The sequence below is a fragment of the Pelophylax lessonae genome (assembly GCF_965119305.1).
Source record: "Pelophylax lessonae genome assembly, chromosome: 4".
In the NCBI taxonomy this organism is placed as follows: domain Eukaryota; kingdom Metazoa; phylum Chordata; class Amphibia; order Anura; family Ranidae; genus Pelophylax; species Pelophylax lessonae.
In genome coordinates this window covers 143,885,032-144,029,210 of record NC_138771.1, presented here as the reverse complement: position 1 = coordinate 144,029,210, position 144,179 = coordinate 143,885,032, and the positions used below count along the sequence as shown (strand labels likewise).

The 144,179-nt window shown below is 43.6% G+C and overlaps 2 protein-coding genes across 2 annotated transcripts in view; both read left to right on the top strand.

Annotated features, from left to right (window-relative positions):
• GOLGB1 (golgin B1) overlaps positions 1-26,633 on the top strand; it is an 88,679-nt gene extending 62,046 nt beyond the window's left edge. The window contains exons 14-16 of the mRNA XM_082255274.1: positions 11,513-11,638; positions 20,257-20,350; positions 26,245-26,633. Of these exons, the coding sequence (XP_082111400.1) occupies positions 11,513-11,638; positions 20,257-20,350; positions 26,245-26,376 (352 nt within the window). The 3' untranslated portion in view covers positions 26,377-26,633. The remainder of the gene's footprint in view (positions 1-11,512; positions 11,639-20,256; positions 20,351-26,244) is intronic.
• Positions 26,634-58,502: 31,869 nt separating this feature from the next.
• Positions 58,503-143,563, top strand: LOC309553833 (src substrate cortactin-like). The gene is made up of 18 exons (XM_082255288.1): positions 58,503-58,787; positions 77,530-77,613; positions 80,584-80,657; positions 84,038-84,167; positions 86,790-86,900; positions 87,323-87,377; positions 90,450-90,505; positions 93,218-93,272; positions 96,395-96,505; positions 105,567-105,677; positions 105,880-105,990; positions 108,506-108,561; positions 109,628-109,697; positions 119,477-119,622; positions 123,365-123,475; positions 123,568-123,832; positions 132,306-132,350; positions 143,189-143,563. The coding sequence occupies exons 2-18, from the start codon at positions 77,530-77,532 to the stop codon at positions 143,323-143,325; spliced, it is 1,728 nt and encodes a 575-aa protein (XP_082111414.1). The 5' UTR covers positions 58,503-58,787; the 3' UTR covers positions 143,326-143,563.
• Positions 143,564-144,179: the final 616 nt, after the last annotated feature.

Here is a 144,179-nt window from a genome sequence, read left to right as displayed (position 1 = left end):
TTGTTTAGTTTTAAGCCGTACCTAGCCCTCTTGCTGGGAATATACTGCTTAAATGCCAGCTGGCCTGTGAAGTGGACCAGTGATTCGTCCACGGCGATCTTTTGGTCAGGGACATAGACTTCGGGGAACCGTCCAGAAAAGTAATCAATTAGGGGGCGAATTTTGTAGAGTTTATCGTAATTGGGATCATCTCGGGGAGAGCACTGGGAATTATCGTTGAAATGCAGGAAGCGCATTATAGCATCATAGCGGGACCTGGGCATGACTGATGAATAAATTGGCATGTGGTGGATGGGTTTGGTGGACCAATAAGAATGCAGCTCATTTTTTTTGTAACCCCCATATTGATTGTAAGGCCCAAAAACACTTTGAACTCTTCTACTGTTAGGGTTCTCCATTCAAAAGGACGGGAATGATATGAGGTGGGTTTGTTCTCGATAAACTGTTGGGCAAAAAGATTTGTTTGGTCCACAATGTTTTGAAGGAACTCCAAAGGGAAAAATAAATTTAAAAAATCAATCAGAATAACATTTTCGGTGTTGACCTGCAAACCTGGCTGTGCTGTGAAGGGGGGGATTGTAGCTGACCCAGAGCTAGAAGGCAGCCACAATGGGTTTGCCAAGGCATCCGGAAGCTGCATTTGGGCTCTTCTTCTTTGGGGCTGTTGTGAAATCCCAGTGCTTGTACTGGGCATTTCCTCCTGGGGTCCAGCGCCGTTGGCGTTTGCCGATTGGCCATTGGCGCTGCTGGTGTCTGCCTGATTTTCAGTGCGGCGTCTTTTAGGCCGAACTTCTTCCTCCTCCGATTCAGTGCCGGATGTAAAACCTTCAAAGGGCTCAAATTCTGAACCGGATTCAGAAATTGTTTCAGCGTTGGAAGGTGAGAGCTCCCCGCTGCTCTCACTCATCATGGATATTATTTGACAGGCCTCTTCGGCAGTGAAAACCCTTTTGGACTTTGACATGGTGGCTGTATGAAGGGTGACAGGTAATCGGGTACTTTGCTGGGCAGGTGACAGGTACTGATGAGCAGGTGGCAGGTACTCGGGTACTCCAATAGGCAGGTGACAGGTACTCGGGTACTCTGATGGGCAGGTGACAAGCAGGTGATAGGTACTGATGAGTAGTACTGATTCTGATAGGTGTTACTGATGGGTACTGATGATCAGTACTGATACTGATAGGTACTGATGAGTACTGATGGGTACTGATGAGCAGGCGGCAAGTACTCGGGTACTTCAGGCGTCAGGTACTCTGATGAGCAGTTGGAAGGTACTCGGGTACTCTGATGGGTAGGTGGAAGGTACTCGGGTACCCTGATGGGTAGGTGACAGGTACTCGGGTACCCTGATGGGTAGGTGACAGGTACTCGGGTACCCTGATGGGCAGGGAAAAGGTACTCGGGTACGCTGATGGGCAGGTGACAGGTACTCAGATGGACAGGTGACAGGTACTTAGATGGGCAGGTGACAGTACTCTGGTGACAGGTCCTCTTTATTTGATGGGGGCAATCAGGGCACAGTAATAGTGACAATACTCTCACTGGTAACTCACTGTTTGCTGATCTCCTCACACTGGATCGGTGTGTGAGGAGAAGAGCCTGGTAACAGTGAGTTACCCTCATGTTTGTTGACATTTGTGACCGGCTGTGATTGGACACAGCCGGTCACGTGGTAAAGAGCCAATTTCATTGGCTCTTTACCAAGATCGGGGATTGGCTCTGTCCAAGGGACGAGCCTCGTCCCCGATCGCTGCTCTGCGCGCCCCCGGGGGCGCGCATTGCAGAGAGAACGAGCGGCTCGTGCTTGAGCCGCTCATGTGATCGGCTGTGATTGACACAGCCGATCACGTGGTAAACAGCCAATTTCTATTGGCTGTTTACCTTGATCAGGGATGGGCTATGTCCGAGGGACGAGCCTCATCCCTGATCGTGCCGCTGCGCGCCGCAGGGGGCGCGCACTGGCAGCTAGAACGGGCCGACGTCATATGACGGCGGCCCGGATCGCTAAAGCCATGATGCCGACGTCATATTACTATGACTCGGTATTGAAGTGGTTAAAGTAACCACTGGTTCCTGCACATATGTTTTAAATAGCAGCTCAAGCGCTACCTGTTTGTCTTTTTTTAAATCTTTACTCGAGTTTAGTAAATCTATACTGATCTGCATTCTGCCATACCTTCTTGTGACTAGACCTGTACATCACTGTGAAGGGTGTGGCTGCAGGGGATAAGAGATGAAGCTTATGATTGTAAACATTTGTTTTTTTAAATAAAAAACACGCCTATACTTAACCTGCTCTGTGCAATGGTTTTGCACAGAGCAGCCCCGATCCTCCTCTTTTGGAGACCCCCGCTAGTGCTCCAGGCCCTTCCTCTTCATTGGGTGTCCCCACGGAAAGCCGCTTTCCATGGGGGAAACCATGCGGGCTTGCCCCCAGAGTCCGACTGCTCCGTCCATTGGCACAGGAACAAGTATAAAGACCAAGAGCTCTGACTTCTCTGGATTTTGAATCTGTATTCTTGCTCTAAACGGTGACTCAGAAAGTATTGAATTCAGAGATATCCAATTAGCCAGTATTTTTAGAAGGGCAGACCTCTGAATCCCACTGCAGGTTTTCTTTATATATTAGAAATACATATGTGATTCCTTTCACTTGCCAAATGATTTATATTTCTGTTCAGCCAACCTTGTGACTCTGAACTTTGTCGGATAGCACAGCCTTACCTGGGGACTTTTCTGTGGTAGACACTGTAGTAAAAGTGTACGTGTCACTGAAAAAAACACAAAAGTTTGTGCAAAATAAGAGAGGTTATACTTACCTGGTCTGGTACTTGTTATAGAATGTTAGTTGTACTGTATTACAAAGCTACCTGAAGAATCCTTATCTCTAACATACTTCTGGGTGATATAAAGATAAACCACCGCACTCCTAAATGAGTCGGAGTATCAAGCTAGTAAAATCGGCTTCAGCCCAGCTCTGTCCAGGCCACATACTCGATGGGTTTCACCCTGTGGGTGGGGCAAAACATGTCAGGGCATGGCCTGGATGTTTCTGGACTAAAGCTGCTTTTTCTAACTTGATACTCAGGCTCATTTAGGAGTGCTGGGGTTTATCCTTCTATCCCCCCTACTTGTGTATTCTGAGCCAGGACGGGCTCTTACACACCAGCACCCTTTCAGTATGAATCACTAGAGCTTTTTGTATGGGAACTCGGAGCACGCCCTGCACTTTCTCGATACTCCAGAGTGTGTCAGATGCCTGCGTCCCCTCATCACATTCTGTGATCCCTCTTACTGTTACCTACATAATTCCAGGACTCAAATTGATGCAAGTCTTTCATGCTAAATGTTAAGTTCTAAAAGAGATTATAGTGGGATGATATAAAGGAAATAAGTACAGATACGTTTACCAGTTTTATGTAAAAATAACATGTAATACATTTTTGTAAATTCATACTGTTAGTTGAAATGTTATTAGGGAAAGTGTGTTTATTTTTATATTTGAGTTTAGCTTTACTTTTTAGTACTCGGTTAGGATTTATGGATAGGGTTACTTGACCGATACATACTTGCACACGGATAATGCGCTCTGCGCGGGGGCGCACAGAGCGGCGATCGGTGATGCAGCGTGTCAGTCTGACTCACCGCATCTCCGATCTCGGTAAAGAGCCTACTGACGTAGGCTCTTTACCATGTGACCAGCCGTGTCCAATCACGGCTGGTCACATAGTAAACAGGAAGAGCCGTTGATCGGGTTTCCTCAGTACGTGCCTGGCAGGCACGAGTAAAGGAGCGCCGATCTGCGGCTCTCCTGACAGGGGGGGTCTGCACTGGTAATCGGATCATTGATTACCAGTGCAGACCCTGGGGGGGGGGGTGTCACTAGAACCACCAGGGATGCCCACTATGGCCACCAGGGATGGCAATCAGGGCTCAGGGAGCCCCCCAGTGCCCTCCCCATCAGTGCTGCCTATCATTGCCATCTATCAGTGCCGCCCACCAGTGCCCATTACTGCCCACCAGTGCTGCCTATCAGTGCCCATCAGTGCCACCTGTCAGTGCCTACCAGTGCCGCCTATCAGTGCCTACCAGTGCCGCCTATCAGTGCCCATCAGTGCCGCCTATCAGTGCCCATCAATGCCGCCTATCAGTGCCCAGCAGTGCTGCCTATCAGTGCCCACCGATGCTGCATATCAGTAGTGCCCATCAGTGCCACCCCATCAGTGCCTCCTCATCAGTGCAGTCTCATCAGTGCTCATCAGTGCAGGAAAAAACATATTTTTCTCTTAAGTCCTCTGACAGTCGCCGCCCACTCATTCAGTCTTCACCAATGGGTATTGACCTCTTATCCATAGGAGCAAGCTAGGCATAAGACTTGTTAAAAACAAAGTAATTTACATAGACACACCTATGGGGGCTGTCCCACTGGTCCAATACCCCCCTGCTATCAGCCATCCCAACTCAGTTTGTCTTCTGCCTAGTTAGGAGTAAGATGGGCTTCCCTGTGCTGGGGCTACATGTCTCAGCCTTTCTTCTGTTTTATGATTTTATTTTCTGCAAATGTGTTTTCTTTGCACTACTAGCTGTTTATTTGTCAGCATTTAGTTAGTCGGATCTTCGGATGACGACGGAGTTGCGGAGCTGGGAGTCGCACTGGTCGTCCTGGTCCTCCAGGACAGAGGGTCTTATGGAATCCCAGCTTGCCATCGAGCGCTTAGCAGGCTATGCTTACGCCCTGGCCTCGCAAACAACCTGTCCCTGTCCTCCAGGGATGAAAGCCGCGAGGTGGCCACCTTGCTTGGACGTCTCAACCGCGGTTCCGTGCGTTGCTAGAGTCCTGAGTTTTTGGCTGACGGCACCCCCACCACCTGGGGTGGGAGGCTTCCCTTCGATGAGAGGCGCCCACGCCATCGGGTACGGTAAGTACATTCTGTGTGGGGCCTCTGTCTGGGGATGGCAGTCTGATGTGTCTGTGGTATCCCCTGATGTCTGTGCTTTTGGGGGTCCCTTACTCCCGGTCCCTGCGGGGGCTCTACCGCGTTGGGACGCTATGTGGGGGGTTGTGGGGGTCCCTCCCCTGAGTGCCACTATTTTGTGTGTGCTGGGGTGCAGACATGTGCGGCGGCCGCTGCGGGGGTAAAAACCGCGGATCCGCCATTTTAGGTGTGGGCAGCTGCTTGGCTTCACTGTAGGCACTTCTGCAGCAATGTATGTAGTGTATTTTGGCTCCTTCCGGCGCCATCTTGTGTGTGGCACTGTGTTTCTTCTGTGCACATGTCGGCGGCCATTTTCCCGGAGCCTCCCATTGCTTTCTATAGGCAACCATTTTCCCTTAGCCAAAAATCCTAGTTCAGCCTCATGCGGTGACATCACTTCCTTTCTCATGCAGAGGAGATCGTGAGGAGCGTGGTAACACTTGTGGGGTCTGTCTTTGCTGTTTTTTGTGGGGAATACCTCTGGCTGTCAGCTTTATTCCTGCTTGCGGGGTCTATTAGCATAATCCTTCATAGCGGTGAACTGCGGTGGGCCAGTACCTTGAAAAAAAAAAAAAAGTTTTTTTCTTATGGAGTCCCAGGACAGCAAATTCCCCCAGCTTTGGTGGATGATTCAGGTTCCTCTGGATCTTCTGCTCTAACTGCTGCACTTGCGACTTTAGCGTCCAAAGTGGATCTCTTGATGGCTGAACGGGATACTAGAAAAAGGCCTAGGCTTTCTCATTCTTCTGATTCCGATTCTGACATGGTTGCCGTAGATAGTGTGCCCCTTGAAGGGTCTCGTTCTTCCCAATCTGAAGGGGAGGCGGAGGATGAGGAGGGGAATGATTTCCCCCCATGGGACAGCCGAAGAACGCGCAGCTATGGCCGCACTGATTACTGCTGTAAAAGATACACTACATTTAGAGGATGAGCCCAATCCTCCGGGCAAGCGGTCCTCTTTTGGTACCCGCAGATCCGAAAGGCGGCGCAAGTATTTCCTTGCCCCGCTGAATTTCACGAAACTGTGAATGAACAATGGCGCAATTTGAAGCGCAATTTTGTGGTGCCAAAACGGTTTCAATTCCGTTACCCCTTTGCGTCTCCTACTATTTTCGCTGGTCTGTGGCCCCTAAAGTGGATCATACTGTGTCCAGATTGAACAGAGCCACTCTGGTACCCACCGAGGATTCTCCGGTGTTTAGGGACCCTACGGATAGGAGGCTGAAATCCCTTGCCCGCCATGCCTATATGGTGGCGGGTTCCATGCTGAAACCTATTTTTGCCTCCGTCATGGTGTCTCAATCGGTGGCAGATTGGACCAGGGTGCTTAAGCGCACCCTCGTGGCTGATTCTGCCCCCCCTACTACCTTGGAGATGGGGGACCAGATTCATCAAGCGGTTATGTATCTGTGTGACGTGGCCTGGGATGAGGCCCCATTAGCAGCACGCCTGTCTGGTGTCGCAGTACTTAACCGTCGCTTGATTTGGTTAAAGAGCTGGTCGGCTGACCAGACTTCCAGGAAGACGGTGTCTGACATCCCTTATGCGGGATTCATCTTTTTGGGGAATCCCTGGACAAATTGGTTAAAGGAGTCACTGGGGGCAAGAGCACTCTGCTGCCCCAGAATACTAGGGGTAAGTTCTTCCGCAGTAAGCGGGACCCTTCCTTTAAACCAAATCAGGGGTCCTTTTGTGCCTTCAAGGCACAGGACAAGGGGAAACCCTTCAAGGGCCAGGGTGGCCAGAGAAAGCCCTGGGCGGGCAAGCCAAGAGCCGTCCAGGCTGGTGCGGCGGCCCAGTCCGTCACTGCCTGAAGGGGCGCCCTCACCCGTTCCAGGGGTGGGGGGACGTCTGCGTTTCTCATTCGTCTCATTTGATCAGGTTACAAGATCGAATTCCTTTCGCGACCGGCGGACAGATTCTTTCCCTCAAATCTTCATTTGACCCCAGATTGGTTGCAAGATCTTCATCGGCAGTGCAGGATCTCCTCGCCCAGGGGGGTTATCGTCCCGGTGTCACATCGGGACAGATTTCGGGGGTTTTACTCGAATCTGTTCACTGTGCCCAGAAAGGAGGGCAAGGTGTGTCCGATTCTGGACTTGAAAGCTCTCAACCGCTTCGTGCGTGTTCAGAAGTTCCGCATGGAATCACTCCGCTCGGTGGTGGCCTCCTTGTGTCCGGGAGATTTTCTGGCTTCTTTCGACCTAAAGGATGGGTATTTACACATGCCCATATTCGAGGGTCATCAGAGGTACCTCAGCTTCGCTATCGCGGAGGAACACTATCAGTTTGTGGCGTTACCTATCGGTCTCGCTTCAGCTCCAAGGGTGTTTACCAAAGTGCTGGCTCCTGTTCTGGGCCTGTTACGGGCACAGGGCATTGCGATTTTGGGATATCTGGACGATCTCCTGTTAAGGTCGAGTGCCAGTCAGAGCCTGCTGCGCGATCTGTCCACTACGGTTCAGACGCTCCAGGAGTTCGGATGGGCCATCAACGTTTGGAAGTCGACTTTGTCTCCTTCGGTTTGTCTCCCATATTTGGGGATGGTCCTGGACTCCGCCCAAGCGAAGGTGTTTCTGCCGGAGGACAAGCTCCGGACCCTGCAGGACGAGGTCAGGTCCCTCAGGGACAACGAGTCCTCGTCGCTCAGGACCTGTATGCAGTCCCTGGGGTTGATGGTGTCGGCCTTAGAGGCGATACCGTTTGCACCATTTGCACAGTTTCACACGCGGTCTCTCCAGACGGAGATACTGGCCAGGTGGGTCAGGCTCCCTCAGTCCTTGGACCTGAGGGTGTCTCTGAGTCGCCAAACCAGAGTGGATCTTCTGTGGTGGCTCCAGTCCCCGGCCGTGGTGGAGGGGAAATCCTTCCGGCCGTTGCTGTGGATGGTGATTACCACGGATGCCAGCCTGTCGGGCTGGGGTGGCGTTCTGGGCAACCTGTCTGCCCAGGGCACTTGGTCGGTGGAGGAATCCTCCCTACCGATAAACATCTTGGAATTGAGAGCGATTAGGCTGTGCCTGCTCTTTTGGTCGGATCGTCTTCAGAGCCACCCTGTACGGGTGCAGACGGACAATGCCACTGCGGTGGCTTACATCAATCACCAAGGGGGCACCAGGAGTGCCCGGATGGCCCAGGAGGTGACAAGTATTTTGTCTTGGGCCGAGACTCACGTCCCGGCGATTTCTGACAGGCCGATTATCTGAGCCGCCAGACCCTGGACCAGGGGGAATGGTCCCTGCACCCGGAGGTGTTTCAAATGCTGTGTGCGAAATGGGGATCCCCGGATGTGGATCTGTTCGCGTCCCGGCTAAACAACATGGCGGGAAGGTTCGTGGCAAGAACGCACGATCCTCTGGCAGACGCCTCAGATGCACTGGTGGTGCCTTGGCACCAGTATCGTCTGATATATGCCTTCCCCCCGATTCAGTTATTGTCCAGGTTCCTTACAGGTTGGTCTCGGAAACGAAGTTGGTGATTCTGGTGGCCCCGGACTGGCCGCGCCGGTCCTGGTACGTGGACATTTATTCAACTGGCCGTCGTGCCTCCATGGCGGCTACCGTTACGGGACGATCTACTGTCTCAGGGACCGATCTTCCATCCTGCTTTACAGTCGCTGGCTTTAACGGAATGGCTGTTGAAAGCCAGGTCCTGAGAGACAGGGGTCTCTCATCTGAGGTCATTCCAACTTTGCTCAAGGCTAGGAAAGCCTCGTCCGGTAAGATCTATTACCGTACTTGGAAGGCTTATTTTGCCTGGTGTGAATCCAGAGGCTTCCCTCCTCGCTCCTACTCAGTGGCGAGGGTGTTGGCCTTCCTACAAACTGGTGTGGATCAGCGCCTGGCGTTGACCATGATTAAGGGCCAGCTGTCTGCACTGGCAGTCCTTTTTCAGCGCCCCTTGGCGTCTCACTCTTTGATTCGCACCTTTTATTCAAGTTGTGCGTCACTTGGCCCCTCCTCGGAGGGCGCCTCTACCTCCTTGGGGCTTGAACTTGGTTCTGTCCATTTTGAAACGTCCTCTCTTTGAAAACATCAGGGAAATTTCTTTGCCTCTGCTGTCAAAAAAGGTTGCTTTTCTAGTGGCGATCACTTCTGCACGCAGAGTGTCGGAATTGCAACCAGTCCTTCCTTCCAAAGGTGGTTTTCTGATTTTCACCTTAATGAGGACGTTGTTTTGCCTTCGCTTTGTGTGAATCCTAAACATCCTAAGGAGTTTGCCTTACATTCCTTGGATGTTGTCAGGACGATTAGGGTTTACCTGTCGTCCACTGAATCCTTTTGGAAGGGTATGGCTGCGTCTGCGGCGACCATTTCAAAATGGATCAGACAGACGATTGTACAGGCCTATTCTATTAAGGAAAGGGTACCACCCTTCCCTGTCAAGGTGCACTCTACCAGAGCGGTGAGTGCCTCCTGGGCCTTCCGGCATCAGGCTTCGGCGGTGGTCCAGGTGTGCAAGGCTGCAACTTGGTCGTCAGTGCACACCTTTTCAAAGTTCTACAAACTTGATGTTCTGGCATCGGCAGATGCCTCCTTTGGCAGCAAAGTTCTGTGTGCGGCAGTGCCTTAAGGGGGCCCTGGTTTTGGCAGGTCCCTGGCTGTTGGGGTTGTTTTCCCCCTTGTTTATTTGCTTTCCTGGGTTGTTGCTCCAGTTGAGCTTTTCTGTTGCCCAGAGGATACCTTTCTGTTCACGTAAGGTTCCTTTCTCTGACGATGGTGCTGCGTTGCCTTTTGTGATGCTTACGTTTCCCACCCCTCATGTCTACACTGCTTTGGGACATCTCATTGGTGAAGACTGAATGAGTGGGCGGCGACTGTCAGAGGACGTAAGAGAAAACTGAATTTTTGTAAAATCTTACTGTAAAATTCCTTTCTCGGAGTCCTCTGACAGTCGCCGCCCCTGCCCCTCTATTTGGGTTCTTTGGACTTTAACTGCTTGCTACCAAACTGAGTTGGGATGGCTGATAGCAGGGGGGTATTGGACCAGTGGGACAGCCCCCATAGGTGTGTCTATGTAAATTACTTTGTTTTTAACAAGTCTTATGCCTAGCTTGCTCCTATGGATAAGAGGTCAATACCCATTGGTGAAGACTGAATGAGTGGGCGGAGACTGTCCAAGGACTCAGAGAAAGGAATTTTACGGTAAGATTTTACAAAAATTTCCGTTATTTCCAAAACTGTATAACATAAACAAAAAAACGTTTTTTTTTTTGTTTTTTTTCAAACTTTTCGATCTTTTTTTTATTTGTTTAGCAAAAAAGAAAAAAACTTGCGGTGATCAAATACCACCAAAAGAAAGCTCTATTTGTGGGGGGAAAATTACATAAATTTGGTGTAGGTAGTGTTGCATGACCGCACAATTGTCATTCAAAATTCAACAGCACTAAAAGCTGAAAATTGGCCTGGGCAGGAAGGGGGTGAAATTGCCCTGTATTGAAGTGGTTAATTAATGTTTGGCATGAAAATCCCACTCAAGAACAGCTCCCAGTGCCAATAAACAATACACCGTATTTAGGTGGTTGGGAAATCAAATGTTAAAGGCGAAGTATAGCCAAAGATTTTTTGAATATACTGCTCACATGGATCACAGGAGTGCAGTTTATGTTGCACTTCTGCGACCCATTTTCAGCTGACAGCGGGCTGATGCACACTGTTGGCTGACGTCATTCAGCCGGTCTAGGCTTGGGAAAGATCCAGATTTTACAGTGGGATCCACCCAGATGCCTAGACCAGCAGCTGACTCAGCCTCTCAGCATGCTGCTGATAGCTTGAGCCAGCTTCTCCCACCCCCTCCATAGCCCAGAGCTCCAGTGAGTGCTGGAAGGGGGCAGAGCAGAGAGCCGGTGACTAACAGTCACCGCACTCTGCTCAGACCGGAGGGGGAGATTTGAGCGATCAGTAGTGTTTGATCACTTCGTTCTTGGGGTAGAGCTAGCGGGGGACAGCTGCAGCTGGGATCAGTGCTGCAGCCAGCTAGGTGAGTATGTTTTTTTTATTTTTCTGCATTCCCGAACTTCTCTTTTAAAATTTGTTACCCTTTTCTATTTCGCTTATTTTGAGCATTTAATGCACCATCAGTTTCTGTAATGATTAATAAATGGAGAATTTTCTTTATACCCGCTATTACAGGTAACAAAAAAAAAATATGCTAACGTTTTTTCATTTTTTTTTTTTTTCTATTTAGTTTAGGTAGTGATATGGGTTTTTACAAGCAGCCACACAATGAAAAATTACCTATTTGTGTTTTTGTTTTTTCCACATCCCTGAATACAGTCTGCTGGTTTCAGATTGGCTCCAAAACCATCAGTTTTCAGCATCAGCGCTGCTAGTTTTTGGCCTGAGTCACCCAATTCAAAAAACAAATGTAAAACTGTGTCTCAAAATAACTGTGACCTCTAGACTAACTTGTAAAATGATTACAGTCTGAACCCTAAAACTGGCATTACTTAGAGGTGTTTCTCCCAGTGCTATAACAGTAATCCCTGAAATGCCACTCCTTTTTTTTGTTTAAAAAATTCCTTTCTTTCTGCCTAGATATCAGGAACTTAAGCAACAGAGTACTGAGCATGAACATGTCAGGTCAGTCCTGGAGCAACAGCTGAGGGAAGAACGCCAAAGAGCAGAGGACAGGATACAGGAATTGGAAGAAAATATAAACAGGTGAGTAAGACAGCTGGCCTAGACCATCTAAGGGGAATGGTGCTCAGAACAAGTAAGATCGTGGTGGTCTAAAGTAGTCTTGATTAAGGGGTGTTAAGTACAAAGTGTACCCTGCTTTATTAATCTAAATCTCTCAATTGGTTTTAGGTACTGTGCTATGTAGCTTTATGATGATTGTTTGATGGCTTTTATTATATATATTTATTTACCAGACACTTTATTAGGTACACCTTGCTAGTACCAGGTTGGACCCCCTTTTGCCTTCAGAACTGCCCTAATTCTTAGTGGCAAAAAAATTGGAAACATTTCTCAGAGATTTTGGTCCAAATTGACATGAAAGCATCATGCTGTTGCTGCAGATTTGTCGGCTGCACATCCATGATGTGAATGTCCTGTCCACCACATCCCAAAGGTGCTCTATTGGATTGAGATCTAATGACTTTGGAGGCCATTGGAGTACAGTGACCTCATTGTCATGTTCAAGAAACCAGTTTGAGATGATTTGAACTATGTGAAATGCTGCAATATCTTGCTGGAAGGAGCCATCAGAAGATGGGTACACTGTAGTCATGAAGCGATGAAGATGGTCAGTAACAATGCTCAGGTAGGTCGTGGCATTTAAACAATGCTCAATTGGTACTAAGGGGCCCAAAGTGTGGCAAGTAAAAATATCCCCCATACCATTTCACCACCACCAGCCTCAACAGTTGATACAAGGCAGGATGGATCCATGTTCTCATGTTGTTTACGCCAAATTCTTACCCTACCATCTGAATGTCGCAGCTGAAATCGTGACGCATCAGACCAGGCAGTTTTTCCAATCTTCCACAGTCCGATTTTGGTGAGCCTGTGCGAATTGTTGCCTCAGTTTCCTGTTCTTAGGCTACAGCAGCAGAAGACCACACTGGTTGCCACTTTTGTAAGCGATCTGCTTCAAGGTTCGATGTGTTGTGTGTTCAGAGATGGTATTCTGCATATTTGGTTGTAATGAGTGGTTATTTGAATTACTATTGCCTTTCTATCATCTCCAACCAGTCTGCCCATTCTCCTCTGACATTAACAAGGCATTTTCCTCCACACAACTGTTGCTCGCTGGATATTTTCTCTTTTTTGGACCATTCTCTGTAAACCCTAGAGATGGTTGTATGTGAAAATCCCAGTAGATCAGCAGTTTTTGAAATACTTAGACCAGCCCATCTGGCACCAACAACCATGCCACGTTCAAAGCCACTTAAAACCCTTTTTCTCTTACGTCCTCCGACAGTCGCCGCCTCTCCATATTCGTCACTATGGGGTTATTGACCTTTGCTCCGTAGGAGTAGCTAGGCAACAGAATATTTCAATATTAAAGCTTTTAGCATATCCCACCCCCAGGGGGTGGTCCCCTCAGTCAATACCCTCCTGCTTCCTGTATCCATACCTCAGTTTCATTGTCTAGCTTTCAGGAGTTAGCTGGCTGTTTCTGTGCTGGGGCATTTTGTCTCAGCCTTTATCTTCTTTTTGATTTTATTTGAGTTTTTTTCTCTCTCTTTACTTAGCTGTTACTTTTGTCAGCATTAGTTAGTTCTTCTGATGAAGAGGATCGTGCGGGCTGGGTCTCGGGCTGGCCCGCCTGGTCGCAGGTTGTGGGCCAGTGGCTTCCCAGCCTGCCATCGAGCGTTCAGTCAGGTATTTTTCCAGGCATATGTGAATGACCCATCCCTGTTCGCTGCAGGGATGCTGTGGTGAGGTGGCTACCTCACTGGACGCCATGCGGTTTCGCACCGCAGTTCTACTGCGTCCTGGCTGCGACTCTCCCTGTCCCATGTGCAGTGGCTTGATCGCTTGTGCGGGTTCCCCACGCCATTCAGAAGGTAAGTGTACTCTGTGTGGGGACCTGTCTGTTTAGTGGGTGTCAGTCTGGGACTGTGTAACCCTGCATGTCTGTTCACACTATTGGGCTCCCTGTCTGGATGCTGCTGTGGGCTGCAAGGAGGGGGGCTGTTATACACTGTTCTGTGTTACAAACTGTGTGATTCTCTGTGTGACATGCTGTATGTTGTAGGGCATGATGTGGTACATGTTTTGTGCAACATGTGGCGGCCGCTGCTGCGGTCCGCCATTTTATTAATAGCTGCAGGCATATGAGGGTTTTTTCTGTATGCTGGGAGCGGCGTTTTTTGGCGCCAAGCGCCGCCATTTTGTAGGGGCGGCTTCTATTGCATCACTTCCTTTTCCCTGGGCACACCGATCGATACAGCAGCAGCAGTGATCTCTCCAGGTTTTTACTCTCTTTATTCCTGTATTCCTTGCCTGAGTTTGTAATTTTCCCTGTGGGGGTCGGCTTGTGCTGGTGTGTGTGAGCGGTGGGCTGCGCTCGCCGCGCTTTTAAAGGGGCAGTTACCCTTTTTTTCTCCTGCACACTTCTGGGGGCATGGATTCTCAGGAAAGCAAATTTCCTCCCACTTTGCTGGGAGGCCAAGGGGCTGCTGCTGTTCCCCCTGAGGGGGGCGATTTGGCCACCATTGTGGCTAACCTGGCTGCTCAGGTACAGATGCTTGTGGCTGCTCAATCCACTAAACGGCCCAGAGTTTCAATCTCCTCTGATTCAGAGGGCGATGGTGATGGGGCTGCTATGGCTGGGGTCCCCTTATCGGGGTCCCGTTCGTCCCTGGACTTTGCAGGGTCGGAAGGGGAGGCAGAGGTTGAAGGGGTTGATGATTCTCCCCCTGGCTCATCTGAAGAGCTTGCAATCATGGATGAATTGGTTGCTTCTATCAAACAAACGCTGCATTTGCAGGATGAACCATGTCCTCCTGCCGTCCTGGCCTGTTATGGGACGCAGCGGAGACGCAAAACGTCGCAGGTTTTCCCTTGCACTGAGGATTTTCAGCGCGCAGTTAGTGAACAATGGCGCAATCTAAAAAAGCCTTTTGCTGTGCCCAGTAGGTTTAAGCTGCGTTATCCTTTCACGCCTGCCACTGACGAACGCTGGTGTGTACCACCTCCGGTGGATCACACGGTGGCGGTTTTGAATAAATCCACTGCGATTCCAGCAGAGGATACCCCGGTGTTCCGGGACCCTACGGACAGGAGGCTGGAATCTCTTGCCCGCCATACTTACTCGGTTACCGGTTCCATGCTAAAAGTTATTTTTGCTTCCCTTATGGCAGCTCAGGCTGTCGCGAATTGGACGCAGGTGCTCAGGCGCGTCCTGGTGACTGATTCTGCCCCGCCGACGACGTTGGCTATGGTGGATCAGATTCATCAGGATGTCATGTATTTGTGTGATGCGGAATTAGATGTAATTCCTTTGGCTGCACGTGTGCACAGCGTGGCGGTGTTGACACGCCGTTTGATTTGGCTGAAATGTTGGTCTGTGGACCAATCTTCTCGCAAAACTTTATCCAATTTGCCATATACGGGATCTCGCCTTTTTGGCGTCTCCCTGGATTCACTAATAAAGGGTGTTTCTGGGGGTAAGAGCACTCTTTTGCCCCAGACTCACAAGTCTAAGTTTGTTCGCGGTAAGAAGCATACCTCGTTTAGACCCTCTCAGGGGTCCTTTCGTGCCTTTCGGTCGCACTATAAGGGCAAGCCCTTCAAAGGACAAGGCTCCCAGAAAAAGCCGTGGGCAGGTAAGCAGAAGTCCGGCCAGTCCGGGTCCGCTGCCCATAACAATGCGGTCTGAAGGGACGCCCTCACCCGGTTCTGGGGTGGGGGGACGTTTGCTCGGTTTTCTTCAACCCTGGCTGGCCCGCGTTCGGGACAGGTGGGTTCAGGAGATCGTTCGGTCCGGGTACAAGATCGAGTTCCTATCTCGGCCGGCGAACAGGTTTTTTCCCTCAAACCTTCAGCTGTCTCCGGAGCGTTTGCGGGATCTGCACCTGGCGGTGCAGGACCTGCGGGCTCAGGGAGTGGTGGTTCCGGTGCCTCATCGGGACAGATTTCGGGGGTTTTATTCAAATCTGTTCACTGTGCCCAGAAAGGAGGGCAAGGTACGTCCAATTCTGGACTTAAAAGCTCTGAACCGCTTTGTGCGGGTTCGCAAGTTCCGCATGGAATCCCTGCGCTCGGTGGTGGCTGCTCTAGTTCCGGGAGAATTCATGGCCTCCATCGACTTGAAGGATGCGTACCTACACATCCCCATTTTCGAGGGTCACCAGAGGTACCTTCGATTCGCCATTGCGGAGGATCATTACCAATTCGTGGCGTTACCCTTCGGTCTCGCTTCGGCTCCGCGGGTTTTCACCAAGGTGCTTGCACCGGTTCTGGCCTTACTGAGAGCCCAGGGTATCTCAATCCTGGGGTATCTGGACGACATTCTGGTTCGGTCTGCAACCAGTCAGGGTCTGGCGAAGGACCTGTCCGTCACGATGCAGACTCTGCAGGAGTTTGGTTGGACGATAAACTTCCCAAAATCGACGCTGTGCCCGTCGGTTCGTCTTCCCTATCTGGGAATGATCCTGGACTCTGTTCAGGCGAATGTTTTCCTACCGGAAGACAAGCTCAAGACACTTCAGGATGAAGTCAGGTCCCTTCGGGACGCTCCGTGCTCATCCCTCCGGACGGGCATGAGGTGTTTAGATTTGATGGTCTTGGCCTTCGAGGCGATTCCCTTTGCCCAGTTTCACACGAGGGGTCTCCAGGCGAAGATCCTGTCCAGGTGGGACAGGCGACCACAATCTCTGGATCTTCGGATCTCGTTGAGGCCTCGCACCAGAAGGGATCTTCTGTGGTGGCTACAGTCCCCGGGGGTGTCGGGGGGCAATTCTTTTCGTCCGTTTTCATGGACGGTGATCACCACGGATGCCAGCCTGTCGGGCTGGGGTGGTGTTCTGGGCGTTCTGTCCTCCCAGGGTACTTGGTCGGAGGGGGAGTCCTCCCTTCCGATCAACATTCTGGAATTGCGGGCGATAAATCTCTGCCTTCGACGTTGGATGGACAAGCTTCAGGGCCGTCCGGTTCGGGTGCAGACGGACAATGCCACAGCGGTGGCCTACATCAACCACCAAGGGGGCACCAGGAGTGCCCGAGCGGCTCGGGAAGTAGCCGACTTTCTGTCTTGGGCCGAGACGCACGTCCCGGCGATAACGGCAGTTCACATTCCGGGGGTGGAGAACTGGCAGGCGGATTATCTGAGCCGCCAGACTCTGGACCAGGGGGAATGGTCGCTCCACCCGGATGTCTTCCAGATGTTGTGCGCGAAGTGGGATCTTCCGGATGTGGACCTGTTCGCGTCTCGTCTGAACAACAAGGTGGGAAGGTTCGTGGCAAGGACGCGCGATCCTCGGGCAGACGCGTCAGACGCGTTAGTGGCTCCGTGGCATCAGTATCGACTGATGTATGCATTCCCACCAATTCAGTTGCTATCCCGGTTCCTTCGCAGGCTGTCCTCGGAACCAAAAACGGTGATTCTGGTGGCGCCGGACTGGCCCCTCCGGTCTTGGTACGCAGACCTCGTGAATCTGGCAGGCGACGCTCCGTGGCGTCTGCCTCTTCGAGAAGACCTTCTGTCTCAAGGACCGATATTCCATCCTGCTTTACAGTCGCTGGCTTTGACGGCCTGGCTGTTGAAACCGAGGTCCTGAAGAATAGTGGTCTCTCCCCGGAGGTCATTCATACTTTGATCAATGCTAGAAAGGCCTCTTCGGGGGAAGATATACTACCGTACTTGGAAGGCCTATTTTGCCTGGTGTGAGTCCAGGGGGTTTTCCCCTCACTCATACTCGGTGTCTAGGGTGTTGTCTTTCCTTCAAGCGGGTGTGGACCAGCGTTTGGCGTTGGCCACGATTAAGGGTCAGATTTCTGCGATGGCCGTTCTTTTTCAAGCCCTGTGGCGTCTAATTCTCTGGTTGGCACTTTTGTTCAAGGGGTGCGACACCTGGTCCCTCCTCGGAGGGGACCTTTGCCTCCGTGGGACTTGAACCTCGTTCTGTCCGTGTTACAACATGCTCCTTTTGAAAAGATCAGGGAGATCTCGTTGCCTCTGTTGTCCAAGAAGGTCGCCTTTTTGGTGGCGATCACTTCGGCTCGCAGAGTATCGGAGCTGGCAGCTTTGTCCTGCAGGTCTCCATATCTGGTGCTCCACTTGGTTAAGGTGGTCTTGGGACCTAATCCTTCTTTTCTTCCGAAAAGGATCTCGGAGTTTCACCTCAATGAGGACATTGTCTTGCCTTCACTTTGCGCAAAGCCTAAGCATCCGAAGGAGGTGGCCTTACATTCCTTGGATGTTGTTCGGGCGATCAGGGTTTACCTATCGGCGACTAAGTCTTTTCGCAAGACGGATTCCCTCTTTGTCCTTCCTGAGGGGCCTCGGAAGGGCTTGGCGGCGTCGGCTTCTACCGTCGCCAAATGGATCAGACAGACCATTGAACAGGCGTATGCTTTGAAGGGAAAAGTTCCCCCTATGCCTGTGAAGGCGCACTCTACGAGATCTCTGAGTACGTCTTGGGCCTGTCATCATCGGGCTTCTGTGGCCCAGGTGTGTAAGGCGGCGACTTGGTCGTCCGTTCACACCTTCTCAAAGTTCTACAAAGTGGATGTTCAGGCATCGGCAGATGCTTCCTTTGGCCGCAAGGTTCTTAGTGCGGCAGTACCTTAGGGTCCCTTGTTTTTTTGGGCCCTTGGCTGTTTGGGATGTTTTTTATCCCTAGGTTATTTGTTCTTCCTGGGTTGTTGCTCCTGTTGAGCAAAACTTTATTTTCATGTTGCCCAGTTGGTTTCCTTCCTTTGGTAAGGTTCCTTTCTCTGATGTGGGTCCTGCGTTGCCTTGGGCGCGGCTGCGTTTCCCACCCCTCATGTTTTTGCACTGCTTTGGGACGTCCCCATAGTGACGAATATGGAGAGGCGGCGACTGTCGGAGGACGTAAGAGAAAACTGAATTTTTGTAAAATCTTACCTGTAAAATTCCTTTCTCTGAGTCCTCCGACAGTCGCCGCCCCCGCCCCTCTTTTGGGGTTTGTTTATGTACTCTACTGCTATTCTACTGAAACTGAGGTATAGATACAGGAAGCAGGAGGGTATTGACTGAGGGGACCACCCCCTGGGGGTGGGATATGCTAAAAGCTTTAATATTGACATATTCTGTTGCCTAGCTACTCCTACCGAGCAAAGGTCAATAACCCCATAGTGACGAATATGGAGAGGCGGCGACTGTCGGAGGACTCAGAGAAAGGAATTTTACAGGTAAGATTTTACAAAAATTCAGTTTTTTCCCCATTCTGATGCTCGGTTTGAACTTCGGCAAGTCCTCTTCACCACGTCTAGATGCCTAAATGCATTGAGTTGCTGCCATGTGATTGGCTAATTAGCAATTTGTGTTAACAAGCAATTGAACAGGTGTACCTAAAAAAGTGGCCATTGAGTGTACAATATCTCACAAAAGTGAGTACACCCCTCACAGCCATTAATGTGTACACCGCTAGCAACAAAAGGGAGTACACCCCTAAGTGAAAATGTCCAAATTGGGTCCAAAGTGTCAATATTTTGTGTGACCAACATTATTTTCCAACACTGCCTTAACCCTCTTGGGCATGGAGTTCACCAGAGCTTCACAGGTTGCCACTGGAGTCCTCTTCCACTCCTCCATGACGACAGCACAGAGCTGGTGGATGTTGGAGCCTTTATCATGTTGGAATATTGCCCTGCGGACCAGTCTCCAAAGGGAGGGGGATCATGCTCTGCTTCAGTATGTCACAGTACATGTTGACATTTATGGTTCCCTCAATGAACTGTAGCTCCCCAGTGCCGGCAGCACTCATGCAGCACCAGATCAAGACACTCCCACCACCATGCTTGACTGTAGGCAAGACACACACTTGTCTTTGTACTCCACACCTGGTTGCCGCCACACACGCTTGACACCATCTGGACCAAATAAGTTTATCTCGGTCTCATCAGACTATAGGACATGGTTCCAGTTATCCGTGTCCTTAGTCTGGATGTCTTCAAAATACTGTTTGAGGGGCTTTATTGTGTATCATCTTTAGAAGATGCTTCTTTCTGGGACAACAGCCATGCATAACCATTTGATGCAGTATTCGGCGTATGGTCTGAGCACTGACAGGCTGACTCCCCACCCCTTCAATCTCTGCAGCAATGCTGGCAGCACTCATACATCTATTTCCCAATTACAACCTCTGGATATGACGCTGAGCACGTGCACTCAACTTCTTTGGTCGACCATGGTGAGGCCTGTTCTGAGTGGAACTTGTCCTGTCAAACCGCTGTATGGTCTTGGCCACCGTGCTGCAGCTTAGTTTAAGGGTCTTGCCAATCTTCTTATAGCCTAGGCCATCTTTATGTAGAGCAACATTTTTTTTTTTTTTCAGATCCTCAGAGTTCTTTGCCATGAGGTGCTATGTTGAACCTCCAGTGACCAGTATGGGAGAGTGAGAGCGATAACATCAAATTCAACACACCTGTTCCCCATTCACACACTGGGGAGGGAAAATTGGGCCCAATTTGGACATGTTCACTTAGAGGTGTACTCACTTTTGTGAGCTACTGTACATATATAATTTTTGTGTGTGTATATATCAATGTTTGTGTGTGTGTTTTTTTTTGCTGTCGTGGTTTGCAATGAGCTAAATGTAGTTAATTTAGGGGAATAACATGTTTTTGTTTTTCCTATGTAGATTGGGTTCTCAGGATTGGTCAGTCAATGAGGAACCTGCTGCACCACATGAGTTGTCATTGCTAGTGGAGCCACATGATGTACCAAATGTTAAGGTGAACAAGCCAAATTTACTTTTAAACAGCTTGCCCAGATAAGTTTTTTTTCTCCATCTGAAAATATTCCATTTGGCTGGCTGAATGGTTTAATTACTTTGTTGTTGACCTAGAACAGATATGTCAAACAATATAGCATTGTTAAAGGGAACCTGTGAGGATAGATACATGAGAAATGCCACATTTGCTTTTTTTCCCATAATTTTGCGTTCTCTGGGGCTTCATGCTAATCCAGACTTCCCTAACAAGTGAATCACTGACCTGAGCAATGTAGCCAGTCAAGACCAATTTCCAGTCCCTTATACTAGTTCAGGGGTTATTGACTTACTTGGTAGCAAAGCAAGAAACTAAGTAAGCAAAAATGGACATATTTTATACCTGCACAGATTTTCTTTAACCAGCTAAGGACCGGAAGGTTTTGCCCCCTTAATGACCAGGCCATTTTTTTTGCGATACGGCACTGCGTTCTTTCAACTAACAATTGCACGGACGTGCGATGCTGTACCCAAATAAAATTGATGCCCTTTTTTTCCCACAAATAGAGCTTTCTTTTTGTGGTATTTGATCACCTCTACAATTTTTTTTTTTTTTTGCGCTATAAACAAAGAGCGACAATTCTGAAAAAAAATACCTATATTTTTTACTTTCTGCTATAAAAAATACCTAATAAAAAAAAAAAAAATTTAAAAATGAAAACTATTTATCATTTTAGGCCAATATGTATTCTGTTACATATTTTTGTTAAAAAAATTCCAATAAATGTATATTGATTGGTTTGTGCAAAGGTTATCGCGTCTGCAAACTAGGGAAAGATTTGTCTTTTTTTTTTTTACTAGTAATGGCATCGATCAGCGATTTTTAGCGGGACTGCGACATTGTGGTGGACAGATCGGACACCTAACTGACACTTTTGGGGGGGGGACCAGTGACATTACTATAGTAATCAGTGCTACAAATATGCACTGTTACTGTACTAATGACACTGGCAAGGAAGGGGATAACACCAGGGTGCGATCAAAGGGTTAAATGTGTGCCTATGAGATGCTTTTTAACTGTGTGGGTGATGGGCTCACTGGATGAACACAGAGACCGGTGTTCCTAAATAGGAGGAACACAGGATCCCTGTGTTCATCAGACCACCATTCTCTCTCCATGGGGAGCGATCGCGGGTGCCTGGCGGACATCGTGGCCACTGGACCCTCTGATTGTCTCCCTCTCTAGGCAATCGGCGCGTGCGCACGCATACACTAACTGCTACATGAAGCGACGTACATATACGTCTTTTCGCATAACAGAGCCGACCTGCCGCAGTATAACTACAGCGGCTGTTCGGCAAGTGGTTAACCACTTAAGCCCTGGAGGATTTGGCTGCTCAAAGACCAGGCCCTATTTTGCGATTCAGCACTGCGCGACTTTTTTCCCACAAACAGAGCTTTCTTTTGGTGGTATTTGATCACCTGTGCGATTTTTTTTATTTTTTGCGCTATAAACAAAAAAAGAGCGACAATTTTGAAAAAATAACAATATTTTTCACATTTTTTATATGAAATTCCCCAAAAAAATTTAAAAATCTAAATTTCTCTGTCGCTCATTGACAGACGTAGTCCTCTTGATTAATATCAAATTGGGTTATACTGCCCTCTACAGGAGTAGGACTAGGCAGAAGGAAAACGTTCTGGCTCCACCTTAGGGGCAGTCCCAGAGGGTATATCCTCTTCCTGTCTGCTACAGGAAATCAGTTTTTTTCTGTCTAGTCATTTCGTAAGACGGATTCTCTAGATGGATCAGACAGACGGTGGTATAGGCTTATTCTATTTAAGGGTCGGGATCCCCCGTTCCCTGTTAAGGCGCACTCTACTCGGGTGCTTAGTGCTTTCTGGGCCTTCCGCCATCGGGCGTCAGTGGTTCAGGTTTTTAAGGCGACTACTTGGTCGTCGGTTCATACCTTTACAAAATTGTATAAGGTTGATGTGCTGGCATCGTTGGATGCCTCTTTTGGCCGCAAGGTTCCTGCAGGCCGCTGTTTGAGGAGACTGTTGGTCTACCTCAAGGGTTTGTTGGGTAGGTCTCATCTGTTTGCTCGATGAGTCCCTTGATACTTCTGGTTGGCTCCGGTTGGGCCTTCTGGATTTTGATTCTGTTCCCACCCCTCATTTGTGGCACTGCTTTGGGACTTCCCAATTTGATATTAATCAAGAGGACTATGTCTGTCAATGAGCGACAGAGAAAAATGGATTTTTGTAAGATCTTACCGTAAAATCCTTTTCTCTTAGCTCATTGCCAGACGTAGTACCCGCCCCTCTATCATTGAGTTGGGTTGGGTTAAATTCTCTGACACTTTGTGACAGAACTGATTTCCTGTAGCAGACAGGAAGAGGATATACCCTCTGGGACTGCCCCTAAGGTGGAGCCAGAACGTTTTCCTTCTGCCTAGTCCTACTCCTGTAGAGGGCAGTATAACCCAATTTGATATTAATCAAGAGGACTACGTCTGTCAATGAGCGACAGAGAAAAGGATTTTACAGTAAGATCTTACAAAAATCCATTTTTTTAACATTTTAGGCCAATTTGTTTTCTGCTACATACTTTTGGTAACAAAAAAAATAGCAATAAGCGTATTTTGATTGGTTTGCGCAAAAGTTATTGCGTTTTACTAACCAGGGGAAAGATTTATGTCATTTTTATTGTTTTTTTTTTTTTTAACTTGTAATGGCGGTGGTTTTTTTTTTTTTTTGCGGGACTGCGACATTGCGGCGGACAGATCGGACCCTTGACTGACATTTTTGACACTTTTGGGGGTACCAGTGACATTACTACAGTAATCGGTGCTATAAATATGCACTGTTACTGTAAAAATGACACTGGCAGGGAAGGGGTTAACTTTATTGGTGATCAACGGGTTAAATGTATCCCTAGGGGCGTGATTCTAACTGTCAAGGGGCGTGGCTTGTTAGATCATAACAGAGACATACGATCCTACAGAGCTCCTAGGATCGCATAGCCTCTGTCATGATCTAAGGGAGAATGACAGACGGCTGTGTTTACATCAGCCGTCTGCTTTTCTCCCTCTCCTGAGCGAGATCGCGAGTGGCCGGCAGACATCGGAGCCGCCGGTCACACGCGCGTTGATGCCCGTGAACGAGCGGGGGCGGGAGCACGCGCTTGCCCCATACAGGCTCCTGGGCGAGCGACGTAGTACTACATCGGTTTGCCCAGGAGCGGCTGACTGCCGCAGCAAATATACTGCAGGCGGTCGGCAAGTGGTTAAAGAAAAATTCCAGGTATGGACATTTTGACATGGTGACATTGACCCATATTGGACCAATGTAGCTTTACAATATACTAGGGGTCTGCAATCTTTTGAAACAAAGGGCCAGTTTACTGCCCTTCAAACTGCCCTGGCTTCAGTGGGAGTAAACAATATCCTAGGCTTGGTGGTAAGTGAGAGTAAAAAAATTACATCATTGGTGTCAGTGGAGGAATAGTGTCCCATCATTGGTGCCAGTGGGAGGAATAGTGTCCCATCATTGGTGTCAGTGGAAGGAATAGTGTCCCATCATTGGTGTCAGTGGAAGGAATAGTGTCCCATCATTGGTGTCAGTGGGAGGAATAGTGCCCCATCATTGGTGTCAGTGGGAGGAATAGTGCCCCATTATTGGTGTCAGTGGGAGGAATAGTGCCCCATCATTGGTGTCAGTGGGAGAATTAGTTCCCCATTTCTGGAGTCGGTGGGACAAATATTACCTTATTGTTGATGTCAGTAGCAGGACTAGTGCTCCATCTTTGTTGGAATAGTGCCTCATATCACTAAAAAAAAAAGACAAATTCCCCTATTGGTGGGACTTTGTAGGCACTCGATTATTGCATATACACAAATTAAGTTTTACAAATAATATTTATTGAAAAAATTGTTACAAAAGTTAAAAAATGGCAAGCTTTGTATAATACATCACATTAACAGACGGATAGTGACCACATGGCCCCAGGGTGTCAGTGATTACTCCTTCCTCAGGGGTGACCTTGGAAAGTGGTATATTCCACTGTAGTGATTTCAAACAATTAGCCTGCCCGCAAATGTTAAAAACAAGTAATCAGCGTGCTTCAACCGAACTCATCCCTGTGCTCATTTGCCGGGAACACAGGGAGCTGACGGTTCCATGTCTTTGTGGAGGCTGGACACATAGAAGGATTGCCATCTTTTTGGGTTTCAGCTGTCCCTACCCAGCCCATATAGAGGCTGGTCAGCACACAATACTGAAATTTTGCATCTGAGACTGTGTCTAAACTTCAGAACCCTCTCTACTATTTCCAAACGGCATTCCTGATGTTCGGTTGAAGCACGCTGATTACTTGTTTTTAACATTTGCAGGCAGGCTAATTGTTTGAAATCACTACAGTGGAATATACCACTTTCCAAGGGCACCCCTGAGGAAGGAGTAATCACTGACACTCCGAAACGCGTCGGATCATTACCCTGGGGCCATGTGGTCACTATCCGTCTGTTAATGTGATGTATTATACAAAGCTTGCCATTTTTTAACTTTTGTAACAATTTTTTCAATAAATATTATTTGTAAAACTTAATTTGTGTATATGCAATAATCGAGTGCCTACAAAGTCCCACCGATAGGGGAATTTGTCTTTTTGCTAATCATTTGGGATGTGGCACCTTTGGGAGCATTCAACATGAGCACACTTTGCTCATATCACTAAAAGAAATAGTCCCCCAAGGGCTGGATAAAGGCAAGCAAAGAGACACATCTGACCTGTAGGTTCCCCCTGGAAACTGAAAATAACTGTGTCTGTGGGTGGCAGCTGCAGGGGAGAGGAGTGAGTCCTGACAACGGTTTTGATATGGGAGCCTATGAGTGCTGTCACAGCTCATGGAATTCCCAGCTGTTGAGTGCTCCCTCCTCTCCCCTGCAGCAACTGCTTACTGACACAGAGGATCCCCTGACCAGACCAGAGATGACTAAAAAAAAAAGTAAAGGATGCTCCTCTTTTTTACACAGGTTAGGTAACTAGAGAGGGGAGAGGACATTTTAAGTATACTCAGTGTTAGGCTGGAATTCTATTTTAAAAACAAAGTAGACAACTAAGAGGTTATGTTAAATAAGATAAGTTCACCATTTCGTTGCAGGTGAAAAAATGTGCATTTACGTTACTTTTGTTGTAGGAGCCTGGAAAGCATTTCACCAGCGATCAGCAGATCACTGATGCCATGCAGGACTCCTGCAGACTGTGACAGTGTTAGTTGTCTGCCTGTAAATCGTACGGGCAGGCAGTTTTACACTGACAGGAATAATCAATGAACTACCACAGCACTCAACAGCGCCATAGTATTTCATTGAGAACTACAAGCAGATAGCTGCCAAGGCTGTTGGTACTTGTAGCTCATTGATTCACAGAGATCTGTAAATCAATGATGCAGCCATGTGGGTTGAGCCCTTCACAGCCACGCTTTCTTTGAATTGTGACAAGGAGTTCAGGAAGAAGATCCCCGGCTCACAGCCACAAGGAGGGGGGAGAGGGGTCTGATGCTGAACATGTTACATGTTACACCCTAAATATAGGTGTAACATGTTCAGAAAGGTGAATTTATCCTTTAAGACACTTATGCACTATGATGAGTTGGGAGATAGTGTCAGGCAGATGCAACTACAGATCACTGACATTTCTGTCTCAAATAAAAAAAAGGAAGCAAATGTGAATCTTTCATAAATATATAGAATTATATTATATTGCATAAGGCCAATCCTGATTCTTGGTGTAAATTCCTTTGTCTCAAATGATCCTAAAACCTTTCATTGTCTCACTATAAAAATTGTCTTTAGCTCCCGAACATACAGGTGCCCAGGAATCTTGTAATCATTGTGTGGCATTTTTCGTTTCAGGCAAGAAGCTCATCGCTGAAAAGACTACTGCGACTTGTGTTCTGCTCTCGCACCAAAACCCCTCTGCTGGCTTCATTGTATCTATTACTTATTCATGCACTACTATTCTTGTGCTTAACTGGGCATCTGTAAGAACATATGCTTTTGGATGACATTGGAGTTAAAGAGCACCATTCCTCTCTTCATGCTGAATATAGTTGGGAAATAGAGTTGACTGGCACCAAGAGATTACTATTCTTATCTTAGTTGTGTCTTCACAGAAAGTGTGGTACAGCATCATATCTTGTACTCAGGGCTACAGCACTATATATTCTGAAGAATGATGTCGGCAGCATCACTGGATGCAACACACAGCTTTCTATGACACCGCTTTCTAAAAATTCAGCATGCCTTGAAAAGATTTTCAACTCCTTTGACTGCTGGCAAGCATAGACATCTGGCCCAGTTCACCTTTGTTGCCTTTTCCACAACTCTTAAGGCCCGTACACACGATAAGAAAATCTGTAGGGAAATTTCGTCCGACGACCGATCTGCCGATTTTCGGATTGTTAGTATGGTGCTTTCAACAGCCGACTCCGACTTTTCGGCTGACAAAATCCTGATGTGCAGGCTATAAAATTTTTGTTGTCTGTAATACAACGTCCGATTTTCGTCTCATTAGTACAGATTTCGACGGAAAAAAATCTTAAGAGCAAGACTAGGCAAGCTCAGAGACGAAAGAACACATACAAAGCAATCCAACACATGACATCACTTCTGAAGTAGAATTCTGTCGTACGGGAAAATTCGTATGAAAAAAACCTCTTCACTTTCCACATCAGACTAGCATGCCACAAAAAACTGACGACAGATCTTTCGATAATCTGATCGTGTGTACGGGGCTTTAGGCTGGTTTAGTTCTCTCTATGATCTCGGAAATAATGTTTATTCTATAGAAATGTTATATCATCACTTTGATTGTGCTAATCTGGGAGGGAGAGGTTGTGTAAACCTGTAAATAATCTGTTCAATAAGAATGTTGCATATTTATATATTACCAGTTACTGTTTTCTCTTTCTAAAAGAGCCTATTGACTAAGAGGTTGTATTTATTATTGCTAATGCACGGTATTGTTTGTGTGCATTTGTAATATTTCATTCCTGTATGTTTTCCTATAAATGCTGTTGGGTTTTTTTTCTTGTTTTTTTGCATTTGTGTAATTTGCACAGAATGTTCTCATATCATCATGACTTTCTGCATCAGGAATCTACAGAAGCATATGGATGACAAAGCCCAGTAAATGTGTGATTGGCTATTATTACCTTTTAGGGAGCCTAAAACTGGCTCTGCCCTATACAATTGGATTGTAAAATCTCTGTATAAAAACATACTTTGTAATATGAGGACAAACCTAAGAAATGTCAATATGTATGAAATCAGGTAGGGCCTAGCACTGCATAGTTGTAGTGCAATTAGATTTGTATACTGTATATAGTCAGCTTTAGATCTATAGACGACAGGCCTAATTTTCAAATGGGGGGAACTAAAGAAATACTGTATGGGACAAAGCTCCAGATTTCTGTACCTAATGACTCTAGGAAATTATCCAAATAAAAACTCATAACAACTAAGACCTTCACTGACGAGAGTAAAGTGTCTCAAGCCTAACTCCATGTTTTATTGAACTTTAAATTGTTTGTTAGGACCAGCTTGTTTGGGAAAAAAACAATTTCCTTCACTAACAAACGCAGCAGCTGTCAGTGCTGTATGAACTTTATGTAGCCTCAGCATACAGCAATGTGTTTTGGCAGTAAGACGGGGAAATAGACAAAATCGAATGGGGCTGAGTGCTGCTCAGCCATTAATAGGAAGCTTTGTATTTTCTGAATGAATATAAGGCTTCCTCTCATTGACTGCGGACGGGTAAATGATGTCCACGTCAGGCAATCAGAGGAAGCTTTGTATTCAGTCATACTGTTCCACTGCCGGAACACAGTGCTGTATGCTAAAGGCTGCATACAGCACTGACACCCACTGCACGCATTCGCGAAAAAAAATTGTTTGTCTGAACCAGCTTGGTCCAAAAAATCTTTTTAAAGCGGAGTTCCACTGGACTTTTAATAGACACACACTCATCTGTCCCACGGTCCAGCGATGCGGCCGGCGGGAGCCTCAGTTCTCTCCCGCTTCTCCCCGCGACGCCGGCATCACTAATGTGGGCACCCGGCGGTGACCGCTTGCATCTTCACAGCTGGGTGCGCACTGTGCATGCGCGAGTTGCGCTGCACGTCTTGAGTGGACGGGAAATCTTCTGGGACCTGTGACGTGTCCCAGAAGAGTTTAGGGAGGGAGGGGGAGAGGAGAACTTCTGCTTGAGCGGCCTAGGCAGCCCGAGCGGAAGTGGGAGCAGGTATCTTTCAATAGTAGGTACCCACTACCCCCTCTCCCCAAAAAATGACATGCCAAATGTGGCATGTCAGGGGGTCAGGAGGCCTTTAAACGGAATTCCACTTTTGAGTGGAACTCCGCTTTAAAGTTCACTAAAATTTAGAGTTCGAATTTAAAGAGAACCTGTTGGAGAAGAGATTTGAGCGCACCCCCTTAGCCAACTTATTTTTTAAAGTTACATTCTCTTTGCATCCCTGCCTGATGAGTCAGCCAGAACCAGTATCCAGGATGAAAGTCTAGACTTCATTGCATGCATACAAGTTCTGTGTCACAGGGTAGGGGTGATAAAAGCAGGACTGGATAACTGCCCTGGAGCTTGTATCTTGTAAAAACCAGCTAGCAATGGCATTTCCCATATTTCTCTCCTAATAGGTTCCGTGTAAATACTTAATGTCTGTTGATGTGAGTTTTTGTTTTGGTTCCTTTTAAGTGATTCAGTAGCTTTTATTATAAAGTAATTTTATTTATGCTGTAAAAATCCGAAAACTATCAGGTAGGACTGACCCACAAGAGAAGGGATATTGCACAGATAGTGAAGTGAAGGTGTTAGAGATTGTTTACTGTGCACCATGCTTTGCACACCACGATCTCCTCCAACGTGTGAGATTATGTAGTGTGTGTATATATATGTATATAATATATATACAGTAAATATTGTGCCTGGTCTTGTTTCCTGATGTACTGAGAGAAATTGTCTCATTGTTAATTATTCTATTAATTCTACATCTTGTTTAAGTGATTATTTCTGTTTGCCAAGTAATCAGTGTTATCATCTGAGTGTTTGTGAATGATTACCTTTTTTAAACCACTTCAGTATGATTCCCCAGTTTATCTATGTGATGAAAGCACATTCCATGGTGAACATTCTTTGAAAGCTGTCACACATTTTCCCCCCAGTCTTGTTAGAAAAGATTTAAATTAAACCAACAAAATGATGGGAGGATATAGTAAAAAGGCAACAGCATTGCAAAATTACACTGACATCTATAACACGGATTTGAATACCAGGTCTGACACATTGAAATAAGCAGTTAAGTTAACAGAGGGGATTTTAGGTAATGTCTGCCATTACCTCTTTTGATGAATCTGCATCCTAAAATTCTAGGTTTTGCACTATTTTGCTGAACTAGACTCCTTATTACCCTGATTCCAAAAGGTAATTACAGTGAAACCTTGGTTTGCGAGTAACTTTGTTTACGAGCGTTTTGAAAGACGAGCAACATTTTTTTTAAAAATCTGTCTTGATATACGAGCACCGTCTTGATATACGAGCAGTTTAGTACAGTATAAGCATGCCATTTCCTCTGTTAATGCCCTCTGTTACATACCATTATGTGTCCCAGTGCTTGTACTGTATTATAAAGATGCCGATTTATACTGTTTCAGTGTGTCTCCCTGCACTTACTGTATATGACTCCTTGTCCCTCTGTCTTTCTCTCGCCTCGTCTCTCTGCTCTCCCCGGCGGGAGGGGCCGATCACTCCTGCTGACGTCATCTGAGGAGGAGGGGAGGAGAGAAGCAGAGGGTTGAGGAGTCACACAGTGCCAGACACGCTCTAATACAGTATAAATCGGCATCTGTTATATACATTACGGACACAGGGACACATAATGTTATTTAACAGAGGAGATGGCATACTTATACTGTACAGTAATGTACTTTATATATAATAACAGCATATCTTTATTTATACCATTAAATGCTTGTGGAATGAATCATCTGAGTTTCAATGCTTTCTTATGGGAAAACTTGCTTTAATATACAAGTGTTTTGGATTACAAGCAAGCTGCTGGAACTAATTATACTCTCAAACCAAGGTATCACTGTACTAGCTTTCGAATGAGAGCCTTCTTGAAGAAAAAAACTTTTTTAGCACTCTTTCACTAGATGTTGTTATGACTGTAATTCATAATATCTATAAAATAGTATATTTTAGGCATTAGGCTACATTCGCAAAGACGGCACACCAGGATAAGGATCTTTGAAAAAAAATAAAATTGACAGTTCTTTTCAGCTGAGTCCAGTTAGATGTAAAATTTAGACACATGGCTCAAATAAAGCTTCTTATCCTTGGGGTAAAGCTTTGTGGGTTGAGCCTTTTTTGCCTCAGTCTATATTCACAAAGGATAAGGCATACCAGGATATCCTGAAAACCCATTTGCCTTGTAAGCACTACATTGTCTATAGCTATAGGACTGACAGCCATCATAACCCACAGAGATGTACAGATGTAGTTGGCAGGGGGGGTGGGGGGGGGCGCAAAATGGACCCATGGTGTTGTATTTGGGCAGATATCCTGTCTGTCTCAGCTCAGGCATTATTGAAGGGCCAAGGCAGCACCAGATAGATGCAGTCTAGTGGGAATGTATGTCAAGAAAGCATGGTGTAGCAGCTTTTACACCATGCCAGGAAGAGGTTGTTCACCTATAATTCAAATAAATAAATATATATATATATATATATACACTCGCATATCAAACGTATGTATCTGTGGAGTTGATTTATAAACAAAAACACAAGCAGTTGGTAATTTTTCCTTATAAGAACCAATCATTTGGGTTTAATTGGGCTCATTTTTAATTCTGCATTATAAAACGATCAACCTGACTCTTGTAGGAAATCACTCTCCTCTTTTTCTCCATTTTTTTTTTTTTATAAATAAGCCAAAGTGTATGCATTTGTATTTTCATTCCATTATCTAAGGGACACTTGTCTTCTGTCTCATGATTAGAAACTGTAACACACCAGGCTTCTGATTACCTCTGTGATGACAGGGCAATGTTGATATACATTTTAATTACAAATAAAAGTATTTTTTTTAATAAACTAGATTGTTTGTCAAACTTTTTTTAGTTCCAACTAATGCTGTACATTTTCATGAATATAAAGAATTTTGGGCCTTGCTTACTATACACTGCCTTTGGACGCATAGGGGTTGATTTACTAAAGGCAAATACACTGTGCACTTGGCAAAGTGCAATTCTACTCTGCAAGAGCAGTTGCTCCAGAGCTTAGTAAATGAGCAAAAGCTCTGCTAATTTCCAGCTGTCAAACCCAGGAGCAGGGATTGTTAGATTCCTGCCACTGAAATTCACACAGTGGCAAAATGCCTGTGCGAATGTACCCTATTACATTTATTTTCTAGGATCGCCTGCATCAGCCAGTGGCCATAATGCAGCATTTTCATGATTGAGATAATGTATTTCATGAAATACTGCAATTTGGCCACTAGATGGAGTTGATGATCGTAGGAAATAAACCTAAAAGGCAAATTACGGAAATTATTTGAGATTGCTATGTAAATGCTTAAAACATCAACCCAGAGATTTTTTTATTAATAGATCCGTAAGGATGGAGCTTGCTCGAAACAGGATTATCTTTCAGGTATACCTAGCACAGTGCCTTCTATAACCTTTACCACCCTGCTCTTTGTGCCCCTCCTAAAAAGTGTTGAAATCTGGATCTGGAGAATATCACTATTAAAGTTTCTGGAGACTTTTGGTGTAATTCAGGAAACCAGCTACAGGTGTTGCAATATACAAGCATAACATAATGAACTCACTTTCCTGAAATAAACATGTACTTCAAGGAACCTTGCCCACTTTTACATGATCTGCATGTGTAAGAAACTAGCATTGCTGGTAAATGACTAAAAATGGTTTACACAAAGGAAGATCTTTAAAGTTAAAATTAACTGTAGTTTATCACAAATGTTATAACTTGAAAAACATTACTCGCCCTTGTCAACAAATACATGTTTATAAAAAAAATAAAAAATCCCTAAAATGCCATATAAGAAAAAATATGTGCATGTGAACTATACGCTAACTTTATTGCAGATTCTTAGATGCTTCTCATCTGGACATAGTGATGTATTCTCTGAGTAGTGATTATAAGAAACTGACCACTAAGTTGCTGGATGTGCCTTTATTATAACTATCTGGTCAGTCTATAAGCTAGTGTATACTGGCTTTGAATTGCATTTGTCAAGGTGCTTTACCTTGCATTTACAAATGTCTACTATGGGACATATTTATAAAACGGTGAAAACAAAAATTGTATCAAACACTTATCGTAATTTTCCTTTCCTGGCGCCAATCCATAGCAGCATACATGTGGTTGTATGCTGCCATGTTGGCGCCACGAAAACGAAAAATTGTATCCAATCCATAGCAGCCTTCCACCACATGTATGCAGCCATGTTGGCACAAGGAAAGTGACTTTCACTAAACATTCACTAGTGGTGAATCAATCACTGTCATTTTATAAACACATCTTTTCTTAGTGCATCTTCATGGCAACATACGGTGGGTTGTGTAGTCCCATAGGACTTAAAAACAAATCTCAAAAACAGTTGTGCTGTGTTAGTATTGCATAGAAACAAATGATTGATAAATGTCATAAATAAACACGGTGAATTAATAACTGCAAATTGAAGTAAATTGCAAGTGTTATGGAAACACGTAAATAAACACGTAAATAAGTCCACAAAATCATATGAAGTGAGAAAGTGAATAAAATTAATCCTCTGCGTCTGCAAGAAGTGTCCATCAATTCTTTGACAAGACCCAGCGAAATGTGATACGTGATCACACCACCTCAACCCATACAGCCTCTTACCAAATCGCTAGACCCCAAATTATAGGAGGTTTAGTATAGCGTGAAACTGCATAGATCTTGAGCACCTATCATTTCACTAAGATATCCTTCTGGTGCTCCATGAGATAGCTCGGCAAGGAAAAGTTAAGGCTCCAATGGTGTAGTACCGTAAATGTTTAATAACTAGCTCACAGGACTAGTTTTTTACATTATGGCTCATTTCTTCCTTCTGCCATTTGTAAATATCACCATAGAGGTGGGAACTGTGTATGCTATCAGAAAGATGCAGAAAGAAAGGAAACTTTTACATTTTCCTGTAACCTCATGACCAAATACGATGGGAATTAACTCGCATCACCAGGAAGAGTTGCTTATAACAAGACCATATTTATTGAAACAAACCATAAAACGACAGTTAAGTTAGAAGCTGGTTCTGATCAACTTGCCATATTCAACAGTTGCAAAACAGGCTAGATCAATTCTGTAGTGCAAAATAACAGAAAATTGTTATCCATACTCACCAAAATTCCTTTCCTAGTCAGTCCTCCCGTCAGCACACTATGTGATATACTCTCCTGTTCTTTGTGTAGCGGCAACAGACCACTTAGGGAGGACAGACCAAGAAAGGAAAATTACAGTGAGTATTGATCACAATTTTCTGTTTTCCTGGTCGTCCTCCCGTCGGCACACTATGGGATATACCCTAACCAATATAGGGAGGGGAAGAAAGACAAATTAGCCAGATTCCATGCTTCCCCACACTTTAACTTTCCTAACAAAAAAGCTGACACCCCTGTCATCCCAAACAAAGAAGAACTAGTGGAGAGTACGTCTAATTTATAGTGACAAGCAAAAGTTTTGCAAGAACTCCTGCTAGCGGTCTTGCATATGTCTTCAACCAGTACTTTTACCATTGATGCCCATAAGGCCACCATCCCTCTAGTCGAGTGAGCTCTTATACATTGCTAAAGAGCAAGGCCCTGTTGTTTGTAAGCTAAAGAAATAACCTTTGTGATCCAGGTAGCCAGGATTCTTGATGACGCTGCTTCCCCTTTCTTAGGCCCGCCAGGGAAGATAAAAAGGTTCTCGGACTCAGGTATCTGCTGACCCTACTGTAGATATGTTGACATTAGGCTGACTATGTCAAATGGTCTAAGATCTAGATGGTTAAAGGAAGACAGAGCTGACACTTAAACTTTAATTGAATTAAATACCAAGCCCGCACTCAGTGCTGTTCACAGGAAATCAGAGATATTTGCAATACTCAGAGTTAGCAGGGAGAAATTATGTTGTGAGGCAAAGTCTATAAATCTCAAAATTCTCGAGTATGTAACATTTGTTGTAGCCTTCCTTGCGCTTTGTAATGTAGAAAACAGAAAATTGAATATCAAATATTTATCGCAAATTTCCTTTCCTGATGACCTCCATGTCAGCCTACCACTGGGTATGCTCTGCCCATACCCCCACCTGCAGGACCTAAATCATAAATTTTACTCCCTCAGGCCCCCCCGTTCCATAACTCGATTTCCGCACCTGGGTGGGAGGCTGTGCTGACACGGAGCTCGTTAGGAAAGGAAAATTGCAGTAAGTATTTGATATTCAATTTTCCATTTTCCTGACCGCTCCATGTCCGCCTACCACTGTGAACTAAATAGCTAATAAGGGTGGGATAATGGGGGAACAAAATACGGTTAATTATGGCCTCTGGCTAACAAGATAACCCTTTTGCCAAAATTCACAGTTGTCAAAAATGATGGATCTATGCGATAATGAGAAAAAAAGGTGTGTTTGGATGACCACATTGCCGCCTTGCATATTGACTTCATTAAGTCTACAGGTAGCTGCCTAGGAGGTTGAGACACTCTTTGTGGAGTGCGCCATTATTCCTCCCGAAAGAGCCAGCCCCCTATCCTTATATGAGAGGAATATAACTTTCACAATCCAAGAAGCAATCGCTATGCTCGAAGCTCAGGCCGCCTTGCATAAACCTCTGGGAACCACAAACAGGCAAACTGATGACCTGAAAGTCGGGGTAGCATGGATATATGTCTTCAGTGTCTCCCCGACATCCAAAGGACTAACTTTTTGTCCATCTTCCGAATGAAAAGTAGGCAACATGATTTCTTGACTTAAATGGAATCTTGAGGCCACTTTTGGAATAGAATCCAGCATCGGGAGCAAAAAACCTCTGTCCACCAGGAAGAACTTATAGGGTTCATTATACCCTAGAGCTGCCAATTCAGAAACCCTCCTAGCTTAGTCTACTGCCATTAGGAAAGCAGGTAATTCTCATAGCGACAATTCCATCATGGATTTTGGAGCAGACAGGTATTTAGGTACTATTGTGAGGTCCCATCTAGAAAGGTGAGAGGCCGTAGATGTGCTACGGCCTTAAGAATTGAAGATTCGGAGATCCACTGAGTCCCACTAAGGGCAGACGAGGAAGAGATGTGTCCTTTGAGTGTGCTTGCACTCAGGCTCATGTTGAGACCTCTTTGAAGAAAACAGAGGACGTGACAAATTCTTGCTTCCCTGGAGAAAACTTCTGCCGTAGCATATTCTTTGAATTTTTGCCAGACTTTGTTGTAGACTTTGTTCAGGCTGCTCTTCCGTGCCCTCATGAGGGCATCTACCATTCTCGAAAAGCAACCTAAATCCACAAACCTTCACCTCTCAAAATCCAGACCGCCTTCTTCGCCTCTCAAGTAGACTTGAGCTTCTCCAGAGCTGGATGGAGTACTTGACCTTGGGCCACTGTCTGGCAACTGAGAAGATTTGTACCGTGTTTCTGAAAGATATACAGCAAATAGTTTGGTGCATATCCACTGTTGAAGAAAAACCCCTGGAAAAGGTATCTTCTCCACTGGGCCACTCAACACAAAGACAGGAGAGACCATGGTCCCGATAGTCACCAAGCAAGAAGACGCTGACAGATGAAGCGAGGAACACCAGGACAATTCAGTACCCTTCCACATGTATGTTCTTTAGCAGCAGAGAAAGGCATACTTTAAACCATGTTTTGTTGGGCTTCCCATTACAGAAGGATTGTGTAGGGGTCAGATTTAGGGATGGGACGAAACCCCCCTGTTCGGTTTGCACCAGAACATCTCAAACAGGGAAAAAGTTCTAGCAAACATGTGTACTCTATTAAAGTCTATGGGACACAAACATGAAAAATCAAAAGTCCTCATTTTAAAGGCTTAAATGCAAGTTGTTGCCATAAAAAGTATATGGGGACCTGAGTACTGCCCTGGGGACATGTATCAAGTAAAATATATATATATTTTTTTTTAAACTATCGTTTTTAAAGGAGCAGTGATTTTATTGATGCTTAACCACTTAACGACCGGCGCACGACGATCTACGTCGGCGCTCAGCCCCGGCCAGGCAAACTGACGTAGGCCTACGTCAGCACTTTTTGCCGGCCCTGTGCGCGCTCCCGCGCCCCGCCGCCGCCGCCGATGACTCGATTGGGTTCAGAACCGATCAGTCATCAGGTCCAGGCCAATCATTTTTGGTCTGGACCTGTTGATCGGTCCTGCCCAATCAGATCTCCCTCTAAGCCTGTGAAATGTAAACACAGGCTTAGAGGAGATGTGCCCTCCCCTCCCAACGGTCTTTTCGGATCCAGCGTGAGAGGAGAGCACATCTTACTGTGAGTAATTGCACCAAGCACATCACACACAGCTAGATAGGCACATTTCACCCCCGATCGCCCCCCCAATTAACCCCTACAGCACCTGACACAACACACACTATATACAGCATATAGCATATACCTATATACCTGTATAAGTGTGATTTGTGAACAGGTGTAGCCCTTGCGACCCCCCCTTTTCCACTCAAATTACCCCCCACCCCCCCCTAATAAAGATTTAACCCACTGATCCCCCCTGAACCCCCCCTGATCACCGCCGTTAACCCCTACACCCTCTGTCACATCAGCACTAATACAAACGCAATATACGGTGTTATTGTAATTTTGTATTAGTGTCATTGTGATCAGAATTAGCGCAGGCGACTAAGTTTCTGTCCCAAGAAGGTTTAGGGTCCCCGCCACCCGCCCAATAAAGATTTAAGCCCCTGACCCCCCCCTGATCACCCCTACACCCCCTGCCATAACACACACCGTATACAGTATATAGCATTTTGCTATATACCCGTATAAGTGTGATTTGTGGTCAGGTCTAGCGCTTGCGACCCCCCTTTTTCCACTTGAATTACCCGCCACCCCCCCCTAATAAAGATTTGAGCCCCTGATCCCCCCTGATCCCCTCCTGATCACCGCTAGTTAACCCCTACACCCTCTGTCACATCAGCACTAATACAAACGTAATATACTGTGTTTTTGTATTTTTGTATTAGTGTGATTGTGATCAGAATTAGCGCAGGCGACTAAGTTTGTGTCCCAAGCAGGTTTAGGGTCCCCGCCACCCGCCCAATAAAGATTTAATCCCCTGATCCCCTCCTGATCACCCCTACACCCCCTGCCACAACGCACACTGTATACAGTATATAGCATTTTCTATATACCTGTATAAGTGTGACTTGTGACCAGGTTTAGCGCTTGCCACCGTTCCTTTTATCCTTAGGATACCCGCCAGCCCCTTCCAATAAAGATTTAAACCCCTGATCCCCCCCTGATCACATCCCGTTAACCCCTACACCCTCTGTCACATTAGCACTAATACACACATAATATACTGTTTTTACTGTATTTTGTATTGGTGTCATTGTGACTTGAGGTTGTGCTAGCTAGCTAGTTTCTTTCCCAAAGGAGGTTTAGGATCCCCGCCACCCCCCCCAGATCCCCAGCGCATAGTTTAGAAATAACCCCTTGATTGCCACACACACACGCACGCACCTACACTTCCATTTCTAGTATAGTGTTTGAACAGATCAATATCTGATCTGATCAGAGCTATACTAGCGCCCCCATAGTTTAGGGTTCCCAAAACGCAGTGTTTGCACGATCAGCACTGATTCCTGCCAGCACCTGCGTTTAACCCTTTCACCCAGGTAAGTGTAGTAATCAACAGATTACTGTCACTTACAAAAAAACACAAGACACAAAACCGCTGTGTTAGCAGAGTCAGGCCTGATCCCTGCTAGCATTCGCAGTTTTTTTGGTAGCGCTTGAAATAGTCTTCGACAACCAGGTGCTTTTATTACCTGTGAGTCGCATCACTGTACGGGTAAATTTAGTTACCAAAATGTCTAAACGTTCGTACAGTGATGAAGCTATTTACAGTATAATGACCATGCCAGGTGAGAGCGATGGGGAAGCCTCACCGGCAGAATCAGGGTCAGTATACGAACCAAATGACAGCAGCGGCTCCCTGACAGATAGCTCCGACGACAGATGGGTCCCTGTTAGACCCAGGCGTACCCGACCCCATTCTGGTGTTGTTGAGATGCAGGAATCGCAGGGTGCTCGTATGGAGCAGAGTGTGGGTACTAGTGCCGCTCATCCTTCTGGCGACCTGGCAAGCGCCAGCGGCCTAGTACACCCTGGACCTAGTACAACCAGCACTGCAGTAAGACCTGGTGACGTGGCGAGTCCCCTAAGTGCAGTTGAAGCTGGTGCGGTGGCTAGCACAAGTAGTGGCCCGCAGCCACCGCGTATTCGAAGACAGGCCCGTAGAGCCCATAGTGCCCTCCCTGATGCGCTGGCATTTCCTAATTGGCAACCCACTGATACTACAGCGCCAGTACTTCCCCCATTCACCGCCCAACCTGGAATCCACGTGGAGACAGCTGGTTTTACGCCCCTGAACTTTTATGAGCTGTTCTTCACGGAAGATCTTTTCAGATCTATTGTGGATCAATCAAATTTATATGCTCAACAATTTATCGCCGCCAACCCAAATTCGCCCCTTGCCAGACAATTCGGCTGGAAACCTTTAACGGTTTCCGAATTTAAGATCTTTCTGGGCCTTTCCCTCCACATGGGCATAACTAAACAGAGTGAATTGCGGCTATATTGGTCCACTAGCCCACTTCACCATATGCGCATGTACTCTGCCTCCATGTCCAGGGCGAGATATGAGCAAATTCTGCGATTTATGCATTTCAGCGACAATGAAATCTGTCGTCCTCGGGGAGACCCTGCATACGATCGGCTCCACAAAATTCGGCCCCTCATAGACCACTTCAATCAGCGGTTTGCAGCCTTGTTTACCCCCGAACAAGTTGTCTGCGTTGACGAGTCCCTGATTAAATTTACTGGCCGCCTTGCTATGAAACAGTACCTCCCCAGCAAGCGTGCCAGATACGGGGTCAAACTGTATAAATTGTGTGACAGGGCCACAGGCTATACAGTTTGTTTCCGGGTCTATGAGGGAAAAGATAGCTGTGTGGAGCCCCCCAACTGCCCAGACTACATAGGGAGCAGCGGTAAGATCGTTTGGGACTTGGTGTCACCCTTATCCGGAAAGGGGTACCATTTGTACGTGGACAACTTTTATACAAGCGTGCCACTATTTAGTCACCTGCTCGAATTACAAATTGGCGCATGTGGCACCGTGCGACCTAATCGCCGGGGCTTCCCCCAACGGCTTGTAGATTCCCGTCTTAGTCGGGGGGCGAGAGCCTGCTTGAAAATGGACAAATTGCTTGCGGTGAAGTGGAAGGATACACGGGATGTTTATGTTCTGTCCTCCCTTCACGCAGACACGACAATCCAAATCACTACGGCAACTGGCGTTGTGGAGAAACCCCTCTGTGTCCACGAATATAACCTTAACATGGGAGGGGTGGACCTTAACGACCAGATTTTGGCGCCGTATTTAGTTGCCCGTAAAGCCAGACGCTGGTACAAAAAAGTGTCTGTTTATTTATTCCAATTGGCGATGCTGAACGCCTTTGTCCTATACAAGGCGTCAGGACGAACTGGATCTTTCCGGGAATTCCAGGAAGAGATCATCCTTGCCTACCTGTACCCAGGAGGCATGCCTGCCCAACTTCCCCTTCCAGATGCAGTGAGCCGGCTGCATGAGAGGCATTTTCCTTATGCCCTCCCGAGTACCCCTACCCAAAGATGGCCCCAAAGAAGATGTCGTGTCTGTAGCAGGCGCGGATTTAGGCGTGACACCCGTTATTATTGTCCCAAATGTCCTGACCAACCTGGTCTCTGCATCGGGGAATGTTTTGAGCGCTACCATACACTAGTGGAGTTTTAGTGTAGGGTACAGCACGACACAGTGTAGGGCACACAAACACAGGGTCTCGAAGGATGTTGGATGTCCATCGACATTTTGAGAGACCCAAGCTGGAAGAGAAGATCGCAGAAGATCGCAGTCCCTCCCAAATCAAGACATGAAGAAACAGTTAGAAAGAAAAATAAAAGGATCCAAAAACTGTTGTTGTGTCAGTCATTTTATATGTCCTTCTACTCTTCTTACTGTACATTTAAATGTCCTTTGTTTGTTTTTTCATTCTTTTGTGACCTGTTTCTCCTGCAGGTACTCGTCGGCTACCACGCATTGATTTTATATATTCTGACACAAACAGTGTTTGCGCTCAGCATATATGGATACCTTTGCTGATAGCAGCTGTGGTGATTTTCTGATTTCAGCACTGCAGTTAAAATCCTATTTTGGTATACGTGGATAGCGCCGTGTATACCCATCATTAAATTCAGTGGGTGGCTGTTTGGGCGGTTAATGATGAGAATCCAAAAACTTTTGTTGTTGTCAGTCATTTTATATGTCCTACTCTTCCTAATGTACTTTTTTTTAATGTACTTTGTTTTTTCATTCTTTTGTGACCTGTTTCTCTTGCAGGTACTTGTCGGCTACCACGCATTGATTTTATATATTCTGACACAAACAGTGTTTGCGCTCAGCATATATGGATACCTTTGCTGATAGCAGCTGTGGTGATTTTCTGATTTCAGCACTGCAGTTAAAATCCTATTTTGGTATACGTGGATAGCGCCGTGTATACCCATCATTAAATTCAGTGGGTGGTTGTTTGGGCGGTTAATGATGAGAATCCAAAAACTTTTGTTGTTGTCAGTCATTTTATATGTCCTACTCTTCCTAATGTACTTTTTTTAATGTACTTTGTTTTTTCATTCTTTTGTGACCTGTTTCTCTTGCAGGTCCCTCGTCGGCTACCACGCATTGATTTTATATATTCTGACACAAACAGCGTTTGCGCTCAGCATATATGGATACCTTTGCTGATAGCAGCTGTGGTGATTTTCTGATTTCAGCACTGCAGTTAAAATCCTATTTTGGTATACGTGGATAGTGCCGTGTATACCCATCATTAAATTCAGTGGGTGGTTGTTTGGGCGGTTAATGATGAGTAATACTACGCATTATTCTTGTGCTGATTTCTGATAGGTTCTCTTTTTTTCCGTTCAGCCCACAGGCTGCATGAAAAAAAAAAAAACCTATATGCCAAACAAGGACTAGCAATGTACTGGTACGTTGCTGGACTTTGAGTGGTTATACCAGGATGATGCCTGCAGATTTAGGCATCATCTTGGTATCGTTTTTTACAGCCAGCGGTCGGCTTACATGTAAAAGCAATCCTAGCAGGTAATTGGCCGCTAGACTGCTTTTACATGCAGTGGGAGGGGCCTCCCCCCCCCCACCGCCGCCTTCCGCAGCCTTCCGTGGTTTTTCTCGGGCTCTCCTGTCCCACCGGTTAACCCGAGAGTGCAGCCGGTGGTTCAGTTATCTAACCATAGAGCTAATTGAAGATTAGAATGGCTCCAATCATCTCTATGGCCTAAGATGCCGGAGGCTACGAGCATTTCATGACTTCTTTTTCGCCAGAAATAAACAGGGCCATTGGGAAATTGGGAAAGTATTTTATCACACCAATTTTGGCGTGGTCAGAAGCATTAAGGTCAGAGGAGAGATCTAGAGTATAAAAGACCCCAATTTTTAAAAAAAAGAGTACCTGTCACTACCGATTGCTATCATAGGGGATATCTAAATTCACTGTGATAGCAATAAAAATGATTTAAAAAAAAAAAAAATTAAAGGAAAGGTGTCAAAATAACATAAAAGAGCAAAAAAAAAAAAAAAATCGAGCTCCGCCCCCTTTCCCCCGTGCTTGCGCGCAATGGCACACGCACGCGTTGGTCTAGTGTCATATGTAAACCGCAATTTCAGCATGCATGTGAGGTATCGCCGCGATCGCCAGATCGAGTGCAGTAATTCTTGCAGTAGACCTCCTCTGTAAGTCTAAAGTGGTAACCTGTAGAGACTTTTAAAGGTTTTTAAAAATGTACGTACGTTTTTGCCGCTGCGCAGGTGTGCGCAATTTTTAAAGCATGTCATGTCAGGTGTCTATGAACTCGGCATAAGATCATCTTTTAAATTTTACCAAACAAATTGGAATTATATAGTGTATTTGTGCAATAAATTTAAAAAAAATGTATTTTTTTCGCAAAAATTGCGTTTGGAAAATCTGTGCGCAAATACCGTGTGACAAAAAAAATTGCAACATCCACCATTTTATTCTATAGGGCCTCTGCTTTAAAGAAATATATAATGTTTGGGGGTTCAAAGTAATTTTCTAGTAAAAAAAAAATATTTTTTCATGTAAACAAAAAGGCACAGAAAAGGCTTGGTTTTCAAGTGGTTAGAAGAGTGGGTGATGTGTGGCTAAGATTGAGCGTAAAATGCCGGGACTGTTCAAACACCCCCCAAATGACCCCTTTTTGAAAAGTAGACACCCAAAGCTATTTGCTGAGAGGCATGGTGAGTCCATGGAATATTTTATATTTTGCTACAAGTGTCGGGAAAATTATTATTTCTTTTTTTTTTGTTGTTTTTTTACAGAAAGTTGTCACTAAATGATATATTGCTCACACATGCCATGTGTATATGTGAAATGACACCCCAAAATACATTCTGCTGCTTATCCTGAGTACAGGGGTACCCCATGTGTGAAACTTTTTTGCAGTCTAGCCGAGTACAGGTCCCCGAAAACCAGTCCCCACTTTCAGGCTTTCCAAAGGCGTAAATTGTTGATTTCACTCCTGACTACCTATCACAGTTTCGGAGGCCCTAAAATTCCAAGATAGCACAAAACCCCCCCAAATGACCCCATTTTGGAAAGTAGACACCCCAAGCTGTTTGCTGAGAGGCATGGTGAGTCCATGGAATATTTTATATTTTGCCACAAGTTCCGGGAAATATATATATATATATATATTTTTTTTTTTTTACAAAAAGCTGTCAGTAAATGATATATTGCTCACACATGCCATGGGTATATGTGAAATGACACCCCAATATACATTCTGCTGCTTCTCCTGAGTACAGGGATACCCCATGTGTGAGACTTTTTTGCAGTCTAGCCGAGTACAGGACCCCGAAATCCAACCTCCACTTTCAGGCTTTCCAAGGGCGTAAATTGTTGATTTCACTCCTGACTACCTATCACAGTTTCGGAGGCCCTAAAATTCTAAGATAGCACAAAACCCCCCCAAATGACCCCATTTTGGAAAGTAGACACCCCAAGCTGTTTGCTGAGAGGCATGGTGAGTCCATGGAATATTTTATATTTTACCACAAGTTCCGGGAAATATATATATATATATATATTTTTTTTTTTTTTACACAAAGCTGTCAGTAAATGATATATTGCTCACACATGCCACGGGTATATGTGAAATGACACCCCAAAATACATTCTGCTGCTTCTCCTGAGTACAGGGATACCCCATGTGTGAGACTTTTTTGCAGTCTAGCCGAGTACAGGACCCCGAAATCCAACCTCCACTTTCAGGCTTTCCAAGGGCGTAAATTGTTGATTTCACTCCTGACTACCTATCACAGTTTCGGAGGCCCTAAAATTCTAAGATAGCACAAAACCCCCCCAAATGACCCCATTTTGGAAAGTAGACACCCCAAGCTGTTTGCTGAGAGGCATGGTGAGTCCATGGAATATTTTATATTTTACCACAAGTTCCGGGAAATATATATATATATATATATTTTTTTTTTTTTTACACAAAGCTGTCAGTAAATGATATATTGCTCACACATGCCACGGGTATATGTGAAATGACACCCCAATATACATTCTGCTGCTTCTCCTGAGTACAGGGATACCCCATGTGTGAGACTTTTTTGCAGTCTAGCCGAGTACAGGACCCCGAAAACCAACCTCCACTTTCAGGCTTTCCAAGGGCGTAAATTGTTGATTTCACTCCTGACTACCTATCACAGTTTCGGAGGCCCTAAAATTCCAAGATAGCACAAAACCCCCCCAAATGACCCCATTTTGGAAAGTAGACACCCTGAGCTATTTGCAGAGAGGCATGTTGAGTGTTTTGCAGATCTCACTTTTTGTCACAAAGTTTTGGAAATTGAAAAAAGAGGAAAAAAAATGCATTTTCCTGTTTTTTCTTCATTTTCCAAAAAAAATGAGAGCTGCAAAATACTCACAATGCCTCTCAGCAAATAGATTGGAGTGTCTACTTTGCAAAATGGGGTCATTTGGGGGGGTTTTGTGCCATCTTGGCCTTTTATGGACTTCAAAAGTGTGATAGGTAGTAAGGAGTGAGATCAACAATTTACGCCCTTAGAAAGCCAGAAGGTGCAGATTGGTTTTCCGGGTCCTGTACGCGGCTAGACTGCAAAAAAGTCTTACACATGAGGTATCCTTGTACTCAGGAGAAGCAGCAGAATGTATTTTGGGGTGTCATTTCACATATACCCATGGCATGTGTGAGCAATATATCATTTACTGACAACTTTGTGTAAAAAAAAAAAAAATATATATATATATATATATTTCCCGGAACTTGTGGCAAAATATAAAATATTCCATGGACTCACCATGCCTCTCAGCAAATAGCTTGGGGTGTCTACTTTGCAAAATGGGGTCATTTGGGGGGGTTTTGTGCTATTTTGGAATTTTAGGGCCTCCGAAACTGCGACAGGTAGTGCAGAGGTGACATGAACAATTTACGCCATTAGAAAACCTGAGAGTGTTGATTGGTTTTCGCGGTCCTGTACACAGCTAGGCTCCCAAAAAGTCTCACACATGGGGCATCCCCATACTCAGGAGAAGTGGCAGAATGTATTTTGGGGTGTCATTCCACATATACCCATGGCATGTGTGAGAAATTTATCTTTTAGTGACAACGTTGTGTAAAAAAAAAAAATTAAAAAAAAAAATTGTAATTTTCCCGAAACTTGTGGCAAAATATAAAATATTCCATGGACTCACCATGCCTCTCAGCAAACAGCTTGGGGTGTCTACTTTCCAAAATGGGGTCATTTGGGGGGGTTTTGTGGTATCTTGACATTTCAGGGCCTCCAAAACCGTTATAGGTAGTGAGAAAATGCAATGAAAAATGTACGCCCTTTGAAATTCTGATGGTGGTGATTTGTTTTCCGGCTCCCGTACACAGCTACGCTCCCAAAAAGTCTCACATATGTGGTATCCCTGTACTCAGGAGAAGCAGCAGAATATATTTTGGGGTGTAATTACACATATACCCATGGCATGTGTGAGCAATATATCATTTCAATGACAACTTTGTGTAAAAAAAAAAAAAAAAATTATTTTTGTCATTTTTCAAACACCTGTGACAAAAAAATAAAATATTCAATGAGCTCAACATGCCCCTCAGAACATTCCTTAGGATGTCTACTTTCCAAAAAGTGGTAGTTTGGGGGGGTTTTGTACTGCCCCGCCATTTTAGCACTTCATGAAATGAGATAGGCAGTCAGAAATTAAAGCTTCGTAAATTTCAGTATTTACACCATAGTTTGTAGACGCTATAACTTTTGCGCAAACCAATAAAAATACGCTCATTGATTTTTTTTTTGTCAAAGACATGTAGCTAAATATATTTTGGCCAAAAAAAATGACATAAATTGAGTATATTGGATATTTTTTAAAAGACAAAGTTGAAAATGTCATTTTTTTGCAAAATTTTCGCTCTTTTTTTATTAATATCGCAAAAAATAAAAAGCGCAGAGGTGATCAAATACCACCAAAAGAAAGCTCTGTTTGTGGGAAAAAAAGGACGTAAATTTCGTTTAGGTACTGCATTGCATGACCGCGCAATTATCAGTTAAAGTCACGAAGTGCCAAGTTGAAAAAAGGGGTCTGGACCTTTAGCAGCCAAATCCTCCGGGGCTTAAGTGGTTAAAGTGAAACAATAAAAATGAAAAGTTTCTTTAAATATCGTGCCTGGGGGGTCCCCTTGATGTGCCTGTTAAGTGGCACATATAAATGATGCATGGAGCCTGCTGCAGCAAAACTGACATTTCTAAAGGGAAAAAATGTAATTTAAACTTGCTCGCGACTGTAATGTATTGTCGGCTCCCGGCAATACAGATATAAAAGAATGAAAAAAATAAACGGCATAGGGTTCCCCCCCTCCCCCAGTCCGAAGGATCTGGTATGGTTTTTAATGGGAAGCCCATGCCAAAAGTTAAAAAAAAACAGCATGGGTCCCCCCAAAATCCATACCAGACCCTTATCTGAGCATGCAGCCTGACAGGTCAGGAAAGGGGGGACAAGCGAGAGCCCCCCCCCTTCCTGAACAATACCATGCCACATGCCCTCAACATTGGGGGGTGGGTGCTTTGGGGCAGGGGGGGGGTCTGCCCCTCACCCCAAAGCACCTTGTCCCCATGTTGAGGGGACAAGGGCGTCTTCCCGACAACCCTGGGCTGTGGGTGTTAAGGGGTGCAGCTGGGGGCCCCCCAGATCCCGCCCCCCACCCCTATGTGAATGGGTATCGGGTACATCCTTTATCCAAGTCCTTTATTAAAAAGAAAAAAATAGTGTCCCTCGATGTAAATCCATCGTCAATCACAACGCCCGCCGGAGCCGAAAAATAGAAAAAAATGAAAAAAAGGGGGCCCTCTTGTTAAATCCGTCACAAAACCTCCAGCAGCACCGCATGTCCGTTCGGAGGTTTTTGAGAAGACTTGAGGTATAGTAGGGGTAGAGATCCCAGATGAGTAGCAAGGAGAAGTCGGCATTTTTTTATGATGTGGGTTTTTCAGGTGCTGTCGCCAATGAACTGCATGGCAGGTTGTCATATGTCTTGTCAAGCATGTGATGCCCAAGCGGCTGGTGTTCTTGATCCACTTCAGACAGAGATTGCAAACAGCAACGCTGCAGTCTGCTGCACATGTGTTTAAAAAAGCCCACACCAATGAACTTTTGAAAGTCCGCAGGGAGTTAGCAGCTCCCTGCACCTGTGGAGCTCTGTGGTGTGATGCAATAGGGTGGCTGCACTTAGGCTGGCCCCTGAAGGACATCCTTCCTCGTTGGAGTTGTGCCTCCTCCTCCTCACTTTCCTCCTCTATTCTCAAGCACCCAAGTACAGTCAGTGACCTCGTCATCCCCTCCCTCCTCGTCACTGAAGCAAACTTGGCAGTATGCTGCAGCTGGGGGGACATGACTACTAGTTTCTTGTCTGTCATTGGCACCCCCTCTCTCTAGGCTCACATTAATCCCTTCCTCAACCTGGGAACCAACATCGGAGCATTCAAATTACTGCACATTCTCCAGCAGCATATAACTAACACTATGATCAAATAAATCAGGTGACTCCTCCATGCATGATAGTGGGGCTACTGAAGGAGTAGCTGTGGACAAGGAGCCTGTGGAATAGGCCACTTTGGCAACTGCTGTGGAAGACAAACTAGTATGAGCCTGGGTGACAGAGAATGAGGAGGATGAGGACGGCTTAGTTATCCACTCCACCAACTCTTCTGTATGTTGTGGCTCGATAACACGGCCACACCGACGGTCCGTTCCCATCCGATTCCCCCATAGAGATGCATGGGGACCTGACAGCTGTGTCTCCGCACACAGCGTGGGACACAGCTCTCATCGGCAGATCGATCCCCCGCTGAGAAAAACGGAGTCCGCCAACGGACTCCCTAGTGTGAAAGAGCCCCAATACTGCAGCTTCCCAGACAAGCTCAGGCAATCTCCAGGTGAATACCAGGTGAATAATTAATCAAAACCCAGTCATGCTAGAAGCAGGACAATGAAAATGTTTTGTTCAGGACAGAAACAAAAATGTAGGGCTCTGTAACAGATTATAATAATATTGTGCAATGTGCACAGATTACCCAAGGGAATTGCAAATATCATCATTGCACGTTTTAACAAAAGTGAAGTACACTTCAATAGCCTACAAGCAGGTGCCTTTATTTAATACCAAACTGCTGTGGGGCTCAAAAAGCATCTCAGCCGCCATATGGGGATCCATTGAACCATCACTGAATGAAATAAGATGCAGCATGCATCACAGAGATAAATAAAAAGGCAATAAAACCAGGCAGAATTACATACCAGATAGCTGCACAGCCATGGTGTCACCCTTGGGAACAGCAGTGCATTTAGTAGGGTATCAATCCCAATGCCAGCCATAACACCCATGCAAGAAGCCTATTTAAGAGTCCATACAGTTGGATCTGCACCTGGGGAGCAACAGGTGGATGGCCACAAATTTATTGCAGCCAGGTAAGGGGTGCTGCTTGGTCCTACGAGGTGAGATGGAAAAGAAAGAAAGACTGGCCTGAGGGAGTGAGTCAAATTTATGAGTTAGGTCCTGCAGGTTGGGGTATGGCTGGAGCATACCCAGTGGTAGGCTGACATGGAACTGTCAGGAAATTACCTCATCTGAGAGGCCTTGATTGCAATCTGGCTGATTCAACAGCCAAGCCGACAGCTGTAATATCCCTGGATTGGGGTGAATCCACTGCCCCTGCTATAGTAAATCCCTCTTAAAAGGCAAGTGCACTGGCGGGGCTGAAGCCATTCGCAGGAGTAGAGGAAACCACAGCCTTTGGGGCCAGAATGGTAGAATTAGGATGGCTATCTTCAGCAAGGTCCTCCTGATTAGTGGGATTGGAGGAAACAGATACACCACGGGAAGCCACCATGGGATTGTGAAGGCATCCTGGGCTATCACCTGGTTGCATCTGAAACTTGTCACTAATTTTGGTACTAGCGCTGCGCATTCTCTGGTGTTGCCATCAGGTCTACACTGAGTGTCCCCCATCTGGCAAAGACTGGTTCCACTTAACACCTGTTGATTGACCATTCTCCATTGCTGAGAAACTTACGCCTTAGTTGGTCTGCCATTTGGTTCTGTAAACAAATATTGCAGCGCTGAAAATCTAAAATAATACCAGTGAGTGTTCAAATGAGTGCTGTAACAAAATATGAATATAATGAAAACAAAAGCCACATATCAAACTAAAATGAGGCTAGTCCATCTACTAAAAATTCAGTCATGAAACTAAAGTTCCTTGGAGAAGCGTGTTATTCAAACACAATTGTGAAAAGAAGGAGAAGCTCTTCTAACTCTGTAGGTTAAATGAAAAGCCACCAGTGCACTTCTTATGTATGCAATCAACTCAATTAGTGCTCCCCTCCACTGTGCCTATGCACTCACCAAATGTCTGGTGTATATACACCTTAAGTCCTATTCGGCAGGTAATGTTGTCATCGCACCCAGAATCGTTCCCACAGTCAGAACCTAGTGTTCTTATCCCTTTCGCATCCACTGCTATTCAAGATGAACAGGATAGCTGGCGGGTCCAATCAAATCATGCCCAGAGTTCAAAAAAGACTGCATGAAAAGCTCACAAAAACTGAGCCAACATACTAATATAGTGTAATATGTAATATAAAATTTTAAATTACATGTAAATAATTACAAAAACCCACATATGAAGACCGCCATTCCTACAGCATATGGATACGGCAGCCAAGACGCCAATGTGTAGGTCCCTGACACATTTCGTGTACACACACGTGTTCACAGGGGAATGCATTCTTCAAAAGCTAGGAGGGCCATGAGTGCCGCCTTTAGTTCCAGGAGGTTGGAGTGTCTGGTTTCTGATATCTGCCATCTGCCTTGGGCCTGTGTCACGAGGCAGTGAGTCTGCCAGCCCCGGAGACTTGCGTCCCTCATTATCAAGACAGTCTCCCGGGCCGAGAGGCATACCTCGCGACAGGGTCTCAGACAATGTCCACCAAACTAGATCCAGTTAAATCCCTCTTGGAAAGAGAATCTTCTAGTCCAATGACCGCCCATCCCATTGACCCTGGAAGGACATTTGCAACACTCCCATATGAAATTTCACCCCTGGGACTGCTTGTATAGCAACATTGTCAGTTCCTCGCCAATAGTGTTGGGGACCCCATCGCACTGTGGATGCAGGCCTTCAGTTCAGAAATATTGCGACCCAACAGGAAAGCTTGTCCTGATTGTGTATTGAATGTCATTCCCAGGTATTCCATCTTTTGGGAGGGAATAAAGTTGCTCTTCCAGCTGTTTATCAGCCATCCAAAATCAGACAAGATTCTCATTACTTTGTCGCGTTGCCGTGCAAGGTCCTCGCTTGAGTGAGCAACGACCAGGATATCGTCTAGGTAATGAAAGATCTTTACCCAATGCATACGTATAAATGCTATGGTGGCTAGTAGGATCTTGGTGAAAACTCTGGGTGCTGTATTGATCCCGAAGGGCAGACACCTGAATTGATAGTGGCACTCTCCCACAATTAATCTGAAATATCTCTGATGACGTCTGTGGATCGAAACATGCAAATATGCATCTGCTAAATTGATTGAGGTTAGCCAGTCTCCTGGTTGAACCACTGATATACTGTAATTGTATGCACTGATTCCATCTTTAACCCTCTGGGATCCATAAACTGATTCAAGGACATCAGGTTCAACACTGGTCTGAGCTCTCCGGAGGCTTTGGGTACTGTGAAGATTGGTGAATATACTCTTTTCCCCTGCTGACTCAAAGGAATTGGCATAATTGTCTGTTTCTGACATAATTCGGTCATGTATTCTTGTAAGAATTTGTGTCTCTACTGATCTTGTGGCCAATGCGTCGGGCAGTTTCTCGTGGAACTCTGTACCTGTTTTACTGTTTGCGGGACCCAGTGGTCCCTGATCTTCCCTGTCCATGCCCACCAGAAAATTGTCAGCCTGGCTTTCACGTGAAGGGGCTAGAAGGACTGACCCTGTACTGCTTGTCCTGCCCCGGACTTTACACCCAGCAAAAAATAACCTTGTGTACCTTTTCCTTGAGGCTTAGTATATTCCGGTCCTGGTCTGTATGATTTGGCTTCCTGGGCCCTTCTAAAATCAGATTGCCCTGAGTAAAAGGGTTGCTGTCTTTTGCTGTTGCTGAGGTAGCAGACCCAATTTTTTACCTGGGACTTAATTCCTTTATTTAGGGTTTTTCCAAACAGCATCTTGCCGTTGTATGGGATGTTGCATAATGCTTGTTTTGATACCCCATCTGTGGTCTAATGACGCAACCACAGCGCTCATTTTGCAGTTACGGAGTGTGCCATCAATCTTGCTAGTCCTTTTACTAGATCTATTAAGGCTTCCACTAAGAAGGCCGCGGTCAGGTTCAGCTCCTCTAGAGTCGCAATAATCTTTGCCGCCCCCAAGCTCCTGAGACAGATGTTAGGGCTATAGATGGCCGACAGGCTGCCTCAGCAACTGCAGAAATCTTCTTAAGATTGGCGTCTGCTTTCCTATCCATTGGATCTCAGAAAATAGTGGAGTCTTGCAGGGGGAGAGACACATGTCTTGCCAGGCACTTTTGGGCTGCATCTACCCCTGGATGTGATTCCAAAAAGGTGGCATCTGAGGGGTTAAACAGATATAATTTTGCAAACTGATTCTGGGTTTTTGCTTTCTTCTCCGGTTTTCCCCATTCGTCATCCATTAGTTCACAGATCTCCTCCATGAATGGAAAAGAGGCTCCTTGCTTTCATAGATTTGGAAAAAAACCCGCTTCGCCTTCTCTGGAGGATGAGTGTCCTGATCCCAATCTTTGGCCTCTTTTATGGCTGTCACATATGGGTCAATCAGATGAAAATCAAACAAATGTTTGGGCATATCTTCCTATTCAGAAGATGAGCATGACGAAATCTCCAAGACCCTAGGAGATCTCCAGCCTTGATCTGTGGAAGTACTCGCTTTCGGTTCTAACCTTCAATCACTAGCGCTGGAAACCAAATAAATTCTTTCGACCACCGCCTCATGAATATATTCGTTGACTCTCCGTGCTTCTGTTTCTTTATCCATGGGCACATCACTTGTGTATTCGGCACAAAAAAGGTTCCGGGGAACAGCTGACGCAGCTCAGGCCCAACATAGGCCGGCAGCCGGTCGCTCTGTCTGTCTTGGCTGCACTGCTGGAGATTTACTGCAGCTTGGAATAGTGGGTGAATGAATTCTGTGTTTAGAATGAGACCCTGATTGGGGGGATTTAGAGCAGTGACGGGACTTCTCTTTCCATGATAGCCCTTTTTTTAGGGCTCCTGCTCCAAAAAAGATTAAGCATCACATCAGTCTCGTGTGCTGCACTCTTTTACTCAATAGTCCTCCATCACTCCTTCTACCTTTCTGCAGATCCTTGTGCCTGTTGTGGCTGTGACGAGCTCAAGGCTGCACAAACAGAAAGAAAAGAGATCCTTTACAAAAAGAAAATGCCTCCCGCAGCTTGCTCTCGCTCTCCCCTACTATTTTTAATACAATTATTACTATTTTTGTTGTTATTCTAAACTCTGCTCCCTTCTACTTGTCTTTTTTTTTTGTAAATATGCCTACTGGATGATATCTGGTAAGCCTACCTGGAAGCACAAAACAGGATATGAAAGAAGAGAGTATGAGTGAAGGTGAGGCAGGGTGGCCGGGGGTACAATGGCCGCCTGGCAAGACATCTTACCGGCAGTGTCACAGATATTAGCCGTGGCATTCAGCGCTGCCGCAGCTTCTGTTTTTTTAGCTTGCCAGTTGCCTGGCAATAGGCAGCCGTCCTTGCTGAGGCTCTCCCCCACTGTGACATCATCTGGTGGTGCCAGAAAGCCAGGAAGGGCGTCTGGCGTAAACCCTAATGCCTGGAATAATATTCATGGAATGAGCGTCTTCAGCCCGGCACAACCAGGATTAGTGGTATTTAACCACACAGTGCCCGCAGCCCCAGGACTCAGGGTGTCCAGTGTGCTAAGAGGATTTACCCCTATCTTTTCTGGGCCTTCCAACCCCAGGACAGGCTAAACCTGGGGGGTAGGGGGGGGCAAGCTTCGGTAGGGGGGTGAAGCTGGAGTACCTTATCTGTTGGCCTGGCGACCAGAGAAAAAAGAACAGGAGGGGGAGGGGAGGACCTAACTTTATTAAGCTGGAAGAAAGTGGTCCTGGGAGTTAAAAGGAGTTAACCCAAAGTGTGCTGATGGGAGGACAAAGATATTTGTTGATTACTACGTTGCTGCCTTACATATTATTTGTATTGGGATGTAACACGAGATATTGACATGGGTGGAGTGAGCATTCAGATCTTCAGTTACTGGAAAACTTTGAGATTTCTCAGTAACATTAACAGTCCAAACGGGAACAATTCTTACTAACACTTTAGAAGATAATGCTTTAAAAGTTGACCCTCATCTACAGGATGGAAGATGCCTTCAAAAATTATGAATAAAGGGAGAACAATCTCTTGGTTAAGATAATACAGAGGTAAAGACTATATCTCTGTCTTTAGGAATATTCTGTACAGATAGAACATCAAGTGGGATTCGCAGCAGCCAAACGCTGCTCTGCTACTTTCAATGCTGAAGCTATAACTACCAGGAACAACATTGTTACCGTAACATTCCATAAACACATATTACTGCTAGGGTGAAAAGTACTGTTCTTAAAGAATCCAAGATGTTAGACAAATCCAGCTTGGTAAAGGTTTGACTCTTAGGAGTTCTATCCTTTAGGCATGATGTTAGTAATTGTTCAATTAACGAAAGAGATGCCCACCTGCAGTTTGTGAGTGCTAACGTTGCTTACATCTGCACCTTCTGAGACAGGTCTGGATTTAGAGGAAGACTAATTGGTTTTTCCACTGCTAGGCTCATTAGCAGAGAAAACCATGGCATTCTTGACCATCTTCATGGTACTATGGAGATAACTGCAACTGTGTGAGATCTCAGTCTGTGTAGAAATCAAAGAATCGCTGGAACTGAATGGAATATGTAGGCCTGTTTAAAATTCCAGTGATAGTGCATGAAATCCACCCCCTCCACTGAATTATAAGGGTAGCAGGCTATAAATCAAGGACATTTTGTATTTGTTAGTGTTGCTGCAGGTCCCACCTTCAGTATTGCCCACAATCAGGCAATTTTGTTGAAAATCTAATTCATCTACTGGTTGTTGGCAAATGATTAACTCAACTTATCTGTCTGCCGCTTCTTAGCCCCAGGGTGAACACCACCTTTGATTTAGGTAGGGGCGTAACTACAGGGGTTGCAATTGCAACCGGGCCCCATACTCCAGGGGGCCTGTGCGGCTCCCCTATACACCTGGATAGGAGGGGCGGCAGGGGCAGCATGTAGAGAAATCACTGTTCTCCTTTTTCCTCCTGTAGCTGCAGGAGGAAAATATAGGAGATTGATTCCTCTGTATGCTGCCCGCCACTCCTCCTATCCAGGTCACTTGTGTTCTGCTGTCTCTGGGCCCCTGTGTGCACCCCTGGTCCCCCCCACACTACACTGCCCCCCCCCCCACTGTGCTCCCTCCCCCCTCCTGTTGCAAGGGATGTGTCACAATAGAGAACCAGGAAGGGGTCGGTAAATATGTAATTGACCAGCTCCTTCCTTTTCTGAAAGGACAGAGTCATAGTCAATGATAAAAAATAATACAATTAAAATACCAAAAAATAAAAACTACTGACACAAGTGGGTGAACTTCCAGGATCGCAAAAGTCACACTTACAACCGGACCCTGGCATTCCACCACCGTGGGGAGACCCCAAGATGGCAGGAAGGGGGCCCACTGCAGAACTTGTGAAAGGGTCCCACTGCAGGACCGTAATAAAGAGCGTAAAGGGCCCCAGGATCAGTGGGAAGAGCCCCAGGCTTGAAGGGAATGGCCCTAGCCAGGGGGCTGGGGGGCCCGTCATGGTTTCTTGCACCGCGGGGCCCTGAAGGTTCTAGTTATGCCTCTGGATTTAGGACTTTCTGTTGGGCCCAGGTCATAATTGGTTGTACCTCCCTCTTTCCCCCACCCTAAGGCAGGCCATACATTGTGCAATTTTCATTCCTTCACCCATGGGCTGAAGGAAAGAAGATTGCTCAATTCCCCCATCAACACAGTCAGTGTTGGTAGGGGAATCCCTCCCACAGTGCTATTGTGTTCTGCCTGCTGGGAGCCTTCACTACTGGCAATAGATTATAAGCCAGGATAACACCCAAATTCCAAGTAAGCAGTCCTTTCCTAGATTCTTCCCATCTGTCATGGGTACAGGAAACTGCAGACAAATTCTAGGCGTTTTTAGAGGTGCTGGCATAAATAGACCTGATGACAGGATCATAGTGGGAATCCAAAGTAGAGCTGGAACAGCAATCTGAGTGCAGTGATGACACAAGAGAAAAGGTACAGGCTCAGTACAACCAAACAGAAGAACACCACATTACCAGCTGATAGAAAAGCTCTTACCATGGTGCAGGGACCAGCAAAGTCTGATCTTTGCACGTGTCCCTAATGTGCATGCAGCACACACAAGCCCCAATGTGGAGGGGGCCCACTATGCACTCACTGCACACACACATTGGGCATTGGATTAGGCAAGTTCAGCTTTGTAGGATTGTGCATAGTTCACTTGCTTTCAAGGGCAGTTACCATTACATTGCAGTCTTCTTTTACAAAAGCCTATGCTTAGCTCCCTCATCGCGAGATCCCATTGGCAACTTAGCCTCTAGCTGCGTTGGTACCCATCTTGGTTGCCTATTGCTGCTCATTTAGTGAGGAGAGCCTACAGTGTATGCTGGCCAGATTTGAGTTTACTGCAGTACCTTAAATATTTCAAGAAACCCTAGTGTATTTTGTATGCTGTTAAATTTTTCACCACTATACCCTGTCTTATCTGATAAATACTTGACAATTTACTCCGGTGTTTGCTACAAAGTCTTGAGTCTAATTTCAAGATGATCCTATGGTATTGAAAAATGACTAACCTACCTCTCAACAAGGCAGAATGGGATGATGCCAACTCTGGGAGTTTCTTTAAACAGACTTCAGGAGATGCTGTACATAATTAGCCCTTTAGCAAGGACATTATTTAACCTTGATCAAAGCTGCACAGTTTGTTTTTATCTACAGTTACTACCTTTTATCTAAAGGTGAACTAACCCTTTAAAGTGACATTTAATTCTGTATTTCCATACTACAGTGGCGTAACTACAGGGGTTGCAATTGCAACTGGGCTCCATGCTCCAGGGGCCTGTGCGGCTCCCCTGTACACCTGGATAGGAGGGGCGGCGGGGGCAGCATGTAGAGAAATCACTTTCCTCCTTTTTCCTCCTGTAGCTGCAGGAGGAAAATGGAGGAGATTGGTTCCTCTGTATGCTGCCCCCACCACTCCTCCTAGCAAGTTTACTAGTGTTCTGCTATCTCTGGGCCCCTGTGTGCTCCCCACTGTGCAGCCCCCTCCCCCCCACTGTGCTCCCTCCCCTCTCCTGCCAGCTGCTGCAGGGGATGTGTCACAATAGAGAACCAGGAAGGGGTTTGGTAAATATGTCATTTACCAGCTCCTTCCTTTTCTGAATGGACAGAGTCATAGTCAGTGACATTGTAAAAAATAAAATAAAATGATAAAAAATAATACAATTAAAGTACCAAAAATAAAAACTACTGACACCAGTGGGTGAACTTCCAGGATCGCAAAGGTCACACTTACTACCGAGCCCTGGCATTCCACCACCGTGGGGAGGCCTCAAGATGGCAGGAAGGGCAACACTGCAGAATTTGTGAAAGAGTGCCGTTGCGGGACCGTAATAAAGGGCCCCGCTACGAGAGTAAAGGGCCCCAGGATCAGTGTGAAGATCCCCAGGCTTGAAGGGAAGGAACCCTGCCAGGGGTCCGGGGGGGCCCTTCATGGTTTCTTGCACCGGGGCCCTGAAGGTACTAGTTACGCCTCTGACATACTATATTACTGTGGGCTACATTACTTTTGGGGAGAACTCTGGGGTTAACAAAATACTTCTAATTCTTCATTTTTCTCAAAAGAAAAGAGGTGTGCTAAAAAGCAGTTCATTCAATTTTTATTTAACAAATAGCAAACTCTAAGTTAAAATATAATTTCTTATCAGTTAGGCCTTTGTTTATGTGCAAATTTTGGTGGAAAAAAAAATGTCCCGTAAAGACCTTGGGTCTATGTGCATACAGGTGTATATATGTGCATAGGAGTATTCAAACTTAAAGCATAACTCCACTTTAATTGAGAAAAAAACATTCCCCTCTGGGTGATCTAGGTACATTACAAGGTTTAATAAAAAACTTTGTTGCAGATTCCTACCTTTTGTTATTCAAAAGAAATCTCTGTGTGTTTGTCTGTATCCATGTGGGAAAGTGAGTCTAATGGGAGTGGTTTCAGCTGTGCACCTGCAGGGCTTTAATGAGGAAATCTGCTGGGCCTGCATTCCTTTAGACGTGATTTCCTGTTGGAAGTATCTCACCAAAAATGATATTTTTGTTGCAGGGGATGCCTGAAATCTGACTTGTATCTTTTTGCATTTTTTGGAAAATGACAGAGCTGCAGATTGAAAAGGAGAGGTCATTTTTAATAACATTCCATTACAAGATGACTTGTGTCGCAACTGTATACGCTATATTATTTTTTCATTATTTGCTATTTTTTTCCCCCAACGAAAGTGAAGTTACCCTTTAAAATTCTTCTTCATCCTCTTCTAGTTGCCAGTGTTGCAATACATATGTATGTACTGTATGTAAATGACTGCATAATTGTATTTTCTTTTTTTTATGACTGCAAACATATTACTGCAATACAGATCTTTGGGAAGGTGTATGCATGACCCACAGACAGCAAGGCACCTGTGTCCAGATCCCTAAAAAAAAAAAAAAATACTCCACAGCTACAAATGCTGCATTTTTTTGCCCATGTGCAGGAGGTCCTATTATGAAATTATTACAGGAAACAAAACAGATGTACTTCCTGACTTCATTAAATCTTACATTGCAAAGCATTGCTTTACTTTCTACCTTATCATTGCTCCACCTTTATGCCTACCTGTCACTGAACTTTACTGCAGGAACAAATAAGTAACGTATTAATGTTTCATTTTAAGGCATTATATTTAACTTTCTTTTTTGTAACCCAAATATCAGAGTGAGGACATCTGAACTACTTTAAAAGTTTGAGAGAAAAATCTCTTCTACCTGCCTTTACCTTCATTTGACATTAACATTGTTACATAAAAATAATAGCATACCAACTGGAGTCAGATCTACAGTATATACTTGATGTATACTGACACAAGAACCACAGAAGGGGAAGTCAAATTTTAGAGCCATGAAATGAAAGAGAGGAACTGTGACAACAGGAAGTCAGCAGAGACGAAATAGTCATCCAACCACATAGTATAAGAAACAGGACAACTTTGACAGATTAGCAAATACAACATATCGAAGAGAGATAAACTCACACCAAAAGACTAAGACGCAACAGAATCTGAACGGTAAGGAAAAGCTGACTTTATTCCGTTATTTATGTCAATATGTTTGTAGTTAAAAAATGGTAGTCATAGAAATGCAAGCGTAGTTGTCAGTCGTTCTCAGATACATTGATTAGGCAGGCCTGGTATGGGAAACCTAAACTGAGAATAATACTGGGATTTGCCATTGGTGATCTTCTTCTAAAAATGTTAGTTGCTGGGTTGTCACTGGCTTTCATATGTTTTGTCAGTTACTGGAACAAGCAGGAAAATTAGATAGGCAGAATGAAATGGGGGTTCATAATCTGTATAAATGTTCCAGATCAGTGCTTCAGGAAGAAAGTTAACCCCTGGATCAGTGTGACAGCCAGCTAACATTGTCAGGAGGAGAAGCCAACAATGGCAGCATTCACATACATTTAGAGAGGGCACATTTATGCTTGTGCATTGTGGCAATGTGCTCCAATGTGGATGTATGTTACCACGCATTGCCACTACACATGCTAACGCACCTGCTCTATGTGTTCTGCCATTCACAGACATCCCAACCTGCAAAAACTCATTTCAGGGAGGTGCCCCCCCCCCCCACGCACGCCGCACCCCCCCCCCCACGCACGCCGCCACCGCACCCCCCCCCCTTCCGAATTTAACACAACCAGAGAATAATGAAATAAAATATAATTAGTACACCCGGTCACTGGTGCTGGCCTGGTCACTGGTGCTGGCCTGGTCACTGGTGTTGGTACTGGTCACTGGTGCTGGTACTGGTCACTGGTGCTTGTACTGGTCACTGGTGCTTGTACTGGTGCTGGTACTGGTCATTGGTGCTGGTACTGGCCTGGTCACTGGTGCTGGTACTGGTCACTGGTGCTGGTCACTTCCTGGTACTGGTCACTGGTGTTGGTCACTTGCTGGTACTGGTCACAGGTGCTGGTCACTTGCTGGTACTGGTCACAGGTGCTGGTCACTTGCTGGTACTGGTCACTGGTGTTGGTCACTTGCTGGTACTGGTCACAGGTGCTGGTAACTTGCTGGTACTGGTCACAGGTGCTGGTCACTTGCTGGTACTGGTCACTGGTGTTGGTCACTTGCTGGTACTGGTCACAGGTGCTGGCTCTCTAGTGCTGCTCTCAGGTTAGTTCACTGTCTGTCACAGAGATGGTGATCGGTCCCGCACGCCAAAATGCCTCCTGGAGTGGAAGATGCGGCTGTAGTAGAGAGCAAAGCCGCTTCTTCCTCTCTGCGTGCATGTGCATGTGATCATATCACTCCGCCTGTGAGCCGGACCTACAGCAGCTCCGGAATTTCTCTGTGCAGGCCTGCTGACAGCTGACACACTCTGTCTGCATCGATGAGTCATCATCATGATCTGACTCACTGTGACTCACACACAGAGCCGGGATATTGCCCTGAGCTTGCGGGTGTCCGTGAGCTCAGGGCGGAAAGCGGGAGTCTCCTGCGACTTGCGGGAGACTTGAGATGTCTGCATTCATTGCGCCCCAACACTTTGTACAGTAGAGCACAATGTATCCTGGACATAAGGTTGCCACCTCATCCCTTTAAACCAGGACACAAGAACCTGTGTCATTAATGTGTCTCCTGGTTTAAAGGGATGAGGTGGCAACCCTAACTGGACATTGTAGTGGGCATTTTGAAAAAAGAGTCACGCACCTTTTTTTGTCTTTGTGTATCAGTGGTTCTCAACTGTTGTCCTCAGGACCCACTAACAGAGCAGGTTTGCAAAATAACTGAAATACGTCACAGCTGATATCATTTGCTGCTCAGTGATTGCAGTATTCTAGTCTGCATCTCCCCAAGGTAATACTTAAAATATGGCATGTTAGTGGGTCCTGAGGATAAGAGTTGGGAACCACTGGTGTACAGCTTATTTATAACTAATTGGCTGCCTTAAGGCCTTGTTCACAAAAGCGTACTTAAAGCGTAACTCCACTTTCATGGGAAAAACAAAGGCAAATTTAAAAAAAAATAATATAGCGTATACAACTGCAACACAAGTCATATTGTAATTGAATGTTATTAAAAAATACCTTTCCTTTTCAATCTGCAGCGCTGTAATTTTCTGTATGATGCAATGCAATATGGCTACTTGGAGGTGTTCTGCACACAGAATGTACAGAACGCCCCTCAGAAATGTCATTTCCTGCTTGTGTGATTGCCCCACTGATTTTCCCAGAAGATACAAGTCAGATTTCAGGCATCCCCAATGTTATTTTTGGTGAAATACTCCCAATAGGAAATCATGTCTAAAGGTGTGCAGACCCTGCAACTTTCCTCATTAGAGCCCTAAAGCTGCAGCAGCTGGTTGATAATTATGAAGCCACTCCCATTAGATTCATTTACCACATGGACACAGACAAACACACATTTCTTCAGAATACCAAAAGGTAGAAATCTGCAACAAAGTTTGTTAAAATCCTTGTAATATACATAGATTACCCAGAGGGGAATGTTTTTTTCTCAAGAATTACTCTTTAATCTTGCATATGTACAAGGGGCTGTGTTTGTTCTCTCAGGATGTACAGGTGCTCTGTGCATCCCCATGTAATCAGTCTAATTCATGGCTATTGGAACGTAGTGGCTGCATGGACTCCCTATTTGACATCTGTGTGGGTGCGTGTTCCTAAATGCCGACAGTGTTAGTTTGGATATGTGCACTCACACGGATATCAAATTTGGAGCAACTGCTGTGTCTGTACAGCCACTGGGTCCCAATAGACACAGACTGTTATGCCCGGAGCCATGACTAAGGACTAATGTCCAAAATACGTAGGCTGTTTTACCGCGTTGTACATGTTTACTCAATAAAGAAATACTATTTCGGATGTCAACCTGAGTGTCGACCATCCCTTTCTTTACTCTGGCACGTTGGAGATGTCAGCAGCCTCAAGGTCTGAGCACCAGGCGGAGTTTTTTTTGTGGGAAGGTTGTAACGTCTATATACCTGTTTTCCTGGGATGCACGGAGCACCTGTGCCTCCCGTGTGGGCACACGTGGCCCTTTGTATGGATGTACGCTTAAGTATACCCGTGTGAACAAAGCCTAATGCAGTACCAGTTATTGTGTGCCATAATATATAACAGTAGATTGCTTTAGGCCTCTTTCACACTTGTGCGACCTTAAAATAGCGCAATTTTGCTGTGGGCCTTGTGTTTGCCACCCGTGCTGTAGGCTAAAACTCAGTATTAGTAGTTGCCATGATTGCAATTTCATGGCTTTGTATTAGTCTATTCCATGAAGATGGACAAAATAGTTTCTGAAGACACGGCTTGTTAGGTTGTGATGTTTTTCTATGAAACTGTATTGGGATTATTTAAAAAGATTAGTTTAGTGCAGTGTTTAAAATATAATTACACAGAGTATACAAAACAAGACTACAGCCATGGTATAGGGCAGTTCTGGTATAAGAAAAGCTAGGGACAGGTAATATGACTTTCCTACATGTCAAACTATAATTGCTTTATATGCAGCCTGCACATTTATTTAATAATTTTTTGTTTTTTTGTTTTAGGTCATCTTGTACTTTCCTCTATTTGTAGTTTACAGAAATGGCAGCTCAGTAGCAATATGACTGTGCATTTAATTAAGAGGAAATGGCTAGCAACTGTAGAAAACCTACAACTCTTCTTTGAAAAAAATATAATTTTTTAGGTGGCTGTTTTGACTCTTTTCATAAAACATGGAAAAAATTACATTTTTGCTCCTGTGTGTGTGTTTAGGTGACATCATACTTTAGCCGAGCAGATCGTAACCACTTCTAAAACGCTGAACGTCATATGACGTCCTGGGCTTTCTAATCTATGCGGGGCAGCGGACGCATGGAGTTCAATTGGGCTTTTTTTTTTTTTTTTAGTCACCTGATTAGGGCCAGAGGCTCTAATAGACTTCAGCAAAGGGTGGACCCTGGGCGCAGAGCAGTACGCCCCGAGCCCACCCATTGTGTGACAATAGCGAATGAAAATTCGCTATTGTCACACGGATCCTCCTCCTGGCCAATCAGGCAGTACGCCCCGAGCCCACCCATTGTGTGACAATAGCGAATGAAAATGAAATGAAATGAATCCTCCTCCTGGCCAATCAGGAAGCGGATCCAATACGCGCTTCCTGATTGGCCGAAAGGCAAACCCCATGCCATTGGCCGAGGAGGAGGCGGGAGGACTGAGGACTCGAGCAGACGCCGGGGGACTGAAGAGAAGCCGCCGTTACAGGTAAGTGCACTGGTCTGGAGGGGGGGGGGGCTTGGAACACTGTTCACTTTGCATTGAAAGGGGGCACGCTGGCATGTCTGCATTGAAAGGGGGCACGCTGGCATCTCTGCATTGAAAGGGGGCACGCTGGCATGTCTGCATTGAAAGGGGGCACGCTGGCATCTCTGCATTGAAAGGGGGCACGCTGGTATCTCTGCATTAAATGGGGGCACGCTGGTATCTCTGCATTGAATGGGGGCACGCTGGCATCTCTGCATTGAATGGGGGCACGTTGGCATCTCTGCATTGAATGGGGGCACGTTGGCATCTCTGCATTGAATGGGGGCACGCTGGTATCACTGCATTGAAAGGGGGCACGCTGGTCTCTGTGCATTGAAAGGGGGCAAACTGATCTCTGTGCATTGAAAGGGGGAACGCTGGTCTCTGTGCATCGAAAGGGGGCACGCTGGTATCTCTGCATTGAAAGGGGGCATGCTGGCATCTCTGCATTGAAAGGGGGCACGCTTGTATCTCTGCATTGAAAGGGGGCATGCTGGTATCTCTGCATTGAAAGGGGGCATGCTGGCATCTCTGCATTGAATGGGGGCACGGTGATCTCTGCAATGAAAGGGGGCATGCTGATCTCTGTGCATTGAAAGGGGGCACGCTGATCTCTGTGCATTGAAAGGGGGCACGCTGGTCTCTGTGCATTGAAAGGGGGCACGCTGGTCCCTGTGCATTGAAAGGGGGCACGCAGGTCCCTGTGCATTGAAAGGGGGCACGCAGGTCCCTGTGCATTGAAAGGGGGCACGCTGGTCCCTGGGCATTGAAAGGGGGCACGCTGGTCCCTGTGCATTGAAAGGGGGTACGCTGGTCCCTGTGCATTGAAAGGGGGCACGCTGGTCCCTGTGCATTGTAAGGGGGTACGCTGGTCCCTGTGCATTGAAAGGGGGCATGCTGGTCTCTGTGCATTGAAAGGGGGCACGCTGGTCTCTGTGCATTGAAAGGGGGCACGCTGGTCTCTGTGCATTGAAAGGGGGCATGCTGGTCTCTGTGCATTGAAAGGGGGCATGCTGGTCTCTGTGCATTGAAAGGGGGCACACTGGTCTCTGTGCATTGAAAGGGGGCCTTAATTACTGAAGGCCCCTTTCACACTTTTGTGACCTCAAAGTCACGCAATTTTTTGCAGCGTTTTTTTGCCGCAAAGCAATGCCTATTACATTTTTCTGTTTGCGCCCCCCAAATTTAGAGCACCAGCCGCCACTGCTAGGTACCTATAAATTTATTGGCCAAAATGTCCAAACAGAGGTACACTAGGGAAGAGGTCTACATGATGCTGAGCATGACAGACGAGAGCGATGGGGAAGCTTCACTTTCAGAATCAGGCTCAATATATGAACCTGTAGACAGCAGAGGCACCCTGACAGATAGCCCTGATGACGGAGTAGTGGTCCCTGCTAAGGTCAGGCGTACCCGACCCCGTTCTTCTGTTGCTGAGGTGCAACAATCGCAGGGTTCTCGTACGCAGCAGAGTGTCGGTACTAGTGCTGCTCAACCTTCTAGTGAACTAGCAAGCACCAGTGGCCTAGTACATCCTGGTCGTAGTCAAATCAGCACTGCAGTAACACTTGGTGACGTGGTGATTCCCATAGGTGCAGTTGAAGCTGGTGCGGTGGCTAGCACAAGTAGTGTCCTGCAGCCACCAAGAATTTGAAGACAGGACCATAGAGCCCATAGTGTCCTTCCTGGTGCGCTTGCGAATCTTGATTGGGAGCCCCCAACTTCTACTTCCCCCATTCACTTGCCAACCTGGAATTCAGGTGAAAACAGCAGATTTTACTCCCCTTGATTGTTATGAGCTGTTTTTCATGGAAGATCTGTACAGATCTATTGTGGACTAAAGCAATTTATGTGCCGATCAATTTATCACCGCAAATCCAAATTTGACCCTTGCCAGAGAATTTGCATGGAAACGTGTCACTGTTTCCGAATTTAAAACCTTTCTGGGCCTATCCCTCATCATGGGCATTACTAAAAAGAGTGAGTTGCGGTCATATTGGTCCACTGACCCAATTCATTATATGCCCGTGTTCTCTGCTGCCATGGCCAGGACCAGATACGAGCAAATCTTGCGGTTCATGCATTTCAGTGACAATGAACTCTTTTGTTCTTGGGGTGACCCTGGATATGACTGGCTCCACAAATAATTCGGCCCCTCCTAAATCACTTCAACCAAAAATTTGCAACCTTGTAGACGCCCCAACAACTGTCTGCGTTGATGAGTCCCTGATTACATTTTCTGGCCACCTTGTTTTCAAACAGTTTTTCAATGGCAAGCATGCCATATATGGGGTCACGATGTATAAGCTCTGTGACAGGGCAACAGGCTATACATGTAGTTTCCAGGTTTATGAGGGAAAAGATAGAAATGTGGAGCCCCCAAATGCCCAGACTACATAGGGAGCAGCGGCAAGATTGTTTGGGACTTGGTGTCACTCTTATTCAGAAAGTGGTACCATTTATTTGTGGACAATTATTAGCGTGCCACTTTTTAGTCACCTTTTTGATTCTGGAATTGGCGCATGTGGCACTGTGCGACCTAATCACCGGGGCTTTCCCCAACGGCTTGTAGATTCCCGACTTAGACGGGGGGGGAGAACCTGTTTAAAGTGTAATAAATTGCTTGCAGTGAAGTGGAAGGACACACTGAATGTCCAAATTGCAACAGCGACTGGTGTTGTTGAGAAGTCCCTCTGTGTCCACGAATACAACCTTAAAATGGGAGGGGTGGACTTCAACAACCAGATGATGGTGCCGTACTTAATTGCCCGTAAGGCCAGACGCTGGTACAAGAAAGTTTTTGTATACGTATTCCAATTTGCTCTGCTGAACGCTTATGTGCTATACAATGCGTCAGAAAGAAGTGGATCCTTCCTAAAATTCCAGGAAGAGATCATCACAGCCCTTCTGTATCCAGAAGGTGCTGTGGTCCAAATTCATAATCCAGATGCAGTGAGCCGACTGCCAGAGAGGCATTTTCCGGATGTCCTCCCTGGTACCCCTACCCTCCCTGAGTACCCCAAAGAAGATTTCGTGTCTGTAGAAAACGCAGATATAGGCGTGACATCCGCTTTGTTGTCCCTCCTGTCCTGGCCAACCTGGTCTCAGCATCAGGGACTGTTTCCGTCGCTACCATACAATAGTAGAGTATTAGTATAGGATACAGCACTGACAGTCTAGGGCACACTTTTACACAGGGTCTCGAAAGATGTTAGATGACTATCGCATTTTGAGAGACCCTAGTCTGGAACATTTAAAGTTTTTTTACAGTTACAAAAAACAGGCTGCATGAAAAAAAGAACCTTACACTATATGCCCAACAAGGACCAGCAACGTACTGGTACATCGCTGGACTTTGAGTGGTCATACCAGGATGATGCCTTCAGATTTAGGCATCATCTTGGTATTGTTTTTTACAGCCAGCGCTCAGATTTCATATAAAAGCAATCCTAGTGGCTAATTAGCTGCTAGACTGCTTTTACAAGCGGTAGGAGGGGACTCCGTCACCCCACCCCCCGCCCCCTTCCACGGTTTTCTCGGCCTTTCCTGTCCCACTGGGTAGCCCGAGACTGCAGCCGGCGGTTCCGTCAGCTGATCATAGAGCTGATTGGAGACCAGAATGGCTCCAATCATCTCTATGGTCTAAGATACCGGAAGCTACGAGCAATTCACGACTTCGGTTTCGCCAGATATAAACAGCGCCATTGGGAAATTGGGAAAGCATCTTATCCCACCAATCTTGGAGTGGCCAGTTGCTTTAAGGGCAGAGCAGAGATCTAGAGTCTAATAGACCCCAATTTTTTTAAAAAAAGAGTACCTATCACTACTTTGCTGTCATATGGGGATTTTTAAATTAAAACTGAAAATGATAAAAAAAAAAAAAAAATTAAGGGGAAGGTGTCAAAATAAAATAAAATAGCAAAATAAAAAAAAACAAAAAATAAAAATGTAAGCACCCCCCCCCCCCACGTGTTTGCACGCAAAGGCAAACACAAGCATCGGTCTGATGTCATATGTAAACAGCAATTGCACCATGCATGTGAGGTTTTACCATGAACGTCAGATTGAGCGCAGTAATTCTTGCGGTTGACCTCCTCTGTAAATCTTAAGTGGCAACCTGTAAAGGCTTTTAAAAATGTATGTGGTTTGTCGTCGCTGCACGGGCGTGCGCAATTTTAAAGCATGTCAGGTTTGGTATCTATGCCAAACAATTGGGCAATATAGGGATGAAAAGGGGAGGGGTTTTGTGCTGTCTTGGCCTTTCATGGCCTCCGAAACTATGATAGACAGGAGTGAAATCAATAATTTACACCCTTAGAAAGCATAAAGGTGGGGATTGGTTTTCGGGGTCCTGTATGTGACTAGACTGCCAAAAAGTCTCACACATGGGTGTTGGCGTTGACTCCAAGTGGTAGACTTTGCAAACTTGACCCGGATGACCTCTGATCTCTGCAGGCCTGGAGGTCAAACTGATTAAACCCACGACACAGACTGCATAATGGTTCGTTCAGAATGACCTGATAAATGTTTATTTGCTCACAGTTTATATAGGAAAATACTCTCATTAGAACACATGGAAATTGCAAGTCATCTCAAAAGCGTCTAATAGACTGTCCCACAAGGTCATTATCTGCGTATGTTAATACTTTGGTCAGTTTGACCCAGACTGGTTACACAACAGTACGGGACCCTTATCTATCAAGAATTCTAGCGTGGGCAAAAGTCTCAAACATTATTACAGCAGTATTAGCAAATTATTTTAACACTTAACTGACTTCTTTAAAACTAAGAACACTAAGATGGCTGAACCACTGGTCACACTGCTTTCAATGGGGTATCCCCATACTCAGGATAAGCAGCAGAATGTATTTTGGGGTGTAATTTCACATATAGCCATGGCATGTGTGAGCAATATATAATTTCAATGACAACTTTGTGTAAAAAAATATATATATATAGTTTTTTGTCATTTTTAAAACACCTGTGAAAAAAAAGTTAAATATTCCATGGGTTCAACATGCCTCCCAGGAAATTCCTTGGGGTGTCTACTTTCCAAAAAGGGGTCATTTTGGGGGTTTGTATTGCCCTGCCATTTTAGAAATGAGATAGGCAGTCAGAAAGGGAAAGCTGCGTAAGTTCCAGTATATACACCATAGTTTGTAGACGCTATAACTTTTGCGCAAACCAATAAATATACGCCTATTGAGATTTTTTTTTTTTTAACCACATATCGGCCTAAATGTATGACAAAAATTTTTTCTCAAATTTTCTCAAAAATAAAAATCGCAGAGGGGATCAATTACCACCAAAGAAAATCTTTATGTGTCATAAAAAAGGACATTCATTTCATTTGGGTACAGCATTGCGTGTCTGCGCAATTACCAGTTAAATCACACAGTGTCAAATTGCAAAAAATGGCCTAGTCATTTAGGGGGTAAACATAAACTTGAACTTTAAGCTTAAATACTTATTTATTACAGTTATATATTTAGTGCCAATGATTTACACAGCACACTACTTATATTTGTGTATTCACATCAATCCCAGCCCTAAAGAAGCTGTCAATCTTTTTTTTTGTTTACAAACTTTTTATTTGGGACAAAATGGTGGTACAAAAGAACATTGCATATCAAAAAGCATTGTATTACAAATAGATTATTATCCGGGTACAAAAGATAAGATGTATAGTCTAATGACAGAATCATTGTAGTTGTCAGTCAGATAAAAATAGATGAAATATTTAGTGGTTAGTGTCACAGTATATTGTATATTTCTAACAGCATCTTTACTCAGCAAAGTAATTTAATAAGGCAAAGGATCAACATCTTATCAAAATTGCTATTATCTGAATTAAATTGGTTGGAATAGAATTTCCGCATTTTTAAACCAGGGGTCCCATATATTGTCATAGAAGTGGGTAGAGTTGTAAAGAGTGTGAAAGATTTTTTTCCATGAGGCTGATTGCATTAATTCTTGTTTTGAGTTGAGAAGAGGGAAACCATGGGGATTTCCAATGTACTGCTATCAAAGAAGCTTACAATCTAAGGACCCTAACTCACATTCATGCATACACATACTAGGGCCAATTTAGACAAGAGCCAATTAACCTACCAGCATGTCTGTGGAGTGTGGGAGGAAACCAGTGTACCCGGAAAAAAAACATGCAGATATCTTTATTCTAATAAGCTCCAAAAATTTGACATTCTGCATACTGTGAATATTTTCAAATGTTAGTAGGGCAACCCAGCAAGACCAGCATAACAACCTCTTAAACACCTTTTACTTACAGTGTACCCAGAAAGTATTCACAGCGCTTCACTTTTTCCATATTTTGTTATGTGACAGCCTTATTCCAAAATAGATTAAATTGATTATTTTCTTCAAAATTCAACAAAAATACCCTATAATGACAATGGGAAAGAAGTTTGCATGAAATTTTTGCAAATTTATTAAAAATAAAAAACAAAAAAAATCCCATGTACGTGAGTATTCACAGCCTTTGCTCAATACTTTGTTGAAGCACCTTTGGCACCAAATACAGCCTCAAGTCTTTTTGAGTATGATGCTACAAGCTTGGCACACCTATTTTTGAGCAGTTTCTCTCATTCTTCTTTGCAGACCCTCTCAAGCTCAATCAGGTTGAATGGGGAGCGTTGGTGCACAGCCATTTTCAGCTCTTCAATCAGGTTCAAGTCTGGGCTCTGGCTGGGCCACTGAAGAACATTAACAGAGTTGTCCCATAGCCACTCCTTTGTTATCTTGGCTGTGTGCTTAGGGTTTTTGTCCTGTTAGAAGATGAACCTTCGCCCCAGTCTGAAGTCCAGAGCGCTCTGGAGCAGGTTTTCATCAAGGATGTCTCTGTACTTTGCTACATTCATCTTTTGCTCAATCCTGACTAGTCTCCAAGTTCCTGCCACTGAAAAACATCCCTAAAGCATGATGCTGCCATCACCATGCTTCACTGTAGGGATGGTATTGGCCAGGTGATGAGCGGTGCCTGGTTTCCTCCAGACATGACGCTTGTCATTCAGGTCAAACAGTTCAATCTTTTTTTAATCAGACCAGAGAATTTTGTTTCTCATGGTCTAAGAGTCCTTCAGGTTACATAGTTACATAGTTACATAGTAGGTGAGGTTGAATAAAGACAATAGTCCATCCAGTTCAACCTGTGTAGGCATGTGTGGCTGTAATCATCTCCCATACCCCTGAATGTTCTGATCCTTGAGATGTAAGTCTAAGAGTCTTTTGAAAGCCACCATACTACCCGCAGAAACCACCTCTTGTGGTAGAGAATTCCACAATCTTGTTGCCCTAACAGTAAAGAACCCCCCGCGTTGCCTGAGGTTAAAACGCTTCTCCTCTAATCGCATTGTATGCCCTCGAGTCCTCATGCAATCCCTTCGAATGAACAGCTTTTTTTCTAAGCTGGGATCCCCATTAAGATATTTATAAATTGCTATCATGTCCCCCCTCAGACGTCTCTTCTCCAGGGAGAATAAATCGAGCGATTGTAGACGCTCTTCATAGTCAAGGTCCTCCAATCCCCTAATTAGTTTAGTTGCCCTTCTCTGGACTCTCTCCAGCTCCAACACATCCCTCCTGAGGACTGGCGACCAGAACTGGACGGAATACTCCAGATGCGGTCGGACCAGAGTTTTATAAAGTGGAAGGATTATAGTCTTATCTCTGGAATGCATCCCTTTCTTTATGCATGCTAATATTCTGTTGGCTTTGGAAGCTGCCGCTTGACATTGCATGCTGTTTCCTAATCTATCATCAACCAATACTCCCAGATCCTTCTCCATTTTTGATTCCCCCAAGGGCTCCCCTCCTAACGTGTATTGTGATTTTATGTTTTTAGTCCCCAAGTGCAAAACCTTACACTTCTCCACGTTAAACCTCATTTGCCATGTCGTTGCCCACTCTGTTATTTTGTCCAGGTCATTCTGCAGGATATCTGCTTCATGTTGTGAAGTTATTGCCCTGCCCAATTTTGTGTCATCTGCAAAAACTGATATCGAACTACTGATCCCGACCTCAATGTTGTTTATGAATAAATTGAACAAGGTTGGTCCCAGGACTGAGCCTTGGGGGACCCCGCTTACCACCTCAGACCAGTCTGAGTATGCGCTGTTTATTACTACCCTTTGGACCCGCCTTTTTAGCCAGTTCCGTATCCAAGAGCAAACCCTGCTATCGATACCTGCAGACCTTATTTTATAAATTAAGCGCTTGTGGGGAACTGTATCAAACGCCTTAGCGAAATCCAAGTACACCACATCCACTGGTCTCCCCCTATCTAGCTCACAGCTCACCTCCTCGTAGAATGTAAGGAGATTGGTTTGACAAGAACGCCCATTTGTAAACCCGTGCTGATTACTGCTGATGATGTTGTTGTCCTTAGCAAACTCTACAATATAGTCCCTTATCATCCCCTCCAGAAGTTTACATACTACTGATGTCAAACTGACAGGCCTATAATTTCCCGGGATATGCCTCTGGCCCTTTTTGAATATTGGAATCACGTTAGCTTTCTTCCAATCCCCTGGTACATCTCCTGTCCTAATACTGTCAGCAAAGATCAGGAACAGTGGTCTCGATATAACTTTTGCCTTTTGGCAAACTCCAGGCTTGCTGTCATGTGCCTTTTACTGAGGAGTGGCTTCTGTCTGGCCACTCTACCACACAGGCCTGATTGGGAGAGTGCTGCAGAGATGGTTGTTCTTCTGGAAGGTTCTCCTCTCTCCACAGAGAAATGCTGGAGCTCTATCAGAGTGACCATTGGGTTCTTGGTCACCTCCCTGACTAAGGCCTTTCTCCACTAATCGCTCAGTTTGGACAGGCGGGCTGCTCTAGGAAGAGTCCTGGTGGTTCCAAACATCTACGGATGATGGAGGCCACTATGCTCATTGGGACCTTCAATGCTGCAGAAATTTTTCTGTACCCTTCCCCAGATCTGTTCCTCAATACAATCCTGTCTTAGAGGTCTATAGATAATTCCTTGGAATTCATGGCTTGGTTTGTTCTCTGACATGCCCTGTTTACTGTGGGACCTTATATAGATACGTGCATGCCTTTTCCAAATCATGTCCAATCAACTGAATTTACCACAGGTGGACTCCAATCAAGTTTTAGAAACATCTCAAGGATGATCAGGATGCATCTGAGCTCAATTTTGAGTTTCATTAAAAAAAGGCTGTGAATACTTATATACATGGGATTTTTTCCTTTTTTATTTCTGAAACAGTTGCAAAGATTTCCAACAAACTTCTTTCATGTTGTTGTTATGGGGTATTGTTTGTAGAATTTTGAGGAGAATAATTAATTTAATCCATTTTGGAATAAGGCTGTAACATAACAAAATGTGGAAAAAGTGAAGCGTTGTGAATACTTTTCAGATGCACTGTTTACTTGTAGAGTGTAAGCTGTGGTGAGCAGTGTCCTTTTTCCTTTTGAGTCACTTTTATTTACTGATTGTTGCCTGTGCATTGAAATGATTGAATGTCTATCAATTCAATTTTGGTTTTGGGTAGTCGGCAGCATTTTATTTATTTTTTTCTGAGGCAAGCAAAGATTTAAGATAGATAGTTTTACTGGCCCACTAATAAATGCAGTTTTGATTTGAAAATGGTTTACTTTACTTAAATCAATAGTTGTAAGAATTAGCTTGAGTCATAGACTCTATTCATTGTTCACAATAATCCAGAAATAATGCTTACATAGATTTAATGCTGACTAAAGGAAACAGCATTTTTTCCACTTCCTCCTGCACTATAAATAGTAATTACTTTATTAGAACAAATGTAATGTGGAGTATTACAGCAGATTAATGAAGTATATTGATGTTGATAGATAAATCCAGTCATAAAAATACCATGCAATCTGTTCTTTATTCCCTCAGCATGCTGCAGCAGAAGTCATACTCTCAAACTACTGCCTAGATATTATCCTTAAATAGAACATTTAAATATGGGAGCCGCATTCACTCCCAACCAATCTATTTATTGCCAAATGGGAGGAGAATGTGGTTTTTGAGAATCCTATTACTTCTTTCGATGTCAGGAAAAGATATATTGATTTTGCTAGGGTTAGACTAGAACAGAATATCACATAGGAAATATGGACAGGGATACTCTCCTGTTAGAAAAAAAGCATCAAATGGGCAATGAAGATAATTTCAGACAAGCATTTGCCTATGTAAAGGATTCCTCATCCTAATATAGGGCAATCTGTTAAATTGTTGGGAAACATTGGTCCATTTTAGATTGAATATGTATTTGTTGAGTTTCAGGAAAAATTTGATAAAAGTAAAAAAGTCGAAAGTAGCAATTAACAACTCCATATTAACATTGACCCCTTTTAAAAAAGGATATTGTTTCAGAAAATTTTACCAAAAGATAAACAAAACCAGGCGTACATCCAACCTGGGGTATTATAGTTTTTATTAAAGCAGAGTTCCACCTAAAAAAACAAAAAATACATAAAAATTCCCCCGGTACAGTCAGGGCTAGTGCATTCCATAATGGATAGCCTCTGAACTGTTCCGGCTTGCACTTACCTGCAAGAAGAAATACTTACCTTGAAAATGTCTTCTCCAGCGCTGCCATCTCAGGTGTGGGCAGCTTGAAGCCAGCGCGATCCTCTTCTGCGTCCTCTTCCGTCCTCTTCGGTCCCACGATGCTTCCGGGGTCTGCAGCGTCATCCCTGCACAGCTTTTGGGCATGCCCAGAAGCTGTTTAGCAAGGTATGACGGCGCCTGCACCGTAACTGACGTCAGGGCTGGTGCAGCCACATTTATTCCTGGGAGCGATGACGTTCAGCTCCCAGGAATCATTGCAAGCCAGGAAGTGACGACTCGCCGTGGCCGCCGAGGGGAGGAAGAGGAAGTAAGGTAAGTATATTATCTTCTAAACAAGGTAAGACCAAGAAGATGGAACAAACTTTTATTTTCGGTTGGAACTCCGCTTTAAAGGAAAACAAATCAATATGAAATGCACTCACATGGTACAGCAAGTACTGGGCATATGTAGGTTCCTCTCCGCTGTATGGCCTCTTCAGATCCCACACTGTACCCACTCAGTGTCCCCTGGAAAGTGAAGCTCCCCTCAGGACAAGCGATCCGCTGCACCTCCAGCAGATCCCGCACTGGACCCACTCAGTGTCCCCTGGAAAGTGAAGCTCCCCTCAGGACAAGCGATCCGCTGCACATCTGGCGTCTCTGCCTAGTGTGCCTGCGATGACCTGAAGAGGGAGGCTACGCCTCCGAAACATGTTGTCATAGCAACCAGTGCTGTGCCATAGTTTCCATCCTCCACTACCATCTGCCAGAGTTATTCCGTCCCCATAGTTATCGACTTCTGCCTGGATCCTTGTGCGCATGTGCGGGATTCACGGCGGGGACAGCGGAGTCGGGTGCAGGCGCACTAGGCAGAGATGCTGGAGGTGCAGAGGATCGCTCGTCCTGAGGGGAGCTTCGCTTTCCAGGGGACATTGAGTGGGTCCAGTGTGGGATCTGCTGGAGGTGCAGCGGATCGCTTGTCCTGAGGGGAGCTTCACTTTCCAGGGGACATTGAGTGGGTACCGATGCGGGATCTGAAGAGGCCATACAGCGGAGAGGAACCTACATATGCCCAGTACTTGCTGTACCATGTGAGTGCATTTCATATTGATTCATTTTCCTTTAATAAAAACTATAATACACTAGGTTGGATGTGTGCCTGGTTTTGTTTATCTTTTGCACCGTGTTCTCTGGACACAGTGTTGACTGGAGCAGCAGCCACCTAGCTTTAATAGGCTATGTTTTGGAAGGAAGACACACAAGCTACGTTTGGACTGGTATGATTAGCACACGGATGGTGAATATCACCTTGTGTGTATATGTTGTGTTTCAGAAAATTTTACCAGAAGTCCTTTCAATATAAAAATATCTCCTCCTTATGGAATATCTTAGCACCTAAAGGAGTTGTAAAGTCAGAAGGTTTTTTTTATCTTAACGCATGCTATGCATTAGGTTAAAAAGCCTTCTGTGTGCAGCAGCCCCCCTCAGCCCCCTAGCACTTGCCTGAGGTCCCCGCCATTGGCTGCCGCTGCTGTCAATTGGAGTCAGCTAGCCAAGAGAGAGTGGGGCTGGGACTGTACTCTGTGTCTGAATGGACACAGGGAGCTGTGACTTGGCTTTGGTGCCCCCATAGCAAGCTGCTTGCTGTGGGGGCACTGAACAGGAGGAAGGGGCCAGGATCAAAGAAGAGGAACCTGAGAAGAGGAGGATCCGGGCTGCTCTGTGCAAATCCACTGCAACAGAGCAGGTAAGTATAACATGTTTGATTTTTAATAGGAAATAAAATGAGACTTTATGATCGCTTAACCTCCTTAGCGGTAATCCCGAGTGTGACTCGGGGTGGAGTTTTCATTGCAGGAGCGGTAACCCCGAGTCACGCTCGAGGTGGATTGCAGAGAGCGCAGCGGTGTTCTCTTACCTTATCCTGGCGATCCAGCGATGATCTCCCATTGCTGAGATCGCCAGCCGAGAGTCCCGCCGCTCCTCCGTCCCTCCGTCGGTCTGATCACTTCCTAGTTCCGTTCCCTGCAGCAGCAATGCTGCTTGGGAGCGGAACTAGGGAGGGAAATTCAAAAAAAAAAAACGTTACACAAAACACATTTTATATTATATATATATATATATATATATATATATATATATATATATATATATATACATATAAAAATTTGCTTGTCTTGCAAAGCGCTCTCAAACCAAGTTACTCTCAAACCAAGGTTTTACTGTATATATATATATATATATACATATATATATATATATATATATATATACAGTAAAACCTTGGTTTGAGAGTAACTTGGTTTGAGAGCGCTTTGCAAGACAAGCAAATTTTTTAAATAAATTTTGACTTGATATACAAGTGATGTCTTGATATACAAGTAGCGTCATGTATAAAAAAGAAGAGAGGAGCCATATGGTTACATTTAATGAAGGTTCAATATTTAGCAACTCACATGGTTGATGATTAAAACAGGCACATCTAAGTATGCAGGCATCCGGGGTGAAGCTGTCCACATAGACCATCCTCTGCACAGCCATCTTCATCATCCTTTCCCCGCTGCACTCCACGAGTGAATCTAAGCCTCACTTTCAGATCAATCTACTGCAGGCTATTCTTCCCAGTCAGGATTGCAGACTAACAGTGGTGAGAGACAGTGGTTCAGAAGATGGTCTATGTGGACAGCTTTACCCCGGATGCCTGTATACTTAGGTGTGCCTATTTTAATCATCAACCATGTGAGTTGCTAAATGTTGAACCTTCATTAAATGTAACCATATTGCTACACTTAGATGCGCCTCTCATCTCTCTTATATTCTGTAGCTCTGCTAGATTTTGCTTCTAATCCCCTTGGGAAGGCTGCATATTGTGGATGGACATTTTATGGTTACACAACCTATCACATTGCTATAATCTTTGTATATAGACTATAAACCGAAGGACTTGTGGAACAAATCATCTGAGTTTCCATTATTTCTTATGGGGAAATTTGCTTTGATATAAGAGTGCTTTGGATTACAAGCATGTTTCCAGAACGAATTATGCTCGCAATCCAAGGTTTTACTGTATATATACATATATATATATATGCATATATATGCATATATATATATATATATATATATATATATGCATATATATATATATATATATATATATATATATATATATATATATGTATATATATATATATATATATATATATATATATGCATATATATATATATATATATATATATATATATGCACATGCATATATATATGTATATATATATATACCGGTATATATATATATGTGTGTGTATATATATATATATATATATACACACACAAACATATATATCTATATATAATATATAATGCATGAATTATAATCTAATCAATAATATAATTTTATTATATATATTATATATTATATAATAAAATTATATTATTGATTAGATTATAATTCATGCATTTGTGTTTAAAATTTATCACATCTGGGATGTCTACTAGACTCTTGTTTTGGTCAGGTTTAAGTCAGTAATTACTAAGAATTGTAGGCCTATAATACATAACACCAAATTTCCATGAAAACAATTGTACCGCTTTTGGTATGTAATTCCGGACATAATCATACCGCCAGGGAGGTTAATGGTGTTCCAAAGCCCTAACAGATTACTATGTTTCTACATTTACGTAGAAGATTTTCAGTAGGTACACTTAAACTTTTTTTTTAGAAATTAAGAAAATGGTCTTCATTTTCAACAGGAACTTTGCAGGAGTATTTCTAACTCCAGGATGGAAAATGAGGGTCAATCTCCCCAGTAGGGATACTGATAGAGTTTGTAACTCTTCCTCATCCAAAACTAAAATAGTATTCAAAAGATATTTTTGGTGCTTTATGCTCTTTACCTGGTAATAGTCAATAAAGTCTCCATCCTATATGTGTTTTTACAACAGATGTGGAAGGCAGCTGCGGGACACAATGTTTCAGTAACTCAGAATGATGGTGGAGATGACTGGGAAACTGATCCCGATTTTGTGGTAAGTCAAACAGCTATAAATACATTATTTTAGCCAATATACTGTATCTGTAACTTTTTTAAAAATGATAGTGTTGCAGTCTGGCAAAAAAAGCTTTAGAAATAGCATTTTGCGTTACTTTTATTCTATGTTGATTTCAACTAGCTCAGTTAGCTATAGACTAAAACTGTTGCATGGACCAAGAGTAATAGGTTTTAAAGTATTCTTTGTGGGGACAGGGAGGCAGGGAGGTATACCCACAGGATTATTTCAGTAGCCAGCATGAGGAAGTAGCCAAGACATGAACATCTTTGTGGCAACGGTCACTGTTGCAGCCTCTATTATTTTCTATATTTTATTTTTTTAGACTACTGCAACCACACTTATTCTTGCTTACCCTATTATAAAAATTGCAGCTACCGTTTCCCCGAAAATAAGCCCGGGTCTTATATTAATTTTGGCACCAAAAGACACAGTAGGGCTTATTTTGGGGGTAGGTCTCACTTTCATGTGCTGTCCCTCTCTTCCCCTCTCTGCGTGCCAAGAATCCCGTGTGAACCTAGTTTAGTGTATATAAAATCCTAGGATGCGCTTTATTAGTGTTTTATATATGTCCAGTGTGTGTTTTTGTAATGCAATTGTGTGAAATACCTTCATTACTGCTCTGTGCTCAGCTACAGTAATCTCCTACTCTCTCCTGTCTTTCTTCTCTCATACCGTGGCTGTCAGACTCAGAGAGGGATATCAGCCCCTCCCCTCTGCAGTTTACACAGAAGCGTAGGATAGATTAGATTACAATAGTGTGAAATACCTTCTTCATCGCTGCTCCGGGCTCAGCTGATCTGCCGCCCTCTACTCCCCCGCTGACAGCTGGGGGTCACGGAAGTGCAGATGTAAAGGTATTTCCCACAATTCTAATCGAACACCCTGCGCTTCTGTGTTACACTGCAGAGGGGAGGGGCTGAGATCCCCCTCTGACAGGACAGCTAAGGTATGAGAGGAGACAGAATCAGCTGAGAGCAGAGCGGCGATGCAAGGAATGTATTTCACAGTATTATAATACAAAAACACACATTGGACATTATTTAAAACACCAATAAAGTGCATCCTAGGATTTTTCATACACTAAACTAGGGCTTATTTTCGGGGTAGGGCTTATATTGCAGCCCTCCCCAAAAATAACACTAGGTCTTACTTTCAGGGTAGGTCTTACTTTCGGGGAAACACGGTACTACTATTATGCAGTACTTGTTCAATTGGTACTCCTCATCTACCTTAAACACTTTTAAGTAAGTAAGCCACATTTTTCCCATACTTGGATGCCCCAGGATTTATGCACTACAATTTAATATTCTGGGGGAAATAGAACCACGACCTTACTGAAACATTACTGAAGTACCAGAAGCCATGAAAAGCCAAAGATCAAAAGACAAAGCATCAAAGTCAAAGTTGAAGTTGGCCAGGTCAGAAGTTGGTGCAAAAAAAGAATAATCAGTGTATACTTTAAGCAGTAACTTCTCACTTTATTTGCTCCCTAATAGCAATGGAGGCAGAGTTTGGTGCAGGCTGCAGAGGTCAAAGGTCATAATCAAGTACAGTTGGCAGCAGATTAACAAACTAGAAAAGGATAGCGCCACAGAGTCAGGATAAATCATGAAAGGGGGAACCAGTAATCCAAGCTAAAGTGGGCTGTACATGGTTACGTTTTTTTTTTTCAGCCAGTGGCTGCAAAAAAAAAAAGTGAACCAATTCCCCATCCACACATTCGAGGAGGATGGGAAAATTTCCCTGCTGTACTATTGTATTCTGACAGCGGGAGACTCCCCCCTTCTCAGAGCACACAGATCAGTGCTGCAGCCATTGGCTGCAGCTGCTGATCAAGCAGATCTTATCCAACAGGACGGTTGAACAGGAGTTGGCAGATCGGCTTCTGTTTAACTGAGGTGGCCACACATGGATCAAAATGTGGCCGGTCCCTGCTGAACCAGGCAAATTTTGATCCATCTATGGCCACCTTACAGTGGTTGTAAACCTCTGACATGAAATATGAACAAATCATAATCCTTATATAGTGTGTACTTATAGTGTCTCCATCCAGAGCACTAAGTGTAATTTCTGTGTGCTGCCTTGTTCCTTCTGCTATATGTATGAACCACTTCTGACAGGTTTTCCTGAAAACAGGAGAAAAAGGTGACAGGGTAGGGGCGTCCAGCACACAGCCTGTGATTGACAGCCTCAGCTTTGTTCATGTGTTGTGTGAAGAGGGGTATGCGCCATTCCTCCATTCAGCTTTCAGAGCTCCCTGCAAAATAAAATTCAATTTTTTCTGGGTAAGGCTCAATACTTATCAGCACCCCCTAGTATTTGAGTCTGTACAGTTTTTCCACAACCATTAGTTGTGTATTGAGTATTTACATATGTAATTCCTTGTCTACCAAGGTAGGTCCTGGCATTCAAGTGGCTAAAGCATGCTCATGCCCGCTGCTATAGCTGTGAGCTTGGTATGAATTGTTACAGCCAGCAATTTGCTTTTATAAAGGGGACTTTTTTTTTTTTTTTTTACAAGCAAAGAAATATTATTTAGACTTAAATATGAGCATTTATGAGGCTGTTGTAGCTCTCATTATGTAAATTGAGCTTTACACAATGTGAACTCCAGCATCCATCTTTGTTTAATTTTTGTATTTCAGGTTTTTTTTGACCTGCAAATACACAATACAACAAAAAGCACTGTAACAACCTTCTATTATAGACGGTTTACAGTCTTCATTTACACAGAAGTCAATGCCAGTGCTCCTGAATTACAGATAAGGGCCAAGCTGACAGCCAGCTCCCACCAATTACAGTGCCAACATTTTTGGGCACACCTCATACATCAAAGGTCTTTATATTTTTAATGAACATGCTATTTTGTTATGCTGATAGAAATAAAGAACGTGTTTTCTTGCTACTTTTAGTGCTATTCATTATATTAAAATGTACCTTTCTTAGAATGACATCACTGAAGAGGAACAAAGGTGGGGGGCTAAAACCATTGAAGGATCTGGCCGTCCTCAGCATATAAAGTAAGTCCTCTTCTTTGTAAACGAAATTGAGCAGGATGCCTAGTTTTCTTTAAAGGTTACCTGCTATAAGAGAAATATGGAGGCCGCCATCGCTGCTCTCCCCTGGAATTTTAGTTACCAGGCTATTATTTGAATCTTGTTGTTTTACCAAATCCCCATTTTTTTTTATGGATTGTCTTCAGATTTGGTAGTAATTTCTTTTGCATTTGCGCGCTATTCTTTTTTAATATACATGTCTTTTGGTTCATAGCTGCAGCAGCTTTAGAAATACATGGGTATGCTCCCCCAAATTTTTTGCCTGTTTATTATGTATTCGGTCTGACCAGACCACCGAGGTTGAGCAACCCTCCCCACCCCCCACACACACCTGTACTCAATCAGTGTCCACCATCAAGTGGATATAGGAGGAGTCCCCTGTAGTGCATTTGCACATCTTTCCCAGCAAGGAGTATTATCTCCAAGGGTTAGAAAGGCTGGATTCATCTCTTTTTCATGGATAGTGTAGGACCCACTGATAATGGGGTACTTTGACGCAGTAGTGGGCTTGAGCACGATATGGCCATATGGTGGGACCAAATCCCCATTTTTATTTATGGATTGTCTTCAGATTTGGTAGTAATTTCTTTTGCATTTGCGCGCTATTCTTTTTTAATATATTGTTGTTTTACTGACTCAAAAAATGTATGCATATAGGAACTTCTGACTTCTCTGTGACTTGTTCTGGCTCGGTAACTCAGAAAGTAGCATAGCCAGAGGATCAGCATGCCAACAAGGCAACAAGCATTTTTATAAAGAGGCAATCAACATCATCTCATCGCATCTCTCATAACATGGTTATTTTAAAGGAAATGTAACATTTGAGTATGTCCTGCTACTGTACATGTGTTTGAATTGCCAATCCCATATAAAAAAAGAAAAGAACAAGCTCTCTACGGATAGAAAAATTAAACTAAAGGGGCCATTGTTTGGTTATTTGTGATAATCATGAGGGCAGGACAGGCTGCTGCCTTGCTATCTTTGGCAGGGTAAGATGATGCAGTCTATCTGGCAGTGTCTGTACAGGGTGGATATATCAAAAATAGAGTTGCGCTAAAACTAGTGAAGAATAAGTCCCAACAGTCCACATGCAATCAATTGCTCAATATGCGTAGAAAACCGGAGAATCTTGATAGCAATAGTGTGTCAATGCAGCAATACAAGATGTGGTAGGTACTAATAGGACATCCACCCAGGTGATAAACCGACAAACAAAAACAAGGTGGATAAACCACCTATCTCCTGCGCTCAGAAAAGCCGACTCCTTGACTGCTCTGTCCACGGAACTTTCAAAATGGTGTCTTGGATGGCTAGGATCCTGCTGCCTAAAAGGACTGGGGCAGCCCAACAATACTGCAAACAAGAAACACAAAGAAATGCGCATCGACCTAGCGCATTATCCTCAATATGGGCTTTATTGTTAAAACATAAAAATGGCTACTCACAAGCAAAGGTATAAATCAATCACATCGGACTCAAAATCTTGAGGATCGAGAGTAGTCCATACGAATGTCCCCTGTCCTATTAGGATGACGGCTGACGCGTTTCAAGGCATACGCCTCTTCCTCAGAGTGGGACATTCGTATGGACTACTCTCGATACTCAAGATTTTGAGTCCGATGTGATTGATTTATACCTTTGCTTGTGAGTAGCCATTTTTATGTTTTAACAATAAAGCCCATATTAAGGATAATGCGCTAGGTCGATGCGCCTTTCTTTGTGTTTCTTGTTTGCGATAAACCGACAAAGACAGAGTGAATTCCCAGCCACCATATACTGCCTCTTACCGGACAAAAGTGGATCTGGAGCAGTGAGTGGTTAAGGACCACTGCAACCTTTCACAGAATCATACAGCTCCCAGTGCTTCCGCTTCAAGATGTTGTTGTACAATCCTATTCAGACTCCCATAGGTGCCGCATCTCACATGTATTGGGGGATATTAAACAAAAGGGACAGGCCCATAGTGCATTATCTTTAAACAACCTTTATTTGGGTATGCACTCACCCATTTGATGTATAACAAGCACATATCACAGCAGATAGTAATCAGCCTGAGTCTGGCTGTGATATGTGCTTGTCAAAGTAGAAAATGTCAATTTTTTGCAAAATGTTCGCTCTTTTTTTATTAATATCACAAAAAATAAAAAGCACAGAGGTGATGAAATACCACCAAAAGAAGGCTCTGTTTGTGGGAAAAAAGGACGTAAATTTCCTATGGGTATAGCATTGCATGACCACGCAATTGTCAGGTAAAGTGGTGCAGTGCCAAGTTGAAAAAAGTGGCCTGGTCATTAAGCAGCCAAATCCTCCGCGGCTAAAGTGGTTAAAAAAACGCTGTGGGGTCCCCCCAAAATACATACCAGTCCCTTATCCGAGCATGCAGCCTGGGAAGTCAGAAAAGGGGGGAAAGAGCGAGTGCCCCCCCCCTCCTGAACCATACACCAGGCAGCATGCCCTCAACTGCTTTTACTGTCTTTATTCACTTTGTACACGTTTTTGGTGAACGGGTAGGGGTACTATGTACCCTATACTAATTTGCATGGGGGGGGGGGGCGAGATCTGGGGGTCCGATAAGCCCTCTGCCCACAGACCCCCACAACCACCGCCCAGGGTTGTCAGGAAGAGGCCCTTGTCAGCATCACACAGGGGCGTAATAAAGTGGATGACCATGGAGGGCCATGATTACCCACACAGGGATGCACAGGTAGTCCCATTCATGTCAATTGAGACGTAGCACCTGCATGGACACAGATGCTGCTCCTAATCTGACATCTGTGTGGGTGCAGGTCAGCACATGTGAATGAGGCCTTAAACAAAGCCTGCACTGTGTGATATTTTCATGCTTCCAATGCTGACCACATTCGGAAGCGCTAGTTGCCTGGCTAGCTCTGGGTTTGTCTTTTTTTTAGGTTCTCACCTAGGACAATATTGCTGCAAATAAACTCAGGAGAAAGTCAGAACTTTTGATCTGTATATTTGCCCAGAGCCAAGAAAGAATTAAAGCATTGCAGCAGCATAATGGTCGGGAATTTTGCATTTTTAGAAGAGGAGATCAGCAGTGTCAGTCTCCATATTTTATTCAGTACAGATTTACATTCAGAGAGCCAGTTGAAGATGATCCTTGTGCATGCTGGGAAGCACATGGGCTGGGAATGTGAATGTTTTATAGGAATGGCTGGCACCTACAGCAGAGGAAAACGCAAGCGTAGGCAGACCTCCTTGAGTGTAATATCAGTTGGAATAGCAGATTTAGGCTGTTTATGGTAATGACATTAAAGGAATTATGAAATATAAGAAATGTATAGACTGTAACTTTTTTTATTTATTTCTATTTTCTCTTAAAGTATAAGTCAGTTAAGAAGCAATGTTTCTAAAGAACATGAGAAACTGAAGAAGAAGGAGTTACAGGAAGGTCCAAAAGCCTCATATGGATATGGAGGACAATTTGGAACAGAGAAAGACAGGATGGACAAGGTGAGTCTTTAAAATGTATGAAAATTCCTAAAGTAGAACTCTAGCCCAATATTTTTATTCAATTTGAATATGGTGGGGGAGGGCTACATCTCTTGTTAGGTTGTTTTTTTTTGTTTTTTTTTTGCTGTTTGTCTGGTTGAGAAGGTTTCCTTGACTCTTTATGTCCCAGCAACAGCTGTCCTAGTAATCTTTTTATCACTAAATTGTTTCTTACTGTGTATTTCTGCCTCCTTGTAACTTCCTCTGTGAGCTCCCGAACCTCTCCCTTTTTCTCTCACTTCTGTTTGTTTGGAACTAGCAATGAACCTTACTGTAACCTACTAATGTTTGTATTGGTGCCCTAAGCAAAGAAGGAGAGTGTGTATAGTCCCGCTGGTACTCAAGAATGGGGTGCTGGCTCAAAATATCACCATCCAGTGGTGGGATTTAAAAATTTTAGTAACCAGTTCTGACTTTCAAGCATATTTTTTTCTTTAATGGCAAACAATGTAGAATGACCAGCGTGCCCCCTTTCAATGCACAGTGACCAGCGTGCCCCCTTTCAATGCACAGTGACCAGCAAGCCCCCTTCAATGCAGTGACCAGCGTGCCCCCTTCAATGCAGAGACCAGTGTGCCCCCTTTTAATGCAGAGACCAGCGTGCCCCCTTCAATGCAGAGAGACCAGCGCGCACCCTTTCAATGCAGAGTGAACAGCGTGCCAAGCCCCCCCCGAGACCAGTGCAGTTACCTGTAGCGGCGGCTTCTCTTTAGTCCCCGCGTCTCCTCGAGTCCTCAGTCCTCTCGCCTCCTCCTCGGCCAATGGCATGGGGTTTGCCTTTTGGCCAATCAGGAAGTGGGTCTCAGACCCGCTTCCTGATTGGCCAGGAGGAGGATCCGTGTGACAATAGCGAATTTTCATTTGCTATTGTCACACAATGGGTGGGCTCGGGGCGCGCTGCTCTGTTCCCCTGGGTCCACCCTTTGCTGAAGCCTATTAGAGCCTCTGGCTCTAATCAGGTGATAAAAAAAAAGCCCCATTGATCTCCATGCGTCCGGCGCCCCGCATGTAGATTAGGGGGCCGGACGCATGGATGGGGGGGCGCCCCTGCACCCCCAACGCACCGGCCGCCACTGCTGTATAATAAAAATCATAGGCGTAGTAATAGTCAGAAAAAAATCACAATGGTTTGTAAAGTGTTCTTTTGCTATTTTGAATTTATTTATTTATTTATTTTTTCCCATCTTAAATTGTCTCACAATATTTCCATTGTACAACAACTTATGATACGGTTACCCACCTTGTTATAACAATCAATGCGTGGTGGCACAACTTGGCAATATTCTATGAAATCAAATGTTCAGATCTTCTTCTCCAGATTATCTTCCATTCTGTGAGTCCACGCTGCGCACCTGCAGACAGTGCACTGCTAACAGCGCTGAAAGTGGGTGGAGGCGGAGTCAAATTGTAATAGGCGGGGACTGGGAGGCGGCGGCGAGGCAGCCTGGAGGAGAAAGGGGTGACGTCACTGGTTGCTAGACGCTAAGCGGCTCTAGTCTAGTAACCAGTGCTGTGTGTGGGCTCCGGCCGCCTCCCCACAGAGAGAGAGTGCCGCCGCCGTGGCCACAGGCAGGGACAGAGGCAGAGAGAGCCAGAGCGGATGATACAGATGGTCACAGTAAGGCGGTTCGGCAAACTTCCAAATGTTTAGTAACCGGTTCTGTGGAACCGGTGCGAACCGGCTGAATCCCACCACTGTCACCATCCAGTAGTGAGTAGCATACTTGGAAAAATTGCTGCTCAACCCTATCCAGTCTATGTGGTTAACATGTGTAAGATAGCCTCAGTCTTGCACCACTCCATATGCCACACCCTGTGAAAAGTTCATTATAAACATGTCAGAGGTCATTGCTTGTGGATTGGTGCAAGGCTGAGACCATCTTACACATGTTAACCACATCGACTGGATAGGGTTGAGCGACAATTTTTTCTAGTATGCCACAAACTACTAGCAGTGCACCTTAGTTGCGATCATGTGCACTGCTCTATGCACACTACCAATCCCGAAGTCCATAGTACTTAGTCCATCTCAGAAGCAACCAAGAGAGGGTAACTAAATTCCTACATACAGTGGGACCATAGGGAACAAACGTAGCCACACTTTAACAGGAAGTCGGAGAACAGCAGCAAAAACACAAAATACTGAGATTTTGAGAAGACCGAGAGCAATTGAAGATAGTTTGTTAAGTTATGAACACATACTTGAATAGATTTTTTTTTAAACCAGAGTTTATTGTCACTTTAAATTCACTTACTGTAATCCCAAATATGTACAACCCTCCTGCCCCATCTCACAATTTAATACAGATTATAAAGATTGGCAGAATCATGATGTTTCATAATCCACAGATCTACCCATTCTCAAAATGTGGCATAATGAAGGTATTTGTAATATTAGAACCTTAATTAACATTGCCACCAAACAACCACTTTCTTCGACTGTCGCCTAAGAAAAATTTATATTTTTAGCCAAAGACCCTTTCTGAAAGTCAGATCTTATATCACCTTGCAACTTAAAATATGTCTGCGCAAACAAACAATTACATTTAAAGTTTACTGATATCTTCTTCTTCTCGTTACAAGAGTGCCCTGGGTAACGACTACAGGCCAGAAATGGAAAAACACTCCTCACAGACTGATGCAGCTAAAGGCTTTGGGGGCAAATATGGAGTGCAAAAGGAAAGGTGTGATAAGGTGAGTTTACCTTCCGGATAACCAGCAGCAGGGATAATCTGGCAGCCTTCCATGATTCAAGATTTCTGGATAACTCATGCAAGCAGTTTCTGAGCACAGTTGGTGCATTACCGGTATTGGTACAATAATACTATTATTAATAATAATTATAGACAAATGCCAGAAATCTCTTCTCCTCCTGATCGATTATAATAGCTTACTTCACTTTGCAAATCATCATTGCTCTTAACAATGCTTTGTTGCATAATTCTAAACATGTTTAACTTATACATATTCAGCATATACTGTATGTTCAAGAAATCAAATTTACCATGACACACACACACATATATATATATATATATATATATATATATATATTTTTTTTTTTTAACACTTTCTTTACGTTGCCCATTTATAATATGTGCTTTTTTTTATTTTAGTCTGCAGTAGGATTTGATTACAAAGGTCAAACTGAACAACACTCTTCTCAGCAAGGTGAGATGATTACTGTAACTTTACACATGGGCTACATCATTCAGCAGAAAGTCTATATGGACATCGTAACCCAAAGGATCTGTCATGTAAAGTTTGTATAGGCAATACACAGGAACTTAGCACCAACAAGGACAGAGTGGGGGCTTTGTTTACTAATGTGATAAAAGTAAACCTGGGCTTTACTAAAGTGTGAGTAGCGATAGGCCTAAGATTTCCTAAAGTGTGAAGCAGGGCTGCTGTTATAAATCATAGGGCCCATAGAGACTTCCTGGCAGGGTCCCCAAACCCTGCCTCCACCCCCGAGGTGCATCGGAACAGTGGCACTGACTTTATTCGCCTATGCCGCGAAAATGAAAAATAAAACTCCCTCCTCTGCTCCTACCTTCTGGGCCCCTCTGTTAACATGAGGGGGCCAAGGGGAAATGTAATTTAGGTCCTGGTAAGCAAGTAGGATCAGGGGTGATGTCTAGTAATATCAATTTATTTATTTGGGCAGAAATTACAATAAATCTGCCCTGGACCCCCCTGTTTAGCTGTTGAGGCCTTGGCCAAGTACAACAGGATGAAGTTATACTGCCTTATCAGCGGCCCCTGGTGTAAATTAAGGTGAAGTTAAATGCTTCTGTGTGTACCTCAAAAAGAAAAGTTCAAATTCCCTTGAACCATGGTTAGATGTTTGATATACTTCTCGCTGACCTCTCTTAAAGCTATAGTAAAACAAAAAACCACACTCAGATTCATGTCCCTTCACATTACATCACATTTTAGTAAATCAGGCCCAGGTTCACTTCTCTTCATGTCACATCACTTCAAATAGCTGAGAGGTAAATCAATTTGGAATGTCCCTGTTTTCATTGGGCTACATTCACACGACCGTTTTCCATGGTGTGAATGGCAGTAGCAAGAGTCTACTGATTCCTACTGCTGTGTTTGACCAGATGAGAGCAGCTAGCTGCGGCCACCAACCCCATACACTTCAATGACAGGTTGTCAGCAGCTGCAGCTATTGGTGGCTGTTGACACATCCTGCAATCACCTGTGGTCATCACTGCTGGACACCCACAATGTGTATCCAATTGCCATTTGATCTGTAGCAAAACACCTGTGTGACAACTGTCAAGCTGACTGTCAGCTTTCTGGTAATGATATTGCCCCCTTCGTACATGCACATACGTATATAAAAGTTCAGATGGGTTCATCTACATACGAATAAGGCAACTGCATTAAACATATTAGATGTCGCCACTTATGCAGGATTGATTGCAATAATTTTAGGGATATCATTCATTTAACTCTAAATTGATGACTTTTAAAGTGTCTCCTCAGGACACCTTTGTGTACTGAAATCTGAGGTTAAGGTTTGACACGTTTGGTATCTATTTACTTGTCACAAACTCATCTTTCATATTTTACCAGTGCACTACAATGGTGTCGTTTTTACTGAAAATATGGGAATGATTAACATGTGCAATAATATCATGTGACATACAAAATTGCAATTACCACCATTTTATTCTTCGTGGTCTTTTTTTTTTTTTTTAGAAAATTTCTAATGTTTGGGGAGATTTACTAACCTTCAGGCCTAAAATGTGCTTTTTACCATGTTCAAAAATGCAAAAAAAAAGGCTTTGGCAGAAAACTGGTCAAGGCATTATTCCCCTGTGGCAGTTATCACATTTGTTTGTAAGAAAGTAGCATTCTCCTCTTTTATTCCATTTTATTATTTGTTTTCAGAACTATGCATCCAAAGGACCAATATGCTAATATGTTACAGTGGTAATTTTCTTCAATAAAGCAAGGGAGGCCATTGTTTGGTCAGTGTTTTGTGACTTACACACAAATGAACTACAAATTTTAGAATAAGCATACAGTAAATTAACCTGATCTGCACAACAGAACCTTTAGTTGGGTATAAAAACAAAGTTTAATTAAAAAAAAAGCTTAATACCTCACAATATGTATATTATATATATATATAATATGAATATATAATATGAATATATTATATACATATAAACATATTATATATATATATATGAAAAAGAAAAATAACAGACATGAGGAATGAGGATCAGGAGAAACAGGTTTAAATATCGGGAGTGGAGCTGAGTGGATCCCTCGGAACATACCTAGGCAGGAAGGCACACAGGGGACCATCCTAGGGTACATCCACACCAGGACCAGCCTGATCCTCGGCACACGCCCTCCACCCAGGGATAGGAGGATACCGCTAGGTTGCCAGACCCATAAATACACCCGCTCTATACCCCTGTGTGGGGTGGGTGTCTCTGGTAAGTGTGCAATTTTATCAAAGGAATCCCAGCACCTTATCACCCACCACGGGGTCACCTTTTCACCTGAGTGTCGGTTTGTTCCGAGTGCTGTCACCTTTATTGCCTTTGAAGTCACCGCACATGATATAGACTTTTCTACTGGATCTTTCCTTATTGGACATTGCAAGCTGTATTTTTTTAAAACAATAACTTTTTTCTATTTTTGCTCTGTTGGCACTTTTTTATTCCCCATATCAACACGTGGTATGAGTGGAACAGCTCACTTTATATAGCACCATATTTTTTAGCACATTAATATTGCATGTTAAATATTATTTATTGCTCATACAATTATTGCACCAGTCACTTTCCAATCTTTCTGCAGGCACTTTTATACCTTGCACTTGCACTTAATTGAAGTTTTTATGGAATATATTATTGTTTGAATATTACACATTATTGTTTTTAGCTTAAGGCACTTTGCATCACAGCTTATTACATTTTTATTATATCTAAATTATATAGGCAGCGCCATCACCCCTATTCCTTTTATATATATATATATATATATATATATATATATATATATATATATATATATATATATATATATATATATATAAATATAAACAATGAAAATACAGTGTGATGATGCCTTACTGAATACTGAATTGACCCTATATCTGCCAAAAGCATATTTGAAATACAGGCTTAATAAAAATTCAGTAACAGTTTGAAAGTTAGTTACACATTGTATAGTATGTATTTATAGATTTGGTCATATTATCTCTCTGTACAGACTATTCCAAAGGTTTTGGAGGGCGTTATGGAGTTCAGAAAGACCGTGTGGACAAGGTAATATGTGTATGCAGTGCAGCAATGTTTACAGATAAGGAGGGTAATTTGATTTATTATAGAGGAAGGACAGCTGTGTTGTATGAAGTCCTTAAGGAAATGAATTATATGTTATTATGAGCATTCTAAAGATAAGAACAATAAATATAATGTAACAGAAAACAGTATAAATTTAAATACACTGTTTTTTTTTAAGTAATCCCTTATAGCCCTATGTAATACATAGATTATCAAGAATTGGCATTATTTGCAAATTTAGACCTTTACATGCAAGCACTAGTTTACTTGTAACCACTAGTCTGAAGATCATCGAATTCACCAAGAGTGTGTAAAACATAGAACAAGCTTCTGAAGCTTTTTAAAAAGCCTGCTGAAGAATGTTATACCCTTGTGTAGGCTATGTTCATAATTAGGTAGTTATTAGTTCTCGACTTATTCAACTACTGCGGAAAACACACACGTGTTTAAAAAGTCAATCTCTGCCTTGGCCTTTTTGCTAGCATTAATGGAAACCTAAAAACAAAAACAAAAAAAAAGTGTTCCAAAAATGACACAGGCCCACACACATTTTGGTGTCTCGAATGTTAGACCTGTTCCTGGGTATATTTGACACACTGGGGTTGATTTACTAAAACTGGAGCATGCAAAATCTGGTGCAGCTCTGCATAGAAACCAATCAGCTTCCATTTTTTTGTCAAAGCTTAATTGAACAAGCTGAAGTTAGAAGCAGATTGACTACAGTTGGCTTCACAAGATTTTACACTCAAGATTTAGTAAATCAACCACACTGATTTAAAAAATGGCACCAGTCTTTCCCTATCAGCTCTAATATTAGCGACACAGAATAAATACCATTTACCACTTTTCACTCTGGTCACCCATCATAAAACAGGATATTTTAATGTAGTGTTTTATTTAATCCCCTTGCATCACGAGTGGCAATATACACACACCTATACCAGTGATGGCAAACCTTGGCACCCCAGATGTTTTGGAACTATATTCCCATGATGCTCATCATGCACTCTACAGTGAAGTTGAGCATCATGGGAAATGTAGTTCCAAAACATTTGGGGTGCCAAGGTTCACCATCACTGTTAATGGAGGGGGGAGGTATCGCGCTTCAGGGAGAATAAATACTTTCAAATTAATAAAACAATATGGTAGTAGTGTTAAAGCTCAAAAAATACTCTGTGATGTGTAAATTCAATACAAAATAATAATAATGTAGTATATTAAAATTGTGAATATATAATAGTGACCTATAATCAATACACAAACAATAAAGGTGTATGTACTTCCAGTACTTATACAATATACATAAAGTGCTCATGTGCTAATATCATCAAAAATCTTCGAACTATATAATAAGCTGACAATATATCAAATGAAGGTGAATAAAGTGACAGGTGCTTCCTCAATCCACATAAAAACAAGGAAAATACATAAAGTCCTTATAAGTGAAAGAAAGTGCTTGAAGTGTCCAGAAAAGTGTCCAAATCAATTCAATTAGCCTTCATAGGCGAAAATCCTTCTTAATCATTCACTGTTTAACCAACACCTTTCACCAAGTGATAAAGGGGGTGCTCTTTAGTCTTTAGACCCCCTAGGGGTGTACTAGCTGCTCACCTCAATATATAAGGGAATGCGCCTTATAATTAAATGGTACTCCGTTTCCACATCTCCTCTTAACCACTCTGCAGACAGGGGATGAAAATGGTCTTTTATCTGAGTCGGGGTGAATCCTCACAGGGTGCTCCACGATATCAGATGCCGGGACAAGTTTAAAATGGTGTCTCAGGACAACATATAATATAAAGTGCAAGAAGTGCCCAAATGTGCTCCAAAAAATAAATTAATCAGTTTATGACCTTCACAGTTGAGCTCCCCCCAAACATTAATGGACTCACAAGATATGATAGACCAATACAGCTATTGGTCAAATCACACTTGATAGTATCAGTTCACAACATTCCCCTTTTTGACCCTCTGATTTTCCATTCAGATTTCCCCTCAAGTTAATAAAAACATAGAACAGGTAGAACCACCAAAAGATTATGAAAGATGAGAAAAAAGTTGAGTATAATGGATTGCAGTATTAGCAAAAGCATAACCCAGATAAGAATAGAATTGTTTTCATAAATTCTTGCTAATGAGAAATTGTTAATAAATTAAAGTTAAAGGCCCCGCCATTCTTTTCTGATCTCAGCTGTTGCCAAGAGCAGGAGATACAGCCCTGTGTTAGCTATGAGTTGGCCAAGTTGAAGCTTAACATACTTCAGACACGTGATATAATGTGGTTACTATGGGAGGTAGAAATTATTTGTGTTTTTAATCATTTTGTTGCTTTAGATACTTGCAAAAATTGGAAATGCATGATATCTTTTTGTACATGAGGTATTGATGGTCTTTTATTTTTGCCTTCCAATATAATGTAAAGGTTTTGGCAAGGACATGTATTTTTAATTCTAAAAAGTGTCCTTCTTGCCAGTCTTGGAAAGACTGACAAAAGTCATAGGGTAAATGGCAAACATCTGATCTCATGATGGGATACAAAGTGAAAGACAGCTGAAAAAGCTAGGGTTGACCACAACAAGTCCCCTATAGCCAATTTCCAAGACTTTAAAATATCAAATAGTTTGTAAAAATGCAAAATGTATTTTACTGTATGTTGCCTTAAGATCCAGTCCCTTTAAAATGTTTTTTTTTCAGTCTGCGCTAGGATATGACTACAAGGCTTCTGTGGAACAACATTCATCTCAGCAAGGTAAGCAGCCGACATCTATAAATTGTCCAGTATACATTATGAAGGTTAATGGGTAGTACAAACTGACTTTAAAGGTCAGCACAGTGGTTAAGTTACTAGTACTTACAGCTAGCAGCACTAGGGTTGTTGGTTCAAATCCCAACCATGGCACTACATGTATGGAGTTTGCATGTTCTCCCTGTGCCTGCATGGATTTCCTTCGGGTACTCAAGTTTTCTCCCACACTCAAAAGACATGCTGGTAGGTTAATTTGCTCCTGTCTAAATTGGCCCTAGTATGTATGAATGTGAGATAGGGACCTTAGAATGTAAGCTCCTTGAGGGCAGGAACTGATGTGAATGAATAATATATATGTAAAGCGCTATATAAATTCACGGTACTATATAAATACATGTAATAAATAAATAAACCCAATAACAAATTGTAATATATTGCATTATACCAGTGAGTATATGTGGTTGCTGCAATAGTTTATTTTTTTCAAGCTTTGACTTTCTTTCTTTTCATCTGATGATCCTGCCAAAAACACACTTCCTATCCTAAGGTGACAACTCTTACTCACTGTACTGAAGGAGCAGTATTGTTATCTTGCTCTCTCCTAATTCGAGCTAAAGAACACCTCCCTCTCCTCACAGAACTGGGAAGAGCTGATAAAGATTCTTGAGTTTTTAACAGATATAATAAATTGCTTTCAGTTGTATTTTTACCAGACCAAAAGGAAGCAAATAAGAGAAGTTAATTGTTACGGTTTACATACACATTAATATGCTGTTTGATATGGAAGCAATGGATTTCGGTGCATTGGTGACAACCAGAGGTTCCAGAAAATATGATGGCAATTATAATGCTGGTCAAAATTATACAATCGGATGGTACAATTTACTAAATACAGGTTGTGTGGAGAGTCAGCCCTGTTAATATAATTTGGGGAAGAGGTGTGTGAGGAGGCTTGTATAATTTAAAAAATAAGTATGTTGTGACTGTACAATTCTACATTATGCTCATGCAAAATAATATAATCAGAATCCTTAGGTGTGGGGTAGGCAATCTTACAATCTTTTACATAAAATGACTAGTGTTGAGCGAACACGGACTGTATTATTCGGGTCCGTACTGGATAATTGGATTTTTGCTACCCGGACACGGACCCGAAAACTTTACTGTATGTTCGGGTTTAAAATCCGTGTTCGGTAATTTTATTTCCTTTTTTGTATGTAATGGCGCGCTCTTAATGGCGGGCTTTCAACAGCCAATCAACAAGCGTTTAACTGGTGTGCGCCATCACAGCCATGCCTACTAATGTATTAGGAGCTGTGATTGGCCAGCTGAAGCATGTGACCCAGGTCTTTATAAGCTCGAGAGACACAGCGCGGTGCGTCAGTCTGCTGTAGTGTAGGGAGAGAGCACACATCATAACTGTGCTGGCTGCTGCTGATTAGGGACAGACAGGGAAAAACAACATTGTGCTGAAAAGAATGCAGGGACAGGTCGGAGTGTAGGCAGGGAAAGATATTTGAGCATTTTAGGGACAGGCTGGAGAGATTAGGCAGGGAGAGATTAGGAGACACAGGACAGAACAATCATCCGTTAGCGATCTACATCGATTTTGCTGTGTGGGGGGTGGTGCAGTGAACGATCTTTTTGCCCTCACTTGAGCCCACTGAGGAGGAGGAGGAGGAGGAGGAGGAGGAGGGAGAAACAAATATATTTTTATCAGTTTGTTGTGTGCAGTGTTCAGCTATATTTTACTACAGATTGCTGTTCTAATCTGCTATTTAAAAATTACAAATTTAAAGGGGAATTTTTTTAAGAGCACTTGCCATGCTCTTAACTACATTTTGCTGCCATTTGCAGCACTCTAGTCCTTTCCATTGGTTTTTTAGAGCCATTTTAGTGCCTGAAAGTTCGGGTCCCCATTGACTTCAATGGGGTTCGGTGTCCAGGTAAAGTTCGAAAAAAGTCCGGGACACGGACCCGGACTTTTTTTTCAAGTTCGGCCGAACCCGCCGAACACGGACATCCAGGTGTCCGCTCAACTCTAAAAATGACCATAAAATCATCATGTTTAATGACATTAGTAACACTTCTACAAGAAAATATATTACAATTAAAAAGTAGAGACTGTTTTTTAAAGTATGCTTGCTTTAAGTTTAAATCATTGGTTTGGGCCAAGCTGGCCCAAACTAACTATTTATACTACTAACTGATGGGCATGCTATGTCTGCTGGACTATACTTTAGTAGCATCAGGCCCAAAAAAAGTCAATGTAATCCTGTTCTACATTAAGAATACATCAGGTTTATTTGGTATTCCTGACCACCATATTGCTTTGCACTAATTTAATTTTCTACCAAAGAACAGTTGGAAAAAGCTAATAGTTCTCTGCAATCCCCTGCAGCCAGTCTCATGTAGCTCACTGTGAACGCACTTCCTAAATTCTGAGCCTTGCAACTTCCTCTATCTCTGCTTCCTTTATTACCAAACACATTTAAAACTTCCAAAGTGTGAACCTGATGACGGTAGTAAAAGTCCTAGTACTAAAAATGTTTTTCTGTTATGCTTTTTGCATTGGAAAACAACAAAAACAGCATTTGACCTCACAAGTAAAAGTTCTCTGACCACTACAATACTGGCAACGGGGACTGGAGTGGATTGGTGTGCTTTCCCTATGTCTGGATGAAAAAATTAAGAAAACTCAATGTTTTATTTTTCATTTTACTGGAGTGTGCCATTACGCTAGGTTCACACATATGCTACTTGGATGAGGGCTGCCCTGCATTCAATTCGCATGACAGGAGAGTGTGTCCGGCTTTCAATGGAGCCGGTTCACACAGCTCTGAAGTGGCCGCGGTCTGCATTAAAAAAGGGTGCTGTGTGTCTTTGGTTCCGATTCAGGTGCAATTTCAGGCAAAAATTCGGACTGGATTTGCACCTGAATCGGTGAACAGGGACGCACCGGTCCCCATGCTGTGAACCGTAGTTGCAGTATATGTGAACCCAGGCTTAAGTCACACCTCTGCAGACTGCTACCCAGCCTGTAGACAATGGAGGAACAGTGAGAAAATAATCAGATCTGCATTTTCATCAGATTTATTTAACTAATTTTTACTTATGACCATCAGATCATTCTAAAGGATTTGGAGGGAAATTTGGTGTTCAAGAAGATAGACAAGATAAATCTGCTCACAGCTGGGCCCACAAGGAAGAGGTACAGCCACATCAGTCTCAGACAGGTATGACGACCACCCATTATAGTAAATCTATGAACCTGTCTTTTATAATTGTAAATATAGAGATGATGAGAATGCTTTACTAAAAACGCTGGGAATCTTCACCCAAAAATTGTTTGAATTCGTTATTTTTTTAATTTAATCAAGTGAATCGAAGAAAGGAAGTGACTATTCATATAGAAAGTGAAGATTCTCAACTTCTTTTGTAAGTCAAATTCAATGTCTGAAATGTGAAGCCATACACAAAGAGAGGTTAGTCTCTTCAATAACTCTGCAATATCGGAGGTTCTTCTGAAACTACTACACTGGTGTCCTGACATGATAATTAGATATATACTTACATGGTTCCATAGTTGGTGAGGTTGAAAAAAGACAACAGTCCATCCAGTTCAACCTATGATGAGTGTGTGTATAATAAGTGTTTATGTCAATAGTACATTGTATACCCCTGTATGTTGTGGTCGTTAAGGTGTCCATCTAATAGTTTTTTGAAAATATGACAACACTGCTTGTGGAAGAGAATTTTTACATCCTTTACAGCTCTGACGGTATAGAACCCTTTACACAGTTTAAGGTTAAACCGCTTTTCTTCTTATTTTAGCAAATGGCTACAAATCCTTTTATATTCCCTTTTATTGAATAGTTTGTTCCCTATGCTAGGGTCACTATTACGATAATTTTACATTGATATCATATCCCCTCTCAAGCGTCTCTTCTCCAGAGAGAATAATGCCCCATACACACGTGCAGATTATCTGCAGACTTTTGTCTGCAGACTTACCAAAACCATATAATATGAGGTCAAACCTAAACACTTTCAATTTGTATGCAATCCGGCAGGCCCTTGCACTACATAGAAAAGGTAAGTCTGCAGACAAAAGTCTGCAGATAATCTGCACGTGTGTATGGGGCATAAGTTCAATGCCTGTAGTCCTTCATCATAGCTGACGAAGGACTCCAGTCCCTTTATTAGCTTTGTTGCCCTTCTCTGGACTCTCTCCAGTTCTAGTATTTCCTTCCTTAGTTAGTTTTGGTTAGGCTGGCCATACATGTTCAATGTACTTGTACAATTTTCCTTTAGATTTACCTAAACTATGTAGTGCAAGGGCCTGCCTAATTGGATACAATTGAAAGTTTTTTTAGTTTTGACCTCATATTATATGGTTTTTGGTAAATCTAATGGAAAATTGTACAAGACGATTGAACACGTATGGCAAGCATTAAAGTGGGGAAGAATTAGAATCTCAGGTCAGGTTTTTAATACTAGTTTAAGCACTTCCGCCCGCCCTATAGGCGATTGATGTCGGGAAAGTGGTTGCATTATCCTGACCGGACGTCATATGACGACAGCAGGATAATGAGCTCTGCGCGCCCCCCCGGGGGCGCGCAGAGCGGCGATCGGTTATGCGGCGTGTCAGTCTGACTCCCCGCATCTCCGATCTCGGTAAAGAGCCTACTGACGTAGGCTCTTTACCATGTGACCAGCCGTCTCCAATCACGGCTGGTCACATAGTAAAAAGGAAGAGCCATTGATTGGCTTTCCTCAGTACGTGCGCATGAGTAAAGGAGCGCTGATCGGCGGCTCCCATGACGGGGGGGGGGGTCGTCACTGGTAATCAGATCATTGATTACCAGTGCAGACCCTCGGGGGGGGTGCCACTAGAACCACCAGGGATGCCCACCCATGACCCCAGGGATGCCCACCAGGGATGGCAATCAGGGCTCAGGGAGCCCCCCATTGCCCTCCCCATCAGTACTGCCCGCCAGTGCCCTCCCCATCAGTGCTGCCCACCAGTGCCCATCAATGCCATCCATAAGTGCCACCCACCAGTGCCCATTATTGCCCACCAGTGCCGCCTATCAGTGCCGCCCGTCAGTGCTGCCTATCAGTGCCCACCAGTGCCGCCTATCAGTGCCCATCAGTGCCGCCTATCAGTGCCGCTTATCAGTGCCCATCAATGCCGCCTATCAGTGCCCATCAATGCCGCCTATCAGTGCCCAGCAGTGCCGCCTATCAGTGCCCCCCAATGCTGCATATCAGTGCTACCTATCAGTGCCACATATCAGTGCCTATCAGTGCCGCCTATCAGTGCCACCCCATCAGTGCCTCCTCATCAGTGCCTGTCAGTGCAGTCTCATCAGTGCTTATCAGTGCAGGAAAAAACCTATTTATTTACAAAATTGTATAACATAAACAAAAAACTTTTTTTTTTTTTCAAACTTTTCGGTCTTTTTTTTATTTGTTTAGCAAAAAAGAAAAAACCTTGCGGTGATCAAATACCACCAAAAGAAAGCTCTATTTGTGGGGGAAAATTACATACATTTGGTTTAGGTACAGTGTTGCATGACCGCGCAATTGTCATTCAAAATGCAACAGCGCTAAAAGGTGAAAATTGGCTTGGGCAGGAAGGGGGTGAAAGTACCCTGTATTGAAGTGGTTAAGAAAGTGGAAAAAGAGCACTGGACCTACAAGGTTATCTTATTGTTATTGCAATCTTAACCCTTCACAAGTATGCATCGGGAGCATTCCGGTCCTCTCTGATGACTGTGCAGAGAACTTTTTACACAGCCTCATATATGCGGATTCTCAGCGTAAATCCCACCCATCCCAGGTCGCATATATGCTTATTGTAACGGAACTCCGGCCCACACTGTACTTGTGGTCTTCCATCAGTATATGGCTTCCTATAGTCTTGAACATATATACCAGATTTTCCCAGCCGTCCTACATACAAAGCCTGCTGAGAACTTAGCTTGTACTGGAATCTCCTGTTTATTGAACAGTCACACAGAATTTATATACAGCATGGACCTCCCCCTCCTGATCAGATTACCATTCACAGGTCAGAGGTTGCCTGATTACATTATCATATGCAGATTAAATTGTATACAGAAATATAATTAACCTGAACTAATTATCTAGCCATCTGGACAGAACAATGTAAGGCCATTAACATTTAACAATGGAACAATAGATGCAATAGATAGACAATAGGGAGAGCCTGCCAGTGAAAGTCTGCCCGTCTCCTACATTCAAGTCCATGGAATACACATATAAAGCATTGCTTTAATGACCTAGGAGTCACAGACTTCATGGCAACAGGCTATAGGTCTCACAGTGTAAAGTGGGATCAGATCTTCATATTTCTTGAGAGATATTGTGGATAAATATTACTCTCCCATTTGAAGTTACCCAAACCATATTCTCAGTGTCCATTAAGTATCGGTCTTTCACTCCCAGTGACGGTGAGTACCGTCACACATCTTCCCCCCAAAAGGTAGACTAACCAGGTACCATACCTCCAATCGGTCTGTGCCTGAGTTAGTCGGGTAACAAGTCCCAAAGAGTCAATCCATCATGACAGCTTCCTGGACAAAGTTCCACATGGTTTGTAAGTTTGTCCCGGCCGGGCACATGAATCTCTCATACCTGATCAGTCTGTGGAAGTCTGGTTTTGGCAGGCCAGACTGGGCTTCTTGGTCACTCTGTGTCCCTAATAGACACAGGGGGACTTAGACATTAGAAGGGCCTAGGGGGCTGAGAGAGGTATTTCCCAACCTCTCTAAGGTAAACTGGGTTCCATGGGCCCCCCCAACCAAAGTGACTCCTGTCACATCTCTCCCTTTTTGGATGGAGACTAACACAGGAGGGGACCCCAAACGGGTTGACTTTAAAGGTAGTCTGTAGTTCCAGTCCCCAATGTCTGTACCCACACAGTACCCCAAGCAAATTGTCCCGAATGGAGCATTACTCACCCAGCCAACCTCTGCCTCTCTCATAAAACATACCCCCTGCGGGGGAGAAGCGTGGACTGGCCCTTCTCCCTGGAGTCCTTTCAGCCGCTGGAGAGAAGACAGGGTGGCTGGGCTCAGACCCTCATGCTGTTGGGGACCTGGGCCGACTGCCCAGCATCCCTGGGATATAGAGGTGAAGACCGCAGTACCATCCACTACCACAGGAACTCCATCTTTTGTACATTGAGGGCAGAGGCCAGCCGCACTCTGCTCTGTTGCCAGCTCTTCTGCTGGATTGGTGTCATTATTCTGGGGCACCATCTGTTGCTGGGAAGGAGAGTCGGCTGCTCCACCTTCCTTACCCTCATCTGGTGGTTGGGACAACCTTTTTCTGGTACTGTCTCCCAGATGCACAAATCCTGGCTGGGGAGGGAAGACAGTTTTGTCCGCTCTGACTGACTGTTGGGGAGGGAGGACAACAACCTCCTCTCCCTTCTCACCCTGGACCCCCGGAACTGCCACAGGTGTGGGGTAGAGGTCGTTGACTCTCTGTCCGGCTGCCAGTGCTTCAGCTGGGTGTAGAAGTTTCACTTCATCAGCTTGTCGCTGGGGCGAGGGGCCGATTTCCCCAGCTTCCTGGAACTCTGTAGCTGTTGCAGGTGCTGGGCAGAGGTTGGTAGCACTTTGCCCTGTTGCAGCACTTCTGCTGGGGACTCCACATAATCCGCTCCGGCTAACTGTTGGGGAGGAAGACTGGCTTCCTCCGCTCCCAGACTGTGGATCTCTCGCTGGGGATGAAGGATGACCACCTTCTTCTCCAAACTGTGCAGCTGTTGGGGAGTGACCACCTCCTTCTCACCCTGGGCCTCTTCTCTCAAGGAGGCTGAAGCTGCTGTTGGTGTTGGGCATTCCTCAGTGATGCTAGGCCCTGATGCCAGCTGTTCTGCAGGAAAGTAAACTAAAAAGTCAGTGTCCTTGCACACATCTTCCTGGGTCACCAATTGTTGCAGGCAGAGATCAGCAGCACTAGGCCTTGGTGCCCGCTCTTCTGCTGTAGGCTCACTGGGATGGTCCTCCTCAGCAGAAAAATCTACTAAATCCCCAGTCTCTGGAATTGCTGAAAGTCCAGGGCATGGGCTGGTAGCACTTGGGCCCAGTGCCAACACTTTGGCAGGTGACTTTTCATCCATAACATCTTCCGATGAAAAGTCAATTAAATCTGTGATCTGTGGTTGGGGAATGAAGATGGCTTCCTCTTCTCCCATACCTTTATCCAGTGGCTGGACAGACGCATTTCTCCAGCACTTGCTGCATCCGCCATACAACCTCCGCATCCAAAACCGTGGCTGCAGGTGAGCAAAGCACACTATTACTGTGCCACATTGTCGGTTCTTCAGTATGGATTTCTGGACTGTCAGCCAGTACTTCTGGATATTCCCAGGCAAGGGGAGCCCAGGCCCAGTGCTGTGCAGAGTCTAGCAGCTGTCTGTAGGCGATCTCCAGCTCCAATTCCTGATTGGCTAGAAATTCCAAATCTTCCAGTGCCCAGAACACTTCCGAGATGTTCAGGATCTCTTCTCTGTAATCCTCAATTTCCTCTAACCGCCACTCCAAATCGCTGCAAAAGTCGGGGTTCTTGGACAGCCTCTCTAATAACAGCCCTGGACCGCCATAGCAAAAGCCTTCCATAGGGCTGTAGTTCGCTGTCCATGGGCACACTTGGGTTACATACCAGAGAAGGGCTCTGTAGCTCTCGTCCAACAGCATCTCCACCTGTACTAGCCTGCTTAACTCAGCTTTCCATTCCTTGTGCGATTGTCTCCCCAAAAATACCATTCAAACTTTGTACTGTGACCAGTACCTTTCCTGGAAGGAGGGGAGGATTTTTCCCTGGTGTCGCTGCTCATGGGCTAGCGCTCCTTTCCAGAGATCCCAGCGGATTACATCATGCCATCCTAGCAGGACCTTCTCTGACACTGGTCCCCTGTGCTGTATACACATCTCTTGCATCTCTTGCAACCTCCTTCCGAATTCCTCTTCCATGGCGGCTGATATCTGTACCTCTCCTCTTCTGCTATCCAGACCTTGGATCCCGGTGGAGGTTTTGATGCCCCAGACTGTAGGAAGCATCCCACCAATGTAATGGAACTCCGACCCACACTGTACTTGTGGTCTTCTGCCAGTATACGGCTTCCTACAGTCTTGAACATATATACCAGATTTTCCCAGCCGCTCTACATATAAAGCTTGCCGACAACTTAGCTTGTACTGGAATCTCCTGTTTATTGAACAATCACACAGAATTTATATACAGCATGGACCTCCCCCTCCTGATCAGATTACCACACACAGGTCAGGGGTTGCCTGGTTACATTATCATATGCATATGAAATTGTATACAGGAATAGAATTAACCTGAAATAATTATCTAGCCATCTTGACAGAACAATGTGAGGTCATTAACATTTAACAATGAAACAGACAGACCTAACACAATCCACATCACACCTCAAAAGATAGACAATAGGGAGAGCCTGCCAGTGACAGTCTGTCTATCTTCTACACTGAAGTACATGGAATACACATCTAAAGCATTGCTTTGATTATTTAGGAGTCACAGACTTCATGGCAAAAGGCTATATATCTCACAGTGTAAAGTGGGATCAGATTTTCATATTTCTTAAGAGATATTGTTGATAAATATTACTCTCCAATTTGATGTTATTCAAACCATATTCTCAGTGTCCATTAAGTATCTGTCTTTCACACCCAGTGACGGTGAGTACCGTCACACTTATGGCCAGCGGGAAGAGGTTAAAGTATTGACGTTGCTGTAAATAACGTGATTCCTGGGCAGGCAGCTTCTACACCCTCAAACATCTCCTTGGCTTGTAGTGGAATGGAAACGGAAGCGCCACAACCCTTCTAAGAGGTCCAGATACAACTGTCAAACTAACCGAGGCAAGACCTGTGCTTGTAATTACTCTGAAAGAAATAAAATTAAAGGCTCAGTTCACTTCTAGCCTATTCAAATTGTTTTCAAGCCCTGATGAAGGAAGCATTTTTGGACCCCGAAAATGCATTGGCTAATTTTTGGACTGATTCCTTTTGTTGGAATAAAGTTGAATCTGGACCTCTTAGCAGTGGTGTGGCACTTCAGTTTCCATTTTTGCTAGGTTCTTACTGCTATTTTTGTCCCCACTGTGGACATTTTCCCTTAATTTCTGTCATCGTAATGTTTGTCCATAAAATGGGAGGTTAGGAGAAATCTTTCCATTGATGACGCAGACAGCAAAAAAAAAGCTTTTATAAAGGTTAGAGAAACTTGATCCAAAGTTTATTTCAGTTCTCAGTGCGATGGTAAGTCACAGTGTAGAGTACACATTTCCTTGGCTCTTTAAAACCACTTGCTGTCTGCTCACGTTGAGCCTACTGTGGCAAAGCAGTTTGTTATCGTCTGGCGACGTAGACCTACGTCGCCAGACACTCCCCTTTCTCGGAGGCGTGCGCGCGCCGCTGGAGGCTCGCTCCCGCTGTATTCAGTCACAGCGGGAGTCAGGCCAGGGGAGGAGCAGCGGCGATCGCCGCTGCTCTTCCCCGATCGTCGGGGAATCAAGTGTGGAGATCAGCCTGCTTGTGCAAACACAAGTGGGCGGATCTCCTAAGTGACAGGCAGGGTCAGATTGCAGGGTTCAGCATAGTTGAACCCTCGATCTGTCCTTGTGTCTCACAGTCACCTCCCCCCACACACGTTAGTAAGCACCAGGCATACATTAACCCCTCCCTCTCCAATAAAATTAACCCCTTCCCTGCCAGTGTCATTTTTACAGTAACAGTGCATATATATAGCACTGATTACTGCAGTAATATCACTGGTACCCCCAAAAGTGTCAAAAATGTCAGTCAAGGGTCCGATCTGTCCGCCGCAATGTCGCAGTCCTGAAAAAAAATCGCAGATCGCCGCCATTACGCGTTAAAAAAAAACACCAAAAATGACAGAAATCTTTCCCTTTGTTAGTAAACGCAATAACTTTTGCGCAAACCAATAAAAATATGCTTATTGTGATTTTTTTTACCAAACATAGGTAGCATAAAACAAATTGGCCAAAAATTAAAAAAAATTAGATTTTTACATTTTTGGGGGGGGGGGGGGGAATTTCATATAAAAAAATGTTAAAAATATTGTTATTTTTTCAAAATAAACGCATTTTTTTTGTTTATAGCGCAAAAAGTAAAAATCGCACAGGTGATCAAGTACCACCAAAAGAAAGCTCTGTTTGTGGGAAAAAAAGGACGTAAATTTAGTTTGGGTATGGCATCGCACGACCGCGCAATTGTCAGTTAAAGTAGCACAGTGCCGAATCACAAAAAGTGGCCCAGACGTAAGACAGCAAAATCCTCTAGTGGTAAAGTGGTTAACCCAGCAAAGTGGAGAAAATAGAAAAGCTGCACACCAAAGCTTAAGACGTCCAAGAGTATTTATTTCTTCATAGAAATTCAAGGATAATAAATCAACACATTTAGAGGGCTATACCATTCCTGTCATCAGGGCTTCAACTGCTTTGAATAGAGTGATGGACACGTGAAGGTTAATTGAGTGTGATTTAAAAAAGTAACTAGCTGCTTTTCTTCTCTTACACAACCAGCTGGTGAAGCACACTATTGAAGAGGAGGATTCCCAATGAAGGGGGGAATGTTATACCTCTTAAACACGTTGGATTGCTATATTTGGACTTCTATTATGAATTAAATACTCTTGGACTCCTAAAGCATTAGTGTAGCACTCTTGTTTATTCCAAACCATCCAGCAATAAAGGGTTGAAAGATGTATTCACTCTTCCCTACTATCGAAAATGAAAAAAAAGTATTGGCTAATTCTGGTCTTTAACATTTTAACATTTTTTTCTGTAAAATATAAAAAACATTCTCTTAGAAACAACTGAATTGTCATGAAGATGAAAATAATGTTAATGCTTTGTCCAAAATAATGTTACAATGTAACATTACAATGGATGTTAATGTGTAATAATAATTTGAATGTATTCAAGACTATTTTCAATAGTTGTCCGTGTACAGAGTAGGCTCTGCACAGATCACTACTAAAGAGTCAGAGATTTAAATGTGTTGCTTTTGTACAGCAGATAAATTAGCAATGAATTGAAAACATGAATTCAAAAAGTAAAAACAGTTTCTATATTGTTTCATTCTGCTTACTGTTATAACACTTTGTATATGACAGATTGACATTAGCAAATACAGTATATATATATATATATATATATATTGTAGCTTTCCACCTAAATTGCTACTTTTATCTTGACCTCATTAGATCATTCTCAAGGATTTGGAGGGAAATTTGGAGTACAGAAAGACAGACAAGATAAATCCGCTCACAGCTGGACTCACAAGGAAGAGTTACAGCAACATCAGTCTCAGACAGGTATGATGATCACCCATTATAGTAAATCCATGAACCTATAATTTATAATTGTGATTATTGAGATGATGAGAATGTTTTACTAAAAAAGCTGAGAATTTTCACCCAAAAATTGTTTGAATTAGTCATTTTTTTAATTTGATCATGTGAATCGAAGAAAGGAAGTGAATATTGCTAATTGCTACTTTTATCTTGACCTCATTAGATCATTCTCAAGGATTTGGAGGTAAATTTGGAGTACAGAAAGACAGACAAGATAAATCTGCTCACAGCTGGAGCCATAAGGAACAGCTACAGCCCCATGAATCTCAGACAGGTAACAAGTAGACCCAAGTAATCAGGATGTTGGCACATGGCTCCTATCTAGATGTCATATATTTGTATGTTAGTTCTGCCTGAGTCTAGCATACCCCTCTCTGCTTGTAAAAGGTAGCTCCATAAAAATGCAGCATAAGAAAAAAAAGTCAAATATGTGTTTTTTTTTTTATGTTTTTAGTGTATTAATATTTGCTATCAATTACCCGCTGCCAGGAAATGGTTAAAAATTAAATCACCATTGACAGCCAAAACTAATAATTTGTATTTGCTAACATTTAAAGCCTTTTCAGAAGCTATCATGTGTGAAATATACACTATATATCCAAAAGTATTGGGACGCCTGCCTTTACACGCACATGAATGTTAATTCATGTTAATTCCCAGTCTTAGTCCATTGGGTTCAATATTAAGCTGGCCCACCTTTTTAAGCTATAGCAACTTCAACTCTTCTCGGAAGCCTGTCCACAAGGTTGGGAATGTGTCTTTGGGAATGTTTGACCATTCTTCCAGAAGTGCATTGGTGAGGTCATGTACTGATGTGGACAAGAAGGCCTGGCTCGCAGTGTCCGCTCTAATTTATCCCAAAGGAGTTCTGTTGGGTTGAAGTCAGGACTCTGTGCAGGCCAGTCAAGTTCCTCTATCCCAAACTCACTCATCCATGTCTTTATGGACCTTGCTTTGTGCACTGGTGGCAGTCATGTTGGAACAGGAAGGGACCATCCCCAAACTGTTCCCGAAAAGTTGGGAACATGAAACTGTCTTGGTATGCTGATGCCTTGAGAGTTCCCTTTACTGGAACTAAGGGGCCAAACACAACCCCACACCATAATTCCCCCCCCCCCCCCCAAATGATTCAAACCAGTGCACAAAGCAAGGTCAATAAAGACATGGATGAGCGAGTTTGGGGTGGAGGAATTTGATTGGCCCGCACAGAGTCCTGACCTCAACCCGATAGAATACCTTAGGGATGAATTAGAACGGAGACTGTGAGCCAGGTCTTCTTGTCCAACATCTGTGCCTGACCTAACAAATGCACTCCTGGAAGAATAGTCAAACATTCCCATAGACACACTCCTAAATCTTGTGGAAAGCCTTCCCAGAAGAACTGAAGCTGTTATAGCTGCAAAGGGTGGCCAACTCAATATTGAACCCTACTGACTAAGACTTGGGTGCCATTAAAAGTTATGTGCATGTAAAGGCAAGCGGCCCAATACTTTTGGTCATATAGTGTATGTGATCCCCATTCCCAATTCTGGTTTTCATACTGACCCCTGATATTTTTGGCTATCTAAACTATGGCCACATATCAGTCATTGACCTAGTCCTAGAACAAGCAGCCCTGTGCAAACTTCCTAACTGAACACTTACTGCAGGGTAATGGCTTATTAAAAAGGGAAGCCAAAGGATCAGCATACCAGCTAAGCAACTTACACTTATTCATTAAAGATTTATTTTTTAGTAAGGAAATATAGTCAGAATAAAATAAACTTTAGTCCCCCTCTAAGCTGGATAATCATGTTTTCCATTAGAGGCAATGACATCTAAACAAATGCTCTGAACTGATGTGATTAGGCATAGAGGGAGAAAAGCAGTGGATATTCCACTATTTGGAGATGGTCACAGTACATTTTTTTTTAATAACAGTTTATTGAAGTTCAACTCTTTACATCAAAATTAAATACAGAACAGTGTCACAATATCCGACAAAGGTGTCAACAAAAGGATGTTCGCTCATCAGGTAATAACCGGCACGTTGAGAAAATGTAAAAACACACATTTTTCTACCGAGCTGTCATAATGTTCATGGCATTGTATAAATGAATCTAGTTTAAACCTATTTATATTTGCAGTTTACATATGAGGTGTCAATGGCTGTATCCTCTGTCTGCTCTGTGCTGTATTTGCCATATGCTTTGCTTCCTATTTGTATAGGGCACACCCATAATAATTTAGCCATGTTTTTGCTACTAGTCCATGGCCAAATTTATGATATTGTATAATAGTTAAACCTCCAATAAACTGCAAAGATCTGGCAGAAGAGAAAGCAGGTCTTTTTATTCTATCAGATATGTAAAAAGAAATTGTGTGCGTGTGTTTGTGTATGCCATATAATAAATAGTATAGCACAGGTTTAGTGGCCATTAAAGTGTCATGTACACATTTTGCTTCGATATTCTAAGGCTTCATTCAGAAGGGCAATGGTACCGTCCTGTGTGCAGGCTGCCTTTGTTTTGCCATCTGCATCCACCCCTAGCTTCATGAAGGCATTCTATAGAAGTGGATGCTGAAACAAAATGTGTTTTTGGGGCCAATCAGCTGCTCCTTCATGGCTGCTTCTGCATCCACCTCTTTGGGTTGCCTGCATGCAGGGGTGGATGCAGACACCAAAACAATAACAGCATGCATGCAGGGCCGGTGCCAGCGTCCATCTGAACAAAGTCTAGAACCTTAAAAAATAATGCTGTTACCACTATTCTAAATTTCTCCAACTGAAAATTATTTTGATGATTTAGACTACGCCAAAGGGTTTGGAGGGCGCTTTGGAGTACAGACAGACCGTGTGGACAAGGTGAGAAGATCAGATTGCACTGTTTACTATGTAGTAGTGGCTGATTAGAAAAGATTGCTTTATTTGTCATATTGTAACAGTTGCAATCCATTATTGTATCTAAACCAGTGAGTCAGGGCAATTCTAATCTCTAATTGTGCTATTTACCTAGAATCTTAATTGCATCCATAAAAAATGCTTACTTTGTATTTAAATATCATAAAAGGGACAGAACGGTCAAGTGACAATATTTATGTGTGTTAATAATAAAGCTACCAACCCTACACCTCCCAGCTAGGTGACTGTTTAGGAAATAGAGTATTTTAGAATCCACTCTTTTCCAAATGGCATGAATCAAAAGAAAAGCATATACTAAATGAATAAATATGTATATTTTTCTCCATTGAGCCCATATGATCACAGTGCACTACCAAAAAGTGATAGTTCTGTGTTAGGCTATATATAGAAGTACACATATGTAGGCAAATGAGACGTTTAAAGCAAAATCTACCTTTAAAAAAGGAAATCGCTCATTTGAGAAGAATAAATTCTGCCATTGCTGGCCTTTTCCTGGATGTCACACTGACTGTCTTGCTTTGGTACTTTGAGTCCCCCACCCTGGAACAGGAATGCTGATTACAACTCTCCTGATCTGCATGGCCTTCCATGACAATTAAAGAACTAAAGACAATGTGCCAGACAACTATCAGAACCTTCAGGACGTCATCAATGGCAGCCTCCTTGTTTCTTTCAAAATAGGTTTACTTTAAGAAATATAGGATCATCTAATAAAATAGAAATTGTCATAGCATACTAAATAGTTCAATATACAAGGTCATACTATTGCAAGGTATGAATGATTATGTCCAAACAATGTGGTGGGTTTACAGTGATGGCTGCAGATCTCAACCAATCATTAGAACCTCGACTGGTAAAGTTGTGTCCGGTTCTCAGTTATTTCTTATTCTGTCTTAAATTATCTGGTGTTTGACATATATAGGAAAGGGAATCTGCAATATAGGTTTAAAAAAGGACTGATTGTGTATACATAGTACTTCACCCTTTTTTATGTATTTTGTCCCTACAGTCTGCCTCAGGGTTTGCTAACATTGAAGCACCAAGTTCTGTATACCAGAAAACACAGCCCCTGGAAGCCAGTAAGTTACAGGAATATGACTATGTTTATGGAAACAAACCAAGAGCTATGGGTATAAATATTAGCAATCACAATAAAGCTAAAAGGAATATTCTGCTGACCAGGCCTTTTCTTGCACTTTTTCGTTACAACTTTAAATCAGTATTTTTTGTGTTAGAAAACTACTTAAAAAATAATTTTATATATATATAATTATTTTTTCATCACAGACTCTAGAGAATAAAAATAAAATGGAAAAAAATAAAATAAATAAATAAATAAAATGACAAGCATTGCAATATTTTATGTCACACTGTATTTGCGCAGCAGTTTTCTAAATGCACTTTTTTGGAAAAAATACACTTGAATTAATTTTAATGCAAAAAAACACAATATATAACCTAATTTTTTGAAAGACAGGGAGAAGAGGGAAAAGGAAGCAGAGGCGGATGTAACCCCAACACAACAAAGGGATGGAACAACAGCGACTCCCCTCTCTCCCACCAAAAAAATGCAGGGACTTTAAATGTGCCAAGACAATGGGGTAGATAAAACAGGAAAAAAAAACTTTAAAAAAATGTCTTATTACATTCCTTAAAATCATTGTATCATCACTAAAAACAAATCATTAGGAGAAACTAGTCATGTCAAATAAGAAGCATTAGGTAAACACCAAGCACTTTACAAAATGTAATAAATAAAATCAGTTTTTTATTACGTTTTTTGGTTTTTCGCTGTTTTGTCTCCCTATTGTCTTGGCACATTTAAAATCCCTTAATTTCTTGATGGGAGAGAAGTGAGTCTTTGTAGTTTCCCCCCCCCCCCTTTTTTGTGTTGAGGTTACATCCTCCTTACCTCCCTTTTCCCTCCTTCCCCTGTCTTTCTATACATTTTTGGGGATGGTGCCACAATGTGGACATTTTACATTATGATGCTCTGACTGCATACATAAATTTGTATAACCCAATTTTGGTAAAATATAAAAGATGATGTTATGCTGAGTGAACAGATACCTAACATGCCATGCTTTAAAATTGCACACACCGGGCGTGGCCGGGATGTAGAGGGCGCCGGACGTGTCCTTTCAGAGCTCCTCTCCATCCTGATATTATCCGGCTCCATCCGCGGCCCCTGTGCCTCGGATCACGGCGGTTTTGCCCTCATCCGCATCGGGCACAGGTGGGGCGCGAATGCCGGGGAGAAAATCCGGGGTTTCGATACCGACCCCGCGGCCTCAACGATCGGTCCCACCGCGAGGCGCGAGAGCGGCCGCCGCCATCTTGCCAGTGCAGGCCTCCTCTTCTCCATCAGCTGCCACAGGCGCCCGAGCCTCCTCAAAGTCGGGGAAGATGTCTGCGGGGGGCTGGGAACCCTCCTCTGGAACAGCCTATGGACTCAGGTACCAAGGGGTCATTACTGGGGGCCGCTGGACAGACTGGGGGGGTCACCTGGAGGGGGGGATATCACTGCTCCCATCCGGGCTGCTATAGATGCCTCTAAAACTGCCTTGATGCTCCGGATTGACAACCTGGCCTCTGAATGTACCCTGATCCGACATGATTTGGATAAGATAAGGGGGCGCCTGACTGAAACTGAAAGCCGCATTTCTGAGTTGGAGGACGTCACTGCATCCCATTCGGCACAACTCATTGCTATGCAGGCCCAGGTGAATGCTATGGCAGACAAAATGGAGGATGCTGAGAATCGGCAGCGTCGCAACAACATTAGGGTGGTCGGATTGCCAGAGAAGGCTGTGGGACCAAATTCTACACTGTTTGCTGAGAAGTTCTTTTGTGATCTGCTCAAACTGCCTCCCCCTCCCCCGACATATGTGGTGGAGAGGGCCCATAGGGTTCCCACTGGGCCTCGCCCGCCCGGGGCTCCACCGCGCCCTTTTCTGGTCCGCTTTTTGAACTTCCGTGACAGGGACCGCATTCTCTCTGAAGCCAGGAAACAGGAGGAGCTGCAGTTTGAAAACAGCAAGATAATGTTGTTTCCTGATTTCTCTGTGGAAACGCAGAGAAAACGCAGATCCTTTAATGAAGTGCGCAAACTCCTGAGAACCAAGGGCTTGAAATATGGCATGATGTACCCAAGCTGCCTGCGTGTGGATTATAAGGGGTCCGTCCTTTTCTTCAACTCGGCTGGGGAGGCTGCGGACTGGTTGGAATCCATTTAATCTCCTCCCGTGACCCTGCTCTCCAGGATTATCTGGGGCTCTTGGTGTTCTGATCCGCTGTGCCCCCTACTTGGAGCTACTGTCTACTAATTGTTTGGCTCTTCGATTGCTGCTGGGGGGGCCTTTACAGTTCCTACATTGATGATCCTGCCCTGAAGTTCCCTGGATTGCCCTGGGTTGGATCCTCTGCTTCTGTCCCTGGGGCTGTGGAGTGGCCTACAGTTCATCGGAGCTCTGTATCATACACGTCGTTGAACTTGACTTTTTTTAAGTTTGACACTCCCTTTTTTTGCCTTTTCTTCAACCAAGAATTTTTTCTTTTTGTCTGGAGGTTTTTTGCTTCTGGTTTTTCTTTTTCTCCTTTCCCTTTTTTGGGATTGACGATCAGACGGCCTTTTTTAGGGCTGCCTTTGGTGGACGCGAGTAACGCCGGCTGCAGTTCTATGTTGCAGCCATGCCTTTGAATTTTTTGCTGGGTTTTGGGATAAGGCTGGATACCCTGTTGTGTTTTTTCTTTTTTCAGTTTTGGGTATCACAGCAGGGACGTTTTTGTTCTTGGCTCCAGGCTCCATCCGGTGGTCAATATTTGCTTTACTTATGCATGCGTATTGCTAGATGTATGGATGGAGTCGGGGGATCGGGTTGGCCCTCGGGCTGTGCTTGGTCTTCCGGCTCCCTCCTGATGTGTGCCCCTCTGCTGTTCTATGGCTGAGTTATTTAAGATTATGTCCTGGAATGTGCGAGGTCTCAATGACAAGGTGAAACGCACAGCTGTATTTCGCTATATTAAAACTGTTCAACCTCATGTTATCCTCCTCCAGGAGACGCATTTGGATGGGGGCAGGGTGCTTGCCTTGAAGAGACCTTGGATTCAGAGGATCTTCAACGCCACGTACTCCACGTATGCCCGTGGGGTGTCTATATTGCTTGGTAGGAATGCACCCTGCTCGATCCAAAAGATAATTACGGATCCTGGCGGACGATACGTTATTGTTCTCCTGGAGGTATTTCACCGGCAGGTGGTACTGGTGAGTGTTTACTTACCTCCCCCATTCCACTCCCAAATTCTGGTGGATCTCCTGGTGACCTTGGCCCCTTATATGCACCTTCCCCTTATAATGGCGGGGGATTTTAATGCTATTCTGGACGGCGGACTGGACTCCTCTAACCCGGGTAGACTGTCGTCCCCTGAACTTGTGTCCTGGTCTTCCGCGGCTCAGCTTACGGAGTTGTGGCGCTGCAAAAACCCTGGGGTGCGAGGCTACTCCTGCTGGTCTGGGGTGCACAGAACGGCGTCCAGGATAGATTTGGCTTTTGCTAATGAGTCTTGTCTTCCATTGGTGCAGGATGCCACTTATTTGGCGGGTGGTCTCTCCGATCATAATCCACTGATGCTGACACTGCGGGTGGGGGCTGGTGGGACTAGGGGTGCATGGCGCCTCTCGCCGGGTTGGCTGCAGACCGAAAAGGTGATGCAACAGTTGGAGCCCCATATGCCCGCATATTGGGAAGATAATGCCTCGTCTACGGCTGGGGTGGTCCTGTGGGATGCTTTTAAAGCGGTCATGCAGGGTCATTACATCTCTGCGATTAAGGCATCCCGTAGGGAGGCTAATGCTGATAGAGAGGCTGTTCTGCTGGAGGTCCGAAGGCTGGAGGAGGAATACTTGGCTACTCCGGGAACGGCGACCTATGCGGCCCTGGAGGAGGCCAGGAGGCGTCTGGCTTTGTTGGATACTGATTTTGCGCATGCCAACCTTAAACTTAGAGCGGAGTCACTCTTTGAAAAGGGGGACAAAAATGGTAAGCTATTGGCTTTTTTGGTGGCGGATCAGAGGACTTTGGTAAGTGTTCCATGTATTACGTCTAGTTCAGGGGAACTGGTTAGAGATCCGGGGGAGATCTCCCGGGTCTTTATGGATTACTATTCTGACACCTATTCACCCCTGCCTGCATATGACCTGGAGGAGTTGGAGCGCCTTTTGTCTGGGTTGCCGGTTCCGGTCTTGGAGGGTGTGGACAGTGCCTGGTTGGACAATGACATCACGTTGAAGGAAATTGAGAAAGCCATCTCGTCCTTCCCCCCCAATAAATCCCCGGGCCCTGATGGGTTCCCGGTGGAATGGTATCGGCAATATGCGGACTCCTTGGCTCCCAGGCTCCAGGCTTTGTATGCTGCGTGTTTCGATCAGGGGGCCCTGCCGGGATCCATGCTCGAGGCATATGTTGTTCTCCTGCCCAAACCGGGTAAGGACCACACCCTGTGTTCCTCCTACAGCCCCATTGCCTTGCTCAATGTGGATCTCAAGATACTCACGAAGGTCTTGGCTACTAGACTGGCGGTGGTCTTGCCTTCCCTGGTAGACATCGATCAGACCGGATTCATGCCGGGCAAGTCCACGGACACAAACCTTCGACGTTTGTTTACACATTTGCAGGTGTCCCAAGCCTCTGTTGGCACTAGAGTGGTGGTGTCCCTGGACATTGCCAAGGCCATCGACTTGGTGGATTGGGTGTACATGGGGGTGGTGCTGAGGCGCATGGGGTTTGGTCCTAAATTTTGTAAATGGATTTCCCTCTTGTATTCCTCCACGCGTATGGCGCTGAAGATTGGATCGTCCCTGTCCCCCTTTTTTGCGGTGGGTAGAGGGACTAGGCAGGGCTGCCCTCTTTCGCCCTTTCTGTTCTCCCTGATGATAGAACCCTTGGCTATTGCCTTGCGTGCGTCTCCAGAGGTGGGTGCGCTGGAAGTGGGCTCCATTAAAGAGTGTCTGGTGCTTTATGCGGATGATATGCTTTTATTCTTGAAGGATCCCAATGCTTCCCTGCGGGCGGTCTTCACTATCCTAGATACTTTTGCAAAATTCTCCGGCCTAAGGGTTAATTGGGATAAATCCACCATGCTCCCTATTGATCCTGGTGCTATTGCTGCAGCTGATGGAGCATTGCCATTGAAATGGGTGACTGAGTTCACCTACCTGGGAGTCAGGGTGTCGGCGAGGGTGGCGGATTACCTCACTCTAAATCTTCACCCATTGCTGGATGTCTTTAAACGCAGGGCGGAGGTGTGGCGCGACTTACCTTTGTCGGTTCTGGGGCGCATTAATCTGGTGAAGATGAAACTTCTCCCTGTCTTTCTGTATTTCCTTAGAAATTCTCCGGTGTGGGTTCAACGTTCGTTCTTCCGCCGCGTTCATGGCCTGATAGGTTCCTTTATCTGGGGCAACTCCCCTCCTAGGATTGGTATGCAGGTGCTGCAGGAGCCTTGGGGTCAGGGGGGACTGGCTTTACCCGATCTTTATAAATATTTCCTGGCCGGGCAGGGAGTGGTGGCACGTCGCTGGCTTACGGAGGACGATGGGGATTCTGCCACGATGCTGGAGGCGGCTGTTTTGGGCTCCTACGAGAGTCTTCGTCTTCTGCTACATCGGGGATCCAAGGCTCAATTTCAGCTGACAGGTACGATGCGTTCCACCATCAAAGCCTGGGACCATATGCGGGTGCTGGTGGAGCCGGGAGCAACTTATGTGTCCCCGGCCTCCCCACTGTGGTGGAACCCCAGGTTTCCTCATTTTGCCTCGATCCCTGATCCTGCCATCTGGGCTGTTGGAGGGGTGAAGTTGCTGGGGGACATTGTCTCCAGTGGGGAGCTGTGCACCTTTGATGCCCTGAAGGCGCGTTATGATCTACCGAATCAGTATTTTTTTCGATATTTTCAACTCCGCCACGCATTTGTGGCGCAGTTCGGTTCCCCCCGAGTGGTGATTAAAGCCTCATCTCTTGAAACGGCGATACAGGCGGCGGATATGCGGAAGCCCCTCTCGGAGTTGTATAAGGAATTGTTTGCTACCACTCCGCTAGCTGTACGTAGGCGTAGGGAACGCTGGGTGGAGGAGGTGCCTGACCTAGATGGTGATGACTGGGATGATATGTGGAGTAACCCCTTCGCCTACCTAGTCTCTGCGAGGGACCGCCTGATTCACTTTAAATTTTTACATCGGATCTATTACACGCCGGCGAGGCTGGCACGCATTTATCAGACGGCTTCGGCGGAGTGCTGGCATTGCTCGCATTCTCCGGCGGACTTCAGCCATGTCTTCTGGAGGTGCCCGGTGGTCAAGGACTATTGGGCATCTGTGTTAGCTTGCATCGTGGAGGTGGTTAAGATTCCGGTCCCCAATTCCGTAGAGGTCTGTCTCTCGTGGGTTGGTGGATGGCTTGGCCCCCGCGAGGGCCGTTCGTACTCTGGTCAGTCTGCTTCTTTTCTATGCTCGCAAGGCCCTGCTCTTACACTGGAAAAGCCCCTTAGCCCCCACGATCCTCTTTTGGAAGGGTCTGGTTAATAAAGTGACTCCGCTCTACAAGGCTACGTATCTCAGTAGGGGATGTCCTCACAAATTTGATAAAGTGTGGAAAACATGGATAGACTCCCCGGCCTCGACCTCCGTTGAGCAGCCTCAGAGTTTTGTTGTGGTGCTGTTCAGGGTTACCTGGGGGGGGGGGGTGGTCACGACCGTTGATGATATTCTCATGCTCATTGTGTGCTAGCTGAATGCTTAGATGCTTCTCCGATTTTTGAATAAGGACTGAGGTTGCTGATTAATGTTTCTGTGCTGGACTAGTCTCTATGTTCTATGACCTTGCTCTTTTTTGCTGGGTCGGAATTGAGGGGTATTTCTACTACTGCTGGAGGCTTTTGTTTCTGTGCTGGACATACTGGGTGGAGCCTGGGGAGGGAGGGTGGGTGGGGGGATGTATGGGGGGGTTTTTGACCTGTTGTCTTTGTTTGTGAGTGCTGCCCTGCGTGGCATAGTGTTGTCTGTTATTTTGTGCAAAAAAATTTCAATAAATACAAATTTTCAAAAAAATTGCACACACCGTAGAAAGGTGACAGACTATGATACTTAAAAATCTCCATAGGCAATACATTAAAACTCTTTACAGGTTACCTGTTTAGAGTTACAGAGGAGGTCTAGGGCTCTCGCTATAACGTTTGCAGTGATACCTCAGATGTGTGGTGCAACAACCGTGTACATATGCGTTTGCAATTTGTTGTATAAGTTTGCTTCTGTGCGCGAGCACAGAGGGATGGGACGCTTTAATTTTTTTTTTTTTTTTTTTACACTGTACCTTTTAATTTTCATTTTTTTTTTTATTACTTTTATTCCAGTTACAATGTAAACATCCCCTGTAATAGAAAAAAGGGATGGCAGGTCGTCTTTATGGAAAAATCTGGGGTCAATAAGACCCCAAATCAACTTCCTACCATTAAAAGCAAAAGATCAAAAAAAAAAAAAGTTATCTTTTGCTCTAGAAAAAATGTGTTTACTTCCGCCCTAGACCAGAAGTAGCATCATGATGTCACCCTGGTCCTCCAAGATCATAGAGGCGATCAGAGACGATCTGGTCTCTGGTAACATGTATGGCTAGTCGCACGAGCCATCAGATCCATTCTTGGGCGCGCCGATAAAAACAGTAAGCCCAAGAAACACTGGTGAGCAGCGGGAGGGGGGGAGGCGATGTTGAAACTGAGGCTGATGTTGAGACTGGTGATTATACAGCAATATATGAGGGAGACAGATGTTGTTCTAGTTTGCCTTGGATGGTCTTTTTCCCAACTCTTGTGAACCAGTTGTCTTTTCTGTCAAAGTGTACATCTCACTATCCTTCAAAGAATGTCCCCTCTCCTTATAGTGTAGAAAAACTGGTGAGCCCATTGTCCTCCTATGCTGGGCCACCTGTGTATTGAGAGACTGTTTTGCCCCAAAGTGCAGGTCTTTGCATTCCTCACTACATGGTAATGCATATACCAAGGTACTTTGATAGGGTTTGGATGCTGGAAAAGCACTTGGGAGACTAAACAACCTCTCAACGAACATATGGTCTAATATAGGAGGACATAAGACAGATAGAAATAAAACCTAAGTGTAAAAAAAACTTTAGAGTCCAAAGTTTATTGTTGAACTGGTTACAACAAGCAGGACAAAAGAAAGCCAAGACTTTTGCCACACAGTCCCCCTGGGTGAAATGGCAGAATGTTATAGAGACTTAAAATTACTTCTAAGTAGACCAATCAAATCTAACTAAAAAAAGAAGAGAACTGACCATTTATGTTGGATTGTCAGTGGAGTGGAAAGCTTGGTGGTCAGTGGAAAAGTGTCTCTAGCAATGGTCAGCAGAGAAGAGGCATTGGTGTCAGTGTAGTATACTCTTTTAAACAGGCAAAAATTTTTTATTTATGGATTGTCTTCAGATTTGGTAGTTATTTCTTTTGCATTTGCGCACTATTCTTTTTTAGTATACTCTTTTATTGGTAGTCAGTGGTGATGTCTGCCTTTACACTAGTGCCTACCTGCTTGCGTTGGTGGTCAGTAGGTGATCAGATAGACTCAGAGTGTCAGTGGTTACTTAACTGAGATAGGAGAGGTTCCACTACTCCCACACTGCTGACTCTAGCTCTTTGTGACGTTGGCACTGGAATATTACAGACCTTGTTTGGTGGGCTATCCATTACCGGCTGTATTTAATTCTTTAATTTTATAGGAACAATAAACGAATGTATTGCAGTTGTTTTTCGGGGAAACTGCTTCAACCAAATTGCTTCCAACCCTTACTCACTCAAAAATGAAAAATGTTTGCCAGTGTTTTATGCACATTTATCAGCAAGTATCTGCTTAAGGTAATATATTAGAGTATATAACAAAAGGTGAGCTTGGCCTCAGAACATTTAGTCAAAAACTGCTGCAATCAAAATTATATAAGATGTGTTGTTGTTGACTGTTCCTAAAATGAAATGGCAACAGTTTACCATTTGTGACGATTAAAACAAAAGGGTACTCTAAAAGGTGATCTTCAAACAATTAAAACAGTAATTTACGTATACCAAAAAACACAAAAACTGACATACAATATCTCACAAAAGTGAGTACACCCCTCACATTTTTGTAAATATTTTATTAAATCTTTTCATGTGACAACACTGAAGAAATGACACTTTGATACAAAGTAAAGTAGTGAGTGTACAGCTTGTATAACAGTGTAAATTTGCTGTCCCCTCAAAATAACTCAACACCCAGCCATTAATTTCTAAACCGCTGGCAACAAAAGTGAGTACACCCCTAAGTGAATATGTCTAAATTTGGCCCAAAGTGTCAATATTTTGTGCGGCCACCATTTTTTTCCAGCACTGCCTTAACCCTTTGGCCAAACCAAGAGGGTTAAACCCTATTTTCCATCCGTCTGGCGGATCGGATGAAAACAGACAGGCCGTCCGTTCTCATCCGATTCCCCCATAGAGAACAGTGGGGATCTGACACCTCCGTATCTGCACACACAGAGCAGAGATGAAGCTGTCATCCCCCTGCTCAGCGGGAATCGGCGGATTGATCCCCGCTGAGCAGAACGGCTCAGTCGACGGAACAGAGCTGTGTGAAAGGGGCCTCAACAACAGCGCATCTTATATACTAACAATATATTAGAGTGTTCAGGAGCCTATGTATTATTTTTAAGATTGTTATATATATTGTGCTCGGACCACATGTAAGCTTAAGGGCTGCAGAAAAAAGACAAGGTAGTGTTTTTTTTACAGTGAAAATCTTAATAGCAGCATTTATTTTTTCAAGTGACAAGTGATGCTCAGAACCTAAGATCACGATTTGAAAACATGGCCAAGACAGCAGAGGAAGAAAACCAAAAGAAAGCAGAAGAAGAGAGAGCAAGGAGACAGAAGAAAGACAAGATGGAACGACAAGGACAAGTAAAAAAAGAGGTAAGACATAAATAAAATAACTGCTTTATTATTGCAGTCAGGATAAAAAATGTAACCTTGCAAAATATCAGGGTATCTACACTAGGAATTTTGCTTTTTAACAGTAAGCGGGAGAACTCCTGAGCAAAAGGTTTCTAATCACGTTCCCAGTACAAATCCCTGGTCACAATGGCTATCTAGCATTTTGATTAGAAAACAATAGAAAAACCAATGAAGGCAAAACAAAGAAACAAAAAAGGTGAGAAATAGTCAGAATAACATAGTCTATGTAGCGTAACGTTTATGGTGAACCTGCCCATACATAGCAACTTGAACGGTTTACTTAGACACCCCTCCCCCTAGCAACATATACTGTCCAGCAGTTCCAAATTTGGATAGGCCTGTGACTCACTCCCCCTCTGCCCTCTTCTGATTGGACCAGTTCTGTCACATGGGGCTGACAAGGGGCTCAAAGCCCTGAGTGAGTTCTGACAAGTCAATCTGGAACTTACATAGGACCATATTTCCCCTGCCTTGCATGAGTAAACAGAAAGTTTACTTTAACAAACTGTTAGCTCAAATCTCGTCAGGAGGCAATTTACAGTCCCAATCTCCCCTAGATAGTGAATTCTCTCTCGTCTGGCCAGGAGGTGTGACGACACATAGCACTCAAGCTTAGCGCAGACACAACTGTTTATTTCAAGTTTCTCTCACACATTTAAAGGATATTTGGGCGGCAAAAACTGCTTGAAACTGGTTACAGTTCATGAGTCAATTTAACAATAGGACATATCTCACAGAAACAAGACATGAAAGGCTTTTGTTTTCCCTATGCATCTGTGTCAATATGAGGTGTCTTGTATCTGAATCTGTGTTTTGTTGGAGAGTCGATCCGTCTGTGTTCAGCTTGTCTGATGTGTTAATGTAAGCAATCGTCAATTGTTTATGGGTGGTGTCAGTAATCTCTATGCAAAATATCCAACTATCAAGTGTTCAAATGAATGAATGGAAAGGTGTTTAACATGTCAACGTCTTGCCATCTATATGCAAAATACAGCTGTCTGCTGTCCAGGGTGTATGAATGAGTGTTAGTCTGGCTCGTTACTACGTAATTGCAAGGGACCACATTCCATTGATAAGTGGGCATAAGCTGAAATATATTATGAAATATAATAAGGCACGTTAATACAATCTTTCAACCCAACCTTTGATCCCAACCTTATTCATAAGGGTGGGATCACCTAGGGTCTGTGAATAGCACTATGTGCCCTCCTGGGATATATGTCCAACTATGAATGAGCTGGACATTCTTGACATACCTGGGTTGTGTTATTGTATGAGTGCATGTCATATTATTGGTAACTAACTTGCACAAAACAGGTGACATTATATTCCAAGGTGTATGTAGGCTGGTGACTTGGTTGTGTGCACATAGGGATATAACTTCTTAGAATTCTATCAAATCAAAAACAGACATGTTCAATGGGGAGGGCCATAGCTTGCACAATCATTCTCCTCAATGAAGTAAGTAGAAAGTAACTGTAGCATTATTTTTGTTTAACCTTCCTAGCGGTATTCCCGAGTGTGGCTCGGGGTTAAATTTCAGTGCCACACTCGGGGTACCGCTAGGAAGATCGATGGATCCTTTAAGAGAGGTTACTTACCTTGTCCCCGTGATCCAGCAATGTATCCCGGGGTGTGCGGTGGCCCGATCTTCTTCCCGATGCTTTGTGCCCCGGCTTCTGTCTCCTGCAACGTGACGATCGCAGGGGGGTGGAACCAGCGGCAAATTCAAACAGTAAAACACACCAAACACACCGATACATTGCAAAATATAATTCATTCACACTAGTTTGCCCCCCAGTGCCCTTTCCTGCAGTTTTACTGTACTTTTTATAAATATATATATATATGTATATATATATATATATATGTATATATACAGTGTATATATATATATATATATATATATATATATATATATATATATATATATATATATATATATATATATATATACATACATACTTTAACTTATTTATAGTTATTTATTATATTATAATTTATGATTTTGTGTTTCAAACTTTATCATACCCGAGATGTTATAAAGAAGAATGCACAGTAAAAAAAAAATCATATGTAAATAGTTGGTTTGGGCTGCTCATTCTTAAGATTAACATGCAAAATAATGGTACCGCTTTCAGCACCTAAAATCGGAAAGAATCATACCGCCAGAGAGGTTAAATCTATTTGTGCCTCCCCCATCCTTATCCACAGGCTAATGACATTTTTAATTAAATCTTTTCTATTTTTTTCATAAATAAATTTAGCACTAAGCATATAAAAAATAAATTATATATAAAATAACCATAATTTCAATTATTTAACATATCAATATATTAAAGATTGTGCCCATTCAAATAGAATGCAAAAAAAAATAAACTTGGAAGTAAAGAAACGTCTCAATATGATCCATTGTGCATGGAATAATAGTATAATTATTATTATAAAAATTTTTTAAAGCGTTAACAGTTTGCCCATGAGGGCAGACAGTACAGTTACAGTTTTGAAATTTAATACAGGAGGAATCAGAGGGCCCTGCTCAATAGAGCTTACACTCTAGAAATAGTCCACACAACACCAATGAGTGAGCCAAACTGCTTACCAGATGGTATTGACCCTCAAACATTTGAGTGGTCAAGCAATGCCTTTATGACATTATTTACTAGGGGTACCTATGCTCATACATCACAATCCCCACAATGCATCTTCCACAAACAATTGCCATAAATGTTGCTTCTCCCGGACGTTCAATAGCATGTAATCCTGAACGTCAGGAGGGTGTGCATTCACTGCAATTGTTTGAAGGAGATACATTGTGGAGATTTTGGTATATGGGCGTGGAAAGCCCTAGTGATTATTGTCATAAAGGGTGTTGTTTGACCACTCAAAATTTTGAGGGTCAATACTTTCTGGGTTTTATTTTGCTTTCTCTAACGGAACTATTTGAATGGACACATTCTTTATTATATTGATTTTTTATTCTAGGAATTAATGTTTATTATATATATATAATTCATTTTTTATATGTTTAATGCTGCATTTATTTATGAATGTGGTATTTTCCAATTTGTGATTGGTAAATTGTGTCAGCTGCTTTACACCCTCTTACTAAGTTTGAGCCCAGTTGTTACCACTTTGAAGATTTTCTATCTTTTGGCATATCTTATTTTAGATCATTTTAGAATAATATCATCACTTGGTCTCTGGGCTATGCAATGCAGACATATTTTGGCTAGTGGAAGGGACCAGCAGGGTGCTGTACATAGCTTTGTTAAACCATCACACCTGTCCTTGGCCCTGATAAAAGCAATGGGCTGACTCTTTGGTGGAGTTTTGCAAATATCAAAATGTCTTTATGGAGGCATGTCAGTGGAGGAGTAAGTGTTCCAAGGCAAGCTGCATTTGCATGCTTTTCATTCTTGTTAAGGCCCACATGTGATGATGTGCCTCTTTAAGTGAAAGAACTGAAATCCAATAAATGAAAGAGGTGGGCCGGGGGTAGTTAGTCAGGCTGGGGAGGAACGAAGGAGAAAAGACAGTGGGTATCCTTCATCCAAGAGCCAGGTAGCTGTATCTGACTTGCTGCCGCCTCTAATGAACACTATAAGTAAGCAGTTTCAGTAAAAGTGAGGAGCTTGACCAACTGTACAAGATTGAAGGTAAAATAGAATTTAAATTTAAACTGTTTATTTTGTTATAGGCTCAAGAGAATGTAGAAATTAAAGTGTCTCAAAAGCAAGAAGTTCCAATACCAGTTCCAACTCCAACTCCACGTGTTTCCACGGTGACTTCACAACCTACTGAAGAGGAAGTAAATACATTTACATAAACCTTAATATTAAGTATAGGATCTTCCACATCTAGTTTTTATACCCTTCACATCTTTTTCTTTATTTATTACAGGATCCTAACTATGAAGCACCTCCAATGGTCCCTCCCAAAGTACCAATGATGATGGCTCCTGTGCCCCATCCAGATGAATCAGGCTTTGAGGAAGAAACATATGAAGACATTATTGTCCCCCCACCTATGACAGAAGAAGACTATGAAGCTATTCCGGATCCTCCACCAAGGGAGCAGGAAGAAGAAGATGATGAGGATTATGAATGTATCCTGGATGAACCAGTTATAAAACAGGAAGAGCTTTACGAGGAACTACCAAAAGATGGTGAGTAGAATGAGAATATTCAAAAATAGTAAATACAAAAATAAAAACCTAAAAGTTAACCCAAGTTTTTGTCAAACAGATTTTATTTATTACATTTTCAAAGTAAATACAAAAACACAACATAAAGACAGATACAGCTCAAAATCATTTGGAATTCAATAAGTATATGAAGTTTCTTTTATCAATAAGGGAATTTGGGAAAGGAACCCAAGGAGTTAAGGCTCTAGGGCAGGCATGTCCAACCTGCGGCCCAGAACAGCAGGCAATGCGGCCCACTGGGGGAGGAAGGAAGTTGAGTCGGGAGCACGGCCACAGCGGTTTCCAACTAACTGTAGACAGAGGCCGCCTTGGAGGGGAGGGGAGAGCGCCTCTGGATTACAAACAGAGGGGTGGATCTCCTGCTTACCCGGCGGCCGCTGTCATACGAAGCCTCGCCTCCTCGACTGGCTCCTGTGATAGACAACACATTGGTGATGTCTATCATAGGAGTCGGTCCAGGAGGCAGGACTTTGTATGACAGCGGTTGCCGGGTAAGCAGGAGTTCCCCGCTCTGTGTAATCCAGAGGCTCTACTCTCTCTTCATTGCATGCTGCATTGGATGGGCTTGCACTGGTGAGGCTACATTGGATGGGCACTGATCAGGCTGCATTGGATGAACTGGTGAGGCTGCATTGGATGGGCACGCATTGGATGGGCACTGTTTAGGCTGCATTGGATGGGCACGCACTGGGCTGCAAGTGCCATGCGATCTACCGGTTGCTGCGGGGGACTTAAGCCTCGTACACACGCACCGATTGTTGGCCGTAAATCTTCGGCCAACGTCCGATCGGCCGATTGTCGGCTTGTTAGTATGATGCTTCCGACAACCGACTGCGATTTTTCGGCCGAACAAAATCTGGTGTGCATGCTATAAAATTTTTGTTGGCTGTCACCAGAACGGCCGATTGTTCGTCAGCCAGTACAGATTTCGGCAGACAAAAGTCAGATGAGCAAGACTGGGCATGCTCAGAGAAGAAAAAACACACGGAAAGTAAACCAGAACATGACATCACTTCTGCAGTTGGTTGTTGTTGGCCGACAAAATTCGTGTGCAGTCTAGAGCACATTTCAACCAACACAACAACACTGGACAAAAGACGGCCGATCGGTCGGCCAACAATCGTTGCGTGTGTACGAGGCTTCAGGATGTCTGCAGTCAGTGACTTCCTGTATAGTTCCGGCTCTGTCACAGGTGGAGTGATATGAAATGCCTCCAGCAGTACCCGCATGACCAGCAGTACCCGCCAGCAGTCTACAAAATAAGTAGAAAAGGTGTGTGTAAATTGTTGCAATATGTTTTTTAATAACTAGTTGTGTTTTGTCATAATATGTCATGTCCTTGTTCATACATGTATAAATAAGGACATGACATTTTCTAGCTGCCTAAGTCATATGTGCTAGGGGTGCAATTAGCCCCCAGCAGATAACTGTAACTATCCCAGCATGTGCAGTGTTTCTGACTCCTACCACCATCACCACTTTAAATCACTGAAGTTGTCATGGTGCTTAGAGTGTTCCTTTAATATCTCTCAGAAGAAGTAAACCTCTGTATACTGATTCCATTTCAATTGATCGTCCTCTAGTTGAGTTAAATTAGTGCGGGGGGGGGGGGGGGCGGCGTCGTTTTATTGCTTATCTACCTTAACTATAGTATATATTTTATATGTGGCCCGAGAAAATTTCTCTACAATCAATGTGGCCCAGAAAAGCCAAAAGGTTGGACACCCATGCTCTAGGGCATTCTTTCTTATACTTTAGGTGACATTAGAATATGCTGGCATGTAGCCAGCAGGACCAGATACATTCAAATTTATGCATGGGGATATGTAGAAAGTGAGTGCGTTTCTCAAAAGCTATACATCTATTCAGTTCTTGCAACCATTCCTCTATAGCTTGGGGGTAGAAAATGTGTGGAGACCCATTTGATGGTTTACATCGTTCACGCGGCAAACAACAATTGGGAGACAGCTAGAGATGTTCATCCAGAGAGGAGGAATTAAAATGATCCAAAATGCAGGTAAATAGGGTCAATGTCTAGTGAGGTACCCATTACAACATGGAGGGCTGTGAGAACTCTGGACCAGTACCTTTGAAGTTTGTGGCTAACCTGACTAAGTTTAATATTATCTCTATCGTTCACACTGATACATTTTTCCTGCGTTTTTACTTTGCAAGATAAACACGAGAAAAATGTCTCCCTTTAAATCCTATGGGACTCTTCACACCACTTTGTTATGGTTGCAGTGCATTTTTAAAAGTCCTGCATGCTGCATTTTTGTTGCGGGTTTGAAAACTGCACCAAAAATGCAGCTCCCCATTAAAGTGCATTAAAAACACATCAAAATAAAATCATTTTGCATTCTTGGTGCATTTTTGAGTCACATGTCCATTCTTAACAGGTGCAGGCAACCCAAAAACACACCAGAAACACAAAGGAAATGTATCTGAAACACAGAAAAATCAATGTAAAAAGGCATATGCGTTTTTACAGCAAATTTGCTACAGAACAGTGTGAAAGGGCCCATGTCTATATTGGCTACATATTTTCATGACATAGAAAATAAATAAGCTCGTTTGGCTGTACCTCCCCTGTGGATCACAGAAGTGCGGTTTGTTCTGCACTCTTGTGACCGGTTTTCAGCAGACAACGGGCTGAAGTCTGCTTTCAGCTGACGTCACAGAGCTGGTCCAGGCTGGAGAAAGATCGTGACCATAAGGTCGAGATCCACCCATGAGCATAGACCGACTCCCTGCTCAGCCTCTCAGTGAGCCACTGAGAGCCTGAGCCACCAACTTCCCTCCTCAATGAGCAGGGGGGGGGAGGTTGGGCGCTCAATCAGCGATGCTTGATCACTCGGTTCTCAGCCTTAGAGGCAGCGGGGGACAGATGCAGCATTGTATGGATGCTGCATCCACCTAGGTAAGTATGATTCTTAAAAAAACATTTCCCATACTTCTCTCTTAATGATTTGAACTTGATATCTGTCTATATAAATTTCCTGATCAGCATAGTCATTGAAGGCAACAGAACATGCCAATGATCAGGGGGCAAATGCAGCTATTGCTAAGTTCTAGGCAGCAAGTGAGGCACCTTTTAAAGAGACTGATCATCATGCGCATCTGTAATACAGTAACTCTCCATTGTTGCCCTGTATCAGGGATTATTTAATGTGTTATTATTCACTAGCTTTTTCAGGCAATTTTCCAGGTGGTTTTTAGCTGATCTCCTCCCCCTTGTGATTTCCATTGGCTAAAACAAAAGGCCTAGATGAAAAAATGATATAGTTGTAATTCTGCTCAAAAAATGTTCAAAATCGCTTGAAAAAAAACACCCAAAAACGTGAATGTAGTGTGAATGTAATCTATGTCAATCCTATTTCTTGCCAGAGGCCAGTCTTGATAACAGATATTCCATATCCTGCCCCTCAACTCTGACCAGCTTCCCTGTCCTTGCTGAAGAAAAGCATCCCCACTACATGATGTCACCACCATGTTTCATGGTGGGGATGGTGTGTTCAGGGTGATGTGCAGTGTTAGTTTTCCGCCACACATAGCATTTTGCTTTTAGGTCAAAAGGTTCAATGTTGGTCTCATCTGACCAGAGCACCTTCTTCCACATGTTTGCAGTGTCCCCCCACATGGCTTCTCGCAAATGGCAAAAAGTTACGGCTTTCTTTCAACAATGGCTTTCTTCGTGCCACTCTTCCATAAAGGCCAGATTTGTGGAGTGCACGACTAATAGTTGTCCTGTGGACAGATTCTCCCTCCTGAGCTGTTGATCTCTGCAGCTCCTCTAATGTTACCATGGGCCTCTTGGCTGCTTCTCTGATTAATTCTCTCCTTGCCCGGCCTGTCAGTTTTCGTGGATGGCCATGTCTTGGTAGGTTTGCAGTTGTGCCATACTCTTTCCATTTTTGGATGATGAATTGCACAGTGCTCCGTGAGATGTTCAAAGCTTGGGATATTTTTTTTTAGAACCTAACCCTGCTTTAAACTTCTCCACAACTTTATCCCTGACCTATCTGGTGTGTTCCTTGGTCTTTATGATGCTGTTTGCTCACTAGGGTTCTCTAACAAACTTCTGAGGGCTTCACAGAACAGCTGTATTTATACTGAGAATAAATTACACACAGGTGGACTCTACTTATTAATTAGGTGACTTCTGAAGGCAATTGGTTCCACTAGATTTTAGTTAGGGGTATCAGAATAAAGGGGCTGAATACAAATTAATGCCATGCTTTTCAGATATTTATTTGTAAAAAATGTTGAAAACCATTTATCATTTTCCTTCTACTTCACAATTACAGTATGTGCCACTTTGTGTTGGTCTATCACATAAAATCCCAATAAAATACTTTTACGTTTTTGGTTGTAAGGTTGTACCATGACAAAATGTGGAAAAATGGGTTATGAATACTTTTCAAAGCACCGTGTGTATATATATATATATATATATATATATATATATATATATATAAATATATAGTCTTAAAAAATTGCTACACAAGCTATTTTGTCATTTGGAGATAATAAAAAATACCATTCTATTTTAAACTAAAGTTGCTATGATTTTTTTTTTAAATGTTTTAAAAAATTGGGCCTGTTTGGGCAGCTTTCCAATTTCAAGATCAATTATGATAAATCGGAATTGCTTCCCATTCATGTGCCCTCTGACCTGGCTTCGACCTTACAGCGATCTTTTGGCTTTAGATGGCGGGAGGACTACCTCCCATACCTTGGCGTGAACATCTCCCCTGACTTGAAAACTCTGTATGACAGGAACTACGGCGACTTGCTGGCGCGTATCCATCTTGACCTGGAATCGTAGGCGTCCCACTCGGTAACATGGTTCGGTCGCATTAACGTGCTTAAGATGACCATCCTGCCCCGCCTGATATATTTGTTTAACACGGTCCCCATGCATTTACCTGTATCCTTTTTTAAACGTTTGCGACAAGCTTTTCTAAAATTCGTCTGGAGGGAAAAGAGCCCTCGCCTGGCCTATGCTATCCTCAGAAGGACGAAAGCGGACGGTGGCGTCGGCCTCCCGGATGTCACCCTGTACTACAAGGCTATGGCATTAGTTCGTATGCTGAACTGGGCGCATGAGGGTCTCTCTAAACCTTGGGTCCCCTTGGAGAAAACACTAGCGGGACGGAATCTCGCGGGTGCCCCGTGGATCCCGCCGGGTGATCGTGGACTGTCGGCCTGGACGTCACCCCTGACTTTGGCTACGCTTCGTATCTGGGGTGGTCTTAACGCGTCTGGCGCCATGTCCTCCGGCGTGTCCCCTTTGGCTCCCCTGGGGGGCTTTCCCTGGTTTCCCCCGGGTGAGGACGTACGCTTTTTTCGCTCCTGGAACACTGATGGCAAACTGTAATGTGGGAAATTCGCTCCTGCGGGCACTTTGCTACCCCTAGCGACTCTTCGCGACCGCTTTGGCGACTTTTCGATGTCCGACTGGCGTTATAGGCAACTGACTGATTTTTTCGCCACACTCCCGACTGCTCCACGACCGATTACCGGCCTCTCGGCCTTTGAGAAGTGGTTTGTTGACCCTCCGGAATCCCGCCATCTGCTGTCGCACATGTACAAACTGTTGTTGAGTGGGGTTTCCTCCTTGCCCCCCTATTTTATGAAAGAATGGGAGAGGGAGCTGGGGGTAGAGTTCACTCCCCCGCAACTCTCTCGCATTCTGCGTTTGACCCATGTCTCCTCCATTAGCACTAGGATACAGGAGTCGGCCTATAAATTTGTAGCCCGATGGTATAGGACCCCTGCCAAGTTGGCCCGGATTTTTCCGGGCTCGGATCCCCATTGTTGGAGGGGCTGCGGTCAGGTGGGCACTTTCCTCCACATTTGGTGGGAGTGCCCCCTGCTGCGGCCCTTCTGGGACGCTGTGCATCTCTGGGTATCTAAGCTGTCGCTTACCCCTCCTTCCCGCTCTCCCCTTCAATACCTGTTCCATGATACACGCTCCTCCATTAAACGTTACAAACGTAGCATAGTTCCTTTCCTGCTGAACGTCGCCAAGTGCCTCATACCACGGCATTGGCGGAGTTCCACCTGCCCCACGCTCTCTGAATGGAAGCGTGAAGTCAACCTGGTGATGGAGGCGGAACGGCGTGTTCTCACATCCCAGGGCAGAGAGGAACGCTTTAAGGACACCTGGATGGGGTGGATGTATTACTCTGATGAAATCTCCGATGTGAACACATCTAGTATAAACGACTGAGCTCTAGGGCTCCGACCTGGCCTTCTCCCGCTGGGATCCGTGCCTCCATTCCGGCCCCCCCTTTCCCTACCTGTTTTACCCTCTTTGTTTTGCCTTTTTCCCTTTACTGTCTCTTCTCTTCTTTGTCTTCCTCCTGATTCTCATTCTCTCTCACTGTCTCTTCCTCTCGGCCAGTGGCTGATTCTGCTGAAGTACTCTATACTATAATGTGGATATTCATATATACTGCTTTAAGCACTGTGTGCGGTGTCTGTCGGGCTCTCCGGGCTCTTTTGCAGAGTTACCCCTCTTTTTGGGCGGCTTTGACAGACGCGGTACATCCTGGGGGTCATTGGTTGCACTTGCTATTTGGCCGATATTGGCACACGCCTTCACAATGCTCGATTGACTGACCCCTATAGACACTCTTGTTTTATTGATGATGTCCGGATTGAACATGATGCCGATTGTGCCTTCTTTGTGTTTCCTTTTCTGAATGCACTGTTGTACTGCTTTGTTGTTTTATGTTTTTGTGCGTGTATTTGGAATTGATAAATAAAGATTATTTAAAAAAAAAATGTTTTAAAAAATTAAATTCAATTTAATATCCCATCCTGGAGGTGTTCTGTACACAGTTGGTATACAGCACATCTCCGGAAATGTAATTTCCTGCTTGTGTGATTGGCTCATTGATTTTCTTAGAAAACTGTGCTAAGATACTAGTAACATTTTAGGTATCCCTGCAATAGGAATTATATTTTGGTTACTTCTAAAGGGATGCAGACATTGCAATTTTCCTCACTAGAACACTGACAGTGCATCGGGTAGTTATAATAAGTGCAGACCCTCCCAGCCAGGAATTAGCCTGAACTTTAATTGGTAAAACAAGCAGTTTTATCTTTAGAACATAAAAAGGTAGGATTCTACTATATAGTCTGTGAAAATCCTTGCTAGGTACATGGATCATATGTAAAGGGGAATACCGTGCTAACAATAAACAGTAATCAGCAGCCAGCAAAAAACGAAAGACAATTCGCAATATATACAAAAATAAATATTGCGGCGCTAGGGAAAAGTACCATGTGATGATACTAATAGAGTTAAACAATAAAGTGCAATAGTGTAATAGTGCATAAGTGTAAAGTCATATCATATAATTGCAATAAATGTAAACATCAATAAAATGTAAGCATATATAAAGTGCATATAATGAAAATAACGTGCATCAAATTATGATACAGTCTCTCTGAATGGGGGAGAAACAGCCAAAGTGCAGAAAAATGTCTCTTGTATGAAGTATCTTCACCGTTATAGATATGTGCACCTCCACCCATAAATGAGACAAGGAGGGGGCTTACCAGATATATAGGACCCAATAGAGCTTACACTCTTTAGGTCACTTAGGCATTTTTAGTATATGTGACAGTCACAATATCCTTAATACTGGAATGGATTCAGTGTGTTTCAGCATCAACCAGACATCTCATATTGCAACATGTATGTCAATGAGTGACTTCATATAATGGCAACACAGACCACATACAATCTTCCTCTTGAGCTCAACAAAACAGAAGACTCGACATAGTGTGTACCTGTATAAAAGGGAATTTAATCTAAAATAGGAACACTTACATATATCCAAGAAAAAAGTGCTTGTATAGTATAAAAACGTCCAGACAAAGTCAGAGCAACACCTAAAGCAGACCCGACCCGGCGTTTCGTCTCATAAGACGTCCACTGGGGTGTCATGCTGTCAGTGAGGCTGTGTATAAATACATTTCAAATGAGCCCAAATAATTGAAATAACCTGTAGCTGATTAATTAAGTTGAATCACAAGAAAAAATGATCACTTCCTGTGTGTAGCAAGATGGTGTAGGGGCGCTGTCACCAAGCCTCGTTATGAGGAACATACATTGTATGTGATACACTGTAGGTACATGGATCACTCCAAGGGGATTTTATTTAGAGACACTTTAAGTTTTGCCACCCCTGCTAATAAAGATTATATCTACAGCTTATGGTTTCCTCATATAAATAAGCCTGGTTGAAAAAGGCTGGCATATACATAAAGATAGAAAAAAGGTTGCATTGGTTACTCAGTTCTTCCTAGAAGTGCATTTGCTCTTAGAGTTTTCTTTAAAGATGTACTGTATGTAATCATACAGCACTCATCAATAATTTTATTTTATGAACACATTCTTTTTTCTGTTCTTAAACAGGCACCTCCGGGACCTCTGCTGTTGCTCTGTATGATTATGAAGCAGGTAAGCTGAAAAATGTAATATTTTATTTTACATTAAAATACCATTAGTGAGACAGTCTTATTTAGATGGAACAGGTCTGATGCAGTGATACCGTATGGCTGATTCATCAAAACTGGGGAAAAGAATTTGTGAACCAAAGTGTAGTTGCCAGTAGCAACAAATCAGGTTTCACCTAAATTTTGCGGGAAATTTAAACAATTCTTTTTTAGAAACTATGGGCAAAAACTGATGTTTTATTCTCATATTTTATTGTCCCTTATATATGAATCTGTCTAGTCAGTGTGCAGTCTCAGCGCTAAATAAATGCAGATACCTTATGAGGTGTTAGGATTTCCACTTTTTTTTTCTTGCACAAAATCACTATTGATTTGAACTTTTTTTTTTTTTTTTTTTTTTTTTTTTTTTTTTGCACAATTTTAAAACACATGAGACACGAGTGTAGAGTGGTAGTGAAGGTGTTTTCCCTCTTTTTTTTTTTATGAGTATGGGAAAGTATGTTTTTTTTTTTCTTTTTCTGTTTTGGGCACACAACATTAGAAAAATTCTTTTTTTTTTTTTTTTTTTGGGTATAATATACACTTTGTAACCTATAAAACACTAATAAGGGTAATAATGGTAATAATGGTAATAATCTGATTTATTAAATAGCACAGTTTTTGTTTAACTTCTATTTTTGAATATAAATACATTCCACAATACGACCAATTTCAGTGGTCTCTAAGAAGGTGACAGAGCACAGGGTGCCCTAGGGGCGGGGGGGAGGGGCGGAGGAAGCATCGGGTAATACCTGATCTACCGAGGAACTAGGAGAAGAGGGGGGGCAGATGGTAGATGGCAAATACATTATGAGATCTAGGGGTGGGGAATTTTTTTTTTTTTTTTTTTTCTTTTTCTCCTTTGCCTCTAAATGAGATACAAGGAATGTGAGAAAATGAGGCCGGGAGAAGTAGATATACAAAAATAATGAATCTTATTTATATATATATGCCGGAATACCCTGTGAATGATCAGTGTTGGGGGTTGGGAGAGGGAGGGGAGAGTTTTATTCTCTAACCTAACCCAAACATAACCCCATTTAGGAAATTGCTCAAAGAACCAATATAGATTGGATGAGCAACCCAGCGTGAAGCTATATAGTGACCCCTCTATAGTAGAGAGGTCAAGAAGGTACTTTCCTTCCTCCCCCCCTCCCCCCTTTTTTTTTTTTTTTTTTTTATAATGGAGAATATACGGATTTTATCCATTAATGCAAAAGGTCTCAACACTCCAGAGAAAAGGAGGATTTTGTTAGATGATCTGAAAAGATCAAGGATAGATATTGCGATGGTACAGGAGACACATTTTAGAGAGGATAAATGCCCTAAGTTAAACAATAATCTTTTTCCTATAGTATATCATTCGACTAATTGGGAGGCTAAGTCGAAGGGCGTATCCATCCTCCTATCAAAGAACTTACCCTGGAAAGGTACACAAGTTTTGAGCGACCCAAATGGCCGATATTTATTTGTAAAAGGGACGATACGAGAGACAGAAGTCACACTAGCTAATATGTATGTTCCAAACATAAAGCAGGATGGTTTCTTGAGGAGGGGCATGGACATGCTCAATGAGTTTAGGGGGGGACATTTAATAATAGGAGGAGATATGAACATTCCCCTGATCCCTTCAGAAGATACATCCCGGGGCCAATCCTCAATCCCGCCTATGGTGCGGAAACACTTTGCTAAAATATTACAGGAAGGACAATTAATAGATGCATGGCGCCTGATGCACCCCAGAGAAAGAGACTACTCATTCTATTCCTCTTTGCATCAACAATACTCCCGCATAGATTATTTCTTAATCCCACACAGTCAATTACACGCTATAAAAGACATAACGATAGGCTCAGTGACTTGGTCAGACCATGCCCCAATTACATTAGTTTATGAGTTACCAAACAAAAGAGAAAGGAGAGAAACAACCTGGAGACTGAATGAAAGTCTTTTACAAGATAAGGAGACTATGGCAGAGGTCGAGTCAGAGATAGTCTTTTTTTTTTTAACTAACACCACTGCAGACTCAGATCCAGGGATAATATGGGAAACACACAAAGCAGTTATACGAGGAATTCTTATAAAACATGGGGCCAGGATCAAAAAACAGCGAACTAAACAATTAGATCATCTATTTCAAGCTCTTTATAAAACAGAAGCAAAACATAAACATGCACCATCAGCGGAGGGAAAGGATGAGCTCTTGAAAATAAGGAGAGACATTAATGAACTCTTATCCTTTAGAGCTAAAGCAGCAATCCAGAAAACTAAAAGGATTTTCTATGAAGCAGGGGATAAATGTGGGAAGCTATTAGCAAAAGCACTCAAAGATCAAAATCTGACAACATATGTTCCACATATAGTAACAGACGCAGGACAGAAACTTGTATACCCCAAACAGATAACTCAAGAATTTAAAAAATATTATGAAACATTATATAACTTAAAAACCCAAACAGCCTCACAAACGCAGATGGAGGAATATGTATATACCTCACAAATGCCTCAGTTGTCAGAAGAGGAGAGTAAAATACTCGAGTCCCCTATAACATCTGCGGAGATAATGGAAACTATAAAAAATATTAGAGTAGGGAAGGCACCTGGACCTGACGGGTTTACTATTCATTACTACAAGAAGTTAATGCCACACCTGAAGGAATTTATGAGGGATATGTTCAACGCCTGGGGGGCAGAGAATAGAATCCCTAAAGAAACCATACATGCACATATATCGGTAATCCCTAAGGAAGGGAAAGACCCTACCTCGTGCAAAAGTTACAGACCAATTTCCCTGTTGAACACTGACTTTAAAATTTTCACAAAGATTTTGGCAGTCAGACTACAGAAATACCTGACAAAGTTGATCCATTTGGACCAGGTCGGATTTGTCCCAACCCGAGAGGCAAGGGACAACACGACCAAGCTATTGAGCTTACTACATACAACACACCAAAATAAAATACCAACAGTCCTGCTTAATACTGACGCAGAGAAAGCGTTCGATAGGGTCAGGTGGGAGTATATGTTCACGGTCCTTCGCTATATAGGGATAGGGGAGAAAATGTTAAAATGGATAACACAGAGCTATTCAGTCCCTTCTGCAAAAGTGAGGGTAAACGGAATTTTATCTACAGAGTTTTTAATTACAAACGGAACGAGACAGGGGTGCCCCCTGTCCCCGCTCCTGTTTGTAGTATCACTGGAACCCTTCCTGTGCAGAATCCGAATTAACTCGGATATTTCGGGCATCAGCGTGGGAAAGGATCAGTATAAAATATCAGCGTATGCCGACGACGTCCTATTCTCGATCACGAATCCAATTATATCACTCCCCAACTTGTTATACGAGCTGGAGAGATACGGAACTCAATCTAATATGAAGATAAATTTCATTAAATCCGAAACAATGGGAATAGAACTTCCAGGGACACTCCAACAACAGTTAAGGGCAAATTTTAAATTGAACTGGACTAAGACAGCCCTTAAATACTTGGGGACATCGATCACACCAAATATATCGCAATTGTTTAATCTGAACTTTATTCCCTTACTAAAATCTATAAAACTACTACTGCTAAGGTGGAGAGGAGGAATGCATTCATGGATGGGAAGGTGCAATATAATCAAAATGAGTGTTATACCAAAATTCCTGTACATTTTTCAGGCACTTCCCATACACATCCCACCTCGATACTTGATGCAGATTGAAACTATGATAATGAATTTCATCTGGAATTCAAAACGTCCGAGAGTAGGGAAAAAATATCTATTTAAAGCGAAAACAGATGGGGGGCTGGCAGTCCCGAACATAAAGAAATACTACCAAGCCATTCAACTGGGAAGAGTGATTGACTGGTGTCGACACAGAGAATATAAGCTCTGGCCAAACTTAGAGCAGGCACAATGTGAGATCTCGTTGAAAAGAGCCCCATGGTGTTATAAGATCCTACCAGTATCAATAAAGAAACATCCTATTATAGGAAACACGATCAAAACTTGTGCAAAAATATTTAAACAGGATAAATTAATACGGGAGAACTCCGTACTGTATCCAATACTAGGAAACCCCCACTTTGAGACAGGATATCAAGACAGGAAATTTAAGACCTTAGCAGATAGAGGAATTACACAAATATCTGACTTCCTAACAGAGACAGGCTGGGTAACGATGGAGGAATTAACAGACGTCTCAGGCCATTTCGGCCTAGATCTATGGCGTGCCTTCCAACTACGCCATTTTTTGGGAACATTGCAAGTCCCCTCCCAGGATGATAAAGAGGTAACACCTTATGAAAAATTATGCACTCAAAATGGAATTATGGAACATGCTATATCTAAAATTTACTCCCTGCTAATGACATCAGTAGAACGGCGTAAACCTCCTTTTTTGAAGGAATGGGAGAGGGAAATGGGCATTGTCTTCTCACTAGAACGGGAAAATCAAATAATTAAGTCAGTATTCTCAACTTCAATTTGCGTTAGAATTCAAGAACTGAATTACAAAATTTTTTCCAGATGGTATTACACCCCGGTTAGGATGAATAAAATTTCTACATTAAATACAGATTTGTGCTGGAGATGTGGGACAGAGAGAGGGACAATGCTCCATATATTCTGGGAATGTCCTAAACTAGAAGAGTTTTGGGAGCAGATTCGGAGGTCAATACAGGAAATTATGAAATGTCATATTCCCAAAGAACCTGCCCTCTTTCTGCTCCATACCCCCAGCATACCGATACAAAATTACAAAAAATCCATTATACCACATCTGGTGAACGCTGCCAGGATATGTATCCCTCTTAAATGGAAAGAGACTGAACCACCTAACATAAACATGTGGTTAAGGAAAGTTGAGGAAATACATAACCTAGAAAAATTGGTCCTATCTGCTCATCAACAAACTGATAAATATGAGAAGAAATGGAAACAGTGGAAAGATTATGTTAATTCAGAAGAAAGGTAATTTCCAAGTACAGGACAAGAACCTGCGCGGAGAAGATAGATATATAATGATATAGGAGTGTAGAGACCTGTGCACCATTCTTTTCCCTTGTTTTTTTTTTTTTTTTTTTTTTTTTTTTTGGGGGACAGGGGGGAAAAGGGGAAAGAAGGAAAAGGAACGAAATGGGAGTTTTTGGGTTCGGTAATAGATTGCCAAAGAAAGGCTAAGGTTCCTTAAAGGGAATAAATGGTTTGTAATTATAACCTTGAAAGCTAAAATGTAATGTATATACTGTATATGTAACTGAACTTAAAGAAATAAAGATATAATTTGAAAAAAAAAAAGGATTTCCACTGTAAAATCAGGGCTGGGGTAAACAACCTGTGCAATTCTAGGGAGTTCACTTTGCTTAATGCAGTAGAGAAAGGAGAGAATAGCCAGACATATGACTTTGTCAGGTCATGTGACCAGGGTCTTCTCCTGGCTTTTTCTTTTACTACCTTATTTCATTTAGCGTGGTCTGCCAACTTCAGAGTTCTGAATCTGGTGGCATGCTAAGCACATCCATAAAGTACATTGCTGTGCTTTATAAATGTGTGTCGTTTTATTTATTTCATAAATATATAGACTTCTTATATTTTATTATATTCAAGGCTAAAAAATAAAATTATTTTTAAAGGTTTTTATTCTTGTAAATATTAAATATTGCATATGAATGTTGCCTATTTTCAGCCAGAAATTGGGACAATTAGACAAGTTTACCAGGCTAACCTTAACTGATTTGCCAAAAAAAAAAAAAAAACCCTGCTTACACAGCTCAGTAGCTGAAGCCCAAATTACATGCTGAATGAGCCAGAGGAGTGACCCAGCCCTTCTTCTTCCCCTCTCTCCTATTCCTGATGTATTGGGTTCTATACAGAGGTTCAATTACACACAGACTAAAAGATAATAGAGCTAAAAGAAGCTACTGTTGTGCTTTTACTTTCGGAAATTCATAATAAAATGTAAAACTTGTGTCATGGTGGCACTCTTTGGAGAATATACAATCTCATTCATCTAGGCTCTGTGACCCATTGTCTGGGAATGGGGTGTGTGTTTAAGCGGCTTAAGGCACCAGGTGCTGCATGCAGGTAACACTTCTAAGCCTATGGGGATGCAGCGGCTGCACGGAAACAGCCGCTTGTCCTAATTTGATATTTATGTGGGTGTGGATAAGTGGTCCTGATCACACACAGTGTTCTCAGCTGTCAAATTGACTTTAATGGGCTGTCTGCACCCATCACTTGCTGGATCAAGCCTCTTTAACACATGGCCCATTCACAGACGATAGGTCTCAGGGCTTGAAGCCTAAAGATGTATTTGTGAAATATAGATTTTATAAAAAAAATTATATAAATCTATACAACACAAGTTTAGTAACTTTTAAACGTAAACAAAAAAATAAAATTAACCTCAAACCATTAGTGGTGCGATTTAAATGAGCAGCATAGCAGCCAGATGGTAAGAGAAGGTTTAGCAGAAACAAAGGATTATGATTTATTCCTGGTATTATAAACAAGTTCAGCGAGTGACTCGTTCTTTTGGCCAGGAACGCAGAGCTTAGTTTAACACACACACACAATATACCAACTATTATTTAACAAAGATACAAATATATTATACTATAAAAAAATATATATTTTTTTGCCACCTTTTTTAGACTATTTTTATTGTACTTGAGTGATGTTGTTTTATATATATATATATATATATATATATATATATATATATATATATATATATATATATATATATATAGTAGAATCAGATGTAGAGAGGGTTAAGGTAATGAATTTAAAGCCAAACTCCAGATTTGGATGAAGTGAAGGAAGGTTTAGAACCTCTGCCAAGTTTGTTTTACCATTTGTGTCCCCCTACTAGGGAAATTTCTCTTCTCTTCTCTTCTCTTCTCTTCTCTTCTCTTCTCTTCTCTTCTCTTCTCTTCTCTTCTCTTCTCTTCTCTTCTCTTCTCTTCTCTTCTCTTCTCTTCTCTTCTCTTCTCTTCCCTTCTCTTCTTCTGATAGCACAATCCTAATTTACTGTCCTCAGTGGCACTTGTCATTGGAACAGAAAGTGAAGGAAAATCTGCCTACGAAAACATGGACAGCAATAAATACATAACAAATATTCCAACACTTCACTCCCTCTACTAAATATGCATTTATACATACACTATATTTTCAAAAGTATTGGGATGCCTACCTTTACACACACATGAACTTTAATGACATCCCAGTCTTAGTCCGTAGGGTAAATATTGAGTTGGCCCTCCCTTTGCAGCTTTACCAGCTTCACCTCTTCTGGGAAGGCTGTCCACAAGGTTTAGGAGTGTGTCTATGGGAATTTGACCATTCTTCCAGAAGCGCATTTGTGAAGTCAAGCACTGATGTTAGAGAGAAGGACTGGCTCGCAGTCTCCACTTTAATTTATCCCAAAGGTGTTCTATTGGGTTGAGATCAGGACTCTGTGCAGGCCAGTCAACTTCCTCCACCTCAAACTCGCTCATCCATGTCTTTATGGACCATGCTTTGTGCACTGGTGTGCAGTCATTTTGGAACAGGAAGGGGCCATCCCCAAACTATTCCCACAAACTCGAGAGCATGAAATTGTTCAAAATGTCTTGGTATGCTAACTCCTTAAGAGTTCCCTTCACTGAAACTAAGGGCCAAACCCAAGCCCTAAAAAACAACCCCACACCATAATCCCCCCTCCACCAAATGATTTGGACCAGTGCACAAAGCAAGGTCCATAAAGACATGGATGAGTGAGTTTGGGGTGGAGGAACTTGACTGGCCTGCAAAGAGTTCTGACCTCAACCAGAAAGAATACCTTTGGGATGAATTAGAGTGGAGACTGCGAGCCAGGCCTTCTCTCCAACATCAGTGTCTGACCTCAAAAATGCGCTTCGAGAAGAATGGTCAAACATTCCCATAGACACACTCCTAAGCCTTGTGGATAGCCTTCCCAGAGAAGTTGAAGCTGTTATAGCTGCAAAGGGTGGGCCAACTCAATTTTGAACCCTACGGACTAAGACTGAGATGCCAATAAAGTTCATGTAAAGGCAGGTGTTCCAATACTTTTGACAATATGATGTATATATCCCCTTTGGAGGGATTTCCACTTACTTCCTGCTCTGGTAAAACAACATGAAGTTAGTGGATATTTCACACAGGATTTATTTACTATTAGACCTTGCTCACACAGGCACTTCTGCAAGTATGGCCCTCGCATGGGTGTACTGTACGTCTAAGTACACCCATGCGAGGGCATACTTGCCTGCACAGGTATGTACAGGTGTTCTGTGCACCCCCGTGCAGACAGTCCTATTCATGTCAAATGGGAGGTAGTGGCTGTATACACAAGGGATAAAGAGTACAAAATATGTTAAGCCTTCTTTATTATACTGTGCTTCATACCACACAATTGAAATCTACAATCAGATTAGTTTTACCAGCACCCTCAAGTAGTATTCCTCAAGGATTTTTTAATGCCCAATGGAAGTTTCATTTTACATATGCTAAATACATTCTATGTCCATTAAAACATAAAGTGTGCAAAGCACACTGTCTTATGCCAGCATGCTTTAGATCAGGACCCTTGTTCTCAGTGAAGAAGCAGCGGGATCTCTAAAGAGGTCTCGCACATCACTCTGCTGAGTCTGATTTAACCACTTTAGGAGCAGGCCTTTTCTGATACTTTTTGTTTACATGTAAAAAATCTGTATTTTTTGCTAGAAAATTACTTAGAAACCCCCAAAATACTTAACATGTCACGCTTTAAAATTGCTCACGCTCATGGAATGGTATCAAACTATGGTATTTAAAAAATTCCCATAGGCGACGCTTTAAAAACCTTTACAGGTTACCAGTTCAGAGTTACACAGGAGGTCTGGTGCTAGAATTATTGCTCCTGCTTTCATGTTTGCGACAATACCTAACATGTGTGGTATGATCGCCATTTACATATGCTAGACCAATGCATGAGTTTGCCTTTGCATACAAGCAAGGGGAATAGGGGCACTTATAATAAAAAAATAAATAGAAATTTTATTATTTATTTTATTTTAGTTTTATTTTATTTTTTAAAACTGTTGGTTGCTTTTATTGCTGTTACAAGGAATGTAACCATCCCTTGTGACAGCATAAGGCAGTGACAGGTACTCTTTATTGAGAGATCTGGGGACTTTTAGACCCCAGATGTCTCCCCATGGAATGGTATCAAACTATGGTATTTAAAAAATTCCCATAGGCGACGCTTTAAAAACCTTTACAGGTTACCAGTTCAGAGTTACAGAGGAGGTCTGGTGCTAGAATTATTGCTCCCTCTTTCATGTTTGCGACAATACCTAACATGTGTGGTACGATCGCCATTTACATATGCTAGACCAACGCATGAGTTTGCCTTTGCACACAAGCAAGGGGAATAGGGGCACTTATAATAAAAAAAAAAAAAAAAAAATTGTATTATTTATTTTATTTTAGTTTTATTTATTTTTTTAAAACTGTTGGTTGCTTTTATTGCTGTTACAAGGAATGTAACCATCCCTTGTGACAGCATAAGGCAGTGACAGATACTCTTTATTGAGAGATCTGGGGACTTTTAGACCCCAGATGTCTCCCCATGGAATGGTATCAAACTATGGTATTTAAAAAATTCCCATAGGCAACGCTTTAAAAACCTTTACAGGTTACCAGTTCAGAGTTACAGAGGAGGTCTGGTGCTAGAATTATTGCTCCCTCTTTCATGTTTGTGACAATACCTAACATGTGTGGTACGATCGCCATTTACATATGCTAGACCAATGCATGAGTTTGCCTTTGCACACAAGCAAGGGGAATATGGGCACTTATAATAAAAAAAAAAAAAAAAAAAATTGCATTATTTATTTTATTTTAGTTTTTTTTTTTTAAACTGTTGGTTGCTTTTATTGCTGTCACAAGGAATGTAACCACCCATTGTGACAGCATAAGGCAGTGACAGGTACTCATTATTGAGAGAACTGGGGACTTTTAGACCCCAGATGTCTCCCCTATCCCTAAAAGCATCTGATCACACCAATATTGTTGTGATCAGATGCTTTCACAATTTAAAAATGGCACTCTTTACATCTGGAAGTGGCAAAATACTAGTTGCTTCTTGTTTCTTATACCCCTGAACTGATCCTCTGTGGTCCTCAAACAGTTCGCTGGTAAGCTGGCGAAACCACTGGCTTCATTCCAGGCTCACTGGTGGGATGGTATAGCCCAGAGAGGCACTGGCGGGCGGCTGGAGGGGTAAAAGCAATCCAGATGCTAATTATCCTCTAGAATGAATTTTACATAAAAGCCAGCTGCTGGCTGAAAAAGAAACAATAGCGGTTTGATGCCTGTAGCTGCAGGCATCATCCCGGAATACCACTTAAAAATGCCGACATATATGTATGTTAGGGGGTCTTCTTTGAAATCAATACATCTCATGCTTGTTGCTGATTGCAGAGCTCTAACTCTGACTTAGCAAGGAGCGTCAGAACTCTCCAGAGAGACCACTGCTTCTACACAGAGAACAAGAGTCCTTCTGTACAGCATGATGGCAAAAGATAAGTTATTATTCTTAGGCTGTGACTGCTTTGTATTGATGCACCTAGAATATAGGTAAACTGCTGATTAAAATGGAAATTTTAGTGGGGCTTTAAATAAAGTTCTGACCAATATGTTTCATTAAAGCTGAAGTTTATCTTAAGGAGTAAAATGTACTGGAAATTACAATTTAGGAACAACAAAAACCAATATGTACTGTATGTGTATGACGTGTGCATCAACATCTTCTTGTTTTGTAATTCACAGGTGGTGATGATGAAATCTCATTTGAACCTCAGGATATCATCACAGACATTGAAATGATAGATGAGGGTTGGTGGACTGGATCCTGCAATGGGCGGCGAGGGCTCTTTCCTGCTACTTATGTGGAGCTTATGCAGTGATAACCCAACCTTACTATTAAACGCAGAGTTCAGATTTCTGATATGTCATGCTTCTTGAAAAAGTTTTATTCCAGTTTTGTTTTGCAACTTGAAAGTCTTTTAGGACAGTGATATACATTGTAACATGAAACATTCATAACCATGGTTCAAACCCAACTTCAGCAAGGAGATTTTTGTTTAGTTTTGGACACAGTGGGGAAGGGACCGATGGTTTCACTTGTATTCTGTGTTCCGGTTGGGTAGGTTTTTCCAACTGAATGGGGAAATGTTAAACGCTCTCTTAATAATCTTCCTGTTAGTATTACTCGAGTTGATTTACTAAACTGGAGCGTGCAAAATTTGGTGCAGCTGTGCATAGTAGCCAATTAGCATCTAAGGAGCCTTTCACACGGGCTTTCTGCCCAGTGGACTCCATTTTGCTCAGTGGGGATCGATCCCTGCTGAACAGGCGGATGACAGGTCTGTCTCTGCTCTCTGTGCTGAGACGGACCTGTCAGATCCCAACTCTCCTCTATGGGAGATCGGATGAAAATGGACCGCCTGTCCGTTTTCATCCGATCCTATCCAATCTGATCCCCCAGACGGAGAATAGGGTTTCCATCCTTCTGGATTTCATGGGCAGGATGGGATCGGATAGCAGCAAGTGTCAGCGGACATGTCACCGCTGACATCCGCCACTCCATATGGTTGCATGGAGCGTGTGATCACGTCCGCCTGAAAAACTGACAGGCGGACCTGATCTGAAAGCCTGCGTGAAAGGACCCTTACTTCAGATTGCTCAATTAAGCTTTGACAAACCACCTGGAAGTTGGCTGAATTTTGATTTTGCACTCTCCTGGTTTAGTAAATCAACC

Excerpts from the sequence above, each read along its gene's own strand:
- LOC309553833 (XM_082255288.1), top strand. The coding sequence starts at position 77,530 with ATGTGGAAGGCAGCTGCGGGACACAATGTTTCAGTAACTCAGAATGAT. Across the intron at positions 87,378-90,449 it reads ACAACACTCTTCTCAGCAAG|ACTATTCCAAAGGTTTTGGA; the intron begins GTGAGATGATTA and ends CTCTCTGTACAG. Across the intron at positions 132,351-143,188 it reads TCTGTATGATTATGAAGCAG|GTGGTGATGATGAAATCTCA; the intron begins GTAAGCTGAAAA and ends TGTAATTCACAG.